Source organism: Mus caroli, unplaced genomic scaffold (assembly GCF_978045245.1).
Source record: "Mus caroli unplaced genomic scaffold, Mus_caroli_1 scaffold_18, whole genome shotgun sequence".
NCBI classification, from domain to species: domain Eukaryota; kingdom Metazoa; phylum Chordata; class Mammalia; order Rodentia; family Muridae; genus Mus; species Mus caroli.
The window spans coordinates 72,546,609-72,690,787 of NW_028227273.1; the positions used below are offsets into that span (position 1 = coordinate 72,546,609).

General features: G+C 40.2%; 2 protein-coding genes and 1 pseudogene across 6 annotated transcripts; all 3 read right to left on the minus strand.

Annotated features, from left to right (window-relative positions):
- Positions 1-1,082: 1,082 nt before the first annotated feature.
- Positions 1,083-12,692, minus strand: LOC110283712 (uncharacterized). Of its 4 annotated transcripts, none has more exons than XM_029471118.2 (5): positions 12,608-12,692; positions 11,141-11,242; positions 9,298-9,390; positions 6,676-6,802; positions 1,083-3,476 (listed from the first exon to the last, which is right to left on the minus strand). In XM_029471118.2, the coding sequence occupies exons 3-5, from the start codon at positions 9,325-9,327 to the stop codon at positions 1,870-1,872; spliced, it is 1,764 nt and encodes a 587-aa protein (XP_029326978.1). In that variant the 5' UTR covers positions 9,328-9,390; positions 11,141-11,242; positions 12,608-12,692; the 3' UTR covers positions 1,083-1,869. The 4 variants fall into 4 exon arrangements, with proteins under 4 accessions (XP_029326978.1, XP_029326976.1, XP_029326979.1 ...); XM_029471116.2 differs by having other exon boundaries at positions 11,141-11,253; XM_029471119.2 differs by lacking the exon at positions 11,141-11,242.
- Positions 12,693-38,440: 25,748 nt separating this feature from the next.
- Positions 38,441-53,114, minus strand: LOC110312626 (uncharacterized). Of its 2 annotated transcripts, XM_085833011.1 has the most exons (5): positions 52,836-53,114; positions 45,922-46,012; positions 45,212-45,338; positions 40,283-42,055; positions 38,441-39,837 (listed from the first exon to the last, which is right to left on the minus strand). In XM_085833011.1, exons 2-4 carry the CDS (start codon positions 45,949-45,951, stop codon positions 40,308-40,310), a joined length of 1,905 nt encoding a protein of 634 aa, XP_085689137.1. In that variant the 5' UTR covers positions 45,952-46,012; positions 52,836-53,114; the 3' UTR covers positions 38,441-39,837; positions 40,283-40,307. The 2 variants fall into 2 exon arrangements, with proteins under 2 accessions (XP_085689137.1, XP_021042041.1); XM_021186382.3 differs by lacking the exon at positions 38,441-39,837 and having other exon boundaries at positions 39,888-42,055.
- A 7,219-nt stretch (positions 53,115-60,333) lies between these two features.
- Positions 60,334-95,723, minus strand: LOC110283953 (uncharacterized; annotated as a pseudogene).
- Positions 95,724-144,179: the final 48,456 nt, after the last annotated feature.

Sequence of the window (144,179 nt, forward strand, 5' to 3'; positions counted from 1 at the left end):
TTAATACACAGATAGACCCTGTCACAAAATAAAGCAAACTCTTTCCTGAGGAATAGCTTTATGGTACCAGAAGTACCATTCAAGATCTAAGTACTGCTAGACAACAACTGTTCATTCTGGTGTTTACCATTGATGTCAGCAATTTCAGCACTAGGTAAAGGCCTTGTAAAATTAAACTTGAGTTTCCAATGACGAGCAAGACATGGAGATTTTATACACTATACTTTTTTTTCCTCAGAAGTATAAACTTTGTGATGTACAGCACAATTAGAGCTCTTTGTCATATATTCAATGATATTATATTTTATCCATTTTATGATTTTAAGGCAAGTTATATGTGGAGAGAATCTCCTGTACTGTATGGAAGCAGAACTTCCATAAAAAGCTGATGGCTTATTAGCAATAGGCAGGAAATAAAAGATGGGAGCAGAGGTGGAAATGTCTGGTTTCTTTGGAGACTCAGTTGTGTCATGTGATATTTTTCTGGAAAGTGTCTTCTGAGAGGCTGTTGAGGCAGACATGTGGGAGGATGGTTTGCTTGGAATAGACATGTGGTGTTGTTCTGGAAGCTGCCTAGAAAAGGGGCATGAGATATTTTGCTAGAGCTGATGCTTGGTGTTTGGAAAGGTATAAATATAACCCAACAGACAGACAGTGAATGACACTGAGGCATTTGTTTGCCTTGTCTTTTTCACTGATCATTTGTTGAGACTTTGTAGAGAGAAATGCACCAAAGAACTTCTGGTGGAGTTCTGGTGGCTTCTTGCCACTTCTTTGGTCTCAGGGGGCTGATTGGCAGAGCCTTGCAGTTTCTTCTGATTTAGGGATGGTGGTTGCAAGTGAATGGAGTTACTGCTGCTGATTTGTGTGAACTGAACTGCTGCTATTATGACAATAAAGATTAGAATCACCCCAAAGAACTATTTCTAAACAGGCCTAAACCCTCTTTTGTCCTATTAACCTTTCCTTTCCACTACCTATGGTGGGTGGTGGGCTGGAGGTTAAAGTGTTTAAGAATGCTTACTAAAATAGGTTTTGAAAAATAAAATTTTCCAGGGACCTCAGATAGTGAGATTGGAACTCTGGGAGGAGTCACAGGTGTGAAAGATCCACCTTGCACAATAAGGAGACAGACATATGAAGATGAGGAGAGGTAAACTGCCATGCAGCACATAAGAAATATAATGAACAGGTTATATAATTTCAGAATTAGTCAAGGAACATGCCAAAGCTTATGATCTAGGCATTTATTCATAAATAATTAAGTCAAGGAGTCACTATTTCAGGAACAAAAAAATCTGGGTATAATAGCTCATGGCTATAGGTATATGTAGGTCTGGCTGTCCTGGAACTATGTATACCAGGATGGCCTCTGATTAACAGAGATCATCTTTGACTCTGCCTACTGAGTGCACAACCTTGCCTAGAATTATGAATTTTTGGATGCTGAACAAGACAAATGTTTTTATTACAGCGTTTCCCAGGGACTAGGATAAAAGCACCATCTAGAGGTTAAAAGCAACATCTGATCTTACAGTGTATTAGGGTTCAATTTCCAACACACATATAAGAGCTCACAACTGTCATTAAGTCCAGCTTCAGGGGATCTGGCCTCCACAGGCACCAGGCATACATGTAGTGCACAGAGATGTAAGCAGCAAAGTGCACACATATAAGCATCCCCACACACAAAAGAAAAAAAGAAAACAAAAAGGTTTTCACATAATCACATTTGGAATTTTTTTGACCAACTTTGTGATAAATTGTAAGATTTAAAACTTTATTAAAGGCTTTCTCCTGTCTCTCATGCGTATATTTCTATTATGTATAATGTTAGGATTTGAACACAGAGAGAATACTGGATGAATGCTATGTCACATTATTTACAATTTTATGTTTCTCTCCAGTATGAACTTTCTGATGTCTTTTAAGATGTGAGTATTGGATATAGGATCTGTCACATTCCATACATTTGTAAGGTTTTTCTCCAGTATGAATTTTCTGATGTGCTCTAAGAATTGCACAAGTAGTAAGTGATTTGCCACATTCCTTACATACATAAGGTTTCTCTCCAGTATGAACTCTCTGATGTGTTCTAAGTTGTGAGGCCTGGGTAAAGGATTTGTCACATTCACTACATTTGTAAGGTTTTTCTCCAGTATGAATTCTCTGATGTACTCTAAGAGTTGAGCCCCTAGTAAAAGACTTGCCACACTGTTTACATGTATGATGTCTTTCTCCAGTATGAACCTTCTGATGTCTTCTAAGACTTAAGTAGTGGGTAAAGAATATGTCACAGTCCTTGCATTTGTAAGTTTTTGCTTCAGTATGGATTTTCTGATGTCTGCTGAGACTTGAGGACATAGTAAACAATTTGTCACATATCTCGCATCTATAAAGTTTCTTTCCAGTATAAATTCTTTGATGTCTTCGAAGATGTGAGTACTGTGTAAAGAGTTTGTCACATTTTGTACATTTGTAAGGCTTCTCACCAGTATGGATTCTGTAATGAGTTTTAAGATGTGATAATATAAAAAAGGACTTACCACACTCTTTGCATTTGTGTGATTTCTGTAGAGAATGATTTTTCTTATGCCTTCTAAAGAATACATAGTGGGGAAAGGATCTGTGACACTCATTGCATTTGTAAGGCTTCTCTCCAGTATGGAGTGTGAAATGACTTTTAAAGTGTGAAAGCTGATGAAAGACTTTGCCACAGTATTGACAACTATAACATTCCTCTGCAGTATGGATTTTCTGATGTCTCTTCAGACCAGTACGGTAGGCATAGGATTTGCCACATTCTTGACATTTGTACCTCTTCTCTCCAGTATGCCTTTTATGATGACTTTTAAGTGCAGACAAATATGAAAATGACTTTCCACAGTCACTGCATTTGTAAGGGTTTGTCCCAGCACGAAGTCTTTGATGTGTTTTTCGATGTTCTTTAAGACTTGAGCACTGAGTAAAGGATTTGTCACAAATATTGCACTTGTAGGGCTTGTTTCTAGTATCAGTTCTCTGCTGTGCCCCGAGGCTTGAGGCACTACTGAAACATTTCCCATATTTCACACGCTGGTGTGGATTCTCTCCAATATAGATTGCTTGTTGCATGAGACTGTGTGTAGAGCTGAAATGGTCATCATATTTTTCCTGTCTCTGTTCTTTGTTTGCACTGTTTGTTCTCTGATCTTGAGCAATGCTGGAACACAAACTGGAAGATTTTGCACAGTCATTAGATTCACAACGTTCTTCTCCAGTGTGCGTGCTTTTAAGTCTATCTGGGTTTGATGAGTCAAGAGAGGCATCCTTGTCCTTACAGCATCTGTAGTTGTTAGAGGCTTCTGTAGTGTCACTTCTATTATAAAGGACACAGTTGGAGGGTTCATGAAGCATTTCACCAAGCTCATTACACTGACAAGACTCCTTTTCAGTCTTCACATGTTGACAGACAGTATCACATATGCAGTAGTTCTCTGAAAATGAGTACAATTCAGATTAATAGGGCTTGTTCCAAATTTAAACAATTGAGAATGTTTTACTATGTTCATGTTCTCTATTAGGAGAAGTAATTAGCATAGAACTCATCAAAATTGACATATTTATTTCACTCTAATTGTGTGAATTCTCAGAAAAACAGAGTAATAGTCTTCAAGGCAGATAAAACAAGTAATTGAAAACTCAGTATGTAGCTTTGGGATGGGGCTGAGTGACAGATTATATATAGAATATATGTGTCTATTTTTAAATATTTTTTTTTCTCAGAAAGTGATGAAGAGTTTAATTCAATTCAGGTTCACAACACTTGTGTAAACTAATATACAATAAATAAAGATTCCTTTTCAGGAAACCCAATTTGTTGTAACATTAAAGTCTTAGTTAAAAGCATCAAGGAATTTTTTTTCTAAGAGGGAGAGTGAGATTGATTCTTCAAAAGTAATTGATGCAATCTGCCATATATCACAGGCTCTAGATGATGAGTGGAGGCTATAATGAGCAGCTATTGCATATTTCTTTCCTGCATTGAGTTCCACACACTGTTGTCTGTCTGTCTGTCTCTGTCTCTCTGTCCTCTAGCTGTAAATTTGATTTGTGTTTATTTATTTACTTACTTACTTTACACCCTAATTACGATGTCTACTCCAACTCTTTCTCCCAGAGGGCTCCCCTCCCACCCCATTTCTCCTCCCCTTCAGCTCTGAGAGAGGAGAGGACCACTATTGGTTATCTATCCCATCCTGGAACATCCACTGCTATGTTTCTTAACTTTCTTTATATAGTTGTTTTTTTTTGTTGTTGTTGTTGTTTGCTTGTTTGTTTTGTTTTTTGTTGTTGTTGTTGTTTTTTTGTTTTTTCGAGACAGGGTTTCTCTGTATAGCCCTGGCTGTCCTGGAACTCACTCTGTAGACCAGGCTGGTCTTGAACTCAGAAATCCACCTGTCTCTGCCTCCCAAGAGCTGGGAGTAAAGGCGTGCGCCACCACTGCCCGGCCACATAGTTGTTTTTAAGTCAACTTTCTACACTGACTCCTGAGATCATCTTCCAGAAAGGTGTCAGTGTATCCTCCACTGAGAAGAAAATGAAGGATGTAATATGATGAATACCTACATACAAGGAAGGCAATTACAGAACAATGCTACTTCCTGGACTCACATTAGGCTTATATTTGTAAAATTATCCTAATCTGATGTCATCATAGCTAAGTAAAATTGCATTTTATACCAGTATTAAGTCATCACAATTCAGGTGCACTAAGGCACAATGTCTTCTAACAGTTACAATAGGCAGATGCACTGTAAATTAAATGATCAGGAATTCTTTATATTTGGAACTGCATATAGAAACACATTTTCAGTTCTTTCTTTCTCTTTCACTTGAAGCCATCACTGTTCTCCTGCTCATTCTTTTGTCCCCCCTGATAATGGCTACCATATCTTCTCCACATATCAGGGTACTCACATTTGCTCCAGACAGGTGACCAGATCTACCTTGAATATAATAATCCATGTGTTCTGTGAGGTAGCCCAGTACACATGCAAGAATTCTTAGAAAGAACATACACATCTAACACAGTACTGTGTTCAGTGTATGAAGAGAAGATAAAATAAAGCAATCTAAGGATGATTTTTCAAATGCTATGTCCAGTAGATCTTCAATATAATTAGGGAAATTTTTCTTTTTGAACATGTTGAGTTTTTCTCACAATTAAAAGTATTTCAAATGCGATAATGATATGGATTTTAAGATATGGCTGCAACCATCTATAAATCTGTGACCTACAATCTGTCCTGCCCACAAGATATGCACAGCAGGGCTGCTCTTCCAAAGGTATTGAGTTCAAATCCCAGCAACCACATGGTGGCTCACAACCACCCACAATGAGATCTGATACCCTCTTCTGGTGTGTTTGAAGACAGCTACAGTGAACTTATACTAATAAATAAATCTTTGGCCGGAGCAAGTGGGGTTGGCCAGAGCAAGCAGAGGTCCTAAGTTCAATTCCCAACAATCACATGAAGGCTCACAACCATCTGTACAACTAAAGTGTGTACTCATATACATAAAATAAATAAATATTTTTTTTAAAAAAGATATGCACAGCAATGGTGGAACAGAAATTGTGGGAGTAGCCAACCAATATCTGACTCAACTTAAGGCTCATTCCATAAGATGAAAGTCAAATCCAAACTGCTTGCATAACCAAGAACCAGAGCCTAGACAGCCCAGAAACCTAGGATAAAACCAAGTACTACTTGTATAAAATGAAATATAGAACAAAGTGACTCCTAATTCTATTCTGCTGTACACATAGATCAGTGCCTTATTCAGTCATCATGAGATGCAGATGGGAACAGATGCAGAGGCCCAAAGTCAGACATCAGAAGGAGAGAAAGTCTACATGGAGGGCTCCATCAAATCCCTCACCCCAGAGTTCTAGGAACCATGAAGACGAGGCAGAAAGTGTAAGAGCCAGGTAAGATGGAGGATACCAGGACAAGACCTTCTGAATTAAGTAGGCAAGAGCAAATGAACTCACAGGGACTGAAGTAGAAGGCATAGGGCCTACATGGGTCTGCACCTGGTCCTCTGCATATATACTATACCTTTCACCTTAGTATTATATGACTCCTGAGTGTGAGAATGAATGGTTCTCTGATTCCCTTGCCCATTCTTAGGAATCCTTTACTTCTGTTGGGTTACTTTTTCTTACTTCAATATGATGGATTTTGCTTTACATTATCATATGTTATTTTGTTAGTCTTGTTGTTATCTCTTAAAACCATGTTCTTTTCTAATGAGAGACAGAAAGTGAGTGGATATTGAGGGGAGGGGAGCATAGGAGAAACAGTGAGTAGTAGAGGGAGGGAAAACTCTAATCAGGATGTATTATATAAGAATCTGTTTTCAATAAAAGGGGAAAAAGATATGGTACAAATATTATACATTGTTTAATGTATAATAAGTTTCTGAATACATGCTGAAACCAAACTGAAAGGGGCATGAGTCCACTAAAATGAAAACTAGAAAGAAAAAACAAACACCATGATAAAGTTTTTTTTCCTACTACCAAGCATTCCCTAGTCTGTTTTTTCCAAGACAGCTTAACAGAGAGTTTATGACCTATAATGACATACAAAGTATCAGTTGGGAGTTCTTTAAGCAAAATGTTCTCACCGACATACACCAGGTTGCTGTAATTCTCCAACATCACATCAATGTACAGAGCCCTCTGAGCAGAGTCCAGGCATTCCCACTCCTCCTGGGAGAAGTCCACAGTCACATCCCGGAACGTCAACAAACCCTGAAACAAAACAACAAAAAATTTAATTTGAATATGTGATATATGGGAGAGTGGTTTCCTGAGTAGATGGGACTTAAATAAATTTTGGATGTAGATGACCAAAGACAGTTACTCAGTCAGATGATTTCTAACATAGCTACACTCCATAATACATGTTCTAACTCTGTGAAAACAGGGTTAAACAATAGTCTCACAGCATATCCATGAAACAAGACATACATTTCAGGTCTGGACATGTTTAAGTATCTGTTATACTATTGTGTTTATGTCTCACTGCATCACAGTGCACATGTCTGAGAAGGAAAATTCATGACATGGAAATGTGCTTTGAAATGCTGTACCTGAAGATCACCCTAGAATACTGACTCTGAATCAATCCTGTCTGTACTGGGGCCTTGTATGATTCTAATCTATAATGCTAGCTTGGGATGTCCAATGTACAACATTATGGAGTTAAGGGGTAGATATGGAAGGAAGAATATGATTGATTCATTGTGGAACAGTTTTGGCTTTTTTTCCCCCCACTGTAAGGAGGAGTGTATCAATACTACATACTGGCTATTTTAACACTAACATAAATATCAAGTAATCTATGGAATTAATTTTAAAATGTTTAAGACACTATTAAGCAGATAAAAGAAATCTGCACCAGCCTGGAGATACTGGGATGGGCAAGGACTTATTGAATAGAAAGGACACCAATAGCACAGGATTTAACCCAAGTATCAACAGGAGGGACAATATGAATATAAAGTTTCTCTCCATCCAAGGGAATTATCAGCAAGGCACACAGACACCAACAGAATGGGAGAGTCTGTACCAGCAACACTCTGGATTGTGGCTAATATCTAGAATTCACTAACAGTTACAGAAACCAAGGAAATAAAACTGCCATTCTAAGAACACCACAGTGGACACTGAGACTTGTTGTCAGCCCATGGGCACAAGACACACATGAAACTGTTTGAGGTATGAAGCTGTTTCTTGTAGACTTCTTGTTCAAGTACTGTTGGAAAGCTATGTACAACTTACTCAGTGTAAGCAGGAGTCACTTATGAAAACAAATAGCATTACATACTTGCCTGTCCAAAAAATAAATAAAAATAAAACTGCCAATCAACAAATGGGCAAATGAACTGAAATCAGACATTTTGAATAGAGAAAAACACAAATGGTCAATAAATACTGAAAAATGAGTATAAAATCCATAAAATGCTGTCATAGAAATGCAAAGCAAAACCACTTTAATTAGTGTCTCACCCCAGGCAGAATGGCTGTTAATCAATCTGACAACAAATGTTAGAGAGACTGTGGAGAAAAAGATACCCTAGTCACTCTTTGTGTGTGTATGTGTTGATGTTTGAAAATTAATTTAGCCATTGTAAAAATCAGTTCGAAAATTATTCAAATATTTAGAGATGGTATTATATTATTACCAGCCATTACAATTCTATGGATATATCTAGCAAAGTCCACACCCGACTCTAGAGATATTTATACCCCTTGCATACTGCTGCCTTATTCACCATAGGAAAGAATTCTAATCAATCTAATTGTTAGTCCACAGACCAATGGATAATGAAAATGGATTCATATAAAATGAAATACTATTCTACTAAAGAGAAAAATATAATCAAAAGTAGCAGAAAAATGGTTGGACTTAAGTATGTGTACTATTAAGTGAGGTCATATGCAGAATCTAGCCAATAACATATCTATATGAAAACAATGTACATGCAGAAAAGAAAACACAAAAAGTTTAAATATTAGGGATTGAGGTACCACTGAATGCAAGTAATGACCACCAGCTATGAAAAAGAATCTAAAGATAATTGCTTCCTAGTTCTAGTTCTGTCACATGTCTTAGTGGTGGATCAGTTCATAAAGATATATTGAAAACATAAAATCACATCCAAGGCTCCAGAGCTTCTTTCCCAATGACTACTATAACTGCATAAAAGTGTATTGAGTTGTATAGTCTTTGGGTTAGTTAATTTCAGTATGTGCTTTTGATTGTTTGTTTCCAATATTTTTTTATGATAAAGTTAAATTATCAAAAGCAGAAAATTAAAGGTTTGCAATGTCTCAAACTGTGAGGAGCGGGTGTGGCAGCAGTCCCAAAGGCGCCAGGGACTGCAGCTAAGTCTTATGACTTGCACCTGACTTCCTCATATATCTAGCCACAAACATCGTGAGAGCTGCGCAGGTGTACCAGGTTACTGGTGAAGCCATTTTGGTGGAGACATGCCCCTGCTGCCCTGATTAGCTGAAGCTGCGTGCCTGGTGAGGTGGCGTGGCCTGCTGTGCGTGGATGAGAACTGATAGTATATAAGAGTGAGAGGCCCAGGGCTCGGGGTCTTTCGCCTATACAGTCAATACGCAGCCCAATAAACGTGTGCAGAAGGATCCTATTGTGGTGTCTTTCTTGCTGGCGAGTCAGGCGTCCCACATCAAACTATAACACTGTTAGAAAAAGAGTGCATATGAACACTGACCTGGGACAAGTTGACTGAAGAATCAGCCATTTCTTGCGGTTTCTCTTCTTTGATTTTTTTCTTCGAAGAATAATGAATAGCTGACAAGTGGACCTTTAATATGGAGGAGTCAAACAGGAGAAGTAAAATTAGTACTGAATGTGGATAAAGAACAATATCATACCACATGAAGAGATCCAAGCAACAGAATATTACCTGGTGTCTGGTCAGTGATCCCAAAGCCAGGAGAGCATGGAAAGACATTTAAAGTGTGGAGAGAGAACCATTATCAACCATATACTGCATGCAGAAAATATTCTCTCAAAATTAATGGAGACATAAGTATATTTGAAGATAGTAAGAAATTAACACAATTGGATTTCACAGTACATAGAATATAGTAGCACAGGTCATAGAAAGTTACAGGTAAAGTATATACAGAAGAATCCGAGGAATTATCCACAAGGTAAATCAAAATAACCACTCATAAAAAAGAAAGCAAACTACCAATTCTCTCAGAGAAGGAAGAATTCTACCAATAATCCACCTAAGAAGAACATAACAACAACAAAAAAAACCAAAAAAAAAACTATGAGCATCAAAATCTAACCCTTCTGGAAATCATCATGGAGGACCCTCAATTAAATAAACAAATCCTCCAGTTAAATAAATCTAGCACATGACCCAGCTGGTTGACTCCTTGGTATATGCATATACATTCTATACATTCTATTCTACAGATACATGCTCTCTCATGTTCACTGCTGCTATAGTCACAATAGCTACAAATGGAAACAACCTAAATATTCTTCAACTGACAAATGGATAGTGAAAATGTGGTACATGTACACTATGGAATATTACATAGCTGTTATGAAAACTGAACTCAGATTCTCAGATAAATGGATGGACCTAGAAATGATTATACAGAGTGGGCTAAGACAGTCCTAGAATGACATTGCATGTTCTGCCTCATAGAAAGTTCCTAGCTCCAACCCTTCAGATGTGAGTTCTCAACCTGAAGTAACTGCAGTAACAAGAAATATAAAAGCAGATCACGGTGGGATGTGGGGGAGCAATAGACAAGCGATAATATGGAAAAGTGATAGTAAGGGGAAAATGGAAAAACAGGAGTAGGGATTTAAGAAACAAATATAAACACAAAAATATGATAAAATAAGGATGTCTGAAAAGTAAAAAGGAATCATATACTCCAACTATGAAAAATGCCTGTCTGTATATACTCATATATTGAGTATATAAATGAAAGCTTTCCATCTGGGTTGATAATAGTCCCTATAAGAGCCATAGATTTTTTTTAAAAAATAAAACTACCAATACCAAGCTCCTTTTAGATTGTTGGTCACAGTTGTTTAAGAGATTTCCAGAACATTATAGGCTATTGATTTTGCCCTTGGTTCTCTCCCAGCAGTAGATAGTGAGGCCCCATTGTTAGAGATGCTATCAGAATCAGATACAGAATCCAGGTCTCAAGTTAGATCTGACATTGAATGGTCCTCCCTGGGGACTAGCTTTCATGGTACTAGAAGGCAACATGCAAGCTTCCAGTAGCCAATATCAAAGTAAATGAAAACCATTTCTGAAGATCTGATCAGTGATGTGTATGGAATAAGGACAGCATCACTCACATGTACAATCAAGTAAAAGTTTATTGCCTCCTAGAATCAATTCTTCTGTAGAAAGTCTTCTCATCTCTACATTAGGATAATCCTGAGGAGATTTTTCTCAGTGGAAGTCTCTAGAATTATTTCTAGTGAAACAGAATATGGCAAAACTGATCTCATGGCCCACTTCCACATTTGCCTGAATCCCTTGCCTTCCCTTGACCAATCCCCCAACATACCTGGATCCTTAGCTACTGTCTCCTCCCTGTCCACCTTCCAGGTCTGTGTTCCGTTCCACAGGTGAGCTGGTCTGGATGATCAGTGAGCCTGTACTTGGATTCCTAGCACAGTACTGTGCTCAGTCAATAAAGAGAAACAAAACTGAAGACTACAATGATCCCCCCAAATGCCATTCAGTGTCAGAATATTGAAAAATATTTAGAAAACATTTTCAGTTAGTCTAACTTGAACCTCACTTCCAATCACAGCTTCTTGAAAACTTATGGATGGAAATGAAACTGGATGATTGGAATGAGAATATTATACTCTAATAAAGTTCTGAACTTATCACGAACTGAAAATGACGGAAGCCTTTGTAGCTTGATCATGGACTTTTTTTTTTTTTCTCTCTCTCTCTCTAGGGCAGCAGCTTGGCCACTTTTCTGACCCAAGGGGCAGGAAATGGCAGTTATGGCCCTAAAAGAAACCTGGGGGTGATAGTGGGGTGGGAGGGGAGGCTAGTCATTTCAGTGCCTCTAGGGCCTTAAAACCTGGAAATCCCTTCATTACTCAGTGTTAACAGATTACATTGTTCCAGCTTTAATGGCCAAGCAATACTTCAGGACCCACTGTTCTTTTCCAGTACTTCACTTCACATGCTCCAAAGACACTATAAACACCCATCCCTCTGCCTAGCCTTCCAACTCTCTTCCCTTTCAGAGTAGCTGCCATTCTGTTTATCTGCAATATATCTCTTGCATGATGTTTGTTGTGTGGTGTGACTTTGTTGTATTGCTTTTGCTCCTGACTGCAAAGATGACCTTGCTCTCAAAAATTCCTTACATGTTCCTTTCATTACCGATAGTTAAAACTTCTTCGTAGGTGCCAAGTCCCCAGGTATACAAAGAAATTAATGTGGACTAATGTAAATTTCAGGAGCGTTGTCCTTTCTATCATAGCAAAATAACAAGTACAAAACAAAAACAACAACCAAACCAAACACGTTTGCAAATATTAACAGATAGATTCAAATACTCTACTAGAGTACTTCTATAAGAAAAGTTTGCCAAGAGAATAAATGGAAAAAAATCAGTATTCATCAACTTAGTATGGTCTAAAATCTATGGGCAAGGGCAAGACATGAAGAGCAGAATTTTGAGAGCTGTCATTTTTATGAGTAGCAGAGGAAATATCTCACCCCTGTCTGATTCCTGCCCTTTCCCAGCCCCTTAGCTCCTATAACCTGGTAGGTTACAGCCCTCCCCCACTGGGCTGTAGTTCCACCCGTTGGGCTGCTGCCTGCTGACTCTCCCAGGATGCCCCGCGCGGCACCTGAGGCTCAGGGTAGTTTTTTGCTTCCCCTTGAAACCCTTCTTGTATCCTCTGACCCCAGGTCTGCATCACAAGATTCTCCACGATGCATGCCAGCGAGTTCCTCGAGAAAGGCGTCCTTGCCACTTTTGGGTTTGGCTCCTCAGTCAACTTACCTAGGCTCACTAAAGAACAGTCCCAGCTATCACGCCACTCCTCTAATCCCAGCTCCACTCAATACGCTTCCTCCACACAACACACTTCCTCCACACCCATATACTGTCCCCAACGTCTGTTTCCGGTGAGTGGCCCCACCCCCCGGAGACAGGTTCCTCCCCATCAGTCTCAGGTTGCCTTCCACACAGTTCCAGATGTCAAGCTTCTCTCCAGCTGAACCCGCTCTCCACAGATTCCCCACAAGTTTGCTGTCAGCGTAGACCAGAACTGGATCTGATAGGACGCTGCACCCGGATATCTGACCACCATACTGAGTTCTGAACCCTTCAGATAAAAGATAGCCTTACACCTCGACTTGACTACCAGCCCGTGAGCGACAAACTTATCCCAAACAATCCCACCACACAAAAATGACAAGTCAAAACCAAATCCTGAAAATTTGACTTGCGGAGAGACATTTAAAGAACTTGGATTTTGAAAAGAAATAGGTGTCTCAAGAAGCCAGTGAATTTATCTTGAGCTGCATGGCTTTCACCACTAGATGGTGGTCTTGCCATTTTCCTAATTCAGAGAGGAGTTTGTCTTCTGTGACTCAAGATAAAACAGACTGTACTAAAACAGCATAATCCCAAAGAATAAACTAAACATTTTCTCTCCTGTCCACGAATAAGCTTAGTCTTCACCCCTTATCAAGAAACTTTCCTCTACTACAGAGACCACTGTAAAAACTACAGTAATCACAATTCAGAGTTGTGATCATTATGGGGTAGGCCATTATGAATGTTTTGTCTACATTGCCCACTATAATAACTATGATCACCTTGTCTCTGGTGATTTGATGCTGCCACCTGGCCTTTGTTACCTTGGGGCAAAATTAAATCCATTACATTTAATTCATTCAGTTGAGTAGCAGTATCTCCAACCTTAAGGTCTGGCACAAAGAAAAGGGCAAGAACAAAACTCTTCAAATGTGCTGTTGCCCCTCTCACCAGTTTTTGTCCAGAGATACTAAGAGCAACAAGCCAGGCAAATCAGTTTTCTTATTTTTCTCCAAATTGTAGAAAACTTCATATACAGGGTCACCTAATTCACGCCAGTCACAATTGATGAATCAAGATAATCAAAGGCATTTGCTTCTTTAAGTTTGAAATATAGTTTCCACCACTGGCCTCCTATATTCTCCAAGCTCCCAGGGGAGAAAGTATCTGGAGAAATTTCAGGAGTTGAGGTGCTAGTGAATTAGAAAATGCTGGCAAATTATTAAACGGATTCCAGATTCTTAAAACATTCATTCTTATACTTCTGCTCCTCTAGAACCAATCCTGGTACCAACTTGTGTCTTAGTTAGGATTCTCTAGATTCACGTAACTTATGGAATATCTCTATATACATTAAGGGGATTTATTGTAATGACTTACAGTCTGGAGTCCAACTAACCCAACAATGGGAAGCTGTGAATGGGAAGTCCAAGATTCTAATAGTTGCTCAGTCCCATGAAGCTAGTTGTTTAAGCTGGTCTTCTATGGAAGTAGGTTCCAACAGATGTGCTGGTGAGTGGCTGAAGAAGAGTGAATCTTCCTTCTTCCAGTGTCCTTTTATAGCCCTCTAGCAGAAGGTGTGGCCCAGATTAAAGGTATGTACTACCACGCCTGGATCTGGAACATGCTTTGTTCCAGGCCTAGAACTCTGCCTGCCTCAGTCTCCTGGAATTAAAGGCAGATACTACCTTGCCTGGACCTAAGATTTTCATGGCCACTGTCTTAGTCAGGGTTTCTATTCCTGCATAAACATCATGACCAAGAAGCAAGTTGGGGAGGAAAGGATTTATTTGGCTTACACTTCCATGCTGCTGTTCATCACCAAAGAAGTCAGGACTGGAACTCAAACAGGTCAGGGAGCAGGAGATGATGCAGATGCCATGGAGGGATGTTCTTTACTGGCTTGCCTCCCCTGGCTTGCTCAGCCTACTCTCTTATAGAACCCAAGACTACCAGCCCAGGGATGGTCCCACCCACAGGGGCCTTTCCCCCTTGATCACTAATTGAGAAATGCCTTACAGTTGGATCTCATGGAGGCATTTCCTCAACTGAAGCTCCTTTCTCTGTGATAACTCCAGCTGTGTCAAGTTGACACACAAAACCAGCCAGTACAATTGACCCCTTGTCAACTTGACACACAAACACATCACTTGTAAGCCTCAACCCTTACATTCTGATTCATCCCCAAGATCTAAATAACTTTAAAAGTCCCACAGTCTTTACATATTCTTAAAATTTGAATCTCTTTAAAATATCCATCTCTTTTAAAATCCAAAGTCTTTTTACAATTAAAAGTCTCTTAACTGTGGGCTCCACTAAAACAGTTTCTTCCTTCAAGAGGGAAAATATCAGGGCACAGTCACAATCAAAGCAAAGATCAATCTCCAACCGTCCAACGTCTGGGATCCAACTCACGATCTTCTGGACTCCTCCAAGGGCTTGGGTCACTTCTCCAGCCATGCCCTTTGTAGCACACACGTCGTCCTCTGGGCTCCAGATGCCTGTACTCCACTGCTGCTGCTGCTCTTGGTGGTCATCTCGTGGTACTGGCATCTCCAAAACACTGCGTGACCCCTTCAGTCCTGGGCCTTCAATTACAACTGGGGCTGCACCTTCTCCAATGGCCTTCCGTGGCCTCTCACAGTGCCAAGCCTGAGCTGCTGTGTGACCCCTTCATGCCTTCAAAACCAGTACCACCTGGGTGACTCTTACACATTACCAAGTCCCACTGCAGAAGGAGTACAACCTTGCCTATCTCTGGAACACAGCCTCTTTGTGCTTTCAGAAAACACTTCCCAGAAGATGTCACCTCAACGATGCTGGTCTCTTCTTAATCACCGCTAATTTCTTAGCTCCAGCTAACCAGCATCAATAGTCCCAGTAATGCAAAGTTTTTGCTTTAGTAGTTCTGGTATCTTGTTAATCACAGCTGATTCTTCAGCCCCAGCTAACCAGAACTACAAAATCTTCACAATAAAAACAGCAATGGCCCTGAAGAGAGTCTTTAATTTTCCCTCTGAAATTTCACAAACCAGGCCTCCATCTTCTGCACTGTTCTCAGCATTATCTTCCAAGCTCCTACACAACATCTGACAGAGCCCTTAACAAAGAATAGATCTTCAAGCCCAAAGTTCCAAAGTCCTTCCACAGTCCTCCCCAAAACATGGTCAGGTTGTCACAGGAATACCCCACTCTGCTGGTACCAATTTGTCTTAGTCAGGGTTTCTATTCCTGCACAAACATCATGACCAAGAAGCAAGTTGGGGAGGAAAGGATTTATTTGGCTTACACTTCCATGCTGCTGTTCATCACCAAAGAAGTCAGGACTGGAACTCAAACAGGTCAGGGAGCAGGAGCTGATGCAGAGGCCATGGAGGGATGTTCTTTACTGGCTTGCCTCCCCTGGCTTGCTCAGCCTACTCTCTTATAGAACCCAAGACTACCAGCCCAGGGATGGTCCCACCCACAGGGGCCTTTCCCCCTTGATCACTAATTGAGAAATGCCTTACAGTTGGATCTCATGGAGGCATTTCCTCAACTGAAGCTCCTTTCTCTGTGATAACTCAGCTGTGTCAAGTTGACACAAAAATAGCCAGTACAGCCACTATGCCTCAAGATCTCCATTTTGAAGATTCAGGTCTGAAACCTGTCTTCCAGCTTCAAGATCTGGATCATAGGTGTGCACTCCATTTCTGAATTGTAGCTCATTCCAGATGTAATCAAGTTGACAACCAGAAATAGCCATCACAGAGGTCAAACATGGCCCTGGGATGGAGAAAAAGAGAATAATTTTTTGCAATTAGGCCAGCACCCGGTCACCTAGGGCTCGGAGTCAGTGGACACCGCCAAAGTCCACAGAGGACTCTCCTCTCAATCTTAGGATCACTGATGAGTGGAACACAACATCTGTTCCAATTCAATCACACAGAACCTGAGACAGCAGAAGGGAAACAGAAAACCAGCTTGACCAGGGGCACAAGTCCCTTCTGGTTGGCACTAGCACAGAGTCGGCGGACACCCCCTCAATCCCCAGAGGACTCTCCACGCTATCTTAGGATCATTGACCAGACAGCTTTATGGTCCTCAAAGGAGATACCACTTCCAGGTACTGTAACACGCCTAGGATGTTAGGACAACAGGATCCCAGGATAAGAGGAGCTGGGTCACACCAGTATTTCAGGGTCTCAGAGGAAGCTTGACTGCCAAAAAACTCTGACACACCCAGAATCTCAGGTTCACAGGAGCCCACAATAAAAGGATCACAGAGAAAGCTGGACTCTGAGGAGTCCTGAATCAACTGGGGTTATAGGAAGGACAGGCTCCAATCAGATATATTGAGGGCAGCAAGCACTTGAGATAATCAGATGGCAGGAGGCAAGCATAAGAACAGAAGAAAAAGAAACCAAGGTTACTTGGCATCATCAGAACCAAACTCTCCCACCTTAACAAGTCCTGGATACACCATCACACCAGAAAAACAAGACATGGATCTAAAGTCACTTCTCATGATGATGATGGAGGACTTTAAGAGGGAAATACAGGAAAACAGCTAGAAGCCTTTAAAGAGAAAACATAAAAATCCCTTAGAGAGGTACAGGAAAACACTAACAAACAGGTGATAGAATTGAAAAAAACCATCCAGGATTTAAAAATGGAAGTATAAACAATAAAGAAAACCCAAAGGGAGACAACTCCGGAGATAGAAACCCTGGGAAAGAAATCAGGAACCATAGATTCGAGAATCAGCCACAGAATACAAGAGATGATAGAGAGAATATCAGGTGCAGAAGATTCCACAGAGAACATGGACACAACAATCAAAGAAAATGCAAAATGCAAAAAGATCCTAACTCAAAATATCCAGGGAATACAGGACACAATGAGAAGACCAAACCTACGGATAATAGTAGTAGATGAGTATGAGAGTTTCAACTTAAAGGGCCAGCAAATATCTTCAACAAAATTATAGAAGAAAACTTCACGTACCTAAAGAAAGAGATGCCCATGAACATACAAGAAGCCTACAGAACTCCAAATAGACTGGAACAGAAAAGAAATTCCTCCTGACACATAATAATCAGAACAACAAAGGCAAGAAATAAAGACAGGATATTAAAAGCAGTAAGGGAAAAAGGTCAAGTAACATATAAAGGCAGGCCTATTAGAATTACTCCAGACTTCTCAACAGAGATTATGAAAGCCAGAAGATCCTGGACAGATGTTATACAGACACTAAGAGAACAGAAATGCCAGCCCAGGCTACTATAGCCAGCCAAACTCTCAATTACCATAGATGGAGAAACCAAAGTATTCCATGACAAAACCAAATTCACACAATATCTTTCCATGAATCCAGCCCTTCTTAGGATAATAACGGGAAAACATCAATACAAGGACAGAAACTATGCCCTAGAAAAAGCAAGAAAGAAATCCTTCAACAAACCTAAAAGAAGACAGCCACAAGAACAGAATCATAACTCTAACAACAAAAATAAAAGGAAGCAACAATTACTTTTCCTTAATATTTCTGAATATCAATGAACTCAATTCCCCAATAAAAAGATATAGACTAACAGACTGGCTACACAAACAGGACCCAACATTTTGCTGCTTACAGGAAACCCATCTCAGGGAAAAAGACAGACACTACCTCAGAGTGAAAGGTGGAAAACAATTTTCCAAGCAAATGGTCTGAAGAAACAAGCTGGAGTAGCCATTCTAATATCGAATAAAATTGACTTCCAATCCAAAGTTATCAAAAAAGACAAGGAGGGGCACTTCCTTACCACACATCAAAGGTAAAATCTTCCAAAATGAACTCTGAATTCGAATATCTATGCTCCAAATGCAAGGGCAGTGACATTCATTAAAGAGACTTTAGTAAAGCTCAAAGCACACATCGCATTGCACCTCACACAACAATAGTGGGAGACTTCAACACCCCATTCTCATCAATGGATAGATTGTGGAAACAGAAACTAAACAGAGACACAGTGAAACTAACAGAAGTTATTAACAAATGGATTTAACTGATATCTACAGAACATTTTATCCTAAAACAAAAGGATATACCTTCTTCTCAGCACCTCATCGTACCTTCTCCAAAATTGACCCTATAGTTGGTCACAAAACAGGCCTCATCAGATACAAAAGTATTGAAATTGTCCCATGCATTCTATCTGATCACTATGGACTAAGGCTGATCTTCAATAACAACATAAATAATACAAAGCCAACATTCACGTGGAAACTTAACAACACTCTACTCAACGATATCTTGGTTAAGAAAGAAATAAAGAAATTAAAGACATTTTAGAGTTCAATGATAATGAAGCCACATCATACCCAAACTTATGGGACACAATGAAAACATTCCTGAGAGGAAAACTCATAACTCTGAGTGCCTCCAAAAAGATACTAGAGAGAGCATACACTAGCAGCTTGACAGCACACCTAAAAGCTGTAGAACAAAAGGAAGCAAATTCACCTAAAAGGAGTAGACGTCAGGAAATAATCAAACTCAGGGCCAAAATCAACCAATCAGAAACAAAAAGAACTATTCAAAGAATCAACCAAACCAGGAGCTGGTTCTTTGAGAACATCAACAAGATAGATAAATCCTTAGCCAGACTTACTAGAGGGCACAGGGAAAGCATCCTAATTAACAAAATCAGAAATGAAAAGGGAGACATAACAACAGATCCTGAGGAAATCCAAAACACAATTAGATCTTTCTACAAAAGCTATACTCAACAAAACTGGAAAACCTGGATGAAATTGACAAATTTCTAGACAGATACCAGGTACCAAAGTTAAATCAGGATCAGATTAATGACCTAAACAGTCCTATATTCCCTAAAGGAATAGAAGCAGTCATCAATAGTCTCCCAACCAAAAAAAGCCCAGGACCAGATGAGTTTAGTGCAGATTTCTATCAGACCTTCAAAGAAGACCTAATTCAAGTTCTTCTCAAACAATTCCAGAAAATAGAAACAGAAAGGTACTCTACCCAATTCATTCTATGAAGCCACAATTACTCTGATACCTAAACCACATAAAGACCCAGCAAAGACAGAGAACTTCAGACCAATTTCCCTTATGAATATTGATGCAAAAATACTCAATAAAATCCTCACAAACTGAATCCAAGATCACATCAAAATGATCATCCATTATGACCAAGTAGGCTTCATCCCAGGGATGCACGGATGGCTTAATATATAGAAATCCATCAACGTAATCCTCTATATAAACAAACTCAAAGACAAAAATCACATGATCATCTTATTAGATGCTGACAAAGCATTTGACAAAATTCAACACCCCTTCATGATAAAAGTCATGGAAAGATCAGGAATTCAAGGCCCATATCTAAACATAATAAAACAATCTACAGTAAACCAGTAGCCAACATCAAAGTAAATAGAAAGAATCTGGAAGCAATTACACTAAAATCATGGACTATACAAGGCTGCTCACTTTCTCCCTACCTACCCAATATAGTACTTGAACTCCTAGCCAGAGCAATTCGATAACAAAAAGAGATCAAGGGGATATAAATTGGAAAGGAAAAAGTCAAAATATCACTATTTGTCGACGATATGATAATATATATAAGTGACCCTAAAAATTCCACCAGAGAACTCCTAAGCCTTATAAACAGCTCCAGTACAGTACCTGGATATAAAATTAACTCAAACAAATCAGTAGCCTTTCTCTACACAAAGGATAAACAGGATGAGAAAGAAATTAGGGAAACAGCACCCTTCACAATAGTCACAAAAAATATAAAATACCTTGGTGTGATTCTAAGGAGGTGAAAGATCTGTATGACAAGAACCTCAAGTCTCTGAAGAAAGATATTGAAGAAGATCTCAGGAGATTGAAAGATCTTCCATGCTCATGGATTGGCAGGATGACTATAGTAAAAATGGCTATCCTGCCAAAAGCAATCTACAGATTCAGTGCAATCCCCATCAAAACTCCAACTCAATTCTTCACTGAGTTAGAAAGGGAAATTTGCAAATTCATCTGGAATAACAAAAAACCTAGGATAGCAAAAACTCTTCTCAATGATAAAAGAATCTCTGGTGGAATCACCATGCCTGACCTAAAGCTGTACTATAGAACAATTGTGATAAAAACTGCATGGTACTGGTATAGCAACAGACAAGTAGACCAATGGAATACAATTGAAGACCCAGAAATGAACCCACACACATATGGTCACTTGATCTTTGACAAGGGAGCTAAAACCATCCAGTGGAAAAAAGACAGCATTTTCAACTAATGGTGCTGGCACAACTGGTGGTATTATGTAGAAGAATGCGAATTGATCCATTCCTTACCTCCTTGTACTAAGGTCAAGTCTAAGTGGATCAAGGAATTCCACGTAAAACCATAGACAGTGAAACTTTTTTTTTTTTTTTAACAATTTTAGATTTATTTATTATATGTAAGTACACTGTAGCTGTCTTCAGATACTCCAGAAGAGGGCACCAGATCTCGTTACGGATGGTTGTGAGCCACCATGTGGTTGCTGGGATTTGAACTCTGGACCTTCGGAAGAGCAGTCGGGTGCTCTTACCCACTGAGCCATCTCACCAGCCCCGACAGTGAAACTTATAGAGGAGAAAGTGGGGAAAACCCTCGAAGATATTGGCACAGGGGAAAAATTCTTGAACAGAACAGCAATGGGTTGTGGTGTAAGATTGAGAATTGACAAATGGGACCTCATAAAATTGCAAAGCTTCTGAAAGGCAAAAGACACTGTCAATAAGACAAAAAGGCCACCAACAGATTGGGAAAGGATCTTTACCAATCCTAAATCAGATAGAGGACTAATATCCAATATATATAAAGAACTCAAGAAGATGGACTCCAGAAAACCAAATAACCCCATTAAAAATGGGGCACAGAGCTAAACAAAGAATTCTCAACTGAGGAATATCGAATGGCTGAGAAGCACCTGAAAAAATGTTCAACATCCTTAATCATCAGGGAAATGCAAATCAAAACAACCCTTATATTCCACCTCACATCAGTCAGAATGGCTAAGATCAAAAATTCATGTGACAGCATTTGCCTGGGAAGATTTGGAGAAAAAAGAATACTCCTCCATTCCGTGTGGAATTGCAAGCTTATACAACCACTCTGGAAATCAGTCTGGCAGTTCCTCAGAAAATTGGATATAGTACTATATGAGGATCCAGCAATACCTCTCCTGGTCATATATCCAGAAGATGTTCCAACTGTTAATAAGAACACATGCTCCACTATTTTCATAGCAGCCTTATTTATAATAGCCAGAAGCTGGAAAGAACCCTGATGTCCCTCAACAGAGGAATGGATACAGAAACTGTGGTATATTTACACAATGGAGTACTACTCAGCTATTAAAAACAATGAATTTTGAAATTCTTAGGCAAATGGATGGATCTGGAGGGCATCATCCTGAGTGAGGTAATCCAATTACAGAAGAACTCACATGATATGCTCTCACTTATAAGTAGATTTTAGCCGGGAAACTGAGAATCCCCAAGATGCAACTTGAAAAACATATGAAACTCAAGAAGAAGGAAGAGCAAAGTGTGGACAATTATCCCCTTCTTAGAATTGGGAACAAAACACCCATGGAAGGAGTTAAAGAGACCTAATTTGGAGCTGATACCAAAGGATGGACCATCCAAACACTTTTCCACCCGGGGTCTATCCCATAATCTGCCACTAAACGCAGACACTATTGCATATGCCAGCAAGATTTTGCTGAAGGGATCCTGATATAGCTGTCTCTTGTGAGGCTAAGTCAGTGCCTGGCAAACACAGAAGTGGATTCTTACAGTCAGCTATTGGATAGAACACAGGGCCCCCAATGGAGGAGCTAGAGAAAGTGCCCAAGGAGCTGAAGTGATCTGCAACCCTATAGGTAGAACAACAATATGAAGTAACCAGTACCCCCCAGAGCTTGTGTCTCTAGCTGCAGTTTTAGCAGAAGATGGCCTAGTCAGCCATCATTGGGAAGAGAGGCCCCTTGGTCTTGCAAATTTTATATGCCCAATACAGGGAAACAACAGGGCCAAGAAGTGGGAGTTGGTGGGTAGGGGAGTGGGGGTGGGAGAGGTTACAGGGGACTTTCAGGATAGCACTTGAAATGTAAATGAAGTAAATGCCTAATAAAAAATTGGAGGAAAAAAAAATAGACACCTTTGCTGCAGATGAACGTTTTTATACAAGGTAACCTTGGTGAAATAAGAAAGTACACTAAGGCGTGCACTCGGGAGGCAGAGGCAGGCGGATTTCTGAGTTCGAGGCCAGCCTGGTCTACAAAGTGAGTTCCAGGACAGCCAGGGCTATACAGAGAAACCCTGTCTCGGAAAACCAAAAAAAAAAAAAAAAGAAAGAAAGAAAAAAAAGAAAGTACACTAAGGTGAGAAAGACTGGACCTCTGTCCAAAAAGGGATTTTTATCTTCCTTTTCAGGACATAGAGGCTTACACAGCTTTGGTTTCTGTCAAGATATACAATTAAGAGTGGGTCCATTATTGAGAACTTAACAGTTTCTCCAGACACAATGACTGCCCTTTTTTTCTATCTGCATTTTTTTTTATGTCTTTAGCTTTCCGTTTTATAATTTCTATTTGGATTCTTTTTGTAACTTTTTCACTTTCAGAAGATATCACATTTGTTTTGAACAGAATTCAGAATTGTGTATGATATCATTTTTATAATAGTTTAAAATTTTAAATTAATTTTTTCTTTATGGTTAATTTAAAAATATTAGTATATAATTTTTCTTCTTTCTTATCTCTGACCAGTCACACTTTCTCTGCTTCCTCTCAAATTCACAGGTTTTTAAATGGTCAAGAACGCATATACAAATGAATAAATATATAATTACAACCAGAAAAAAATTAGTCTAGATGTTCTTTAAAAATGAATAAATTGGGTACTCTGTGACCCAATTTCAGCACTGATATGTGACACTATTCCTTTGGAAACAATGACAATCATCTAGCTACCACAGATAAAGAACCAAGGAAAACCAAAGTTGGGAATCAATAAAGTCCAACTTGGTGAACCAGTGAGATTTCTGTTAGGGTTTTTCTTTAGGGATGTTTTCTCTGCACGAATGTCTCTGCATAATGTGTGTTCCTGGTGCTGGCAGAGGACATCAGAGGGCATTGGATACCCTGGAGTTGGGGTTACAGATTGAGTGCCCATATGAGGGTGCTAGAAATTGAAAGTAAATCTTTGAAAGAACAGACAGTGTTTTAAAGCACTAACTCATCTCTAAATCCCAGTGGAGCAGTGAGTTTTACTTGGGTGACTTAAAAGAGTGTGGGTGAATGGTTACTGATAGAAGTACAAAGGACTGAATGACATCTGCATCACCATGTGAGGATGCTATCTAATGAAGCTGCAAACTTGGTGATCACTGCACAGCTTGCAGACAGTTCACCTGAGATAGAAAGTGTGTCTTTCAAGTCACTACCTTCTCCAGTCATCTTATCCTGTGTTGTCTGTTTCATGGCTCGTCTGAGTATGTTTGGGGAAGTTCACCTTGTCTGACCGTATCAGCAGTCTTTACTAATTATATATGCTTGAGGCAGGAGTGTACTAGTGAATCTTGCTGTTTTCTAGGAGTTCCTAAAACTATTAAGTCATCTATTTCTGAGCTTCAAGAGCTTCTCTGTAGGATGTACTATCTCAAGTCCCCTCATTAAATTGCTTTACCTCTCTTTTAATGTCCTCTGTTTTAAGGGACTTCCTCGAAGTTGGAAGGTTTAGTCTCAGAGGATGCTGATATACAACATCCCCTCCAGAGCATAACTTCCAAGGTCTTTCCATTTTATCACTTGCCCATCATATTCTAAGATCTTTTGGGTTCAGACTCCATCTTAGAAAACCTGGCCTAAGGTAAGTTAACTAACAGTCTGGTACCTCCACCAGTCTTAAGGTTACTCTCCAACAAGACCTATGTCTATCATCAGTTTCCAAATTACCCTCCAACAAGACTTGCATCTAACACCAGTTTCCAGTTTATCTGATGTCTTAGTCAGGGTTTCTATTCTTGCACAAAGATCATGACCAAGACGCAAGTTGGGAGGAAAGGGTTTATTAATCTGACACTTCAACATTGTTGTTCATCACCAAAGGAAGTTGGGACTGGAACTCAAACAGGTTAGGAAGCAGGAGCTGATGCAGTGGCTATGGAGGGATGTTACTTACTGGCTTGCTTCCCTTGGCTTGCTCTGCTTGCTTTCTTATAGAACCGAAGACTACCAGTGAGGGATGGCACTATACACAGCGGGCCCCCCACCCATTGATCACTAATTGAGAAAATGCCTTACAGCTGGATATCAAGTGGAGATTTCCTCACCTGAAGCTCCTTTCTCTGTGATAACTCCAGCCTGTGTCAAATTGACATATAAAACCAGCCAGTACAATTGACCCCTTGTCAACTTGACACAAAACACATCACTATTAAGCTTCAACCCTTACTTTATTATTCATTCCCAAGATCTAAATAATTTTAAAAGTCCCACAGTCTTTACATATTAAAAGTTCAATCCCTTTAAAATATCCAATATCTTTTAAAATTTAAAGTCTTTTAATAATTCTCTTAACTGTGGGCTCCACTAAAATACCTTCTAACTTCAAGAGGGAAAAATATCAGGACACAGTCACCATCAAAAGCAAACTCCAACTGTCCAATGTCTGGGATCCACTCATAATCTTCTGGATTCCTCCAAGGGCTTGAGTCACTTCTCCAGTTCTGCCCTTTATAGCACACACCTTGTCTTCTAGGCTCCAGATGCCTGTACTTCACTGCTGCTGCTGTTCTTGGTGGTCATCTCATGGTGCTGGCATCTCCAAAACACTGCAACTAGGCTTCACCAATAGCCTCTCATAGGTTCCCTTCATGGTTCATGACCCCTTCAGTCCTGGGCCATTTGCAACTGAGGTTGAACCTTCACCAATGGCCTTCCATGGCTGCTCACAGTGCCAAGCCTCAGCTTCTCTTTATGATCCCTTCATGCCTTCAAAACCAGTACCACCTGGGTGACTCTCACATTATCAAGTCCCACTCTAGCAAGAGGTACAACCTTGGCTATCTCTGGAACACAGCTTCTTTGTGCTCTCAGAAAATACTTCCCAGAAGATTTCACCTCAATGATGTTGGTCTTTTCTTATCACCACTAATTTTTTAGCTCTAGCTAACCAGCCTCAATAGTTCCAGTAATGTAAGAGTTTTACTTTAGTAGTTCTAGTATCTTGTTAATCACAGCTGATTCTTCAGCCCCAGCTAAACAAAACCACAGAATCTTCACAATCAAAATAGCAACAGCCCTGGTAAGAGTCTTTAATTTTCCCTCTGAAATTTCACAAGGCAGGCTTCCATTGTTTGCCCTGTTCTCAACATTATCTTTCAAGCTCCTAGAGAACATCCCACAGAGCTCTTAATATCCCAATGGCTCTTCTAGCTCAAAGTTCCAAAGTCCTTCCACAGTCCTGACCAAAAAAAAATTGTAGTGGCTATTCCTGGTGGTCAACTTGACTTTACCTGGGAGTGAACTACAATCCAGAATTGGAAGGCTCACCAGTGATCTTAATCTGGAGGCTGGGAGATACAAGTTTCTGACCTGGATCTTGGCATGGAGATGTTGAGGCATAGTGGCTATGAATCCTAGAAGATTAAGACAGAGATCTCTAAATTCAAAGTCATTCAAAGCAAGTCCAAGATCCAGGCATACACCTTTAATCTGGGCCATATCTTCTGCTGGAAACCTACATAAGGACATTGGAAGAAGGAAGATTCACTCTCTCTTTGTTGCCTGCTTTCTTTATGGAACTGAGCAACTGCTAGATCCTTGGACTTCCATTCACAGATGCTGTTGACCATTGTTGGGGAGTTGGACTATAGACTGTAAGTCATCAACAAATTCTCTTACTATGTAGAGACTAACCATAAGTTCTGTGACTCTAGAGAACCCTATTACACTGTCATCTGTGTTCCTGTGGTTTGTGGAGTGATTCCTAGACCACACTTATACTTTCTGAGTACTTATACATTCCCAGGAGAATAAATCACATGGTTTCCCAAGCATCTTTATATTCTAAAATTCATCATAAATAAAATGAGAAGTTTCAGCAGGGATGTTTACATGAGTTTCCATTAAAACTAGTATTTAAGTAAACATTCATTATCTGTAACTAGCTTCACATGTTCATTAAAAGTGCAAAAACAGTAATTCTTATGTCATAAGTTAGCACAGTTTTGTCAAGAGGCAAATCATTTACCTTGTGTCTCATTAGTTTTTAAGTTTTGCATAGATAAATCCAGTCAATATTTTAATTTCTGTTCTTGCACCTACAATAAAATTGTCCATTCCCAGCTTATGACCATTAGTTATCAGATAATGGTTTCACAGCTAGACTAAAAGGAATGTTTTCCCTGATCATAAATTTGTTCCAAGCCTGTTTTCTACAATTAGTTTGTGACACAGGAAGGGCTACAGAAGTCTAGTTGCTGCTTTTTATATAAAAAGCTCAAAATTACTTGTATAAATTTAGAGATTCTATAGAATCAGTATTAGGAATTAGCATATCATTAATTCATCTACATGGCGTTACTACAAGAAAGTATATCTTCATTGATCTGCAATGAATCTGTCCAATAGTGTGGGCTAATGCCTAGAGATCACTATACTATTTAATAATGACAGTAAATATGTAACTATAACAAGAATCAATTCTGAGATGAGATCTTTACCTGCCTTGTAATTTGGAGTTCACCTATCACAGATGATGCAGATGGGCCATCTCCAGAAAGGTCACTTGCATGTCTTTAGCTTTTGCTAGGTGGTTCTGAACACAGCAAGAGATCAGAAAGAACTAAGAATGGGTAAGTTTATTAGCAAGTCTCAGAGGCTGAAAACATTTTAGGCCTAGATTAGATCATGGCAAGGCTAGAAGCTTCCAGGTCTAGACCTAAGTTGGCACATAGAGGCAGTAAGCTTCATAGTTCACTATTATTACCAGGAGAATAAAAGTTACTTTTACATACTATAGAATTTTTGTGGGCTTTTTCTTTCATGATGAATTTTATTTTATGTCTGTGATTTTAGCACTAGGTAAAGTATTTGTTAAATTGAATGCATTGGTGAGGAATTTCCAATGAGTGGCAAGACATGGGAATTATATATGATATACCTTTTTATGTGTTAAGGTTCAACCCTGGTTCAAGCGACTGTGGTATCTATTTCATGTATCAAAGTGGACCTGGCATCCAGGTTCTTGCAGCAATTCTTCTGCTTCTACCTGTTACAGACCATTTTTGGCATACCCTGCCCTCCACCCTCAACTAGAGGCTAGACTGCCCTTCTGCAGAGGCTCTTCCCTACATAATCCATTTTGGTTACACACCCATTTCGTTTCCTTTTGTACCTTTCACTTTCTGGCTGCTCTACTTGGTTCCCTCAACTTCCTCTCCCACTCTACAACATGGTTCAGGGGTATGAGCATTCTGGACACCCCCAGATGTGTCTGTCTCCCTCTGGCTAAGCTCTCTCACAAACCAATACTAAACTCTCTTCTCCACCATATCTAGGTTTGGTCACACCCTTTACTTCTTTAAAATTAAAAAAATTTAAAAAAGTTTTTTCCCCACTTATCTGGTGCCAAAACCCAGGAATGACTCCCTCCTCAAGGAACTCATGTACTCTGAACAAAACTTCTGATCTGACTCTTAACTAATCTTTTAAGACTATTGTATGAACAGTTTTTATTTCTGTATTGATTTGTGAACTCATTGGGTGTGGTTAAAAAAATCTGTAAAATTTAGCTTTAAACTTACAGCAAACAACTTATAATTAAATACTATACATATAAATTTTAATTTGTGACAATATCTTATTTATGTAATTCAACTTTTATCTAGAATATACTGTATATATAACTTAGATTTAACTCTTCTTTAGGAAAACAGATATTTTAAACTGCAACCATATTGCTTTCCTCCATCTTGGCTGATTACCTTCAAGATCTCAGTATCCACATAACTGGCAGCCATCTTTACTAAAGGTAAAGAGTATCTGCCATTTGACTTCATCATCTTAAGATGACCATATGGCATAAAGCAACAATTATAAAACTTCTTAGTCCACTGAGCCCTTAGTTTATTATGGTATCTCCTTTCAGACTTGTTGGGGGGAGGGGAACATGAGTCGATCCATAAACCACACAAACACCAATCTCAGTCAGACAAAAATGGTTTATTGACTGCACATCTTAATACTGATCAGATCAGGGACATAGTTCAGTGGGGGCTGAGGCTATGACAACAAACATTTCTCAGGGGAGGCTTATAAAGGAAAACACCACAAAACCCACAATGAGCTCATAAGAAGGTACAGGAAGTGCTGCCTGGTGCTCAGCTCTGACTCAAGTTATTTTAGACATAAGAGTTCATATGAACCTTTAATTTGATGGGTCCTATGAAAAGCTTTGTGGAATTTCTTAAAATTAACAAACCTTAGTCAGCATAACCTTGCTGAGTCAAGTTATTTTTTCTGCATCAATAACTGCTAGGCATATTACAATAACAATGTGAAATAACTGGCAAGCATGTAAGAAAATGGCTACAATTGTGCTGGAGGGGGTGGGGCAGATCTCAACAAGACTAAGAAAGCAACAACAAATGTCAAATATTGTGGGTTAGTATGGATTTTTGTATGATGATAATTTACAACATACAATATATGTGATTCAACTTTGATTTACAGCATACTTCATATGGGGATAAACTTTTTAGTTATAAATGTCTGTTTAGATTTTAAAAAGCTGATTTATGACATATGTCTAACTACTTATGTCTTTGATAACTGTTTAATAACAAGCTGCTAGAAAATTTAGAAAGGTAACATGTTTGATAAGTATGATATATTTGATAAATATTTGTTTGACAAATAAGGTGTATTTGATAAATTTATTAATAAAGACTTATAAATTCCTAAGTTCTACTCAGGTTCATAGTGATATTTGTCTAGCTTCTCTGTCTTTGATCACTCTAAGCTTTAGCTATTTGGATGAATGGTATCATATAAAACCAAACTGTAATATTCTATAAGGGTGTGTCTGGTATCCCAAGAAAATTCTTTTCCCAAGAAAATACTTTTTAGACAAAAGTCCCCATTTGCTCAGGGCCTTGGGTAAAGTATCTGCTTCCTAAAAAAGTGAGGCATTCTCCTTATTTCTGGGAAGAGGAACTTGAGGTCCTTCCATCAAGGTAAGACTGCGGAGCCTATTAACTTGTCAAGGTCAGTGCTAGCCTCTAGACTCCCTCAGTACCTGCTTATAAGCCCCACCCCAGTTTACAGCATTGGCACTTTGAAATAACCTCTTTCCATTTTCAACCAAGGAGTGACTATTTTTTTTTTCTGTGTCCTTTTTCAGGATCAGTAAAGACATCAGTCTCCTATGGATCTTATCCATGATTAAGAGTTTTGTTTTGGTACTAAAAAAGCTTCAATTCAAAATTGTTATTTTCAATGAGCAAACTAAATAGGAGTAAACCTGAAAAATTCTAAACTTATACAACCTACTAAGTAGCTGTTAAGGATAATTAAGACATGAAAGGGAATGGTCAGTCACTATATGTGATGATTTATATATGCTTGGCCCAGACAGTGGTACTAGTAGAAGGTGTGGCCTTGTTGGAGTAGGTGTGTTACAGTGGGTGTGGGCTAAAGACCCTCACCTTAGCTGCCTGGAGATCAGCTAATATGGACTGAACCTCTGAACCTGTAAGCCAGCCCCAATTAAATGTTGTCCTTTTCCGCAACTCTATGGGTGGAACAACATTATGAACTAACCAGTACCCCGGAGCTCTTTTTTTTTTTAAATTTATTTTTTTATTAGGTATTTTCCTCGTTTACATTTTCAATGCTATCCCAAAAGTCCCCCATACCCACCCCCCCAACCCCCTACCCACCCACTCCCCCTTTTTGGCCCTGGGGTTCCCCTGTACCGGGGCGTATAAAGTTTGCAAGTCCAATGGGCCTCTCTTTGCAGTGATGGCCAACTAGGCCATCTTTTGTTACATATGCAGCTAGAGACAAGAGCTCCGGGGTACTGGTTAGTTCATATTGTTGTTCCACCTATAGGGTTGCAGTTCCCTTTAGCTCCTTGGGTAATTTCTCTAGCTCCTCCATTGGGGGCCGTGTGATCCATCCAATAGCTGACTGTGATCATCCACTTCTGTGTTTGCTAGGACCCGGCATAGTCTCACAAGAGACAGCTATATCTGGGTCCTTTCAGCAAAATCTTGCTAGTGTATGCAATGGTGTCAGCATTTGGAAGCTGATTATGGGATGGATCCCTGCATATGGCAATCACTAGATGGTCCATCCTTTCCTCACAGCTCCAAATTGTGTCTCTGTAACTCCTTCCATGGGTGCTTTGTTCCCATTTCTAGGAAGGGGCAAAGTGTCCACACTTTGGTCTTTGTTCTTCTTGAATTTCATGCGTTTAGCAAATTGTACCTTATATCTTGGGTATCCTAAGTTTCTGGGCTAATATCCACTTATCAGTGAGTACATATTGTGCGAGTTCCTTTGTGATTGGGTTACCTCACTCAGGATGATGCCCTCCAGGTCCATCTATTTGCCTAGGAATTTCATAAATTCATTTTTTTAAATAGCTGAGTAGTACTCCATTGTGTAAATGTACCACATTTTCTGTATCCATTCCTCTGTTGAGGGGCATCTGGGTTCTTTCCAGCTTCTGGCTATTATAAATAAGGCTGCTATAAACATAGTGGAGCATGTGTCTTTCTTACTGGTTGGGACATCTTCTGGATATATGCCCAGGAGAGGTATTGCGGGATCCTCTGGTAGTACTATGTCCAATTTTCTGAGGAACCGCCAGACTGATTTCCAGAGTGGTTGTACAAGCTTGCAATCCCACCAACAATGGAGGAGTGTTCCTCTTTCTCCACATCCTCGCCAGCATCTGCTGTCTCCTGAAATTTTGATCTTAGCCATTCTGACTGGAGTGAAGTGGAATCTCAGGGTTGTTTTGATTTGCATTTCCCTGATGATTAAGGATGTTGAACATTTTTTCAGGTGCTTCTCAGCCATTCGGTATTCCTCAGGTGAGAATTCTTTGTTCAGCTCTGAGCCCCATTCACAAATAATATAAAATACCTTGGGGTGACCCTAACTAAGGAAGTGAAAGATCTGTATGATAAGAACTTCAAGTCTCTGAAGAAAGAAATTAAAGAAGATCTCAGAAGATGGAAAGATCTCCCATGCTCATGGATTGGCAGGATCAACATTGTAAAAATGGCTATCTTGCCAAAAGCAATCTACAGATTCAATGCAATCCCCATCAAAATTCCAACTCAATTCTTTAACGAATTAGAAAGGGCAATCAGCAGATTCATCTGGAATAACAAAAAACCTAGGATAGCAAAAACTCTTCTCAAGGATAAAAGAACCTCTGGTGGAATCACCATGCCAGACCTAAAGCTGTACTACAGAGCAATTGTGATAAAAACTGCATGGTATTGGTATAGTGACAGACAAGTAGACCAATGGAACAAAATTGAAGACCCAGAGATGAACCCACACACCTATCATCACTTGATCTTTGACAATGGTGCTAAAACCATCCAGTGGAAAAAAGACAGCATTTTCAACAGATGGTGCTGGCACAACTGGCGGTTATCATGTAGAAAAATGCGAATTGATCCATTTCTATCTCCTTGTACTAAGGTCAAATCTAAGTGGATTAAGGAACTCCACATAAAACCAGAGACACTGAAACTTATAGAGGAGAAAGTAGGGAAAAGCCTCGAAGATATGGGTACAGGGGAAAAATTCCTGAATAGAACAGCAATGGCTTGTGCTGTAAGATCGAGAATTGATAAATGGGACCTCATAAAATTGCAAAGCTTCTGTAAGGCAAAAGACACTGTCAATAAGACAAAAAGGCCACCAACAGATTGGGAAAGGATCTTTACCTATCCCAAATCAGATAGGGGACTAATATCCAATATATATAAAGAACTCAAGAAGGTGGACTCCAGAAAATCAAATAACCCCATTAAAAAATGGGGCTCATTCCCCGGAGCTCTTGACTCTAGCTGCATATGTATCAAAAGATGGCCTAGTTGGCCATCACTGGAAAGAGAGGCCCATTGGACGTACAAACTTTATATGCCCCAGTACAGGGGAACGCCAGGGCCAAAAAAATGTGAATGGGTGGGTAGGGAAGTGGGGGGGGGAGGGTATGGGGGACTTTTGGGATAGCATTGGAAATGTAATTGAGGAAAAGATGTAATAAAAAATATTTTTAAAAAAGAAAATAAAACCTGTAAAATATATATAAAAAAAATGTCCTTTGAAAGACTTGCCTTGGACATGGTGTCTGTTCACAGCAGTAAAACCGTAAGACACCATATAAATGATCAAATTGTTTAATGTGTTCAGAAGTATACTTGTAGTCATGCTAAGTACTTAATATAGTTAATTACAGGAATAAACTTTACTTAGCCTCCTGTATATGTTTTCAAAGTTAAGCCTAAAGTAAGCAACTAGAAAGAAGCAAAGTTTTTCTATTTAGATAAACTCAATAAATGGTCCTCAAATGCTTCAGAGATCTGCTGAATATGTCATTAAAAATGTTTTATTAAAAAGCTTTTCATGATATAGAGAAAAGTCAGTTCCCACCAGCATCCCTAGTCTCCTCCAAAGAAGATAATGGGCACAGAATAACATCAACTGGAACTTGTTTTAAATGTGGCAAACCTGGTCATTGGACAAAATAACCATTGCTGCTGGCAGCATACTCTTCAATGAGTATTCAAGGAAGTATTCAAGGAAGACAATGGGAAGTTGACTACACTGCTTTGCCTTGACAAGATATAGCAGTCCCTGTAAGTTCCTACTACACAGGAAAGTCTGTCAGATCTTCTAGTTGTGGCAGCCAAAGACTTATTATCCCTCTACTGACCACGGAGTGTTGAGGGCCGTGCAAGAGGAACAGCAAAAACAGTTTTAGAAACCCTGGGATGCAGTCCAGAGTTTAGCACAACCACAGTGTTTGTACCTCAGAGAGTCAGAGCATGATACCTACATGCCCTGAGGACTTAATGCTGTTGTAGAGTTTTGCTCTGCTTGTTCTCCTCAAATCCCTCTTAACGTAAGAATTGCATGAAAATGCTAAGGGGGCTTTCACTGGGCACTTATCAGTAACAGTTGTTGATCTTTTTCAAACATTGCTGATAGAGCAGACTGAATCATCAATCACCATTCTTGGAAAGATTTGAGAGGGAGACTGATAGCAATGACCATCATCTATGTAAAAATTTGAAAAAATAGACTGTTAGTGAAGTTAGATGCTGTTTTTAGTAGTTTTGATATAGAAAATATTAGTGAACAATTTGAAGTTCAGAAAAACACACCCTTAAATATTTGAGCTAGGGCTTTTTTAAGGTCAGGGAACAGGAACAATGGCAGCCTAAAGAGCACTGACATGACTCGTTTGTTGAAAATGGACTGGTGCCAGGCGGTGGTGGAGCACGCCTTTAATTCCAGCACTTGGGAGGCAGAGGCAGGCGGATTTCTGAGTTCAAGGACAGACAGGGCTATACAGAGAAATCCTGTCTCAAAAAAACCAAAAACCAAACCAAAACAAAAAAACAAAAAACAAACAAACAAAAAGGACTGGTGATCAAGGTGATGATTAATTTCTTGTATTCCTTTTTACCCTCAGCTACCTGATGTGATTTAATACATAGTTCCATCTATGAAATGTGTATGCATGTGTGTACATAAAGTGGCTGGAACTTGCTTCATCCACCAAGTGTGTGTATATGCCTGCTCGACATTGTTGCAGACACCACATCCCAACCTTGGATCTCTGAACATACTGTTGGAGCTAGTTTTCAACCATGGAGGAATCTAGGGTGTCCAGGTAGTTAGTAAGTCACTGCCATTCTTCATAGAACTGAAAGCTCTTGTCTTACTCTGGTGAAATTTATCCTGCTCAGGTCTCTGGCCTTGATGACTAGGCTAGGGATAGTGTTGTCTGTTTACCAATAGCACCCAAGGCTTCTGAGTCTATTTCCAGTAAAAAAAGAAACGTCAAGCCACACTTTCCTAGGCCTCTAGCTGATAAAGACAGTTTACCTTGCTATCAGAATCTAGAAAAAGACAAATTCACAAAATAAGTTTTACTACTCCTCTATTTAAAGGAATTTGCCTTATAATGGACAGCTGTCAGTGTGAGACCCCAATTTAAAGCTTTTCTCCCTGAAAGGTAAAGCCCCTGGATGTTCCCCAAGCTTGTTTTCCCTGATCTCTAAAAATACAGCCAGAAAGAAGCTCTTTGTTCTCTATAGCCAGCAAAAAGCCTTTTTGTTTCTGTGCCTTACAGCCAGAGATGCGATGATTGTGGGGAGACCTAGCCAGGCGCTTGCTTGGCTCCCTGTGCCAAGGACATGGAGATAGATTCCACAGAGAAGAGCTACAGCTCACTTCCCACTCCTCATGCCTTGTAATTTTACCAAGGACACCCACCAGAGAAGAAATGTAGCCAAACTCCTCCCAACTCCTCCCAATTCCTCAGCTAGCTGTTAAAAGCCCCCTACTGTTACTGCTCAGGGTCAAACTCCCCTGCCCTGCCACTGGCTGCAAAAGGAGTTCTTCCTTAGCTAGCTGACAATAAAGCCTCTTGCAGTTTGCATCATCAGGTGTGGTTTTCTCTTGAGTTATTGGGGTGCTGGCCAGCTCATTACAGGACTTGAGCGGAGGTCTCCCCAGTTTCGGGTGTCTTACATCAGTAATCTACCATCTATGTCTCATGGTATATAATTGGGGAAACAATGATTTAAGGTATATAAAAAGAATGAAAAGTACTTCAGATTTCTTTCCCTTGCTATGACTATTATATGAAGACTTCAAAAGTTCAGTAGAATTTTACATTAACCAGTAGAATTCTGATAAGCTATCAATCTACCTCAGGGAAATCTTGTTAATATTATCATAGTCTCAGGCTCAAGGTTTTAAATTTCCTTTGGTTGTCTTCTAAGTCTAGACTTAAAAGTGCTTCTCACTGTGCTAAAGACATCTACACACATCCATTTTTCTTTTCTTTTTTATTAGATATTTTTGTTATTTGCATTTCAAATGTTATCCCCTTTCATAGTTTCCCCTCCGAAAATCCCCTATCCTCTCCCCACTCACCCTGCTCCCCAACCCACCCACTCCTGCTTCCTGGCCCTACCTAGCATTCCCCTATACTGGGGCATAGAACCTTCACAGGGCCAAGGGCCTCTCCTTCCATTAATGACCAACTAGGCCATCTTCTGCTACATATGCATCTAGAGCCATGAGTCCCTCTGTGTGTTTTCTTTGATTGGTGGTTTAGTCCCAGGGAGCTCTGGGGCTACTGGTTAGTTCATATTGTTGTTCCTCCTATGGGGCTGCAAACTCCTTCAGCTCCTTGGGTACTTTCTCTAGCTCCTTTATTGGGGACCCTGTGCTCCATCTAATGGATGACCGTGAGCATTCACTTCTGTATTAGTCAGGCACTGGCAGAGACCCTAAGGAGACAGCTATATCAGGCTCCTGTCAGCAAGCTCTTGTTGGCATCTGCAATAGTGTCTGGGATAGAAGAAAGAATGCTAAATGCTTTTAGCTAAAATTATTTTATGATAGCTTTTACTATGACTCAAAGGTATGCATCTACTGTTTTTGTTTTCTACAGTGTGGATTTCACTACAGATTACAAACTGTAGTAATACTAATGCATTTAAATTTACCTCTTTTAATAAACTTAAAAAAAATCTTGTAAGATTCAGGTAGTTGGCTTGGATCACCTCACACAAGTCAAAGGATCTGTAGATAAGTACTGTCAATTATTGGCCTGTTTCCCCATCTGCCTATTCCTGAGGGTTGGACCTTTCTTTGGTCTTGGGACACCCTTGCCCATCTACCACGGCCTAAATATTTCAAATGTACTCCTAAGAAAAACTCAGCCTTATTATTGATGTTGGTCTTAGGTGCCACAGTAGAGAGAGAAGCTCACCAAGATGCTAAGCTTTTATTTTACAAAGGAACAGAAGGGCTTTGTGATGGTTTGTATATTCTTGAACCAGGGTACCATTTTGAGGTGTGACCTGGTTGGAGTAGGTGTGTCACTGCGGGTGTGGGCTTAAGATCCTCACCCTAGTTGCCTGGAAATCAGTCTTCCACTAGCAGCCTTTGGATGAAGATGTAGAACTCTCAGCTCTGCCTGCGCCATAACAGCCTGGATGCTGCCATGCTCCCACCTTGATGATAATGGACTGAACCTCTGAACTTGTAAGCCAGTCCCAATTAAATGTTGTTTTGTTTGTTTGTTTGTTTTGTTTTTTATAAGACTTGCCTTGGTCATGGTGTCTGTTCACAGCAGTAAAACCCTAACTAATACAGGCTTCTTGGAAAAGACTGGCACCCTGCAAGCTCACTACAGTTATTTTATTCAATCATTACACAACACTAACTGGAACTGAGAAAGGTTGCAACTACAGAAGTTATTTTGCCCTTGCTGCCCAAGAAAGCTGACAACCTATACAAATCTCAGTGCCTTTTGGTTATAGCTTGTCAAAAACCAAAAGTAAGAACTCCACATTTGCAAGGAGTGTCATAGGATCAAGGTTTGTGCAGCTGCAAGCTTTCTTTTAGTACTAAGTGTGCTTTTCAGGGAGATATTTCTTCAAAGTTCAGTCAGCCTCAAAACAATTCTCAGCTTGTTATTACCCCAAACACAGTGAAGGCTTTGGCGAAACACTGCATTCAAAACCAGACACAAAGTCTTTACTATACATTTCACTTAAATTCAAACAGAAAGGCTTTACTTTATAATCACTACACCCCATAAACACCTTAACTTTACTGTCTCCCCCTAATACATATCTCATTCAGTAGAGTTCCAACCAATTAACGACTGCAAACTGCCCCAACTGATGCTTTCATGTCCCAAGCCCCAGATGTTCCTGCAGAGCCCAGACAGTCAATGAAACAGCATGCTTTCCCCAGACTTGGTCGACATTTCAACCTTTTAACCTCAAATTATGTCCCAATCTCAGAAGAACAAAGTCACAAACCATCATGTCACCTCTTATTTATTATCAAGAAAAGGCTAGGACATTAAGTTTCAAGCCTGGGTCAAGCAGCAATGGTGGCCATGTCACATATCAAAGGAGACCTGGCCTCCAGGTCCTCCCAGCAATTTTTCAGTCCCTACCTGTTACAGGGTATGGGTGGCATACCACACCCTCTACCCTGAACTCTCTAGCCCAGGAGTTGGACTGACCTTTCCCCCAGAGATTCTTCCTATATAATCCAGACATTTTGAATCTTTTTGTACCTTTGGTTTCCTTACTGCTGTGCTTAAGTTTCCCTCTCTCCCTTCCCTTTCCACTCTTCACATTTGGTTTAGGGTCATGAGCACTCAGGATTCCCCTAGATGTGTCTACCACTGGCCATGCACTCATATCTGTAATATACTTTCTCCTCCACCATACACAAGAGCAGTTTTATCACTTTCCTTCCTTCCTTCCTTCCTTCCTTCCTTCCTTCCTTCCTTCCTTCCTTCCTTCCTTCCTTCCTTCCTTCCTCCCTCCCTCCCTCCCTCCCTCCCTCCCTCCCTCCCTCTCTCTCTCTCTCTCTCTCTCCATTCATTCAATATTGATTCCGAGGAGCAAGGATTTTGAGGAGCTGCGCGAAGGGTAAAGGTGAGACTTCCAGGTCCCAGGAGGAAGGCGAGAAGCAGGGCTGGGGATGGGGCAGGGTGAGAAAGAGAAAGGGTTTTTGCAGCCATGCATTGGGAGAAGAAAGCAGGAGTCACGTAAGGCCTTGGGTTAACTAAGGCCTGCAGTCTCAGCCTCAGGCAGGGCTGAGTCGGTTGGCTGGTATTAGCTGATAAGATTTGGGCTGGAGATTCTTTGCCCAGTAACTGTGTTCTCTGACAAGTTCTAAAATAATAAAGCTGTCAGAAGTGTTTTTCATCCTCAGGCAAAGGCAGGGTGGTAGCTGTCCTCTTGGCAAAGCTAGGTGGGGAACAAAGAGAAGCGAGAGGGAGCTTCTCCTGGTTTTTCTGGGTTGGGGGATGGTTGCATTCCATCCGGGAAGGAGGAAGCATGTTTTTAAAATTACACACAACATGAGTGCTAGGATTAAAGGTGAGCACCACCACACCTGGCATTATTTTGAATTTGTGGATATTGTAGATTTTTCTTATTATAGCGTTCCCCAGCAGCTGGAGAATTGGCTTAGCGGTCAAGAGCACTGACTGGTTCCTCTTCCAGGGAATAGGGGTTCAGTTTCCAACATACAAATAGCAGCTCACAACTGCCGATAACTCTGACTTCAGAGAATCCGATACCCACTTCTGCCTTCCATGGGCAGTGTTCATTCATGTGTTGTTACGCCCAGTTCTCAGGAATCCCAGAAGAACACCAGGAATTGCGAGTCCAATGTAAGAACAAAGAGTTTTTATTACACTAGTCTGACTTGGATTGCAAGCCTTTCCCACTCTGCAGGTTAGGAATGCCATGCTGGCATCCAGGGATTTGGATTTGATAAGGGAGTGCAATCCTTCAAACCTGATCAAATTTGTTCAGAAAGCAAGGCAGAATGGTGCAGCTGGAAAGGGACCTTCCTGACCTTGGAAAAGTAACTCACTGTGCTATACAAGAAGCTAGTTTATTTTTACAAACTGGTCACAGCTGTCTGGGAACGCTAATTGCCCCTCTCCAATAGTCCAAGAGTGGGCTTTTTATCATCTCAAGGATATTGGTCACTGCTTCCTTCAAGGGCAGGAGCCATCTGCATCTGGTTATCAATGAAAGGGAGTGTGAGTCTCGGTGCCACGGAAGCTAGGTATGCTGCTTTTCATCTGTTCCCAAGGGTGGCATCTGCCCCACCCCCTGGGGGGCCGTCAGGGGCAAGGGAGTGCTACCATGAAAGGGGAATTGCAATATTCTGTCACCAGGCTGGGCCCTCTTTGCCCTCTCCAAAGGTCAGAGGCATCTATGAAGGGGGAAGGAAGGAGCACTAACTTCTCTAGCCCCCATGCAGAGGTAGGAAGTGCAGAAGCAGGCTTCTCGTGTCTCTTCAGTGTACAGACATACAGACAAAATACCTATATACATTAAAAACAAAAAACAAAACCACAGGTCACAGAATTTGCAGAATTTTATTTAAATATAAACTCTATGATACTCTTCTATGATTTAAACTATTTTAAGGATTTTAGATTCCTTATTGTTATGTTTACATTATGTATAATGTTGTGATTTGTAAGTAGAGAATATAAGACAAATGGTATGCCACATTATTTAAATTGGTGTTTTTCTTCCCAATATGAGTTTTATGATGTTCTCCAGGAGTGAAGCACTTAGCACTTATAAAAAGATTTGTCACATGCCTTACATCTGTAAGGCCTCTCTCTTTTCAGTATGAACACTTTGATATCTTTTAAAATATGAGTGATTGGTTAATGATTTGTCACAGTCCATATACTTGTTTCTTTCCAGTCTAGATCCTATAATGTATTTTAAGATGTGACAGTTCAATATAGTACTTACCACATTCTATGAATTTGTATAATTTCTATGAAGAATGCATTTTCTGATGCCTTCTAAATGACGAATGGTAGGTATAGGATCTGTCACAGTCATTGCACTTGTAAAGCTTCTCCCCAGTATGTCCCTTGTCATCATGAATTTTCTGATGTCTTTTAAGGGTTGATAACTGAGGAAAAGACTTTCCACATTTTCTGCATTTGTAAGGTTTCTCCCCAGTATGGAACTTTTTATGTGTTTTAAGAGATGCACACCAGGTGAAGGATTTGTCACAAATGTTGCACTTGTAGAGCTTCTTTCCCGTGTGAATTCTCTGATGTTTTATAAGAGTTGACTTCTCAGTAAAGGATTTGTCACATTCCTTACATTTATAAGGCTTCTCTCCACTATGCAAATTCTGATGGCTTTTAAGGGATGACCAGTAATGAAATGACTTTCCACATTCTTCGCATTTATAAGGTTTCTCCCCAGTATGAAGTCTTTGATGTGTTTTAAGATTTGTACATTGGTTAAAGGATTTGCCACAAATGTTGCACTTGTAGGGTTTCTCTCCAGTATGAATTATCTGATGTGTTCTAAGACTTGACTTCAGAGTAAAGGATTTGTCACATTCCTTACATTTATAAGGCTTCTCTCCAGGATGCAAATTCTGATGTATTTTAAGGGATGACATGTAAGGAAATGCCTTTCCACATTCCTTGCACTTGTAAGGTTTCTCCCCAGTATGAAGTGTTTGATGTGTTTTAAGATTTGTACAACTGTTAAAGGATTTGCCACAAATGTTGCACGTATAGGGTTTCTTTCCAGTATGAATTCTTTTATGCGTTGTAAGTGTTGACTTCTCAGTAAAAGATTTGTCACATTCCTCACATTTGTAAGGTTTCTTTCCAGTATGCAAATTCAGATGTTTTTTAAGGGATGAGGACTGAGTAAATGCCTTTCCACATTCCTTGCACTTGTAAGGTTTTTCTCCTGTATGAAGTCTTTGGTGTGTTTTAAGATTTGCACATTGTCTAAAGGATCTGTCACAAACATTGCACGTGTAGGGTTTCTCTCCAGTATGATTTCTCTGATGTTTTATAAGAGTTGACTTTATAGTAAAGGATTTGTCACATTCCTTACATTTGTATGGCTTCGCTCCAGGATGCAAATTCTGATGGACTTTAAGGGATGACAAGTAAGGAAATGACATTCCACATTCTCTGCATTTGTAAGGTTTCTCCCCAGTATGAAGTCTTTGATGTGTTTTAAGAGTTGTGCTCTGGGAAAAAGATTTGTCACAAAGGTTGCACTTGTAGGGTTTCTCTCCAGTATGAATTCTCTGGTGTACAGTGAGGTTTGAGGAAGTACTGAAGCATTTCCCACATTTCCCACACTGGTGTGGTTTTTCTCCAATGTAGTTTATTTGTTGCATGAGTCTGTGTGTAGAGCTGAAATGGTCATCATATTCTTCTTGTCTGTGCTTTTTCTTTGCAGTGTAGAGTCTCTGATTTTGATTAATGTTGGAATGCAAACTGAAAGTTTTCTCACAGTGTTTAGATTCACACGGTTCTTCTCCAGTGTGCATGCTTCTGTGTCTATCTGCGTTTGACGAGTCATTAGACACATCCCTGTCATTACAGCATCTGTAGTTTTTAGAGGTTTCTATAGTTATACTAGTTTTATAAAGTGTACATTTGAAGTGTTCATGAAGAATTTTGCCAAGCTCATTATACTGACAAGACTCTTTTTCTGTATTCACATGTTGCTCAACAGTATCACGTATGCAATAGTTCTCTGGAAAATGATATAATTCAGATTAATAGGAATTGTTCCAAAATTACATATTTAATGAATGACTGTCTGGCAACAATCTCTCTTAAGGTAAGTCAAACATCAGTCATTCAGAATAAAACTCTCAATCCTCTTATTTCACTATAATTAAATGGATTCTTACAAAACCCATGACAGCCTGCCTGGAAGATGGCCCATATAATTGAGGCATCAGTAATTAGCTTTGGGATGTCGCTCACTAAATGGTTATATGTAAAATCCATGTTTGTATATTTAAATTTTTTTCAAATGGGGATGATGAAAAGTTTAATTCAATTCCATGTTTATAGCACTTGCACTTATTAATTTAAAAAATACTACTGTTTAGAAGACACAATTCCTTCTAAGATTAAATGTTACTTAAAAGCATGAAGGTTAGCCGGGCATGGTGGCGCACACCTTTAATCCCAGCACTTGGAAGGCAGAGGCAGGCGGATTTCTGAGTTTGAGACCAGCCTGGTCTACAAAGTGAGTTCCAGGACAGCCAGGGCTATACAGAGAAACCCTGTCTCGAAAAACCAAAAAAGAAAAAAAAAAGCATGAAGGTTTTTTCTCCTAAAATAAGTATGAGATCTTTAAAATAATGGACAGAAAACAAGAATTCTCCCAGATAGCTAAGGCTCTAGACCATTTGAGACAGGAATTATTTCAAACAAAAACAAAACAAAAAACTGTAGAGGGTCAGGTAGCTGTAGTGTCCAGTACAGTAGTGTAGTGTCCAGTCAACACAAGAGAAAGCCAGATGGACAGCATAAGGTCACAATCAACAAGTGCCAGAACAATATGGTACCACTAGATCCCAGCTATCCTTGGACTCCTAGTGGAGGGAAGGGTATACCAACCCCTGACACTATTAATGATACTTTGTTATGCTTGCAGACATCAGACTAGAATAACTGTCCTCTTGAGAGGTTCCACTCAGCAACTGACTGAAATAGCTACAGAGACCCATTAGCAATCATTAGATTGAGCTTGGGAAGGCTTGTGGAAGAGTTGTGGGGAAGGATTGAAGAACCTGAAGTGGATAGGGACTCCTCAGTAAGAGTCAGATAACCTGAACCCTTGGGGGGCTCCCAGAGACTGAACATAGTCAAAGTGCATACAAGGACTGGACATAGGTCTCTAGTACACATGTAATATGTGTGAAGCTTGGCCTTTATGCATGTCCTCCAACAACTGGAGCACGGGCTTACAATACTCCGACTCTGTTACCGGCCTGTTGATCCTGCTCCCCTAACTGGGCTGTCTTGACAGGCCTCAGTAGGAGAGGATTTACCTAGCTCTGCAGTAACTTGAGGTCCCAGAATTCGTTTTGCAATAACAATAGCAGGTATCTCTTAAGTTTTTGCCAAAACAATTTATATGCATAAGGGTTTTCTACAAGACAACAATTGTTGCTTAGACATATCCAATAATTTGGACAAAGACTGTGAAGATCTAAAGATCCTTGCTTTTCCAGTCCCTGCCGAGAGAAAGAGGCTTCCTGTGCAAATGCCCTCCTGGGTACAGAGGTCTAACCTATGAAACTGCCACTAATTTCTATGGAGGGAACACTTCCCAACATGGAGGCACCTGCCATAAAGACCCTGAGCACAGTGTCTGTATCTGTGTGGCTGGATATGCTGGAAGGTTCTGTGAGACAGTGTTTCCAGTTCCTATGATAATGGAGCAGTGTGCCAGGATCAAATCAATGGCTACTCCTGGTTCAATGTGCCTGGATACTAAGGCAGGCATTGTGACTTGGAAGTGGATGAATGTGTTGCTGAATCCTGCATAAATGAGTAAAATGCTTCAATGAGACAGAAAGATATGTGTGTGTCTGTACTCAAGAGTGAACTGTGTGTTGGAAATTGATGACTGTGGATCCCCAACATGTCTACATGGTCCCACATATCAGGATGTTCTTGGAGCTCACTTCTGTGACTATAAACCTGGATTCCTTGGAGACCTCTGTGAATTCAACTTTGATGAATATGCCAGTCAGTCATGTGTCCATGGAGATCTGTGTGTTCATAGAGGAAACAACTACAACTATAATTGCATGGGGAGTGGATTCACAGGGCCACATTGTTAGACTTTGATGCCTCTTTTTTTTGGTCAAAGCCTTGTCACAATGACAGAACATGTGAAGACACTGTTGGCAACTATACTTGTCACTGCTGGCCTGGATAAATAGGTACCCTGTACAAGACAAACATAAATAAAGGCCATAGCAACTCCTGACAATTTTGGGGAGCACATGCTGAGCTGTCCTCAGAGGATTAATAGGGACACATTGCAGGCCTGCTTTCTTCCTTCAACTACCTTGGAGCCTCAGGCTATGTTTGAATCTGTCATCCTGGATTCACAGACTGGAGCCTAGCATAACTGTCATATGAGAGGCTCCTCCCAGCAGCTGACCAGAAGAGATGCAGAGACACATGGTCAAACATTAGACCGAGCTTGGGAAATTTTGTCAAAGTGTTGGGGAAAGGATTGAGGATTCTGGAGATTATAGGGACTCCTCAATAAGACTAATAGAGGACCCTTAGGAGCTTCCAGAGACTAAATCATCAATCAAAGAGCACACAGGGCTGGACCTACCCCCTCTTCTACACACATGTAGCAGATGTGCAGCTTTTTCTTCATATGGTTCCCCCAACAACTGGAGCAAGGACTTAGCCTAACTCTATTGTTTACGTGGATCTTGTTCCTCTAACTCGGCTGTCATGCCTGGCCTTAGTGGAGGAGGATATGCCTACTCCTGTAGTGACTTAAAGTGCCTGGGTAGTTTGGTACTCAGTGTGTGTGTGAGACCTCCCTATCTCAGAGGTGAAGAGGAGGGTTGGTGGAGGGAGAAGCCTTGTGAGGGAAGTGCTGTAAAGAGAGGGGGTGCTGAGATTGGAATGAGAGGTGATTAAATAAATTAGTGAAAAAGAGAAAAGATAAAACAAAGGGTGTGTGACACCTATAAATGAAAGATGGAAAGAAAAACACTCAAATACTATAAAAAAGTTATTTTCTACTACCAAACTGTCTTTAATCTCCAATTGTTTCAAGCCAGCTTAACAGAGCTTACAACCCATTAAGTCTGCACATATAAAGAATGAGGTAGGAATTCTACAAGCAAAATGTTCTTACCCACAGAGACCAGGTTGTTGTAATTCTCCAACATCACATTAATGTACAAAGCTCTCTGAGCAGAGTCAAGGCATCCCCACTCCTCTTGGGAAAATTCCACAGCCACATCTTTGAATGCCAACAGACCCTTAAAAAGAAGAGTACAGTTCAACCAAGTGATACCAGGCACAGTGTTTTCCTGGATATAAGGAGACTTAAGGAAATTAGGGATGTAGAGAAGCAAGGACAATACTCAAAAGGTTTCACAGACTCTTTGTAAAAAGGATGACACAGTAGTCTCACAAGCCTATCCACGAAACAAGATGCACATTTAAGGTATGGACATTATCTTAGTTTAGGTTTTACTGCTTTAAAGAGACACCATGACCAAGGCAACTCTTGTTTATAAAGTTAACTGTTTTCCTAGTTCTAGTTCTGTCACACTTTTTTGTTTGTTTGTTTGGTTTTTTGGTGGTGAATCAGCTCGTAAATGTATACTTGATAGTGAAAACATAAAATCACATCTGAGGCTCCAGAGTTTCTGTTCTCAATGACTACTATAACTGCATAAAAGTGTACTCAGTTGTATAGTCTCTGGGTTGGTTACAATATTTGTTTGCAACCTTTTTTTATATAATGCAGGGAAAAAATTTCAGAAGTAGAAAATGAAAGGATTTCAATGATTTCAAATATAACATTTTCCCAGAGAAATAATGGACATGACCACTGACCTGAGACATATTTTCAGGAGAATCTGTCATTTCTTGCTGTTTCTTTTACTTGCATTTGTCTTCAGTAAGGATGAATAGCTGGTTTGCTGCCCTTTCATATAAAGGAGTCAAAAATGGAAAGCAAAACATAATGAATGCTGTTAAAGCACAACATCAAAAACATGAAAAGGCAGAAACATGAAAGCACAGAACTCTATCAGGTGTCCTGTCGAGCTAATGATCTCAAAGTCAGGAGAGCATGAAATGACATTTAAAGCTTGGACAGAAAAGCACCATGGCTGCACCCGGAAAAAAGAATTGATGTGGCCATCAGTACATTTGAAGATAGTCATGAACTGACACAACTCAATTCACTAAAGCAGTAAAGTGCATAATAAATTAGAGGGAAAATGTACACAGGAGAATCAGAGGAATTATGCATGAGAATATTACAAATAATACATTTCATGTGAAGAATAGATAGATTCACAAGAAGTAGGAATAACCATCCTTGCTAAAAAAAGAGTAAATCACTAATTCTCACAGTAAAGAAGAATGCTACCATTAATGCAACCAGGAACAACAACAACAACAACAACAACTATATAGAATAAAAACAGTATAAACAAAAAAAATCTAGCTACTTCAAAAATCAAAATGGAGAATCCTCAATAAATAAACACTCAAGTTAATAAAATCTAGCCCATGGGCAGAAGTTCGACTCCTTGGCATATGTGGGGAAAGTGGACCAGAGGAATTGGTAGGGAATGGTGGATGTAGAGCATGCCCATTCACCGGAAATCTAAAAAATTGAGATTAGAATCTCATCCTGAGACTGGCTGGAGTGGGGCTAACTCCTTGCCTGTTCCTATGCCTGCCTCAGAGCACATAACCCAGAGCCCGGCCACCAACCAGGTAGTCACAACTAGTTAATCACTAGCACAGCACCTGTGCTAGTGAATGACTAGTTGTCATGAATATTTCTCCATGTTAATGACACATCTCAGTACTTTAGATTTCAGCAAATGGCCTTTTTCCATCCTGAATATTGAAACCCTAAAAACTATATAACCCTTAGTTCACAGTGAATAAAGTACTTTTAAACCCACTTCCAATAAAGAAATGCGAACAAGTTAAGATCATGTCCGAGAGCTGCTTCATTAAAGATTGTTGGAGAAGGCCGTCACCTAAAGGAGCTGCATCACTAAGATTCTCAAACCCCCAAACCCCCACTAAGTCCCAAATGGACCTTGATCCTGCTTTTCCTGGCTCTGCTTCACCCGCTTCTGGTCAGGCTGGCCATAACATCTAAAGCCCAAGAGGGAAGAGGCAAACTGCAGACCCCACCCACACCGACTTTGCCCTGCCCTCTCCCAGATGGTGGCCCAGCAGTGGTGTACCAGTGATGACCAGGCAGTTGGTTTCTGGCCAACTGGAGAGGAGAAGTGGAACCAGGTAGCACAGGTATATGCTGAAAGGGTTCAACATCCTACTCCACGTACCCATGTTCATTGCTTCAGATGTGAATTCACAACGTGGAGTAAATACAGTAACCCAAGAAAGAAAAAGACACCACTGTGGCATGTGTGTATGTGTGTGTGTGTGTGTGCGCGCGCGCGCGCGTGTGTGGTAAAGAGGGAATTACAGAGCACAAGATATTTGAAGAAGGAAATGGAAAAACAGAGAAAGGATTTAATTTGGAGAAGCTACAGATATAAACACAGAATAACAGTAAAATAACAGTAAAGATGTTTGAAACAGTTATAAGGAATCACACTTTTATCCATCTAGTAAAAAAGCCATATACACATATATAAAACAGTCAAGAAATTAGACATCACAAAACAAATAACCCAATTGAAAAATGGGATACAGAGCTAAACAGGATTCTCCACAGAAGAATTTCTAATGGTCGAGATGCACTTAAAGAAACATTTAATCATCAGGCAAATGCAAATAAAAATGACCCTGAGATTCCACCTTACACAAATCAGAATGGCATAAAAACATAACCACATGGAATAAAAACCCTATGAACAAAACACATAGCCAGTCTGGAAATCAAAATGGAGAATCCTCAATTAGATAAACAAATCCTCAAGTTAAATAAATCTAGCAATACCACAGAAATACCACATCTTGGCAAATGCTCAACGGGTTCATCTTTCTACTACACAGATATGTCTTCATCCAAGTTCATTGTAGACATAGACATATTCAAATAGCTTCAAAAGGCAAACAACCTAAGAACACTTCAATTGATATGTGTATAGTGAAAATGTGGTACATATACACCATACAATATTATTCTGGTGTAAAGAAAATTGGAGGGCTGGTGAGATGGCTCAGCGGTGAAGAGCACTGACTGCTCTTCTGAAGGTCCTGAGTTCAAATCGCAGCAACCACATGGTGGATTACAACCACCCGTAATGAGATCTGACACCCTCTTCTGGTGTGTCTGAAGTCAGCTACAGTGTTCTTATATATAATAATAATAAATCTTTGGACTGGAGCAAGCAGGGACTGAGTAAGCAAGGCTGACCAGAGTGAACAGAGGTCCTAAAAATTCAATTCCCAGCAACCACATGAAAGCTCACACCATCTGTACAGCTATAGTGTACTCACATACATAAAGTAAATAAATCTTTTAAAAAAATTGGAATCATGAGCTTTACAGGTAAATGGATACACCTAGAAAAGATCATATGAGTGACATAATTCAGTCACAGAAAGACAGATATTGCCATGTTCGCTCTCAAATGAAGTTCTTAGCTCCAAATCTTCAGAAGGGAGTACACCTAAAGTAAATACAGTAACCCAGGAAAGCAAAAACAAAAACAAAAAAACCAAACCAAACAAAAAACCCACTGAGGCAGTGGGGGAGTTATAAAGAGAATAACAGTGAAGAAGTGATTTGAATAAACAAATGAAAAACCATGGAAGGGATTTAATTAGGAAGAAGGGACAGGAAAGATGTTTCATATAGTCATAAGGAAACATCTTTATATATATTGCAAAAAAAGCCAATGATACATATACTTCTGTGTATGCATACACAACTAAAGTGTAAATGAAAACTTGGCATCTGGGCTGATGGTGCTCCTCACAAGAGCCATAATTTTCTAACAAAAACACCAACTCCAGGGATGAAAGTCCTGCTTTAAAGTTGTTGGTCACAGCTGGCCAAGAGACTCCCAAAACATTATAGGCTATGGCTGTTGCCCATGATTGTGAGCTAGGTGAGTCCCTATTATTGAAGAAGCTGTGCACTTTGGACAGAGATTTCAGAGGACATGAGATGGATCTAACCTTAAAGCCTTCTGGGGACTAGCTTTCTTTTTCATGGTACCATAAGGCAACATGCAAGCTTTCAAAGGGGGGAGCCAACCGACAGTCCTACCCAACTCTGACACCTATGAAGCACAACAATAATTTGTACTGAAGCATAATCCTCCATGTGCAAGTATGGCATACATACCTTGGTGGCAACCAACAGTTTCCTACTTAGACTTAGGACCCTCTCAACAACAGGGAAACCATGCGTGGTACTGGGAAAACAGAGTTTCACTAGGGTTAGTGAAGTCAAAGATGTTGGAAAAGAAACTACAACCACTAGTTTACTCAATCACCATAATCTCTTACTATATTCTAAATATTTGTCCTCATTCCAACAGGTAAATGTAGTTGTTACTCCTCACCAAGGAAAGTTCATTTTGCAATCATGAAGATTATTACAGAAAACACACTCTAGTCAAAATGCAGAGTTGAGTATGCTCAGTCCCGACTGATACATAAACAACACAACTCTTGCACTAAGGCTCAGGGATCACTGAGAAAGAGGGGCAGGGATACTGTAAGAGCCAGAGGAATAGGAGTTTTGTTGTGACATTGTGTCTCCTAGAAATTTCAAAAAAGCTACATGCATGAAATCTTACAAACATGGCTGCCTAAACAGGAACTGAATAAGGATATGCTAACATGGAAGGGATCTAGCTCATTAATCTTCAAGCCTAATACTAAGGCTTGAATTTGAACACAAAAGGATTCTGAGAGGTGGAGAAATAGTCTTCCCCAGAGAATAGTACACTGTATGATTTTACCAAGAGTTCATCACTGAACACATACAAAGTATGGATCTCAATACTCCACAACTACAATTCTAGAGTGCAAATGATATATAGTTATTCATGCAAGAAAACATTCATATATATGCATATATAATATGTAAATATAAATAAAAACTCTAAATATTAAATAAAAATTAGGAAAGAGAAAGAAATAGATTAATAGGTAGGTAGATCGATAGATAGATAGATTGATTGATTAATTGATAGATAGAAAGAAACAAACAATCAAAGTGTAATCCCCTTGAATGAATTTACTAGGCAAATGAAAGGTTTCTACAATGACAATATAATTGAATGAAGTGAAGAAAGTCAGTAAAATGAAAAATTGCTGATGGAACTGAGGAAGATGTGAACTAGAACACAGAAATGTTTTACAAAAATTAAAGGGGCACATAATGTTGTGAAATATGTATTATTTCTGAAAGTCTTTGATATTGTCAGTTGAAACTGTGTAAAATCCAAAAATTCCATGGGAGTAGCAAAAATTAAGTGTGAAGAGACACCGTACACAGTAGGTATAGTTCTTTGCTACATATTTATAGTATAATGGATAAAAACATCTATCAAAAATTACAACTATGTATATTTATAGTATAACGAATAAAAACATCTATCAAAAAATTACAAAGGAAGCAAATTATAAAATAATCAATAAGTAACTGAATTGAACACACCGTGCTCAACAGCAGTTGAAATGGCCAATAAAAACCTCTTCATAGTAGGGCATAAGATACTGTACAGAGATTCCAATTCTGCCTAGAAAGTGGCCACACTTAAGACCCTAAACAATAACAAATTCATTTATTTCAGTATATTTGAAATGTAAATGGATAATATTTTTAAAGCAAATAATGTAAACAGAACACAGATCTAAATAAAGAAAATGACTGTAAAATATAAATTTTCTTCAATAATTTGATTTCGTATCCAAAGATATAAGATACTATAAAAGAAGGAACTTCCTTTAAATGTATTGACTATAGACAGCAGTAAAATCTTACTTGGATATTTTATAGAAAGTAATCCTGAAAGTACCAAGGGGCAGCACAGAGCTGGAAAACACTAAGAGGATCATACCTAGAGGTGATCTCACAGTGTATTACAATCACAGCAATGCAAACCACTTGGAATTGTCATAAAAGACAATAGGAGGTATCCTTGGGAAGACAGGATAGACAGAATTTAACTGTCTTTAAGTATAGTTCCTGATTCTTATCAAAACTATTATTTTCAGGAATAGAGAAATTAACACTAAAAGGTAGAGAATGTGCTATAATACCAAAGCCCCCAATCACAAAACAATAAATACACCTAGAGATATTAATTTTCATCATTTTATAATACATTAAAATCACTGAAGTGGAAACCATTTAATACTGATGAATGTAGACTGGAACAGTGATGTGCATGGAATAAAGACAGCATCACTCACATGCATAATCAAATAAAAGTTTATTGCCTCCTAAGATCAGTTCTTATGTAGAATCTTTACAATAGGATAATCCTGAGGAGATTTTTCTCAGTGGAAGTCTCCAAAATTATTTCTAGTGAAACAGAATGTGGCAAAACTGATTTTATGTCCCACTTCCACATTTACCTGAATCCCTTACCATCCCTTCACCAATCCTCCAACATACCTGGATCCTTAGCCACTGTCTCCTGTCTCTCTAATATTCTAGGGCACTTGTTCTGGTACACAGGTGAGCAGATGTGGGTGATCAGTGAGCCATGTACATGAGAACGAGATTCATCAGAAAGCACATGGGTTTCTACCACAGTACTGTGCTCAGTAGATAAAGAGAGGATTTTATAGTGATTCCCCAATACTGAAAATATTAAGAATTCATTTCCATTTAGCATAACTGGAAGCCCACATCCAATCACAACTCAGTTAAAACTGAAGGGAAGAAATGGAACTGAATGATTTCGATGACAGCACTTGTGAGATTCTTAATATAGCATGAACCAAGCAAGACTTTGTCATGCAGGGATCACACAATGCACACTTGAGGATGATGATGATGAATAAGGGAGACAGCAAGCAAAGTATTCTCACGCACAAAAGCCAGATTGCTGTAATTCTGCAATATCCAGTCTCTATATAAAACCTTCTGACTTTTCAGAAGGCATACCACCTCTTCCTGGAAGAAGTTCACAGTCACACCACTGTCAAGTATCAACAACAAAACAAAACAAAACAAAACAACAACCTACAGCTCGAACAGTTGTGTTAGTGCACACTTTTGGATTCTATTATATTTGCAGCCATTGCTTTTATGACTAGTATATAAACGCTCTCCAGGGATGCCAAGTCACCAAGTAAGTCCCTGGGTGTAACAGGGGAGTTAGGATGGATGAATGTAAATTTCAAGAGCTTTGTCCTTTTCACCTAAACAAAGTGAACTGCATTTGAAATATCAACAGATAAATTCAAATATTCTAGGTTATTTTAATAAGAACATTTGGGAAGCTCCAAGTTCGCTTGGCTGTCTTTTCCTGTGCTGCACTGCTGACTCTCCTAGGCTGCAGCCAGGAAACTGCAGCTCCTTTTTTTTTTTTTTTTTTTCACTGGGGCTCTGATCTTTAAAGAAGCTCTTCTAAACCCGCCCACTACAACCCCGGTTCTGGTCACGTGGTGCCCACAAACATAAGAAAGGATGGGGATTTCTTTTCCTTAATTACTTTTGTAGAGTCCACTCAACTTTTCTCTTTTCTGCCTCTCACTGGGCCAGGCAGTATCCCCCCCCCCCCCCACCCCGGATAAGCACCACCAAGACCCTCGTTTCCCAGCCCCGCAGCTCCTCTGACCTGGGAGGTTCCAGGGCCGCCGGGCTGCGGTTCCCCGGCTGAGCCACAGACTGCTGACTCCAGGATGTTCAACGCATCTGTGGCATAGGGGAGTTTTTGGGCCCCCACAAGACCCCAACCTGTGTCTTCTATACTCAGCTCCGCACCATTCGATCTCACACGATGCAGACCTGCAGCTCCTTCCGGTAATGGGCCCTCGTCATTTGGACTTAGCCTTTTCAGCTCAACTTGTCTGGCCTCATTCACTCAGTGTACTACCTTTTTACTTCACACCCCCTAACCACGCCTACCCTACACACTTCCGCAACCCCCCCAATGGACATCCACCTTCTATTTCCGGGTGAGCGGCCCTGCCGGGCCCTGTGGAAGACAGTCCCTTTCACCGCAGCCCTGGCTGTCTTTCCTTAAGGCAATTTTGCCTTAGGGAGGGTCATATCAGTATCTTAGATTTTGAAAAGATTGAGGGAAGTCAGTGGTCACAGCCCTTTGCTACTAGCCCCGAGCTGAATTCATCCCGCGATGTACTGCTTTCTCCACTAGATGGTGGTCTTGTCAGTACTGATTCAGAAACAAGTTTGTCTTCTGTGACTCATGCTAAAGATGCTGTGAGGTAAAACAGATTTCTGGTGGATCCAGAGATTTTCCTTGTCCCAAATGCAGAAAATAAGTAAGGTATATATAGCTCTAGTCCTAAAAAAGACGTTAAACCAGCTCATCTATAGGTCTAGGAATACCGAGGAAGAAGAGGTGTTAAGAAATAAGGGAAAGAAAAGGAAAGGCCATTCTCTAGACTCCATACGATTGTACCCAGTAACCAAAAACTGTACGTACAAGTACTAGCTTCACACAAGGCCACAGTCAATCTAGGAAAACGAAAAGGCACACTTTTCCCCTCACATATTGGCCAAGTGTTGCAGGATATTTGATCACACTGTGAATCTGGGATTGTGCTATCGTGTAGTTCTGCCCTTAACACACACTAATCCCTCTGGCTGGAATACAAACACACCCTTAGTACACCCCTTTAATCCCAAACAATGAAGGTAAAGTTAGTTTGTGGAAGGAAGCTCCCATGTCTGAAAGAGATGTCTAATTGACATAGTGAAAAATCAGAGAAACATCTGACAAAATAGGATATGCCCAACTCCCATGAGAAGAGGGAGGAAAGAGAAGATATGTAAGGAGCAGTAAGAGAGAAAGGAGGCAGTTTTTATCAGGAGAGTTTTACAGAGACAGGTTGAAGAGAGAACAAGCTACACACAGGTGAAGACAGAACAAGCCAGAGAGTGAGAAAGAGCCAGAAGATCAGAACATATTCCCAAAATTAGTGTGAAGCCAAGCAGAGGCAGTCAGTGGAGGCCAAGAAAGAGAGAAAGCTAGATTGAATCAGTGAGCTTGGAGAAGAGCTTGAGCCAGAACAGCTGAGAAGAACCAGCCAGCAAGAGATTAGAAAAAAAAAAACAAAAAACAAAAAATCAAAACTAAAAATGGGTGAGATTATTCAGCAGCAAATCTCAGAAGCTGAATATATTCTAGGCCTAGCTTGGATTGTACAGAGGCTAGAAGCATCCAGGTCTAGGCCTACCTAGGTTAGTAGATGAAAGTAGTAAGCATCGGAGAGACCAATCACTTTGGTGAAGGAAAAATACATTCACAGGTATGTGTAGGTTCTAGGATTAGACTTGCTGCACATCAGGCTCCAGGACATAGCTCCAAAACCACAGTCACACAAATGGCTCTGGTTCATCTCAGTGAGTCCCAGGCAATATGACTAGAGATGAGCACAACAGAGAATTGTTCGGATTGTGGACTAGAATAGCAGAGTGGCAGATGAGAGTGAGCAGCACTTCACACACACACAGACACAGACACACAGACACATGCACGAACACTGTGTGTTCGTGTTTGTGTGGGTATGTCTGCATGTGTGAAATAGCTAATAATTACAAACATTAAATGACCACATCAGTCTGTAATTTCTTTTTAGTTGTATCATATCTGGTTTTATATCAGATAACACTGTCAAGAAGTCTTCCTTGGTTGTGTCAAGAAGTACTTTAAATAGCTTTGTGGATAGATCTTCTTTGAAGTTTTGTTAGACTCCTGTCAATCTGCTCTTCTGGTCATCTTATGTGGTGGTGGTGGTGGGAGGATTTTTGTTACAGTTTCAGTCTCATTGCTTATTGTTCTGTTTCCAAATAAGTGGAATAGTAGAAATAAGATCCACTTCTTAAGGCAATCCAGTGACTATCCCACCTGGGGTCCATCCCATATACAGTTACCAAACCCAGACACCATTGTGGATGCCAAAAAATGCTTGATGACAAGAGCCTGATATTGCTGTCTCCTGAGAGGCTCTGCCAGTGTCTGACACATACAGAAGTGAATGCTCACGGCCATCCATTGAACTGAGCACAGGGTCCCCAATGGAGGAGCTAGAGAAAGGACCCAAGGAGCTTAAGGGGTTGGCAGCCCCATAGGAGGAACAACAATATGAACTAACCAGTAACCCCAGAGCTCCAAGGGACTAAACCACCAGCCAAAGAGTACACATGGAAGAACTCATGGCTTAAGCCACATATGTAGCAGAGGATGGCCTTGTGGGACATCAGTGGGAGAAGAGGCCCTTAGTCCTGTGAAGGCTCTATGCCCCAGTGTAGGGGAATGCCAAGACAGGGAAGTGGGAGTGGGTGGGTTAGTGAGCAGGGGGAGGGGGATGGGGTGAGGGTTTTGGAGGGAAAATGAGGAAAGGGGATAATATTTGAAATATAAGTAAAGAAAATATCTAATAAAAAAGATCCACTTCATTACTCATGCCTATCAGTTAGGTTGCACAGTTACCTTGAGTAGTTGTCAAGACACGATAAGAAAAAGTTATGTATAGCTGGTCATGTTAGCTTTCAAACCTAGCACTCAGGAGGCAGAAATAAGGGGAACTCTAGGTCAAGGTCATCCTGGTCTTCATAGTGAGTTCAGACAGGTGGCTATATACAGAAAGAGTCTGTCCTAAAAGAAAGCAAATTCCTTCTTTTATGATACCAGAGGCACATTCAAACTGGGGAAGCCAATCAACAGAGGTATGATGCCTATGAACCACATCAAAGATCACCATGGTACCATAGCAAGATAACTCTAAGGGTGCAGTAGTGGCAAGCACACCTTGGTGGTAACCAACAGTTCTCTAATTGGTCTTAAGACACTGTTAAGAAAAGAAAAAAATCCAAGGCTGGTCCTGGAAACCTCACTACCTACTCATTGCTGTTGAAGTCATGAATCTTGGAGGAGAACCTAAAACCACTTTACTAAACCTTCATAATGCCTCACCAAAATCTAAACATTTTTTTCCTTGTATCCACTAATAAGTATAGTCTTTACTCCTCATCATGAAACTTCTGTTTACAATAGACAGAGACCACTACCAAAAACTCACAACTAATCAAAATGCAGAGTTACTGAGGCCTTGCCCAGTGAATAAATCTGCAAAATCCTCCTGCACCTAAGGTCCCAGGAACAGTTTTGAAGAGGGGATAGAAATATCAGGGAGTTTTCTGTGAGATTGTTTTTCCTAGTAATGCCAGAAGATACAATCATAAAATCTCATCAATGTCAAAATGAGAGCTCAGAAAGAACAGCAATGGACATCCCCATGTGGATGGGGAGACACCCACAAGGGCTCAGCCCTGCTCACAGAACCATGGGCATCTTAGGAATACTGGGAGCAGCAATCTCTCCAAGTGATGGGTATTCTAATTGTTTATCCAATATCAAATGACCCACCTTAATGACATAATACAATTAACATGATATGGACTGAGTAGGTTATTCTTAGGAACATATATGTTATATGCATACACACACATATAGTTTTATATATATATAGTTATATAATGAAATAAATGGCCATGAATTGAAAGAGAGCAGGGATGAGTAGATAGGAGGATTTGGCAGGAGGAACAGAAATGGAGAAATCTAATTATATTATAATGTTAAATTAAAATAGTAAGACAAAACAGAAAATTCACCAAAGCTAAACAAAAAGGAAATAAAGAAGCACCAACAAAAAAAAATCCAATGAAAACCAAAACAAACAAAGGGTTTTATAATAGATTTTTGGGAAAAGAAAGCCAACACTTTAGTAAACTTCCATCTTACTATAGGCAGAATGGTCACCATCATGAGTAGAAATGATAACTAATGTTGATATAAAAATGGGGAAAGGAGGTCATACACTGCTGACAAAGTGGGAACTAGAGAATCAAAATTAGAAACCACTATAAATGTTCTAAAATCAGGAACATATAAAAAATGAAAACTACTGTGTGACCCAATTTTAGCACTGATGTGTGGCGCTATTCATGTGGAAAAGATGACAAACATCTATTTATCACAGATAAGGAACCAAAGAAAATCAAAGTTGTGAAGCAACAAATTCTAACTTGGTGATAGAATGAGGTTTCTGGGTTTTTATTTCGTTTATCAGGATGTTTTCTGTGCATTTATGTCTTTGCACCATGTGTGTGCCTGCAGAGACCAGAAGAGAGAATTGGATGCCTTGGAGTTGAGATTACAGATTGAATGCCCCTGCAAGGCTGCTGGGATTTCACAGTGAGTCTTTTGAAACAGCAGACAGTGCTTTTAACCTCTGATTCATTTCTAAAGCCCAGTGGACTAGTGAGTTTTATTGTGTTGGTTTACAGAGTGATTGAGGGCTTATTGATAGAAGCACAAAGATTCAATAATAGCTGCATAACCTTGTAAGGGTGATGGCTAATGTTTCTGCCTGGGGATCATCTCACAACTTGCAGGTAGCTCACCTGAGGTTAGAAATTTGTCTTTCAAGCCACTTGCTACCTTCTCCAGAAAGCTTATCTTGTCTTGACTTGTCTTGTGTCTGCTCAAGGAAGCTTGAGTGGTGCCTGCTTCATGGTTGAGCTGAATATCTTCTGCCCATTAATCTTGTCTGATAGTGTCAGCAGACTTTATCAATTACATATGCTTGAGGGAGGAGAGCATTAGTAAACTTTGACAGTTTCAGGGACTTCCTAGAACTATTGTCTATTTATGAGCTTTGGGAGATTCTCTGCAGGACTGAATGCATCACCTTCATTATAGAAGTGGTTCTCAACCCTTGTGTCATGATCCTTTGGGGTACTGTATCTCATATCTGCATATCAGATATTATACTATGATTCATAACACTAGTTAAACTAAATTTATGAAGTAATAACAATAGAATTTTGTATTTAGGGATTGCCAGAACGAGAGGAAATTTATTAACGTGTCTCATCATGAGGAAGGTTGAGAACCACTGCCTCCTTTCATCCCTTTATCACTCTTTTAATATTCCGCGTTTTAAGAAGATTCATCCAAGATTTCTTAGAGAAATCTGAAATACAGTAAGTGCTCCTGGGTATGCTATTAACTTCAGTATCTTCTCATCTTGATACTGAGCACTTGTCCATCATGTTCATTGCTGCTTTATTGACAGCACTGAGGAAATTGGAATCACCATAGATGTTCATCAGTGGACACATGAGTAAATTAAAATGTGTATCCGAGCATTCAAACTATTTTGTGTGTTCAAGAAAGGTTACATATAGCTACCATCTCTAATAAATGTCCAATCTCAGAATCAGCCTTTTCAGACCTCAAGGCAGAAACCCATTCTGAAGATGTATCAATAGCAACAACTGAATGTATCTTAATCCTCCATACTCTATAAAATGAAACATATAGTCTATTGTATGAGATTGCTCTAGGGTACCACCAAACATAATCTGTACTCTTAATATATTGCATCTCTATGGGTTGCTATTGTGATTTCTTAAGCCTTTCTGGATCTTTCTCATCTGAAACCATCACTTTTGTTATTCTTGTCTGTTCCAGTTTGTCTGTTCTTTTGAAGGTTCTTTATTCTGACTTAAACAATCATTAAACATCTATCTCATGATCTCCAATCTAGCATTCCATATTTTAGCCCTCTTCTTATCTGTTTTAAACCTCTCTTTAAAAGGATACATAAAATTGTAATCTTTACTAAAGAACAATTACTTAAATGCTGACAAGTGAAACAAATTCATACTGGATCCAGACACATTGTATCATTGCATTTTTCTCCATTTTACAAACAGAATGTGTAGCTGGCTTCTCTCTGGGGCTCAGCTAGCAGGCTGTGGAGAATGTTGGTTCTTGGCTGCATGCCCCCTGGACCCCAATTCAGCCATCTAGGTCTCTCTAGTGAGCCTTCTGAGTGCTCTTGAACCCTGCTGTGCTTGAAGCTACTGTGCCCACAGCCTCTGGTCCACGAGAGAGTGAGGAACTGACTTTGCTTACTAAACTCTGCTGGCTTTACTACAAAGAGACCATTTCTCTTAAAGGAGATATGCTTGTGAAATGCATTCTGCTTCAGGTCCTTGGATCTAACTAGGAATGTGCTGTTTCTGGGGAATGCTTGTTCATGTCTTGCACCCAGAATGTTTTAGGCTCTAAGCCTGACTCTTTCTAAGTTAGGATTTTATTCCTACAGTGGATGCCATCTATAACCATGAGTTTTCCACCTACACCAATGTTCACAGAAATACCAACTGTGAGATCGAATTATTTATGAATAATTGCTTAGGCCATAAATGTGGGTTTGTTCTGCAGTTTCATAACTTTAATAACCCATTTCTTCTATTCTACATGCTGCCATGGGGTTAGTACCTCTCCTCAGGTTCATTCAACCATCTCCATCAGCATTTGGAGTGAACTTTTCCATTGCCTTACACTCTATCCCAGAAATTTGTTTTCTATACCAGAACTTCCACTTCCCTATTTCCTGCCTAAACTCATAGACTGACAGTCTTTTATTAATGGATGAAGTTTCCCTACATTGCACAAAAGATTCCCTGGACAATATATTTTGTTCTTATTATGATTTTTTTTTTTTTTGAGACTGGGTTTATGTAGCCCTGCCTGTCGAGGAACTCAGTTTGTAGATCAGGCTGGACTTGAACTCATAGAAATCTTTCTGTATCCATGTCCTGAGTGCTAGGATTAAAGGTGAGTACGGTAATGCCTGGCATCATTATGAATTTTAAGATATTGAACAAGATGTTTTTATTATAGCTTTTGCCAGGGGCTAGAGAAATGTCTTAGTGGTTAAGAGCACTGGCTACTTTTTCAGAGCACAGTGGTTCAATTTACAACCCATACACAGCAGCTCACAACTCCCTATAACTACAGCTTTAGGGAATTTGATACCTGGCTCCCACAGGCCGTAGGCATACATGTAGTGTACATACATATATACAGCCAAATTACCCATTTACACTAAAACAATAAATAAATAAATAAATAAATCTTTTTATACAGTTACATTTGCAGAAATTTATTTTAATTTAAACTCTATGATACTTTTTAAACATTTAAACCATCTTTTAAGACTTTCACAAATTCCTTATCTTTAGGTTTACACTATGTATAATGTGACAGGTAAGCAAAGAATATCAGATAAATGCTATGTCACATTATTTATAACAGTATTTTTCTTTCCATTATGAACTTTCTGATGTGCTTGAAGAGTTGCTTACTTAGTAAAAGATTCACCACATTCCTTACATTCTTTACATATGCAAGTTACTATCTTTAGTATGAACTCTGCAATGTGTTCTAAGAGTTGAAAGCTGAATAAAGGGTTTGCCACAGTCTTGGCATTTGTAAGGTTTCTCTCCAGTATGAATTTTCTGATGGATTCTAAGATGTGAGCTCCTAGTAAAGGATTTGCCACATTCCTTACAGAAGCGATGTCTTACGTCAGTATGAACTCTCCGATGTTTTCTCAGATTTGAATACTGGGTAAAAGATTTGTCACAGTCTTTGCATTTGTAACCTTTCTCTCCAGAATGAATTTTCTGATGTTCTTTAAGAGTTGAGCACTTAGAAAAAGATTTATCACATCCCTTGCATTCATATGGTTTCTCTCCAGTATGAACTCTGTGATGTCTTCTAAGATGTGAATCCTGGGTAAAGGCTTTGTCACATTCTATAAATTTGTAAGGTTTCTCTCCAGTATGGATTTGTTGATATGTTCTAAGAGTTGAGTTTGTTGTAAAAGATTTGTTACATACCTCACATTTGTAAAGCTTCTCACCAGTATGGATTCTGGAATGTGTTTTAAGATGTGATAATTCAAGAAAGGACTTACTACATTCTTTTCATTTGTGTAACTTTTCTAGAGAATGAATTTTATGATGTCTTCTAAATGACGAATAGTGTCTACAGGTTCTGTTACATTCATTGCATTTGTAAAGCTTTTCTCCATAATGACTTTTGTCAGTATGCATTTTCTGATGGCTTTTAAGGGCTGGGGAAATGGCTTTCCACATTCTTTGCCTTTGTAAGGTTTCTTCCCAGTATGAAGTCTTTGATGTGTTTTAAGACTGGAGCACTGGGTAAAGCATTTGTTACAATAGTTGCACTTGTAGGATTTCTGTCCAGTATGAATTCACTGATGTTTTGGGAGAGTTGACTTCACAGTAAAGGATTTGCCACACTCCACACATCTGTAAGGTTTCTCTCCAGTATGAAGTCTTTGATGCATTTTAAGATGTGTGTATTGGTTAAAAGATTTGTCACAAATGTTACACTTGTAGTTTTTCTTTCCACAATGAATTCTCTGGTGTACAGTGAGGCTTGACACACTACTGAAATATTTCCCACATTCCCAACACTGTCTTGGTTTCTCTACAATGTAGATTATTTGTTTCAAAAGACTGTATGTTGAGCCAAAAATGTCATCATATACTTCTCGTTTGTCTTCTTTATCTGCAGTGTAGTGTCTCTGATCTTGAATAACATTGGACAACAAGTTTATTTTTTAATTTAATTTTATTTTTGTTTGTTTGTTTGTTTGTTTCTTTTTGTTTTTGTTTTTTTTTTTTGTTTGTTTTTTTTGAGACAGGGTTTCTCTGTATAGCCCTGGCTGTCCTGGAACTCACTTTGTAGACCAGGCTGGCCTCGAACTCAGAAATCCACCTGCCTCTGCCTCCCAAGTGTGGACAACAAGTTTAAAGACTTCTCATAGTCGCAAGGTTCTTCTCTAGTGTGCATGTTTATATGTCTATCGGGGTTTGATGAGTTAATAGAGGCATCTTTGTCATTATAGTATCTGTAGTTATAAGTTTTCTGTAGTTTTACATGTTTTATTACATGCACAGTTGGAGGGTTCATGAAGCTTCTCACCAAGTATATTGACAAGATTCTTTTTCAGTCATTACATGTTTATGGACAGTATCAAGTGCGCAGTAGTTCTCTGAAAATGAATACAATTCAGATTAATTGGGTTTATGCCATTTGATAAATTACTGTCTGCCTATGATCTCTCTTAAGATCAGTCAATCAGCACTTATTCAGAATAAAACTCACAAGAGACTACCTTTTAACTATAATTAAACGGATTCTCACAAAACCATTGACAGCCTTCAAGGAAAATGAAGCATATAATTGAGGAATTAGTAACTAGCTTTGAGATGGAGCTCTCTAACTGATTACATATGGAAAACATGTCTCTATGTTTAAATATTTTTCTCAGATAAAGATGATGAAGGGTCTAATCCAATATCATGTTCACAACATTTGTACTTAGTAATGAAAATAAAGAGTACTGTTCAGAAGATACTAGGTGAAAGGTTACCTCAAAGCATGAAAGGGGGTAACTTCCCCCCCCCCAAAAAAAAAAAAAAGAAACAAAAGAAGAAACCAAACCACATTAAGCCTTCAGAAGGAATGGATAGAAAACAAGTATTCTGCCAGGTATACAAGGCTCTAGATCTCTTGAGACTAACTAGTTTAAATAGGAATTGAGAAGTGTTACCTCCTTCCAGCATAGCTAGGTTGGCTCAGATCATCCACCACTGAGGTGGAGCCACCTGCTGTGCTACTTCTCATCCCTCTCCTTTGATATGACACTACCTGCTACCTGCTTGAGGCCAAAATGATTCTCCAAGATCTTCTGGAGTTAACACCAAACTGTGTTACGGGTTCCTACTAAAAGGCTGATCTGACAACTTTAAAGGAACTTTGTGTGACTGGGAATGGGCCTCCCCTCTTCTTTATAAAGTGTGTTTGCCGACATTAAAGTTGAATCTTTTTTAGGAATATTGTCCTGGTTCCATTTCCCTCTCTACCTAGATTCCCTCTTTTCTTTCAGTTTCAAGATGCATCCCAGGCTTGAACCCAGACATGAGAGCCACAGGCCGGCCCCAACAAATTGGCATCCCACGTGGGGCCTGGGAAAGGCAGAGGACACTGGAAGAAGCACTGCTGGTTTGAAGCTCCATGGAAAAAGAAAATAATTAAAATTCGTACCGGAACACTAGAAGCAACAGGCAAAAAGGTTGCCAGGTGTGGTACGGTCTAAGCTGGAACAGCGCACTGGATTCACTTAGGTTCAGCATTGAGTTATCAGGATCTAGGAATGTAACAGGCAGTTAGCTGCAGCTTCCAGACGCTGTTTCTTAGGTGAGAGAGATAAAAGGGTTTGGATTTAATAATCAGACGATTGACCACAGTCAGAAACTGCATCAGGCGGGAGGAAAATGTCACAGAAGCAGAGAGAAATTTTAGAGGCACCCTGCTTTGTTCTCTCTGGGCCCTACAGCAGAAGTTCTCTGCCCTCTTTCTGTTTTTGTCTAAGGTCTTGTCTAATGTCTGGTGCACAGTCTGTTCACGTGTTCAATGCATGTATGTTGGTATCTAGTCTGAATGAATGAATGTTCTGTGTTTTATGTTAGAAAACAAAAGATGGCTGGTATAAGCAAAGCCGAGAGTGGCCACATGCTTTAGCCAGGATCAGGCACACAGCAGGAGGGCTCCTGCTAGAAAAACTGTTCTTTAAAAGAAAAAGGGGAGTCTGCAGCCTCATAGTTTTGGGACTGAAAAAACTGATAGGTGTTTTTTTCCTAAGAAAATTCTCTGCATTCGTGATTATTGCGTTTAGCTAATTACAAAGTGCTGTTTATTTTATAATTATAGCTAGAAAAATTAATATTCTCTGATTGGTCTAAGTGTAGCTGCTTCATTGGGATTTTTACTGGTAATGTGCTCTGCGTTTCTTCACAATTAGCTCATAAGTTATTGGTTATGATTAAATAATTCTTACATTGGTAACAGAGGGTTAGCCTCAAATTGGCAACTCAGGAGTCTTTCAAACACGTGGCATAAGCAGACAAAAAAACCTGGGCCTCCTGAGATACTTCTAGCTGAGATAATATTTAATGTGATTCTTATCCTAGAAAGTAAATTTAAAGATAAGATTTAAAGCAATGTCTCTTTAATGAAGCATTAAAACTTGCACTGTCATGTATTCATAGGTATATATTGGCAGCCAAACTCGTAATATGATAGTAATGCTTCTAATATTGATTCTTAAGGTGATACATTGTTTTAAAATTGGGTTTTGCTTTCCTAAGGTTGTAGTTATAATCTAATATTGCAAAAGAAACTTAGTAGTTCTAAAATCTTTCCTCATTACAGGAGGGCCAAAATGCTTGGGTTGGAAAATTTTTTTCTTATGTTCGAGTTATTGCAAGTTCAGAGCAGCCTCAGCGAAGTTGGCCCGAAATCTCCTTTGTTTCGAAGACTGGGACTAGGGAAGTTCTGAGAACCTCCCCCTCCCTGCCTTCAGGGTAAATTCCCTTTAACTAATAAAACATTGTTGCAGATCTAACCAGATGTTTGAAATAATGCTTTAATTCAGAATTTATAAAAAGTCAATCAGGGCTCTTGCTCCTTCTCCTGCTTGCTGTGTGAGACTGAGTAACTGCTAGATCCTTGGACTTCCACTCACAGCTACTACTGAACCATTGTTGGGAATTGGGCTGCCGAATGTAAGTCATCAATAAATTCTTTTACTATATAGAGACTATCCATAAGTTCTGTGACTCTAGAGAACCCTGACTAATACACAGGCCGAGAAAGAAATTAGGGAAACAACACTCTTCACAATAGTCACAAATAATATAAAATACCTTGGTGTGACTCTAAGTAAGTGAAAGATCTGTATGATAAGAACTTCAAGTCTCTGAATAAAAAAAAATCAAAGAAGATCTCATAAAATGGAAAGATCTCCCATGCTCATAGATTGGCAAGATTAACATAGTCAAAATGGCTATCTTGCAGAAAGCAATCTACAGATTTGATGCAATCTCCATCAAAATTCCAACTCTGTTCTTCACTGAGTTAGAAAGGGCACTAATTGGCAAAGAATGGGATCCTATAACATGGGATGGGGATGTGTGGGAAGACCATGTTGAAGCTGAGAATTTTGAATCTTCAGATACTCAAGGGTTTGCCCCACCTGAGGAAGTAGTACCCTCAGCCCCACCCTTTGAAATAATGCCTTCCCCACATGAGGAAATTAATTCTGCAGAGTCTGATAAACCAGCAATGACTTGGAGATGCCTGATATTCCGTGGCTTAGTGTTGATGAAGGGATTTTAAGACTTAGGGAAATTGCAATGCTGGAGTGGATATATTGTGTAAAGCCTAATCATCCACAGTGGGATAGTCCAGAAGATATGCCCTTCACCAACTCTATAAGACGCAAATTGGTGAGAGGCGCACCAGCACATTTGAAGGGTTTTGTTCTTTCCCTTTTCCTTGTGCCAGATCTTAACATTGGAGATGCTTCTGCTCAATTAGATGAATTAAATTCACTGGGTTTAGTTGGATTCTGAGGTAACAAGGGCCAGGTGGCAGAATTGAATCGCCGGAGACAAGGTGATCCTAGTTATTATAATGGACAGCGTAGACAAAACAATGTTTATAATAATATACCCAGTAATGGTCAGCACAGGAGAGGTGAAATTTATAATGGCATGACTCACTTGGACCTTTGGTACAGGCTAATCAATCATGGTGTTTCCAGGAATGAAATACATAGGAAGCCTACTGCATATTTGTTTGATCTGTATAAGCAGAAAAATTCTCAAACAAATGAAAGAAAGGCTACATTAGTTCGTGGTAAACAGCAATGTTGGCCAGTGAATAAATTTCCAGATTTGAGCCGGTTTGCAGATTCGGAACCCCTTGAATGAAGGGGTGGCCAGGTTCCGCTGAGGAAGGCTCTTGATAAGACACCCAAAGGTTTTGCTGTTATCCTTTCTCCAGTTCTCCCCCAGAGGGACCTACGGCCTTTTACAAGGGTAATTGTACACTGGGGAAAAGGAAATAATAAGACTTTTTGGGGTCTGCTGGATACTGGTTCTGAGTTGATACTGATCCCAGGAGATCCCAAGAAACATTGCGGCCCTCCAGTTAAAGTAGGGGCTTATGGAGGGCAGGTGATTAATGGAGTTTTGACTGATGTCCAACTCACAGTAGGTCCAGTAGGTCCCCGGACACATCCTGTGGTGATTTCCTAAGTTCCAGAATGTATAATTGGGATAGATGTATGCAAAAATTGGCAGAATTCTCATATTGGTTCCCTGAATTGTAGAGTGAGGGCTATTATGGTTGGAAAGGCTAAATGGAAGTCTTTAGAGTTGCCTCTGCCAAAGAAAATAGTGAATCAAAAACAGTATTGTATTCCTGGAGACATTGCAGAAAAAACTGCCACTATCAAGGACTTGAAAGATGCAGGGGTGGTGGTTCCCACCACATCTCCCTTTAACTCTCCTATCTGGCTAGTGCAGAAATCAGATGGATCATGGAGAATGACAGTTGATTATCGAAAACTAAATCAGGTAGTAACTCCAATTGCAGCTGCTGTACCAGATGTAGTTTTGTTAGTTGAGTAAATTAACACATCTCCTGGCACCTGGTATGCGGCTATTGATCTGGCAAATGTCTTCTTCTCAGTACCTGTCCATAAGGACCACCAGAAGCAATTTGCTTTCAGTTGGCAAGGCCAACAGTATACCTTCACAGTTTTGCCTCAAGGATATATTAACTCTCCTGCCCTGTGTCATAATTTAGCTAGAAGGGATCCTGATCGTTTGGCTCTTCCACAAAATATCACATTGGTGCACTATATTGATGACATTATGCTGATTGGACCAAGTGAGCAGGAAGTAGCAACCACTTTGGACTCATTGGTAACACATGTGCATATCAGAGGATGGGAAATAAATCCAACCAAAATTCAAGGACCATCTACCTCAGTGAAATTCTTAGGAGTTCAGTGGTGTGGGGCATGTAGAGATATTCCTTCTAAGGTGAAAGATAAGTTATTGCACCTGGCCCCTCCTACAACCAAGAAAGAAGCACAACGTTTAGTGGGTCTATTTGGATTCTGGAGACAACACATCCCTCACTTGGGTGTGTTACTTAGGCCTATTTACCAAGTGACTCAGAAAGCTGCTAGCTTTGTGTGGGGCCTGGAACAGGAGAAGGCCCTTCAACAGGTCCAGGCTGCTATACAGGCTGCTCTACCACTTGGACCATATGACCCAGCAGACCCCATGGTACTTGAGGTGTCTGTGGCTGATAGAGATGCTGTTTGGAGCCTCTGGCAGGCCCCTGTAGGTGAATCACAGAAAAGACCTTTGGGATTTTGGAGCAAAGCTCTACCATCATCTGCAGACAACTATTCTCCCTTTGAAAAACAGCTCTTAGCCTGCTATTGGCCCTTAGTGGAAACTGAACCTTTGACAATAGGACATCAAGTTACTATGCGACCTGAACTACCCATCATGAGCTGGGTACTATCAGACTCTGCAAATCATAAAGTGGGACATGCACAGCAGCAGTCTATTATCAAATGGAAGTGGTATATACGTGATTGGGCCAGAGCAGGTCCTGAAGGCACAATCAAGTTACATGAAGAAGTTGCTCAAATGCCTATGGTTTCTACTCTTGTTACAATGCCATCTGCTGCCAAGCATGTGCCTATAGCCTCATGGGGTGTTCCCTATGATCGACTGACCGAAGAGGTGAAGACTAGGGCCTGGTTTACTGATGGCTCTGCACATTATGCAGGCGCCACCCAGAAGTGGACAGCTGCAGCATTACAAGCCCTTTCTGGGACAACCTTGAACGACACAGGTGAAGGGAAATCTTCACAGTGGGCAGAACTTCGGGCAGTACACATGGTATTACAGTTTGTTTGCAAGAAGAAATGGCCAGATGTACTGACTCATGGGCTGTAGCCAATGGATTGGCTAGATGGTCAGGGACTTGGAAAGATCACAATTGGAAAATTGGTGAGAAAGACATCTGGGGAGGAAGAAGTATGTGGATAGATCTGTCCAAATGGGCAAAGGATGTGAAGATATTTGTGTCCCATGTAAACACTCATCAAAAGGTGACTTCAGCTGAGGAGGAGTTCAATAATCAAGAGGATAAGATGACCCGTTCTGTGGACAGTCAGCCTCTCTCCCCAGGCATCCCTGTCATTGCTCAATGGACACATGAACAAAGTGGCCATGGTGGTCAAGATGGAGGTTATGCTTGGGCTCAGCAACACGGACTTCCACTCACCAAGGCTGACCTGGCTACAGCTGCTGCTGAATGCCAGATCTGCCAACAGCAGAAACCAACACTGAGCCTCAGATATGGCATCATTCCTCGAGGTGACCAGCCAGCAACCTGGTGGCAGGTTCACCACATTGGACCACTTCCTTCGTGGAAAGGACAGCGTTTTGTTCTTACTGGAGTAGATACTTATTCTGGTTATGGATTTGCCTTTCCTGCACGTAATGCCTCTGCTAAAACCACCATTCATGGACTGACAGAAAGCCTTATCTGTCGTCACAGTATTCCACACAGTATTGCTTCTGACCAAGGAACTCATTTCACAGTCAGAGAAGTATGACAGTGGGCCCACGATCATGGAATTCACTGGTCTTACCATGTTCCCCATCATCCTGAAACAACTGGTCTGATAGAAAGATGGAATGGCCTTTTGAAGGCGCAGTTACAGTGCCAATTAGGTGGTAACAGCTTGGAAGGCTGAGGTAGAGTTCTTCAGAAGGCAGTATATGCTTTGAATCAGCATTCAATATATGGCACAGTTTCGCCTATAGCCAGAATTCATGGGTCCAGGAATCAAGAGGTGGAAAAGGGAATAGTTCCACTTACTATCACTTCTAGTAACCCTCTAGGAAATTTTTTGCTTCCTGTCCCCATAACTCTAGGTTCTGCTGGCCTAGAAGTTTTGGCTCCAGAGTGGGGAATGCTCCTACCAGGAGCTCCAACAAACATTCCATTGAACTGGAAGCTCAGACTTCCCCCTGGTCATTTTGGGCTTCTAATGCCCTTAAACCAACAGGCTAAAAAAGGAATAACAGTGTTAGGAGGGGTGATAGATCCAGATTACCATGGGGAAATTGGATTACCTCTTCATAATGGAGGTAAGCAAGATTATGTCTGGAATGTAGGCGATCCCTTAGGGCATCTCTTAGTACTACCATGTCCTGTGATTAAAGTCAATGGGAAACTACAACAGCCTAATTCAAGCAGGATGACAAAGGACGAAGACCAATCAGGAATGAAGGTATGGGTCAATCCTCCAGGAAAAGAGCCAAGACCTGCTGAGGTGCTGGCTGAAGGTGAAGGAAATACAGAATGGGTAGTAGAGGAAGGTAGTTATAAATACCAATTAAGACCACGTAACCAGTTGCAGAAACAAGGATTATAAAGTAATATGAATGCCCCATTGTAAATTTACAAATGCATTTGTGATTGTACTGAAAGACTCCCGAAGGGAGACCCTCACTCAAGTCTCGGGACAGCTGCGAACCCAAGAAGACACTGAGACCGAACTTAAGATGTAGAGAGCAAGATTTAATAAAGCAACAATAAGCAAGCACATAAACCAGAGCTCTGGGGCCGAAACTCATACACCAAGCATGGTGAAGAGGAGAATCGACCCCGACCCAAATTTTTCACAGGCTTATATAAGAAAAAGCCAAGGGGGGAAGCAGGGCAGGGAAAGTACAAGTTTGCGTCATTAAGGGGTTTTGCCAAGGGTTTTTCCAAGGGGCTTGTTTTTGCCAAGGGTTTTTCCAAGGGGCTTTCCGTAACCAAGGGGTCGTGTACTATATTTTGGCAATGTACCCGATCTATTGGAACATTCTGAGGTTTGTTCAAACCCTTATCTCAAGAATGTTCCTGGCACAGTCCTCAGTTGGGAGGTGTTGGACTAGGTTTGTTCCAGGAGACCCTTATCTAAAAAATGTTCTTGGAACAGTTTTCAGTTGGGAGGGGGTCGGACTCTGGGGTGAAGAGTTCAGGAGTGTTCCGGGAACAATCTCCAGATGGGAGGGGTAGAACTCTGAGTTGAAGAGTTCAGGAAGAGTTCAGTAATTTTCCTCCTTCAGTACGAGGGATAATTATATCATGTTAGGCGTATTCACAATCTTGTTATTGTTTCATGTGAACATGAGATATTATTTGTGTCAAGTTGACAAGGGGTGGATTCTAGTAGCTATTCCTGGTTGTCAACTTGACTATATTTGGAATGAACTACAATCCAGAATTGGAAGGCTCACCAGTGACCCTTATCTGGAGGCTTGGAGATAGAAGATTCTGATCTGGATCTTGGTATGGAGATCTTGAGGCATAGTGGCTATGGATTCCAGAAGATTAAATCTCCGAGTTCAAGGTTATCTGGGATTAAAGGTGTGGTAGAAAGCACGTTTAATCTGGGCTACACCTTTCATCTGGGATTAAAGGTGTGGTGGAACACACCTTTAATCTTGGCTACACCTTCTGCTGGAGACAATAGAAGGACATTGTAATAAGGGAGTCTCAATCTTGCTCCTTAGCCTGCTTGCTGTGTGAGACTGAGTAACTGCTAGATCCTTGGACTTCCATTCACAGCTGTGACTGAACCATTGTTGGGAATTGGGCTGCGGACAGTAAGTCATCAATAAATTCTTTTACTATATAGAGACTATCCATAAGTTCTGTGACTCTAGAGAACCCTGACTAATACACCAAGATATAAGATACAATTTGTGAAACTCATGAATCTCAAGAAGAATGACGACCAAAGTGTGGACACTTTGCCCCTTCTTAGAATTGGGAACAAAACACCCATGGAAGGAGTTACAGAGACAAAGATTGGAGCTGAGATGAAAGGACGGACCATCTAGAGACTGCCATATTCGGGGATCCATCCCATAATCAGCCTCCAAACGCTGACACCATTGCATACACTATCAAGATTGTGCTGAAAGGATCTAGATATAGCTGTCTCTTGTGAGAGTATGCTGGGGCCTAGCAAACACAGAAGTGGATGCTCACAGTCAGCTATTGGATGGATCACATGGCCCCCAATGGAGGAGCTAGAGAAAGTACCCAAGGAGCTAAAGGGGTTTGCAACCCTATAGGTGGAATAGCAATATGAACTAACCAGTACCCCCAGAGTTCATGTCTCTAACTGCATATATATCAGAAGATGGCCTAGTTGGCCATCAGTGGAAAGAGAGGCCCATTGGTTGTGCAAACTTTATATGTCTCAGTATAGGGGAATGCCAAGGCCAAGAAGTGGGAGTGGGTGGGTGTGGCCTCCCTTCCCCCCAGCCTGGAACCTGCCTGCTCAAGGGTGGAGCTACCGGCTCATTCGTCCTGCCACGCCTACCTACTGCTGGAACCTGCCTTTGCTGCCTGGAGGCACACACGTGTTCGTCCTGCTACTGGACCCTGAGTTACTTGGCGGGAAATTGGGTTCCCTCCCCCTTCCTTTATAAACTGAGTGTCTGGAATTAGTAAAATTGAGCCTTGATCAGAACTTGTTGTCCTGGCTCCATTCTTTTCTTCCGCCCCGTCTAGATTCCTCTCTTTTCAGCCTGAACTGCCATTTTCAGTTGAACCGTTCGTGTTGTGGACTGAGTGGTTGAGGGAGGGTATGGGGGACTTTTTGGGTAGCACTGGAAATATAAATGAAGAAAATACCTAATAAAAACAAAACAAAAAAATGCAATAAAACTTAAGCCAAAAAAAAAAAGTCAATCAAAGACTATAGAATTTATAAAGGCATGACAATCTGGCTTGCCTACTTCATATAAAATTATTATAGATTTAAAAGTTTGTTTTTTCCTTTGCATCTTAATAATTGTAAAGGTTTAGCTTCTAGTGAGTTTGTAATAACTGGAAAATTTTGCCTCTAGGTATGGCTAAATATAGGTCTACATTATGTAAAAAATTTTTTATCATTTCTGCTTCCATACAAGAAGCCAAGAGTTTGAATCTTTCAGTGTATATTGTTTTCTAAGTAGAAAGTATTTTATTAGCTAATGCCTCTCAAGAAAAGTTTACTTAAATTCTTAGCTGTCATTAAGCTAGCCCTAAGCAGAGCTGCTTTATTCTTACTGTAAACATTTATCCGGTTCCTGTTAATCCTTTTGAAGTCATTCCTTTGTTTCATATCAGGTAACTTCTAAGTATTTTGCCTGCTGTGACTTCCTACCCCCTTTATTTTCTGCATTCTTTGGCTCTGGCTGACTGCTATGGGGCGGGGCCTTTGGGCACTTGGCTTTCCCTGGGCATGGTGATTCGAGAAGCCGCCAAAAATCAGGTAGCGAACTCAGGGGAGGGCCTTGCTTGCCATTGCCTCATGAGACTCTGCCAGTCCCCCGCCAGGGTAGCTGTATTTTTACCCACTAAGACTTGGGGTGGGGGGGTTGGGGAGAGGGAGGGCTCCTCTGCCAGTGCCAGGGCCACGGAGCTGCTGCTTGACATTGCAGGGGCGCACTGTCAAAGTCGGTGGTGGAAGCATCAGGCACAAACGGGCCCCGTTCTGCTTAGCGCACAAACACCTTTCCTTGGGGGAGGTGGCTGCGGTGGTGGTGGTGGCGGCGGCCACTGAAGGAGGCGCCAAAAAAGGCACGCACCACCTCTGCTTCAGAGATGTGGGGTTCAACAGCGGTTAAAATCCAGGTTCCTTTTCAGAGTGGCTCCGCTCGCCATGGTGGCAAGTGGCCAAAGTTGGGCCCAAGATCGCGGAGCTGCGACAAGGCAGGTGGACAGGGCCGAGGTATCACTCACCTCAAAGCACAGTTTCAAAAATCTATTAAAACTACTGTGGTGCTAATAAAGAATTGTAAGATATGTTTGTGTATTTTGTAAAACCTATAACAAAAATTGTATCTTAGGAACCTGAAAAAGTGTCTGTTCTTGTTCCAAACAGCATTTAATTTGGTTATTACAGAATATTAATAATTGATCTGTTGCATACCATCATTTTAAATAAGACTGACAATCAATATCCCAAAGATAAGTTAAAAATTGTTTTTATGCATGCTTCAGTATCTTCTATGAATTCATGCTGCATGCATCCCAATTATTGTGTTTAAAAACAACCCCTCTATGAGAAATAAGTAGATGTGAATCACATGCTTATTCTTTTGAGCTTCCCCATGCTTCAGCACAGATAATTTAGTTGTGTGCTGTGGATGGTGTTTTAAAATGCTGAACAATCAAACCTTAATTTGTATATTAATAGTCAATATTATATCTCAGAGCTCACAATTGCTTAAGATTGTTCATTCCTCAGATGTTATTAATTCTCAAATTTGTGATTGCTTATGCCTATACAAATCATAAGAAAAAATGCTGTCCTTTTCAGAAGGCCGTTTTTAGACATTTAATAAATTGTTCTGTATTGCCTGGACATCTTAAAGCAATGCCATGCTAGATTTATATCTCAGGCAATCTATAGGTCCTACATATAAGATAGATTGGATATATAATCTCGTTGTTTATATATTCAAAACAGTTATGGTTTAAGATAATATTTTAATATTCTTGGAAATTGTGCATGTCAATTTCTTTGCTATTAATGTCCTCAGTTACTACTTGTTTCCACATAATAGTGTTAATTCTTGAGGACTTATACTTAATAAATTGCTACAAATAAATGCTCTTATTTCTAAGTTAATAAATAATAAATTATGCACATGTGACTATTAATAACTTTTCAAGCTTTCTAGTTACAACCGTTCTTTAAGACAAACAATTGAAAGTGCAATCAGTCACTGCCAATGTTACATGATTGCTAACTATAACAGTCAAGTATTTGAGATATTTTGTCAACAAATTATTAATTCTAAAGGACAAGGTATTATAGAACTTTAAAACTCTAGATTCTTAAAAGACAAAGAAGGGGGAAAATATATCCCCGTGCATATTATTTAGTGCATTCCTGTGCACATTATTTAAATCATACTTTTATTTTAGAATTTTGAAATTTGGATGTCAAAGAACTTAATAAATGTCTTATCTTACTTTAAAAGGATCTACTTATTGACATATGTCTTAATCCTGAACAGCTACCTTATTAGGAAAGGGAAAAACGTAGGTTCTCTCCACAAAACACTGCAGAAGCATGATGGTTAATTCGTGTGACAAGCTGGCAGGTGAGTTGGCTCAGTGCCCTGACTGAAGTGACAAGGAAGCTAAATTGGGTACATGTTTTCGACCCATCCTTGCTTGCCATTTTTCTAGTTTGAACTAGTGAAGCTGCCTTGCTTCAAGCTTTTTAACTTTATGGCAAAAATAACATCAGAGACTGTATATTCTGACTTAGAAAGATTAGTCATATAATAGAGTCATAATGATTTTTCTCTTTTCTTCAATGTGACCAGTTATTCTAACTCAATCTTAGATTGGTCTAGTAATAATTCTAATATTAGAGATTCCCATTGAAGATAGCTAAAATTCTTAATTACCTAGCAAGGTTAATTTGGAGCTCAACCTCCACTTCCAGAGAATCTCTGGCCTTTCTGCTAATTCTCAAAGCCAGCTCCCCCACACCAGGAGGCCAGAGCCTGAGCTTGGTCGTTGCTAATTTGCAACTGAATGGAGTATCTTGACTTCTTCAAAGAAGCTTTTATACTGTTGCTTTTCACTGTCCCACCTTTGTTTTTTCAAGCAGGTCAGTTAACACCGTTCAGTCTGACTGCAGCAGGAGTAAAATCTTGCTTCCAACAATGCAGGTGGCAGCTATTATTATTGTCCATCAAGAAGCATTCTAGTACATATTGTGGCTTTGGTCTGAATTGGGAGTATGGTGTGCTATGAGGGCCTGACAGTCAGTGACGGGCAACCAGATCATGGAATCATACCAATCCAAGACAGAGGTTCATGCTTAAAGGCCGTGGCTGTTGATAATACAACACAGAGCCATGTTTGTGTGAAATATAACACAAACTAGCTGTGCGTAGCCTCCAGGACGGAATTGGATGGTTCGGGAGGATCTGAGATCCTAAGACAGGCAGGGATGCCAGCCACCATAACTCCCAAGCAGGACTTTAGAGCAAAAATAAATTTTATGCCTGAGTCCAGTTTTGTTTAATATTATTTAAAGGCGGGAAATGTTACCTCCTTCCAGCCTAGCTAGGCTGGCTCAGACCATCCACCACTGAGGTGGAGCCACCTGCTGTGCTGCTTTTCATCCCTCTCCTTTGATATGCCACTACCTGCTACCTGCCTGAGGCCTAAAGGTTCTGCAAGATCTTCTGGAGTTAACACCAAACTGTGATTTTTGCGGGTTCCTACTAAAAGGCTGATCTGACAACTTCAAAGGAACTTTGCGTGACTGGGAATGGGCCTCCCCTCTTCTTTATAAAGTGTGTTCGCCAACATTAAAGTTGAACCTTGATCAGAATATTGTCTTGGTTCCATTTCTCTCTCTACCCGCCTATATTCCCTCTTTTATTTCAGTTCCAAGGTGCATCCCAGGCTCAAACCCAGACATGAGAGCCGCAGGCTGGCCCCAACAGAGAAGGGTAGAGTAAGGGGGAAGTACAGTCAGGATACATTGTATGCAAAAAGAACTCATTTCAATAAAAAGGAAAAAATTAAATAAAATGTTATATGTGGTAATATTACAAGCTACTGAGTTTCTGAGTGCATCTTGGAACCTAAATAAAGGGTGCATGTTACCTGTAAGTGAAAAATATCCAAATACCATGGAAAAGTCCTTTTCTACTACCAAACTTTCCTTAATCTCCTGTTGTTTCCAAGACAGCTTAACAGAGTTTACAGCACATAGAGTCAGCACATAAGGAATGAGTTAGCAATTCTACAACCAAATGTTCTTACCCACAGTGACCAGATTGTTATAATTCTCCAACATCACATCCATGTACAAAGCCCTCTGAGTAGAGTCCAGGCATTCCCACTCCTCCTGGGAGAAGTCCACAGCCACATCCCAGAATTTCAATAGACCCTGAAATAGAAAAAAGTACAGATTTGCCATGTGATTCAGAGACAGTGTTTTTCTGGATACAAGGAGACATGAGAAATTACGGACCTAGATGAGCAGCGACAATAATTCAAAAGGTTGATTTCTAACATAGTTACACTCCATAATAAATGTTCTAACTCTGACAACAGGATGACACAATAGTCTAAAAAGCATGTCTATGAAACAAGACATACATTAAATGTCTGGACACAGTTATCTATCTTGTATGGATACTTTGTTTATGTCCATCCCACAGGATCACCGTGCACATGATTCACAAGGAAAATTCATCATGAGCAAATGTGGTTTTAAATTCTGTACTTGTATATAGTACTAATATAGATCAAAACTTTATTTTTTTATTGGATATTTTATTTATTTACATTTCAAATGTTATCCCCTTTCCCAAATCCTCCCCTTCAGAAGTCCCCTAATCCACCCCCTCCTCCTGCTTCTATGAGCGTATGCCCACCCCACTCCTACCTCCCAACCCTCAAATTCCCCCTACACTGGGGCATTGAGCCTTCATGGGACCAAGGGCCTCTTCTCCCATTGATGCCTGACAAGGCCATCCTCTGCTACATATGCAACTGGAACCATGTGTACTCCTTGGCTGGTGGTTTAGACCTTGAGAGCTCTGGTTGGTTGATATTGCTGTTCTTCATATGGGGTTGCAAACCCTTCAGCCCCTTCAGTCCTTTCTCTAACTCCTCCATTGAGGACCTCGTGATCAGTTCAATGGTTGGCTGCCAGCATCTGCCTCTGTATATGTCAGGCTGTGGCAGAGTCAGAAGACAGCTATATCAGGCTCCTGATAAAAACTTTATTAACAATCAAATACATACAAATTACGGAATGTAGTGAATACCCTTCAGGGTATGGATGGGTGAGTACTTACTGAATAGAAAGAACACCAACAGAATATGAACCAACCCTCAGTATCAACAGATGGAATGACATGAAAATAAAGTTTGTCTATTAAAGGAAACAATCAGCAGGGCACACAGACACCCACCGAATGGGAGAAAATCTGTACCAGTGAAGCTCTGGATAGGGGTTTATATCGAGAATTTACCAAGAATTACAGACATTAAATACCAAGGAAATAAAACTGCCCATTAGCAAATGGATAAAGAGCCTGAACAATCACCTTTGAAGCACAGAAAGATATTTGGCCAATATGTATTGCAAAAAGTGTCATGATCCCTAAAATGCCATCAGAGATATGGAAATTCCAACTACTTTGAAATAAATAGTCCCTCATCCCAGGGAGAAGGGCTGCCATCAACCAGTCTAACAACAAATATTAGAGAGGATGTGGCAATAAAGGAAGAAATCTTATTCACAGTTTGTGTGTATATGTATGTGAGTATGTGTATATGTTTGTATGTGTGTTCCTGCAAATTATTCCAACCATTATAGAAATAAGCTTGGGAATTACTAAAAAATTGAAGACAGAACTAACATATAACCCAGCTCCTTCATTCCTGGCCATATTTTGAGGGAACACCATACCCCACTTCAGACATATTCATATACCATGTTTTGTTTGTTTTTTGCTCTTTATTTACCAGAGCAAAGTATTGGAATCAACCTAATTGTCTATTAACACATTAGTGTATAGTGAAAATGGTATACATATAAAATGTAATACTATTCAGTTGAGGAGACAAATGCCATAAAATTTTGCAGAAAAATAGATGGGCTTAGAATGTGTAATAGTAAGTGAGATCATAGATTGTCAGAAAGAAGAAACTGCATTTCCCACTCACAGGCAGAATCTAGCCAATAGTATATGCAAATGGAAGTAAAGTACTTGTGGGCACAATAGAACATGGAGAAAAGAGAATAACACCATTTATAAAAAGGATATTTTCACAACTGCAAAATAATATTTTTAGTTCTAATTTTGTTACAAGTTTTTATTGGGGGAGTATTGGATGTTGTTATGGTTTGTATGCTTGGCCCAGGGAGTGGCACTAGCAGAAAGAGTGGCCCTGTTGGAGTAGGTGTGTCATTGTGGGTATGGGCTTTAAGACCCTTATTCTAGTTGCCAGGGAGTCAGTAATCTGTTAGCAGCCTTCAGATGAAGATGTGGAACTCTCACCTCTGCCTGGATCATGCCATGCCCAGACACTGCTATGCTCCTGCCTTGATGATAATGGACTAAACCTCTGAATCTGTAAGTCAGCCCCAATTAAATGCTATTCTTTATAAGAGTTGCCTTGGTCATGGTGTCTGTTCCCAGCAGTAAAATCTTTATACAGTTATGTATCAGTTCATGAAGATATATTCAATAGTGAAAACATCAAATTACAATTGAGGTTTCAGAGTTTCTGTTCCCAATGACTATTATAATTGCAGAATGTGCATTAAGTTGTATAGTCTCTAGGGTGGTTAATTTCAGTATGTGAATTTCTTTTGTTGTTTGTTTGAACTTTTTTTCAATATATAATCAAGCGAAAGAATTTTCAGAAGCAGAAAATTAAATGCTTTCATTGTCTAAAAACATAACATTTCTAGAAAAATAATGGACATAACCACTAACATGGGACTTATTTCCTGGAAAATCAGGCATTTCCTGCTGTTTGTCTTCTTTTAAGTTAGTATTTTAATAAGGATGAATAGCTGGCTTCCTGACCTTTCATATAAAGGAGTCAAAAAGGAAAAGCAAAATATAAAGAATGCTGTTAAAGCATAACATCAAAAACATGAAAAGGACCCTGAAAGCAAAAGAACTCTACCAGGTGTCTGGTTAATGATACCAAAGCCAGGAGAGCATGGAATGACATTCAAGCTTGGACAGAAAAGCACCATCAACAATATGGCTGCACCAAGAAAAATACTCCCTCTCCACACGATCTTAGGATCACTGGTGAGTGGAACACAACATCTGTTCCAATCCAATCTTGCGGGACCTGAGACAGCAGAAGGGAAGCAGAAAACTGGCCTGACCAGGGGCACAAGTACCTTCTGGTTGGCGCCAGCACCGGGTCACCTCACCCTCACAGTCCACAGAGGACAACTCTCCACACTACATTAGGATCACTGACCAGAGAGCTTTATGGTCCTCAAAGGAGACACCACTTCCAGACACTGTAACACACCCAGGATCTTAGGACAACAGGATCCCAGGATAACAGGAGCTGGGCCACACTAGTATTTCAGGGTCTCAGAGGAAGCTTGACTGCCAAAAACCCTGACACACCCAGAATCTGAGGTTCACAGGACCCCACAATCAAAGGATCACAGAGAAAGCTAGACTCTGAGGAGTCCTGAATCACTGGGATTATAGGAAGGACAGGCTCCAATCAGATATATAGAGGGCAGCAAGCACTTGAGATAATCAGATGGCAGGAGGCAAGCGTAAGAACAGGAGCAACAGAAACCAAGGTTATTTGGCATCATCACAACCAAACTCTCCCACCTTAACAAGCCCTGGATACACCATCACACCAGAAAAACAAGACATGGATTTAAATTCACTTCTCACAATGATGATGGAGGACTTTAACAGGGAAATAAAGGAAAACACAGGTAAACAGCTAGAAGCCTTTAAAGAGGAAAAACAAAAATTCCTTAGAGAGTTACAGGAAAACACTACCAAAGAGGTGATGGATTTGAACAAAATTATCCAGGATCTAAAAATGGAAGTATAAACAATAAAGAAAACCCAAAGGGAGACAACTCTGGAGATAGAAGCCCTAGGAAAGAAATCAGGAACCATAAATGTGAGCATCAGCAACAGAATACAAGAGATGGGAGAGAAAATATCAAGTGCAGAAGATTCCATAGAGAACATGGACATAACAATGAAAGAAAATGAAAAATGCAAAAAGATCCTAACTCAAAACATCCAGGAAATCCAGGACACAATGAGAAGACCAAACCTACGGATAATAGGAGTAGATGAGAATGAAGAGATTCAACTTAAAGGGCCAGCAAATATCTTCAACAAAATTATAGAAGAAAACTTCACATAACTAAAGAAAGAGATGCACATGAACATACAAGACGCCTACAGAACTCCAAATAGACTGGACCAGAAAAGAAATTCCTCCCAACACATAAGAATCAGAACAAAAAGTGCACTAAATAAAGAGAGAATATTAAAAGCAGTAAGGGGAAAATGTCAAGTAACATATAAAGGCAGGCCTATGAGAATTACTCCAGACTCCTCACCAGAGACTATGAAAGCCAGAAGATCCTGGACAGATGTTAAACAGACACAAAGAGAACACAAATGCCAGCCCAGGCTACTATACCCAGCCAAACTTTCAATTACCATAGATGGAGAAACGAAATTATTCCATGAAAAACCCAAATTTACGCAATATCTTTCCACGAATCCAGCCCTTCAAAGGATAATAACGGGAAAACACCAATACAAGGATGGAAACTAGGCCCTAGAAAAAGCAAGAAAGTCATCCTTCAAGAAAACTAAGAGAAGACAGCCACAAGAACAGAATCCTAACTCTAACAAGAAAAATGACAGGAAGCAACAATTACTTTTCCTTAATATGTCTGAATATCAATGGACTCAATTCCCCAATAAAAAGACATAGAAAAACAGACTGGCTACACAAACAGGACCCAATATTTTTCTGCTTACAGGAAACCCACTTCAGGGAAAAAGAGAGACACTACCTCAGAGTGAAAGGCTGGAAAACAATTTTCCAAGCAATCGGTCGGAAGAAACAAGCTGGAGTAGCCATTCTAATATCGAATAAAATTGACTTCCAACCCAAAAACATCAAAAAAGACAAGGATGGGCACTTCATACACATCAAAGGTAAAATTTTCCAAGAGGAACTCTCAATTCTGAATATCTATGATCCAAATGCAAGGGCAGCGACATTCATTAAAGAAACTTTAGTAAGCTCAAAGCACACATTGCACCTCACACAATAATAGTGGGAGACTTCAACACACCACTTTCATCAATGGACAGATCCTGGAAACAGAAACTAAACAGGGACACAGTGAAACTAACAGAAGTTATGAAACAAATGGACTTAACAGTTATCTACAGAACATTTTATCCTAAAATAAAAGGTTATACCTTCTTCTCAACACGTCACGGGACCTTCTCCAAAATTGACCATATAATTGGTCACAAAACAGGCCTCAACAGATACAAAAATATTGAAATTGTCCCATGTATCCTATCAGACCACCATGGACTAAGGCTGAGCTTCAATAACAGCATAAATAATGGAAAAGCCAACATTCACATGGAAACTGAATAACACTCTTCTCAATGATACCTTAGTCAAGGATGGAATAAAGAAAGAAATTAAAGACTTTTTAGAGTTTAATGAAAATGAAGCTACAACATACCCAAACCTGTGGGACACAATGAAAGCATTTCTAAGAGGGAAACTCATAGCTCTGAGTGCCTCCAAAAAGAAGCTAGAGAGAGCACACACTAGTAGCTTGACAACACAACTAAATGCTCTAGAAAAAAAGGAAGAAAATCCACATAAGAGGAGTAGATGGCAGGAAATAATCAAACCCAGGGTCGAAATCAACCAAGTGAAAACAAGAACTATTCAAAGAATTAACCAAATGAGGAGTTGGTTCTTTGAGAAAATCAACAAGCTAGATAAACCCTTAGCCAGACTCACTAGAGGGCACAGGGACAACATCCTAATTAACAAAATCAGAAATGAAAAGGGAGCCATAACAACAGATCCCGAAGTAATCCAAAACACCATCAGATCCTTCTACAAAAGGCTATACTCAAAAAAACTGGAAAACCTGGAGGAAATGGATAAATTTGTAGACAGATACCAGATACCAAAGTTAAATCAGGATCAAGTTAATGATCTAAACAGTCCCATATCCCCTAAAGAAATAGAAGCAGCCATTAATAATCTCCCAGCGAAAAAAAGCCCAGAACCAGATGGGTTTAGTGCAGAGTTCTATCAGACCTTCAAAGAAGATCTAATTCCAGTTCTGCACAAACTGTTCCACAAAATAGAAATAGAAGGTACTTTACCCAACTCACTCTATGAAGCCACAATTACTCTGATACCTAAACCACAGAAAGATCCAACAAAGATAGAGAACTTCAAACCAATTTCCCTTATGAATATCGATGTAAAAATACTCAATAAAATTCTCGCTAACCGAATCCAAGAACACATTAAAGCAATCATCCATCCTGACCAAGTAGGTTTTATTCCAGGGATGCAGGGATGGATTAATTTACGGAAATCCATCAATGTAATCCATTATATAAACAAACTCAAAGACAAAAACCACATGATCATCTTCTTAGATGCGGAGAAAGCATTTGACAAGATCCAACACCCATTCATGATAAAAAGTCTTGGAAAGATCAGGAATTCAAGGCCCATACCTAAACATGATAAAAGCAATCTACAGCAAACCAGTAGCCAACATCAAAGTAAATTGTGAGAAGCTTGAAGCAATCCCACTAAAACCAGGGACTAGACAAGGCTGTCCACTTTCTCCCTACCTCTTCAACATAGTACTTGAAGTCCTAGCCAGAGCAATTCGACAACAAAAGGAGATCAAGGGGATACAAATTGGAAAAGATGAAGTCAAAATATCCCTTTTAGCAGATGATATGATAGTATATATATGTGACCCTACAAATTCCACCAGAGAACTCCTAAACCTGATAAACAGCTTGGGTGAAGTAGCTGGATATAAAATTAACTCAAACAAGTCAATGGCCTTTCTCTACACAAAGAATAAACAGGCTGAGAAAGAAATTAGGGAAACAACACCCTTCTCAATAGTTACAAATAATATAAAATATCTTGGTATGATTCTAACTAAGGAAGTGAAAGATATGTATGATAAGAACTTCAAGTCTCTGAAGGAAGAAATTAAAGAAGATCTCAGAAGATGGAAAGATCTCCCATGCTCATGGATTGGCAGGATCAACATTGTAAAAATGGCTATCTTGCCAAAAGCAACCTACAATTTCAATGCAATCTCCATCAAAATTCCAACTCCATTCTTCAACGAATTAGAAAGAGCAATCTGCAAATTCACCTGGAATAACAAAAAACCTAGGATAGCAAAATCTCTTCTCAAGGATAAAAGAACCTCTGGTGGAATCACCATGCCGGACTTAAAGCTTTACTACAGAGCAATTGTGCATGGTACTGCATGGTACTGCATGGTACTGGTATAGTGACAGACAAGTAGACCAATGGAATAGAATTGAAGACCTAGAAATGAATCCACACACCTATGGTCACTTGATCTTCGACAAGGGAGCTAAATCCATCCAGTGGAAGAAAGACAGTGCCCCTCCTTGTCTTTTTTGATAACTTTGGGTTGGAAGTCAATTTTATTCGACATTAGAATGGCTACTCTATCTTGTTTCTTTGGACCATTTGCTTGGAAAATTGTTTTCCAGCCTTTTACTCTGAGGTAGTGTCTGTCTTTGTCCCTGAGGTTGGTTTCATGTAAGCAACAAAATGTTGGGTCCTGTTTGTGTAGCCAGTCTATTAGTCTATGTCTTTTTATTTGAGAGTTGAGTCTATTGATTTTAAAAATCAAAGAAAAGTAAGTGTTGTTTCCTGTCATTTTTGTTGTTAAGTTTGGGATTCTGTTCTTGTGGCTGTCCCCTTTTAGTTTTGTTGAAAGATTACTTTCTTGATTTTTCTAGGGTGTAGTTTCCATGTTTGTGTCAGTGTTTTCCCTTTATTACACTTTGAAGTGCTTGATTTGTGGAATGATATTGTGTGAATTTGGTTTTGTTATGGAATACTTTGGTTTCTCCATCTATGGTAATTGAGAGTTTTCCTGGGAATAGTAGCCTGGGCTGGCATTTGTGTTCTCTTAGTGTCCGTATAACATCTGTCCAGGATCTTCTGGCTTTCATAGTCTCTGGTGAGAAGTCTGGAGTAATTTTAATAGGCCTGCCTTCATATGTTACTTGACCTTTTCCCCTTACTGCTTTTAATATTCTCTCCTTATTTAGTGCATTTTTTTGTTCTGATTCTTATGTGTTGGGAGGAATTTCTTTTCTGGTCCAGTCTATTTGGAGTTCTGTAGGCTTCTTGTACGTTCATGTGCATCTCTTCCTTTAGGTATGGGAAGTTTTCATCTATAATTTTTTTTGAAGATCTTTGCTGACCTTTTAAGTTCAAAATCTTCATTCTTATCTACTACTATTTTCCATAGGTTTGGTCTTCTCAGTGTGTCTTGGATTTCTGGTGTGTTTTGAGTTAGAGTCTTTTTGCATTTTGCATTTTATTTGATTTTTGTGTACATGTTCCCTCTGGAATCTTCTGCACCTGAGATTCTCTCTTCCACCTTTTGTATTCTGTTGCTGATGCTCACATCTATGGTTCCTTATTTCTTTTCTAGGGTTTCTATCTCCAGGGATGTCTCCCTTTGTGTTTTCTTCATTGTTTCTACTTCCATTTTTAGATCTTCGATGGTTTTGTTCAATTCCATTGCCTGTTTGGTTTTGTTTTCCTGTAATTCTTTAAGGGATTTTTGTGTTTCTTCTACCTGTTTAGCATTGTTTGCTTGTAGTTCTTTAAGGACTTGTACCTGTTTAGCAGTGTTCTCCTGTAATTTCTTGAGGGATTTTTGTCTTTCTTCTTCAATGGCTTCTACCTGTTTAGCATTGTTCTCCTGTATTGCGTTAAGTGAGTTATTAATGCCCTTCTTAAAATCTTCTACCACCATCATTAGATGTGATTTTAAATCTGAGTCTTGCTTTTTGGGTGTGTTAGGGTATCCAGGACTTGCTGTGGTGGTCGTACTGGGTTCTGATGATGCCCAGTGTTTTTGGTTTCTGTTAGTAAGATTCTTTTGTTTGTCTTTCACCATCTGGTAATCTCTGGTGTTAATGTTCAAGGTGAGGAGAGACATATTTTCAAGGCAGTGATTTCATTTTTTTTGTTGTTGTTGTGGTGATTTCAATCACTCTAATTTGCAGACAACCCTAACCACCCTTTTATATAGGATTGTGATTCATTTGTTGATAATCTGTTCCAAGTTCTTTGTCAGACTGCCTACGGTTACTGTCTTATTGCAGTATAACAATCTTTAACTCTATGGTGTTTTAGCTGTGGGCTTAATTTTTGTCTTTCATTTATCTGTTCATCATGATCATTATTAATAAAGGCTTCATAATAAAATATCTGAAAAACTCTTAAATGTTCCATATTCTTATAAACTTAAATATTTAAAAAAATGTTTTTAAAGATATCTAGTTTTTAATTTTCTGTAAAACGCCAAAATTTCAAGTAAGATTAAAATCTCTCAGTTGTGTGTTTTTGTAATATAAAAATAATGTACTATTTAAAAGAGTGATGACACAGAGCACAACTATAGTTTCAGAAAGTAAAACCAAGTTTGAACAGTGTAAACAATTTGGTTTCTCTACGAATGCATGAAGGTGCAGGTTTATTATCTCCTTATACGAGTATTGTTTAAATCCCATCTTTTATAAATCTGACTTTTAAGACAGGAATTATATACAAATTTTACTCCAATTTAAATGCACCTTTGGAGATCTTTTTCCTTGGTTGGCTCACTCTATGTGTTGCTGTGCAGAGTGATTCCAAGCCTGAGTTACAAGTTTTAAGTTGACTTTTTATTACAGATTTTTAAACTATATCCAGTAACATACAAGCCAATAATCTAGAATCAGGACATATTTAAAAAACCAAACCAACAGTAAAGTCATACATTTAAGTCCAGTCAAAAAACAAACATGTAGTGTTACATGCATTTATATATTTAGGCAGACAAAACATTATTTCCTCAGGTGTAAGTGCAAGGTAGGAGTACCTTGCTATTTGCTGAATTCAGTTCTCACTGGCCCAATGGTTTCCTAGTGGGACTATCCATTGTATTCCCTACCAGAGAGTGGAGGAGCTTCTGGTAAGAGCAGCTTATACAGACCTGGCTGTTTTGGCGTTGGTATCAGCTTGATCAGCTATACCTGGAGTGTTAGGTTCAAAATTGCAGGAGCAAAATTCCAAGAGCAGTGGCAGTTTATAAGTTTTTGCTGCACAGAATCACCTGCTTTAGGGAAAAAATCCTGAATGGGTCCAGGGGAAAATGGCTGGCAGATGAACTTTGCATATTTCCCCAAATATGAAACATAGAATAAGGATCAAAGTAAACAAAACCAATGACACAAACGGGCAGAAAAGGAAAAAAAACCGGCATGGTAAAGACAACCAATAGAGAGGGGGAGGTTTCTCAAGGAAACTTTTGCATTCCAGGATGTAGTGGTATCTGGACTGGGTATCCAGGTTTGGTCCAACTGACATCATGTTAAGAGTGCCTGGCAAATACAGAGATAGATGCTCACAGTCATCTATTGGATGGAACACAGGGCCTCCAATGGAGGAGCTAGAGAAAGTACCCAAGGACCTGAAGGGGTCTGCAACCCTATAGGTGGAACAAAAATATGAACTAACCAGTACCCACAGAGCGAGTATCTCTAGCTGCATATGTAGCAGAAGATGGCCTAGTCGGCCATCATTGGGAAGAGAAGCCCCTTGGTATTGCAATCTTTATATGCCCCAGTACAGGGAAATACCAGGGCCAAGAAGTGGGAGTGGGTGGGTGGGGAGCAGGGCGGGCGGGTGGGGGTATAGGGGATTTTTGGGATAGCATTTGAAATGTAAATGTAGAAAATATCTAATAAAAAATTAAAAAAAAAAAAGAGTGACCTCTTGTGGCCATACAATGTGGAATGTGGGCCATTCCAGAAACAGAAAGTGTGGCGTTTCCCTGGATTTAAGTGGAACCTTTATAGGGAACTGTGGGCTTTAGAAACTTTGAAATGCTGTTCAAGGAGAGGCGCGGGATCACCACGTTGGACTTGGAATTTCCCATTTCTAAGGGAAAGGAAGAAAACAGGGAAAGGCTGGCAATTATGAGAATGTAGAGAAAGAGAAGCAGCTGTAGGGGATGGAGGGACCAGAAGACAACAAAGCACACAAAATGCAGAAGGACAAGATGAGAGATCAGCCAATAAAAAGACACAGTCCTATAGTCAAGGCTCCTATCCAACTTAATTTGGGACACCTTGTTCCAGGCCAGGAACCTCCTGGCAGAAGAGAGGTGATCCTCCTCTTCCTAAGACTCAAGGAGTGGTGCCTTTATTGAACCCTAACCCTTTGGTGCCAAAACTTTACTAGCCTCTGGAGGACTCCCTGACTCTGCTTATGGGATGGTATGCATCCTGTTCCTCAATGAGGCAGCTACATGGGGCCCCAAATGTTACACCCAGTCCTTTGTGTGCCAAGAGGAATGGGTGAGAATACATGCACGAGTGGACCTTTGAAACTGTATAATGTTTTATTACTAACACCATGTATGCAGAGTTGTGGATCAATCAAAACCTCTAGACAAGAATTCTGGAGCCTTGTGTCTTCTGGCAGTCCCAAGCAGTGGCCAATGCAGGGTATATAAGCATAAAAACCACATGCACACAGGCCAAGTTACAGTTAAGATTTTACCAATTAAGACACGGGATTAGAGACTTTCCCAAGTGTTTCATCATTGTCAACTGGTATAAAATGTAAGTGTTTTTGTTCAACCAATCCAATCCACTTGTTCTTTCTGTTGTTAGGAACAGCTATTATATTTTGGGGAAACTATTGTTGCTTAGAGAGGGAGTTTGTCAGCTCCAGGAAGTCCACAGCATACCCAGAAGAACTAACCTGGAAGGAAGAAACCTCACTGGTCTCAACCCTTGTTAAACACTAAGGAATTCTGACAGTTGGAGAAAATTTTCTTCAGACAATAGTACACGATATAGTTATTCAAAACCAAATGTTCATTTCCTGGGATCATAGTCTGAGTAGGTTGTATTTTTATGATTAGGAATACACACAAACATACAACAACAGTAAAAGAGAAAAGGTCTGAACAATATCAAATGAGGCAGATGGTGGTTGTGCATGCCCTATTCCCAGTACTTTTGGCAGAGACAGGTGGATTTCTGAGTTTGAGGCCAGTGTGGTGTATAGAGTAACTTCCAGGGAAAGCATGGATATACAGAAAAAAAGAATTCTATTTTGTAAAACAAACAAGCAGCAGAAGCAACAGCAACAACAAATTCCTTTGTAATGTGAAGGTTTAGTACCATCTACATTAAAAAATAAATGATTAGAATGGATTTATAATATTTATAACTAAACTTGCTAGTGGGATAGTGAGATGGCTCAATGGTTATGAACACCTTTTGTTTTGAAGAGACTATAAAGTATGTAAATATAAATTAAAAATCTTAATAAATAAAAATTAAAACAGTAATATAAATATATTGATAGATTATAAATAAGTAAAAACAAAATATAAACTTCTTGAGTGAATTTACTAAGCAGGTGAAAAGTCTCTACAATGAAAATTTGATTAAAAGAAGTGAAGAAGACTGTATGTAAAATGAAAAATTGCTGAAGGAGCAAAGGGAGATGTGAACTAAATCATGGAAAAAAGATTTACACAGATGAAAGGGACATACATATTGTGAAATATGTAGTGTTTCTGAAAACGATTTCTATCGTCAAATGAAATTTTATGACATTTAGTTCCCCAGAACATACTTCACAAAAACAGAAAAAAATGAACCTAGAATTTACATTGACACACAAATTCCTGGGGTGCAGAACAACTCCAGGAAAATATTGATTACTAATCCTATCCCACTGTGATTCCAGATCAGCCCAATGAAGTAGAGCAGCAGATCCAGAACCTGCCCAACAGCAATGACCATGGGAATGCACTCAAACTACCACAAACACAGGTTGCAGACTAGACAGTGTCTTCAAACAATGGTACTGGGAACAGTATCTATCTTCATTTAAAAACATGAACATGAGTCGAAGTCTCTCCATACAAGGAATCACAGACCTTCATGTATGATCTGTAACAGTGAATCCTGTAGGGTAATACAAGGGGACAACACTTGATACAAGAGTAGTATTTTGACAGAATTTTGCAGTAGAAACTTGACAAAAATTCAAAACATTCATGGAAATAACAATAATTAAAGGTATGAAAAGACCCTACATAACTGATACATTTATTATCTGTTTATTTATAGTACAGTGGATAAAAACTCAAAATCTATGACCATTGCAAGGGAAGTAAGTGGTAATATAATTAATAAATAAGCAAATGAATTGAATATAGCATGCTCAATAGCAGTTGAAATAGCCAATATGTACATATTAAAAAGCTCTACATTAGAGGTCATAAGATAATGTAAATTTTAGTATACAGAGATTCAAATTCTGCATAGAAAGTGTTCACAATTAAGGTACTAAACAGTAACAAATGAATTTCTTTCAGTAATTTTCTGACATGTCAATGGATAATATTTCTGAAGCAAATGATATAAGCAGACTACAGCACTTTAAAAAAAAGAAAAGAAAAAAGACAAGAGTTTAAAACATATTTTCTACAAAAATATCTCATATTTAGAGATACAGAATACTGAGAAAGAAGGAATTTTCTTTAAACATCATGACTATGGACAGTAGTAAATACTCATGATCACAATTATATTAGTGACAAAAGCAACCAAGACAAAAGCATCAAAATACAAAGTAAAGAGTATTACCAAACAATAAAATGATCCATTAGATAGAAAGTCCTTGATCAACACATGTCCATGTCACAAAACGAAGAATGCAGACACCTATAACAGACTACATAAAGCATGTGAAACAGGCACACTGACCATGCGCTTTTCAAACATGAGAAGACACCCGAGGAGATGCCAAATGTTTCCTAGTAAAATCTTATTGAACTATTTTACAGTAAGTAATCCTGAAAGTACCAAGCAGCAGCACATAACTGGAAAAATATGAAGAAGATCATAATTGGAGGTAATCTCACAGTATATTACAATTACAGCAATGGAAACCATTTGGAATTGTCTTGACAACAGACAATAAGAGATATCCCTGGGAAGACAGGATAGACAGTTTAACTGTCTGCAAGTATAGTTCCTGATCCTAATCAAAACTTGTTGTGAGCCATCCAGCCACTCACAAGGACAGGTACACCTGAATAGCAGGCCAGCACTGAAAAAGAGGGAAACTAGGCGACAAGAGGAAGATGGAACCAAGACAGGGTTCTAATCAAGGTTCAACTTTAATGTCGAGGAACATGCCTTATAAAGAAAAGGGGAGAAAGTCCATTCCCGCCAATTCATCCTTGGAGCCTGGAACCAGCTGCTGGTGATGACATGCAGAATAGGGCATAGTCTCCGGAATAGCTCTGGGGCCTCTAAGCAGGTAGCAGTGTCTTGAAGAGGAACAGCAGCAGTGGCAGAACAATAGAGTGATCTAGGGAGGAAGGCTCCACCCTAGATAATCTCCTTAGTGGCAGCAAGGTCAGGTTCTGGCTTAGCCTGTTTCAGACTTATGGGAGGTTACATCTCCTCCCTGTTATTAATATTAATAAAAAGCTGGACTGAGGCATAAAATTAATTTATGCTCCATAGTCCTGCCTGGGAATTATGGTGGCTGACGGCTGTGCCTGCCTTAGGATCTCAGATCCCCTCAATCATCCAATTCCATCATCAGAAGTTACATGCAGCTAGTTTGTGTTATAATTCACACAAACATGGCTCAGTGGTGTAATATCAACAACCTTTTGGCATGTACCCCTGTCTTAGATTGGTAATATCCGGGATCTGGCTGCCCGTCATTGACTAACCAGCCCTCATAGCTCACCTTATTCCCAAATCAGACCAAAGCCACAATATGTACTTAGAATTCTTGATGAAAATTAATAACTGCCACCTGTGCGCTGTTGGGGGCAGGGATGCACGCCCTCTACAGTCAGGCTGAAGGGTGTTGACTGAAATGCTTGAAAACAAAGTCTAGACAGTGAAAGGCACAGTACAAAAGCTTCTTTTTGGGGAAGTCCAGGTACTCCATTTAATTGCAAATTAGCAAAGATCAGGCTAGACTTAGAGCTCCTGGTGTGGGGGAGGTGAATTTGAGAATGGTAGAAAGGCTTACAGCTTCCCTGGGAGTGGAGGCTGTGCTTTAATTTAACTTTTTGGCTAAAGAGGATTTTTAGCCATAATCAAGGTTAGAGTCATACTAGAAGATTCAGGATCTGTGTCCAGTTGACGAACAAATCTCTCAGGCAGCCATCGCGCTTCATCTTCTTTTTGAGAAAAAACACAGGCTGAGCCCCTTCCCCAGATTAGGACTGTATCTGGATCCTTCTATTCATTAGTTAATGGGTTCTGCCATTTTACCATGGCATAAGAACTAGAAGTAACTGGATGCCAGTGGTGATCCGCTGCAGACTGACCTTTAACATCAGTTTGCAAAAAATTTAGAGCAAATAAAGCAAAAGCAAGATGTGCCTTTGGTGACCTTGGGGGATATAACTGCCCCTGTTTTGTTTTTAAAAGCCAATTTTTAAAAGTGCAATGAGCACTTTCAACTATTTCTTGTCGATGGGGTTATAAGGAATTCCAGTTTTATGTTTGATGCCAAATTTTTTACAAAATGAAGTAAAATTTTTGCTAGAATCGGATGGCCCATTATCTGTCTTAATAAGATTAGGCAATCCCATGGCATTAAAGGCTTGTAGGCAATGATAAATTACATTTTTAGAAGCCTCTCCTGTATGCAGAGAAGCAAAAAGAAATCCTGAACAAGTACCAATACAAACATGTATATATTTTAATTTTCCCAATTCTGCATAATGAGTTAAATCCATTTGCCAAATATGATTAGGCATAAGACTTCTAGGATTAACTCCTAAATGTGGCAGTGGAGATAATGTAATACATTTAGGACATTGTTTTACAATCATTCTTGCCTGTTCCTTAGTGATCTTATGTCGGAGCCTTAAGGTATGGCTAGAGAGATGAAAATTTCCATGATCACATTTGGACAACGCAACAGAATCTGAAATTAAGGCTTCTCCTATTAGAGCTCTGTCGATGCAATCATTGTCTTCAGCTAAAGGTCCAGGAAGACCAGAATGGGCTCGTATGTGGCCAATATAGAATGGGTGTTTTTGGGCAAGAATGATGTTTTGCAATTGTGAAAACAGGGATCCTGCTGGGGTATTAAAGTTAAAAGTATCACAGGTCTCCAATAAGGGTACCGATTGTGCAACATATAAACTGAAGAAGTATTAAAAAAGTATAGCAAAGTAAAAACAAAATTCGAGGCTTTTGGGCCCAGGCTTGGGAGTGTAGCCTTTGTGGCTTAGTGCTCCAGGTACTGGTCATAAAACAGATAGCGACATTCCTCCACCTACCTGCTTCCTGGGTTCAATTCAAAGAATGGCACCCTGACCATTACTGGAACCTGCAATGCAAATGTGCTATCTTTAGGGGCTCTTAGATTGTTAGGGGCTCTTAGAAACTGTCTTGAGAGATAACCTGACACTTGTGACTTTATACTTCCTTGTGACTCTTAACTGGTATTTTTGGTATTTTCCAACAACGCCCTCCCCACCTCCATGAATTGTGGTTTCTTCCTTTAAATACCCCCTTACTCAGCTACTCAGGGCGCCATGGTCCTCTACCCCTGCGTGGTGTATGACCACGGGCCCGAGAACGCTCTCAAATAAAAATCCTCTTGCAGTTGCAGCAAGACCGTTTCTTGTGGGTGATTTTGGGGTGTCGCCTCTCCTGAGTCAGAACGTGAGGGAGTCCTCACGTTGTGGGTCTTTCAAAACTATCAGTAAAAATATTAAAAGCCTCATGCACAGACTGAAAGACATTCAGTATTACTGTTAATTCTGCTAATTGAGCTGAGAGGCTAGGAGTCTTTATGATTACCTGTTGATTATTAATAAGAAATCCAGCTCGCCCTTTAGAGGAGCCATCAGTAAAAATCAATAGAGCATTATATAAAGGCTATAAGGAAGTCATTTTAGGAAATATCACCTCATGTACATTTAAAATTTTTATCAACCTATCTTGAGGGTAGTGGCTATCTATATTTCCGTTAAACCCTATTTGAGCAAGCAACCAATCTGTACTATGCTGTTTCAGCCAAGTGTCTTGACTTAAGTTGTAAGGCTGAACAATAATATCTGGCTCTTTGCCAAAATAAGTTAGTGCCTGCTTCCTCCCAGTGATAATTATCTGGGCTACTGCTTCATAATATGAAAAGATATTGCGTTTAGGAGAAATCCTCGAATGTATCCACATTAGAGGAGACTTTTGCCACAACAATCCTGTAGGCACATTAATCATATTAAAAATTAACCGGTGTAATGGCAAAGAGTAATCTATATAAGTGACAAATTGCTCTTCAATAGCTTTTTCCACTTGTAAGGCCAGCAATCCTTCTGAGGTTAGGGATCTAGGGGAGGTAGGATCAGACTCCCTTTAAGAATATCAAATAAAGGTTTCAACTCCCCTGTAGTGTGCTTTAAATAGGGGCAAAGCCAATTTAATATCACCTAACAATTTTTGAAAATCATTCAAAGTCCTTAAGTTGTCTCTGCGAATAACTATCTTCTGGGGAAAAACAGCTTGATCAGTAAGTCTAAAGCCCAAATAATTATAAGGATCCTGACTTTGTATCTTTTCAGGAGCTATCTGTAATCCTTTTTCAGCTAAAGCTTTTTGTAAATCTCTATAACACAAAAGCAAATCCTGGGGGTCTTTTCCCGCCATCAAAACATCATCTGTGAAATGAATAATGTAAATCATGCGCCATTGTCGTCTTACAGGCTGAATGGCTTGTGCCACAAACTTTTGGCATAAGGTAGGCCTATTAACCATGCTCTGTGGGAGTATTGTCCATTGATATCTCTTCATAGATTCCTTAAAATTTATAGAAGGAACACTAAAAGCAAATCTTTCACAATCTTTTGGATGCAAAGGAATAGTAAAGAAACAATCCTTCAGATCTACCACAATTTTATAATATCCTGTAGAAATGGCTACTGGGGAGGGAAGCCCAGATTGTAAAGGTCCCATAGGTACGATAGTCTCATTAACTTTTCTTAAATCTTGTAACAATCTCCATTTACCAGATTTTTTCTTGATAATGAAAATTGGTGTATTCCAAGGGGACTGAGATTCTACTAAACGTCCTGCTTCTAGTTGCTACTGCACTAGCAAAGAAATGGCTTCTATTTTTTCTTTAGGTAAAGACCACTGATCCACCCACACCAGAATATCATTAAGCCATTGAATTTTATCAGTGTGGGATGCAGGCAAGATAGTGGCCACTACCGAAAATACTCCAAACCTCTTGTGTTAGAGTGAGGTTTAGCATCTTCAAAAGTCTTAATTCCTTGTCCCTTCTTTTTTAGTCCATGACCAGGCAAAAGTCCCTGCCTGAGCGTCTGCTTAGTCACCATCTCATTAGTACTGTACATTATAACGCCCATCTGTGACAAGAGATCTCTTCCCCATGGAGTTACAGGCAAATTTGAAATAACATAAGGCTGAATTTTTCCTGATTTTCCTTCCCCATCTCTCCAGATTAGCAATTTAGAGCTTCGTTTTGGATTATTAGCATAACCGATTCCTTGAAGGTGAGTTAGCATATCAGTCAAAGGCCAGTTTGAGGGCCAGTCCTGTCCTCTAATGATTGTTACATTGACTCCAATATCTATTAATTCTTCAAAGCTTTTTCCATCAAATGTCAATTTAAGGTTAGGTCTCTGATTAGTAATAGATTGAACCCAATTCACACCAGAGGAGTCAAAGCCACCTTGTCCTCTCTTATTTTTAAAGAATCTATACAGTGACTGATGTAAACGGATTAAAACAAGTTGAGCAATTCTCTGATTAGTGGGTACATTTATAACACCATGAGGGGAAGCAGCTATGATTTTAATTTCTCCCTCATAATCATTATTTATAACACCTGGATAAATCTGCAGGACTTTTACAATAGAACTGCTTTGTCTTAAAAGAAATCCACATTTTTCTATAGGTAGAGGTCCAAAAACTCTGGTAGGCAGAGTTTGGACTCCCATTTCTGGGGTTAATACTGCGTGGGTGGTGGAACAGAGGTCCAATCCTGCACCTCCTGGTTTTGCCCTGACAAGTTCAAAAACTGATCTCTTTGGCTAGGCAGCAGATTTACAGCCCCATAAGCTGTTTTCTTTGAGTAAGTCGGGGCCTGGGGCTAGCCCCTCTTCTCATTTCCCGGCAACAGATGGCCCAGAGTGCCTGACTTGGATTTGCACACCTTAGCCCAGTGGTTGCCCTTTCTGCACCGGGGGCAAATTCCTGGGGCACAGCCTGCTTGCCCACTCTCGGCACCTTTGTTCTTAGTACAATTACTTTTAAAATGATTCAAATTTCCACACTTAAAACATGCATTATTCCCTTGTTTCCGTGAGAACATTCCTTGTAAGGTGGTCCCTTGTGAAGCAGTGCAAGACAGCCCGATGTCTGCACAAAGACGGACATATCCCACCAAATGTGTCTGACCTTTGTGCAGCTGGATAGTGGCATGACACGTTGCTTTAGCATTCTCATAAGATAATTGCATAATGGAAGGACTTCCCTTGTCAGATTTTCCAAGAATTCTACTGGCTGCTATTAACAGCCTATCCACAAAGTTTTGGTAAGGCTCATCAGAACTCTGACGAATGCTGGTTAAACTCCCACCAGTATCCCCTCTAACCGTTAACAGTCCCCAAGCATGGCGGGCAGCCACCGCAATCTGTGTGTACACTCCAATGGGAAAACCAATCTGATTAGTCTGGCCCTCATAAGGGCCTTCTCCCAGAAGCATGTTACTATCCCAGTCTGGATAACTGGTCTGAACATTTAAAGTGGCAGTTTTCTTATTGGCGTCTCGCCATTCAGAATCCCAAAGCAAAAAATCTCCTCCTGACAGGGTAGACTTACAAAGAGTTTTCCAATCTAGGGGGTTTTAGTGTGACTCCACGATTGTATCCAGTAATGCTTGAGTGAAAGGGGCTGAAGGACCATATTGCACAACAGCTGTTTTTAACTCCTTTATCAACTTGAAATCCAAAGTCTGATAATGTCTGACTCTATTATCTTCCTGGTCAATTACTTCGACGACAGGAAAGGCTAACACATCAGAAGTATCTTGTCCTCTCCCAATGAAAGAACCTAGTGGGGAAACCTCCACTCAATTCCCGATTTGGTGTGTACCCAAAGAATCACGAACAGGCTGTCTTGATGTAAATAAACGAGGTAGTTTAATGGCGGGGCTCCAGGTTGAAACATATCTCACGCAGGAGACAGTGGATTCGACCACGAGGCTTGAAAGCTAGGAGTTTTTATAGAAAAGGGTCTGGGGCTGGGGGAGGAATTGGCGCAGTTTCACATGATTGGTTCATTTAAACATCAGCAGACTGTACATGCAGATCGAGGTAACAGCAGAGCATCTGGTTAACATTTAACTTAGGTCAGAAGGGCGGGAGATAGGGAGGTGCCGGGCCAGTCCGGACATTCTTGTATGTCTTCCCTATCTTTATGGATAGTTGGTTCCTGGGATGACTTTACAGCCTTTGTTCTTTACTCTAAGTCCAAAAGGCCCTCCTAACTAGCAAGCCATATGAGTCATGGACCTTGAATAATCTTTCTGGCTAGGGCTTTGAAGTCTTGAATTTAGTTTTCTTTCTTTCACCATGAGCCAGACTCACAGCTCTTTGCAGCAGCGCTTGGTGCATTTCAGAAGAGTTACTCCTTTCTGCATCTGACATCCTTTTTAGCTCCCAAAGTTCATCAATCAATTTTTGCAGCCTAACTTGAAACTCTAATTTGCTTAGTTACATGTCCCTATGAGTAGCATCTCCCATGGTGAAGGTTATAGGTGGAGCAGGAGACTTGCAAGGAGGCCAATCCTCCTCAGAATATTTGGCAGCTCTTCTTTCTGAGTGATCTGCACTGTCTAAAATGAGCTCATCATCAGAGTCTCTATATCTATCAAATTTAGAGTTGAGAGGACCCTTTTCTGAAAGGTGCTCTTCCTGAGATTCATCAAGCTCTGCCTGAGTACCATCTAACCCTTGTGAGATCACCTTTTCAATAGCATCTTTTATAAGCACCCAGAGACAAAGGGTGAAATTATCTGCCTGAGTGATTTTCAAGGCTTTTCCAATTTTCTCCCAGGTTCTGATATCTAAACTTTCTTCTTCCTTGAACCATGGGCAACAAGAATCTATCCTATCTAAAAGAGTTTCTAACAATTGTACTTCGAGCCCTACTCCTCTTGTTCAAAGCAACTCTTGAAAACTGAGGACAATCGCCTGACTCATTTCTTTTTTTCTTTAAACCCCTTTTCTCTTGCCTGAGGCAGCTTTTAAAAGCTGTGGACAATGGACAACCGCCTGATCAGTTCCTTGTTCCGATAATTCCACTGTTGACCCAAGCGGATCCAGCGCTGGGTTAGCACTGAATCAAAACTTAGCCTGTATCTTTCCACACCTGCAGCAACCCTTTAAAAAAATTAAGTTTTAAACTAGTGCTAGAATGTGTACCTGTTGCTTCAGTGTCCGATACGACCTTTTCTTTTTCTTCTGTTGAGTTCCACACAAAACAGCATTCCCTAAGCCTCCTACTGTACTTCTTCAAGTTCCAGTCCGGGCACCAAATTGTTGCGAGCCATCCAGTGGCTCACCTGGACGGGTACACCTGAATAGCAGGCCGGCACTGAAAAAGAGGGAAACTAGGTGACGAGAGGAAGATGGAACCAAGACAGGGTTCTGATCAAGGTTCAACTTTAATGTCGGGGAACATGCCTTATAAAGAAAAGGGGAGAAAGTCCATTCCCACCAATTCATCCTTGGAGCCTGGAACCAGCTGCTGGTGATGACATGCAGAATAGGGTGTAGTCTCTGAAATAGCTCTGGGGGGCCTCTCAGCAGGTAGCAGTGTCTTGAAGAGGAACAGCAGCAGTGGCAGAACAATAGAGTGATCTAGGGAGGAAGGCTCCACCTTAGATAATCTCCTTAGTGGCAGCAAGTTCAGGTTCTGGCTTAGGCTGTTTCAGGCTTATGGGAGGCTACAAAAACTCTGTTGGCATTATTTTCAGGAATGGAGAAATTAACACTATAAAGTAGAGAATGTACTAGAATACCCAAAACTAGAAAATTCTGAAAACCATATATACACATGGAGGTATTAATTTTCATCATTTTATAATACATTAAAATCACTGAAATAAAAACCAATTTAATATTGGTATATAGACCTGATTAGTGATGTGCATGGAACAAGGGCAGTATCACTCACATGCACAGTCAAGTAAAAATTTATTTGCCCCAATGGATGGAACTAGAATATATTACCCTGAATGAGGTATCTCAGACCCCAAAGGACATGCATAGTATGTACTCTTAAGTATATATTATACATAAAGTACAAGATACCCACAATACATTCTACAGACTCATGTGGGAACTAAAAGGTGGTAGGGGAAAGAAGGGGGAAGGGAGGATAGCCCGTGACCGACTAGAGTTCCTCCTATGCTCTGGGCAGGTGGATGCAGGAGGGCTGCCAGACACTTTCCACTCGGCTCTGGGTGGGTATCTAAGCCACCAAACCCATTTGATGGGCGGTGGGGGGTGGACAAGGGGAAGTCCCCAACCGGGGACCCAGGGATGACACCCTGTAGCCCCGGGGTTATGGGAGAGAGGGCTGAGGGAAGAGAGGTTCCCACGCAGGAGAGAATAAGCACAGCGGGCCTTGATGAACAGAGACTGTCTATGGTTTTAGAGCTTTATTGTAGAAAGGCAGGGGGAAAGAGAGAAGGTAAAAAAGAGAGACTGGCCATGGCCAAGAGGAGAGAAAGGGGAGGAGAGAGAGAGAAGAAAGGCTAGAGAGTAAAAGGAAGAGAGAGGAGAGAGGAGAGGAGAAGACAAAGAGCAAGAGGAGAAGAGAGAGGAGAGGAGAAGACAGAGAGGAGAGATGAGTGAGAGCAAGAGAGCAAGGTGGGGCCATGCAGCCCCTCTTATGGTCTCTACTGTTGCTAGGTAACTGGGGAGGAGTTTATCATGAAGGTCAGAAGCTTGGGACATTGTCTACATGACTACTAGCCATGCTTCTCTTGTGGGGGTTGTGGGGGGGGTGGTAACTTCGACAGGAGCCAGAGTTCCAAGAGCATGAGGGAATACCTACCGTGCCATGTAGGTGAATTATTACCACTCCAGAGTTTAGACCTCAGCTTGACTGGAGACCAGACTGTCTGTGTATAGCACAATGACCATGGGGGTAGGGGGGATCAAACGAGGGGAGATACAAGGAATAGTCCCAGAGGGCCAAGAAAATGAATGAAATTATGCAGTTGCCTGGGGTCTGGGATGGGATATTCTTTACGAAGTCCCTGGGACTGGAAATGAGAGAAGTTCCTAAGAATCAATGTAGGTGACCTTAGCAGAAATGCTGACCAGGGGGATATGGAACCTGAAGAGACCACCTTCATTATTTAGACAAGACCCACAATGGAGAGATAGGGACACCAACACCCATACAAAACATTTGACCAAAAATTGTTCCTGTCTAAAATTAAAGCAAGGACCAAAAGGAACAGAAACTGAAAGAATGGCTGACCAGTTACCAGCCCATTTTGAGATCCATTCCCATGGGCAGATACCAATCCCTCACACTATTACTGATGCTAGCCTTACTATCCTCTGAGAGGCTCTACTCAGCAGCTGACTGAGACAGACACAGATTATCATAGCCAAGCATAGGTGTTGTGTCCGGCCAGCAGATCACAGCCTGGGTTCTAGCCTGGAAAGGCATTTTGGAAACCGGGAAGAGAAGAGGGGCTAGGCGGCGAGAGAAAGAAATGTAGCTAAGACAACATTCTGATCAAAGCTCAATTTTACTTTTTTCAGACACTCAGTTATAAAGGAAGGGGGAGGGAACCCGATTTCCCACCAAGTAACTCGGGGTCCAGTAGTAGGACTAACACATGTGTGCCTCCAAGCAGCAAAGCGGCAGGGTCCAGCAGTGGGCATGGCAGAACTAATGAGCAGGAAGCTCCACCCTTGAGCAAGCAGGTCCAGGCTGGGAAAAGGGAGACCACAGGTGGAGGTCAGTGACACCTATGGAAGACTTAAGGGAAGGATTGAAGGGGCTGGCTACCCCATAATAAAGTCAACAATGTCAACTAGCCTGGACCCCTTGGAGCTCCCAGAGACTGAACCAGCAACCAAAGGGCATACACAGGTTGTTCTGAAGACTGAGGCACAAATGTAGCAGTGGTTGCCTTGTCTGGCTTCAGTGGGTAAGGGAATAACTGGGGGCCACTCTCTTAGAGGAAAAGGGAAATGGGTAAAGGGGAAGAACACTGCAAGGGGAAACAGAAATGAGGGCAGCAACATTTGGTATGTAAATAAATAAAATAATTTGTTAAAAAAAGATCCAGAATGGTAAGCATCAGTTCTCTCTTATGCATTCTACATTCACAGGCTCCTGCTTTTTAAACCTGTGCTTAAGAACTTGCCATCCCTGCCTACAGTAAGAGAGTCATGAGATTATTACAACACTGAGTGTCAAAGATCTAATGGCTCTATTTTGTTTTGTTTCTAAATTTAGTTTTTCAGTTGTTCACAAACCGACATTTGGCCCACTGGTACACATTTACCCACAGCCATTCTGGTCTCCTGTAGGATGTAAATTATCACTACTCATAAAATGACTTTATAGGTAGTCCTAAAGATCTAAATCATTAAAACACCCTACATCACTCAGCAGGTAAAGGTGATTGATCCCAAGCCTGATGACTTTAATTCCCAAGACCTGATTTTCTTTCAGTTTATCCTCTGACTTCAAGCATGTTATGACTTGCCTTTATGCTGGACTGTAAATTCTCATAACAACCAAAAGCAAAATATGATAAAAGCCCAACCAAGTGCTTTTGAGATAGTCTTAAATGTTAAATGTTTAGGAGATGTAATTTGCCTTTGAGTCCTTCAGTTATTTTTGGAATTCATGTATTCCTGGGATAGATCTAATTTATTGACACTCAAATTTTAAAGAAGATTCCTTTAGTATTTTTCCACTAATTATGTTCTCCTTTAAGCTTTTTCTTCTTAGTCAGATGTTCTCTTATTCTTTCTGGGGATACCAACAGTCAGTACAGCGAGCATGAGTATCATTCAATATCACATGGGTTAGTACTCCCTAACATAAAATATGACAACTTTGACTGCAACAATCTTACACAGACAATTCACAGACACATATGTAATCACCCGTTGTGTCAGTCAACTACTCCTTCCTACTAGTATTGTACTGTGTGACTTTTCTTGGCAGTCCATGAACACATAGCAGCTTACATCAGATATAATTTTTGATGAAAAAGGAAAAACATAAGAGTTGTTTTAACCCAGCACATACATAGCAGACGAGCAGTTTAGTCTTCATGGAGGTCCACCAACAACTGAAGTGAGGATGTCCCTAAAGCTCTTGCCTGTCTGTGGAATCAGTTCCTCCAACTGGGCTGTCTTGTCTGGCTCAGTTGGAGAGGATACACCTAGCCCTGCAGAGACTTGATTTGACAGAGTCTGGGGCTATTGAGGAGGGCTTCTGCCCTCTCTTAGGAGAAGGGGGTGGGGTATAGAAGGAGGAACTGTGTGAGGAGAAGACCAGGGGTTGAAGGCAGCAATCTGGATGCAAAATGAGTAGGTAATTAATTTTTTTTTATTTTTATTTTATTTTATTTTTGAGCCAGGGTTTCTTTGTGTAGCCCTGGCTGTCCTGGAACTCACTCTGTAGACCAGGCTGGCCTTGAACTCAGAAATCTGCCTGCATCTGCCTCCAAAAGTGTGGGGATTAAAAGCATGCACCACCAACTGCGCTGGCAAGTAAATAAATTAATGGAAAAATGTATTTGCCTCTTAGTATCAATTCTTTTGTAGAAAGCCTTAACATCTCTCTACAATAGGATAATCCTGAAGAGAGTTTTCTCTCCAGATTCTCTTCTCCATTCACTTGAGCCCCTTGCCATCCCTTCACCAGTCCTCCAGCATACCTGGATCCTTAGCTACTTACTGTCTCCTCTCTCTTCATCTTTCAGGTCTCTGTGATCAGTGAGTCCTGCACATGAGAAAGAGATCCTTTAGAAGGATTTCTAACACAGTATTGTGATCAGTAGATAAAGACAGGATTATACAGTGATCTCCCAATTGTCATGCAGTGTCAAAATGCTAAAAGTATTTAGAAAGCAATTTCAGTTAGCATGAATAGAATCTCACTTCCAATCACAGCTTGGTCAAAATTGAAGGGTAGAAATGGATAGTATACATTATTGAGGTTCTGAAATTATCATGGACCAAAAATAATGGAAATCTTATACTCCCAAAGGAACTCATAAGAAGAGAGATTAGTTCATGAAAATTTTCTTTGTTTCTCTGAGAATTTCAGCTTACTCTGTGAGATGTGAGACACAATCACACACAGGTCACATATATGCCGACTTGTTTTCTCAAGAACCTTGAAAAGGAATCATGGAGACAGCAAGCAAAACATTCTCACCCATAGAAAGCAGACTGCTGTAATTCTGAAGCATCCAGTCTGTGTACAAAGCCCTCCTAGCAGGGTCCTGACATTGCCCTCTTCCTGGGAGAAGTCCACAGTCACACCATTGGCTGTCAACAGACTACAAAATAAAACTACAGTGTAAACAGTTGTGTTGATGCAGACATTTAATACAAAAGTGGATGCTCACAGTCATCTACAAGATGGAACACAGGGCCCCCAATGGAGAAGCTAGAGAAAGCACCCAAGAGCTGAAGGGGTCTGCAACCCTATAGGTGTAACAACAATATAAACTAACCAGTACCCCCAGAGCTCGTGTCTCTAGCTAAATATGTAGCAGAAGATGGCCTAGTTGGCCATCATTGGGGTGAGAGGCCCTTGGTCTTGCAAAGATTATATGCCCCAGTACAGGGGAATGCCAGGGCCAGGAAGTGGGAGTGGGTGTGTTGGGGAGCAGGGTGTTGGGAGGGTATAGGGGACTTTTGGGATAGCATTTGAAATGCAAATGAAGAAAATATCTAATAAAAAATTTGTTAAAAAATCATCATGGCACCAGGTCAGCATAATCCTAAAGGTGCAGTAGTGGCAAGCACACCTTGGTGGTAACCAACTGCTCTTCAGTTGCTCTTAAAATATTCTTATAAAAAGGAAAAACCTTGGCTGGTCTTGGAAACATCACGACCTACTAAGTGCTGGTGATGTCATAAATCTTTGAGGGGAACCCACACCCACTTTACTAAACCTGCATAATGCCTCTCCAAAATCTAAATATTGTTCCTTGTATTCACAAATAAGCATAGTCCTCACTCCTTTTCATGAAACTTCTGTTTAGAACAGAGACCACTACAAAAAACTCACAACTAATCAAAATGTGGAGTCATGGAGGCCATGCCCAGTGGATAAATCTACAAAATACCCTTGCATCTATGGTGCAAGAAGCACTTTTGAAGAGGGTGTAGAAGATTGTAAAAGCCAGAGGATCAGGGAGTATGCTCTGAGATTGTTTTTCCTAATAATTCAGGAAGATTCATCTATAAAATTTCACCAACATGAATATCCAAAAACAGCTGAGCAAGGGCAATAATAATGGACATGCCAAAGGGGATGGGAAAGAGCTCACAGACTTCAAGCTTACCCAGAGAACTACAAGCAACTGAGGAATACTGGAAGCCAGAGTCTCCCCAGGGATGAATACACTAACTTGTTATTCAATATCAAATATTCAGACTTGAAGACATATGTACAAGTAACATTATATGTACTGAGTAGGTTATATTTAGGAATATGCATGAATATGAATATACTTATATGTATGCAATAGCATATAGTGAAATAAATAGCCATGAATTTGAAAGAGAGCAGGGGCCCTTCCGGTCCACTCCAGCACTGGGGTGCCTTGCCAGCGGAGTCTCCGGACACCCGCAAGGACCCACACAGGATTCCCCACGGGACCCTAAAACCTCTGGTGAGTGGAACACAGATCTGCACCAATCCAATCATGCGGGACCTGAGACTGCATTAACTAGGGAAGCAGATAATCTGGCCTGATCAGGGGCACAAGTCCCTTCCGGTTCACTCCAGCACCGGGGTTCCTAGCACGTGGAGTTTCCGGACACCCCCAAGGTCCTCACAGGACCCTCCATGGGATCTTAAGACCTCTGGTGAGTGGAACACAACTTCTGCCAGGAGGCAGGTTCAAACACCAAATATCTGGGCACCTTCCCTGCAAGAAGAGAGCTTGCCTGTAGAGAATACTCTGACCACTGAAACTAAGGAAAGAGCTAGTCTCCCAGGTCTGCTGATAGAGGCTAACAGAGTCACCTGAGGAACAAGCTCTAACCAGAGACAACTATAACAGCTAGCTTCAGAGATTACCAGATGGCGAAAGGCAAACGTAGGAATCCTACTAACAGAAATCAAGACCACTCACCATCATCAGAACGCAGCACTCCCACCCTACCTAGTCCTGGGCACCCCAACACACTCAAAAAGCTAGACCCAGATTTAAAAGCATATCTCATGATGATGGTAGAGGACATCAAGAAGGACTTTAATAACTCACTTAAAGAAATACAGGAGAACACAGCTAAACAGGTAGAAGACCTAAAAGAGGAAAGATAAAAATTCCTTAAAGAATTGCAGGAAAACACGACCAAACAGGTGATGGAATTGAATAAAACCATCCAAGACATAAAAAAGGAAGTAGACATAATAAAGAAAACCCAAAGTGAGGCAACACTGGAGATAGAAACCCTAGGAAAGAAATCTGGAACCATAGATATGAGCATCAGCAACAGAATACAAGAGATGGAAGAGAGAATCTCAGGTGCAGAAGATTCCATAGAGAACATCGGCACAACAATCAAAGAAAATACAAAACTCAAAAAGATCCTAACTGAAAACATCCAGGAAATACAGGACACAATGAGAAGACCAAACCTACAGATAATAGGAGTTGATGAGCATGAAAATTTTCAACTCAAAGGGCCAGCAAATGTCTTCAACAAAATTATAGAAGAAAACTTCCCAAACCTAAAGAATGACATGCCCATGAACATACAAGAAGCCTACAGAACTCCAAATAGACTGGACCAGAAAAGCAATTCCTCCCGACACATAATAATCAGAACAACAAATGCACTAAATAAAGAGAGAATATTGAAAGCAGTAAGGGAGAAAGGTCAAGTAACATATAAAGGCAGGCCTATCAGAATTACACCAGAGTTTTCACCAGAGACTATGAAAGCCAGAAGAGCCTGGACAGATGTTATACAGACACTAAGAGAACACAAATGCCAGCCCAGGTTACTATACCCGGCCAAACTCTCAATTACCATAGATAGAGAAACCAAAGTATTCCACAAGAAAACCAAATTCACACATTATCTTTCCACAAATCCAGCCCTTCAAAGAATAGTAACAGAAAAAAAACAATACAAGGACGGAAATCACGCCCTAGAAAAAGAAAGAAAGAAATCCCTCAATAAACAAAAAAGAAGACAGGCACAAGAACAGAATGCTAACTCTAACAACAAAAATAAAAGGAAACAACAATTACTTTTACTTAATATCTCTTAATATCAATGGACTCAATTCCCCAATAAAAAGATATAGACTAACAGACTGGCTAAACAAACAGGACCCAAAATTCTGCTGCTTACAGGAAACCCATCTCAGGGAAAAAGACAGACACTACCTCAGAGTGAAAGGCTGGAAAACAATTTTCCAAGCAAATGGTCTGAAGAAACAAGCTGGAGTAGCCAGTTCAATATAGAATAAAGTCGACTTCCAACCCAAAGTTATCAAAAAAGACGAGGAGGGACACTTCATACTCAAAGGTAAAATCCTCCAAGAGGAGCTCTCAATTCTGAATATCTATGCCCCAAATGCAAGGGAAGCCACATTCATTAAAGACATGTTAGTAAAGCTCAAAGCGCACATTGAAACTCACACAATAATAGTGTGAGACTTCAACACACCACTTTCATCAATGGACAGATCCTGGAAACAGAAAATAAACAGGGTCACAGTGAAACTAACAGAAGTTATGAAACAAATGGACTTAACAGATATCTAGAGAACATTTTATCCTAAAATAAAAGGATATACCTTCTTCTCAACACCTCATGGTACCTTCTCCAAAATTGACCACATAATTGGTCACAAAACAAGCCTCAACATATACAAAAATATTGAAATTGTCCCATGCATCCTATCAGATCACCATGGACTAAGGCTGATTTTCAATAACAAAATAATTAATAGAAAGCCAACATTCACGTGGAAACTGAACAACACTCTTCTCAATGATAACTTAATCAAGGAAGGAATAAAGAAAGAAATTAAGGACTTTTTGGAGTTTAATGAAAATGAAGCCACAACATACCCAAACCTTTGGGACACAATGAAAGCATTCCTAAGAGGAAAACTCATAGCTCTGAGTGCCTCCAAAAAGAAACTAGAGAGAGCACACATTAGCAGCTTGACAACACACCTAAAAGCTCTAGAACAGAAGGAAGCAAATTCACCCAAGAGGAGTAGAAGGCAGGAAATAATCAAACTCAGGGGCGAAATCAACCAAGTGGAAACAAGAAGAACTATTCAAAGAATTAACCAAACGAGGAGTTGTTTCTTTGAGAAAATCAACAAGCTAGATAAACCCTTTGCAAGACTCACTAGAGGGCAAATGAACAGCATCCTAATTTACACAATTAGAAATGAAAAGGGAGACATAACAACAGATCCTGAAGAAATCCAAAACACCATCAGATCCTTCTACAAAAGGCTATACTCACCAAAACTGCAAAACCTGGAGGAAATGGACAAATTTCTAGATAGATACCAGGTACCAAAGTTAAATCAGGATCAAGTTAACGATCTAAACAGTCCCATAGCCCCTAAAAGAAATAGAAGCAGTCATTAATAGTCTCCCAGCCAAAAAAAGCCCAGGACTAGATGGGTTTAGTGCAGAGTTCTATCATAACTTCAAAGAAGATCTAATTCCAGTTTTGCACAAACTATTCCACAAAATAGAAGTATAGGGAACTCTACCCAACTCATTCTATGAAGGCACAATTACTCTGATACCTAAACCACAGAAAGATCCAACAAAGATAGAGAACTTCAGACCAATTTCCCTTATGAATATTGATGCAAAAATACTCAATAAAATTTTCAGTAACCGAATCCAAAAACACATTAAAGCAATCATCCATCCTGACCAAGTAGGATTTATTCCAGGGATGCAGGGATGGTTTAATATACGGAAATCCATCAACGTAATCCATTATATAAACAAACTAAAAGACAAAACCACATGATCATCTCATTAGATTCGGAGAAAGCATTTGACAAGATCCAACACCAATTCATGATAAAGATTGGAAAGATCAGGAATTCAAAGCCCATTTCTAAACATGATAAAAGCAATCTACAGCAAACCAGTAGCCAACATCAAAGTAAATGTTGAGAAACTGGAATCTATCCCACTTAAATCAGGGACTAGACAAGGCTGCCCAATTTCTCCCTACCTCTTCAACATAGTACTTGAAGTCTTATCCAGAGCAATTCGACAACAAAAGGAGATCAAGGGGATACAAATTGGAAAAGATGAAGTCAAAATATCACTTTTTGCAGATGATATGATAGTATATATAAGTGACCCTAAAAATTCCACCAGAGAACTCCTAATCCTGATAAACAGCTTCGGTGAAGTAGCTGGATATAAAATTATCTCAAACGAGTCAATGGCCTTTCTCTATACAAGGAATAAACAGACTGAGAAAGAAATTAGGGAAGCAACACCCTTCTCAATAGTCACAAATAATATAAAATATCTTGGCGTGACTCTAACTAAGGAAGTGAAAGATCTCTATGATAAGAACTTCAAGTCTCTAATGAAAAAATTAAAGATCTCAGAAGATGGAAAGTTCTCCCATGCTCATGGATTGGCAGGATCAACATTGTAAAAATGGCTATCTTGCCAAAAGCAATCTACAGATTCAATGCAATCCCCATCAAAATTCCAACTCAATTCTTCAACGAATTATAAAGAGCAATCTGCAAATTCATCTGGAATAACAAAAAACCTAGGATAGCAAAAACTCTTCTCAAGGATAAAAGAACCTCTGGTGGAATCACCATGCCTGACCTAAAGCTGTACTATAGAGCAATTTGATAAAAACTGCATCGTACTGGTATTGTGACAGACAAGTAGATCAATGGAATAGAATTGAAGACCTATAAATGAACACACACACCTATGGTCACTTGATCTTCGACAAGGGAGCTAAATCCATCCAGTGGAAGAAAGACAGCATTTTCAACACATGGTGCTGGCACAACTGGTGGTTCTCATGTAGAAGAATACGAATTGATCCATTCCTATCTCCTTGTACTAAGGTCAAGTCTAAGTGGTTCAAGGAACTTCACATAAAACCAGAGACACTGAAACTTATAGAGGAGAAAGTGGGGAAAAGCCTCGAAGATATGGGCACAGGGGAAAAATTCCTGAATAGAACAGCAATGGCTTGTTCTGTAAGATCAAGAATTGACAAATGGGACCTCATGAAACTGCAAAGCTTCTGCAAGGCAAAAGACACAGTCAATAAGACAAAAAGGCCACCAACAGATTGGGAAGGGATCTTTACCTATCGTAAATCAGATAGGGGACTAATATCCAATATATATAAAGAACTCAAGAAGGAGGACTCCAGAAAGTCAAACAACCCCATTAAAAAATGGGGCACAGAGCTAAACAAAGAATTCTCACCTGAGGAGTACCGAATGGCTGAGAAGCACCTGAAAAAGTGCTCAGCATCCATAATCATCAGAGAAATGCAAATCAGAACAACCCTGAGATTCCATCTCACACCAGTCAGAATAGCTAAGATCAAAAATTCAGGTGACAGCAGATGCTGGAGAGGATGTGGAGAAAGAGGAACACTCCTTCATTTTTTCTGGGATTGCAAGCCTGTACAACCACTCTGGAAATCAGTCTGGTGGTTCCTCTGAAAATTGGACATTGTACCTTCGGAGGATTCCGCAATACCTCTCTTGGGCATATATCCAGATGTCCCAACCAGTAAGAAGGACACATGCTCCACTATGTTCATAGCAGTCTTATTTATAATAGAAGCTGGAAAGAACCCAGATGCCCCTCAACAGAGGAATGCATACAAAAAAATGTGGTACATTTATACAATGGAGTACTACTCAGCTATTAAAAAGAATGAATTTATGAAATTCCTAGGGAAATGGTTGGACCTGGAAGGCATCATCCTGAGTGAGGTAACACAATCACAAAAGAACTCAAATGATATGTACTCAATGATAAGTGGATATTAGCCCAGAAACTTAGTATACCGGCGATATAAGAGACAATTTGTAAAATACATGAAACTGAAACAGAACGAAGAGCAAAGTGTGGACACTTTGCCCCTTCTTAGAATTCGAAATAATCAATCACCCATGGAAGAAGTTACAGAGACATAATTTGGAGCTGTGACGTGTGGGACGCCTGACTCGCCAGCAAGAAAGACCCCACAATAGGATCCTTCTGCACATGTTTATTGGGCTGCACATTGACTGTGTAGGCAAAAGACCCTGAGCCCTGGGCCTCTCACTCTTATATACTATCAGTTCCCATCCACTCACAGTAGGACACATCACCTCACCAGGTACGCAGCTTCAGCTAATCAGGGCAGCAGGGGCATATCTCCACCAAAATGGCTTCGCCAGTAACCTGGTACACCTGCGCAGCTCTCACGATGTTTGTGGTTTATATGAGGAAGTCAGGTGCAAATCATACGACTTAGCTGCAGTCCCTGGCACCTTTGGGACTGCCGCCACACCCGCTCCCCACATCTCCCCCTTTTTTCTTTTTTGGCAGAGAGAATGTCTGTCTTAGATTCCCCCCTGCAGCAATGTCCCTTACCCATCCTTGGGAGACAAACAGCATTGGTTTGATCCCTGTCTTAGGTTGGTGACATGCCCAGGGAGTCTTATCACTGACTACCTCTCTATCATGGGTAAAGGTAGAGGTCTGATCCCCAGTGTGCAAGTATAGGGACCTTACACAAAACCATCCCTTGGGCTCATCACCCAGAGAGGTCTTGGCCAGCTCCTGTGTCGTTTTTCCTGGGGGAAGGGAACTAGGACACTGAACCTTCATGCAATCAGACATGCCTTCCACAGGATGCCAACAGCAAGCTATCCTCTGTGCAGTGCTTAGCCTCGCAACCCACGGCATAATGCAGCATAATTTCTTTAAGAGTGGCAAACCGAATCTGAGGAGATTGTCCCGCCTCCACTGAAGCAAAAGCTTATGCTACCATGGCCAAAGTGCGGGCCTGCACATGCTGCACCTAACACATGTGCCAAACACAAAACACACACACTATTACAAGCATACATCCCAGGGCTCCCATCCCCGCTCATCAGGCCTGAAGCAAGGGATCTTATAAACAATAAACACAAAAGGAGGTCACATACAAACAGGCGTAGTCTGAAAAGAAACATTCCTTCCTCCAGCAAATTGAAATACAGAAGTTTCAAACACATTAGAACCATTCCAATAAAATTTGCATTATCCCAGGCCCCTCCCGCCACCTGGCTTAAGGGGGAAAGATCAGGGCAACTACAATTCACCCCACATAACAACTATACATATAAGGGGAACTGCCCAAGGTGGAAGGGAATCAGGAACACTCCTACAAAAAGGAAAGAGGGGCCCATCAAGGTTGGGAGGGTATAGTGCCATTGCCCTTTGATATACTGGCAGGCCACACCCGTTGCATCCAGGTAACATTAACTTTAGTAGATACAGCTGAACACAATCACTCATCTGTGAAATATTTTGAATCATCTGAAAACACAACAATCCCTTTAACTGAAGCAGCATAGAAAAAAGGCAATTGTAGCGAAGCATTAGATGTAAAGAATTGAGCAAACACTTGAATGTGTCAATGACATGGGTTTCAGGAACACAGCCCCAACATAGCTCTTCAGTTCTTCACTAGCGGGAGCATTCCCAGCCACAGGAACATCCAAGTCCTCACAGCTCCACCTGCCCTGAATTGCTCTGGTCAGCCACTCCAGGACCTGCAGCTGTTGTCGATGATCCTGAGGAAACACAAACAGACCCTCTCTCCCAAACCAATTGAGAGCGCTCCTCTTTTACCTGATTCAGCGCCTCGTTGACTCTCTGGAGTTCTACAAGACCTTCAACACCCATGGGCAATGATTTCCACACCCTTATGGCAATCTGATTCACCTGCTCAAGCACCTGCACTGGATATCCTTTCTGTTGTTGTGCAAAGCGACCTTGACCAAGCAGCATATTCCTATCCCATGATGGATTTCCTGCAGCAACTTTAGCCACTGCCGGTTCATTTGTAAATTCAATAAGGAAGGCTTTCCAATCTAAATACTGCCCAGGTGAAAGGCATGCCTTTACCAAGCCTGCCCAATGCATCATGCAGTGTCTATTCAAGGCCTCTACTTGAGCCACAGTATAGGAGGCAGTTAAGCCGTATGTCTGTATGGACTCAGCCAAATTTCTGATTACTTTGAAATTTAGAGGCTCATGATATCTCTGCCCTGCTTGGTCGGTGAAAATAGGACATCCCAGCAAGGAGAATCTAACCTCTCTCCAAACCTCCAGACAGAAGGTCTGCTTATAGGCAGCTGCCAAGGAGGCATAGGGAGGGGGTGAAGAAGCCAATTTGCCTTCCTCCTCTGCCTCGGCTCTTTTATTTTGTCCTTTCTGTCCACCTGATAACACTGTGTCTCCTTTCTTTTTCTTTTTTCTTTTTAAGCCCTTCTCCTCTTCCAATATACTTTCTTGTTGCTCTGTAAGGATTTTTGTGACCTGTCTTGACTGCCTGACAATTCAAACAGTTACAGAGTCCATATATCAGAACAAACAAGACCAAAATTATCAGACCTACCCACAAAGGGTCAATGGGAGAAAAAAGCATAACTACACAGCGAGGATCTATTGATCACTACACTGAGGTTATCATAGTTCCTTAACTTGTCCCAAAACCGTGAATCTTAATTTGTCCCAAAACCATGAACCTTAATTTGTCCCAAAGCTGGGAACCTTAACTTGTCCCAAAACTGGAAACCTTAACTTGTCCCAAAACTGGGAACCTTATCGTTACTGCCAGAGAGGAAACAGGACGTCTCCCATTTTCCTTCTGTCCCTAGGAGAGCTCTGAAATAGCTTATTTTCATTTTTCTCTTCTTATATTTCTTATTTTACTTATATTTCTGCGCATGCCTTCTTTTTCATTTCTCTCTGTTTCTGATATGCTTCCCTGGTGTTCCTGCAAAAGTTGCTACCCTTATCAAGGCAAGCGACAATTACCGGACCTACTGCGTAAGAAAGCATACCTCTCAGAGACTCACATTAATTTCTTTTTACTTACCGGTACCACTGTTCCCCAGCTGAAGAGTTCTGAATCCACCCAGTTGAATCCTTCTCAACAGTCTGTGTTGTGGGAACACTTCATTAACCGCTCCTTCCCCGTGATGCAGTTCTGAATCCTCCCTGTAACAGGGGGTCTTCGCTCATGCCTGAAGATGTTACTTCCCGGGTTTTGGCACCATTTGTGAGCGCCCTTCTCGCCAGCAAGAAAGACACCACAATAGGATCCTTCTGCACATGTTTATTGGGCTGCACATTGACTGTGTAGGCAAAAGACCCTGAGCCCTGGGCCTCTCACTCTTATATACTATCAGTTCCCATCCACTCACAGCAGGCCACATCACCTCACCAGGTACGCAGCTTCAGCTAATCAGGGCAGCAGGGGCATATCTCCACCAAAATGGCTTCGCCAGTAACCTGGTACACCTGCGCAGCTCTCACGATGTTTGTGGTTTATATGAGGAAGTCAGGTGCAAATCATACGACTTAGCTGCAGTCCCTGGCGCCTTTGGGACTGCCGCCACACCCGCTCCCCACAGTGACGAAAGGATGGACCATCTAGTGATTGACATTTCCGGGGTCCATCCCATAATCAGCTGCCAAACGCTGACACCATTGCATACACTAGCAAGATTTTGCTGAAAGGACCCAGATATAGCTCTCTCTTGTGAGACAATGCCGGGGTTTAGCAAACACATAAGTGGATGTTCTCAGTCAGCTATTGGATGGATCACAGGGACCCCAATGGAGAAGCTAGAGAAAGTACCTAAGGAGCTAAAGGGATCTGCAACCCTATAGTTGGAACAACAATATGAACTAACCAGTACCCCGGAGCTCTTGACTCTAGCTGCATATGTATCAAAAGATGGTCTAGTAGGCCATCACTGGAAAGAGAGGCCCATTGGACACTCAAACTTTATATGCCCCAGTACAGTGGAAAGCCAAGGCCAAAAAGTGGGAATGGGTGAGTAGGGGAGTGGGGGGGGAGGGTAAGGGAGACTTTTGGGATAGCATTGGAAATGTAATTGAGGAAAATAGGTAATAATATATATATATATATATATATATATATATATGAACAATATCAACTAACTTGACCATGCAGAGCTCCCAGGGACTAAATCACCAACCAAAGAGTATATACATGGAGGGACCCATGGCTTTAGATACGTATGTAGCAGAGGATGGCCTTATCTAGCATCAGTGGGAGTAGAGGCCATTGGTCCTGTGGAGCTTGATGCCCCAGCATAAGGGGATGCTAGAGTGGTGAGGAAGGAGTGGGTGAGTGGGCGGAGGAGCACCCTCAGAGAGGCAAAGGGGAGAGAGATGGGAATGGGGGATGGGAAGGGAGTCTGTGGAGAGGAAACCAAGAAGGGGGATATCATTTGAAATGTAAACGAATAAAATGACTAATAAATAAAAAAAAAAGAGAGCAGGGATGGCTATATGGGAGGATTTGACAGGAGGAAAACAAATGGAGATATGTAATTATATTATAGTCTCAAAGTTAAATAAGTAAAACAGTATAAGCCACCAAAGGAAAACCAAAGTAAAGGAAATGAACATTTACCAGCAACAAATTCAATTAGAACCATCCAAACGAAAGGTTCGACAGATATCTGGGAAAAGCAAACTAGGACTTCAGTAAGCTGCCATCTCACTCTAGTTTGGATGGCCATCACCAGGAATAGAAATGATAACTAATGTGTCTGGAGCCATTTTGCCTGTTTCTGTGAAAGCTTGCCTATCAGGCAGAGTCAAGGCCAGTCAGGGTCTACTGGTGGATTTCCTAGACTGCTGACTCATGGAATGATTTGAAGCTCAAGGCAAGGGGTTGAATGTTCTGTTCATCTTGAAAGAAGGAACAGGGAAGCCTCTGGATGGGAATAGATATCCAATGTATGTCAGCCACTGTCTCTGCTGGCTTGTGACATTGTTTTCCAAGATACTGTAAGGTATATAAAGTCAATGAGAATTAAACTTGGGGCTTTTACAGCATTCACTGAACTGCCTTACCAAATTTTAAATTTTTTCTTTTTTTTTTATTTTTTATTTTTTATTACATCTTTTCCTCAATAACATTTCTAATGCTATCCCAAAAGTTCCCCATAACCTCCCCCCCCCCACTTCCCTACCCATCCATTCCCATTTTTTTGACCTGGCATTCCCCTGTAATGGGGCATATGAAGTTTGCATGTCCAATGGGCCTCTCTTTCCAGTGATGGCCGACTAGGCCATCATTTGATACATATGCAGCTAGAGTCAAAAGCTCCGGGGTACTGGTTAGTTCATGATGTTGTTCCACCCATAGGGTTGCGGATCCCTTCAGATCCTTGGGTACTTTCTCCAGCTCCTCCATTGGGGGCCCTGTGATCCATTCACTAGCGGACTGTGAGCATACACTTCTGTGTTCGCCAGGCCCCGGCATAGTCTCACAAGAGACAGCTATATCTGGGTCCTTTCAGCAAAATCTTGCTAGTGAATGCAATGGTGTCAGCGTTTGGATGCTGATCATGGGATGGATCTCTGAATATGGCAGTCTCTACATGGTCCATCCTTTTGTCACAGCTCCAAATTTTGTCTCTGTAACTCCTTCCATGGGTTTTCTGTTCCCAATTCTAAGGAGGGGCATAGTGGCCACACTTCAGTCTTCATTATTCTTGAGTTTCATGTGTTTAGAAAACTGTATCTTATATCTTGGGTATCCTAAGTTTTGGGCTAATATCCACTTATCAGTGAGTACATATTGTGTGAGTTCCTTTGTGATTGTGTTACCTCACTCAAGATGATACCCTCCAGGTCGATCCATTTGGTTATGAATTTCATAAATTCATTCTTTTTAATAGCTGAGCAGTACTCCATTGTGTAAATGTACCACATTTTCTGGATCAATTTCTCTGTTGAGGGGCATCTGGGTTCTTTCCAGCTTCTGGCTATTATAAATAAGGCTGCTATGAACATAGTGGAACATGTGTCCTACTTACCGGTTGGAACATCTTCTGGATATATGCCCAGGAGAGGTATTGCTGGATCCTCCCGTAGTACTATGTCCAATTTTCTAAGGAACCGCCAGACTGATTTCCAGAGTGGTTGTACAAGCTTGCAATCCCACCAACAATGGAGGAGTGTTCCTCTTTCTCCACATCCTCACCAGCATCTGCTGTCACCTGAATTTTTGATCTTAGCCATTCTGACTGGTGTGAGGTGGAATCTCAGGGTTGTTTTGATTTGCATTTCCCTGATGATTAAGGATGTTGAACATTTTTTCAGGTGCTTCTCTGCCATTCGGTATTCCTTAGGTGAGAATTCTTTGTTCAGTTCTGAGCCCCATTTTTTAATGGGGTTGTTTGATTTTCTGGAGTCCTCCTTCTTGAGTTCTTTATATATATTGGATATTAGTCCCCTATCCGATTTAGGATAGGTAAAGATCCCTTCCCAATCTGTTGGTGGCCTTTTTGTGTTATTGATGATATCTTTTGCCTTGCAGAAGCTTTGCAGTTTCATGAGGTCCCATTTGTCAATTCTCGATCTTACAGCACAAGCCATTGCTGTTCTATTCAGAAATCTTTCCCCAGTGCCCATATATTCAAGGCTTTTCCCCACTTTCTACTCTGTAAGTTTCAGTGTCTCTGGTTTTATGTGAAGTTCCTTGATCCACTTAGATTTGACTTTAGTACAAGGAGATAGGAATGGATCAATTCGCATTCTTCTACATGATAACAACCAGTTGTGCCAGCACCATGTGTTGAAAATGCTGTCTTTCTTCCACCGGATGGTTTTAGCTCCCTTGTCGAAGATCAAGTGACCAAGGTGTGTGGGTTCATTTCTGGGTCTTCAATTCTATTCCATTGGTCTACTTGTCTGTCACTATACCGGTACCATGCAGTTTTTATCACAATTGCTCTATAGTACAGCTTTAGGTCAGGCATGGTGATTCCACTAGAGGTTCTTTTATCCTTGAGAAGAGTTTTTGCTATCCTAGGTTTTTTGTTATTCCAGATAAATTTGCAGATTGCACTTTCTAATTCGTTGAAGAATTGAGTTTGAATTTTGGTTGGAGTTTTGATGGGGATTGCATTGAATCTGTAGATTGCTTTTGGCAAGATAGCCATTTTTATAATGTTGATCCTGTTAATCCATGAGCATGGGAGATCTTTCCATCTTCTGAGATCTTTCATTTCTTTCTTCAGAGACTTGAAGTTCTTATCATAGAGATCTTTCACTTCCTTAGTTAGAGTCACGCCAAGATATTTTATATTATTTGTGACTATTGAGAAGGGTGTTGTTTCCCTAATTTCTTCCTTAGCCTGTTTATTCTTTGTGTAGAGAAAGGCCATTGACTTGTTTGAGTTAATTTTATATCCACCTACTTCACCAAAGCTGTTTATCATGTTTAGGAGTTCTCAGGTGGAATTTTTAGGGTCACTTATATATACTATCATATCATCTGCAAAAAGTGATATTTTGACTTCATCTTTTCCAATTTGTATCCCCTTGATCTCCTTTTGTTGTCGAATTGCTGTGGATAGGACTTCAAGTACAATGTTGAATAGGTATGGGGAGAGTGGACAGCCTTGTCTAGTCCCTGATTTTAGTGGGATTGTTTCAAGCATCTCACCACTTATTTTGATGTTGGCTACTGGTTTGCTGTATATTGCTTTTATCATGTTTAGGTATGGGCCTTGAATTCCTGACCTTTCCAAGACTTTTATCATGAATGGGTGTTGGATCTTGTCAAATGCTTTTTCTGCATCTAACGAGATGATCATGTGATTTTTGTCTTTGAGTTTGTTTATATAATGGATTACGTTGATGGATTTCCATATATTAAACCATCCCTGCATCCCTGGAATAAAACCTACTTGGTCAGGATGGATGATTGCTTTAACGTGTTCTTGGATTTGGTTAGCAAGAATTTTATTGAGTATTTTTGCATCAATATTCATAAGGGAAATTGGTCTGAAGTTCTCTATATTTGTTGGATCTTTCTGTGGTTTAGGTATCAGAGTAATTGTGCCTTCATAGAATGAGTTGGGTAGAGTTCCTTCTACTTTTATTTTGTGGAATAGGTTGTGCAGAACTGGAAGTAGATCTTCTTTGAAGGTCTGGTAGAACTTTGCACTAAACCCATCTGGTCCTGGGCTTTTTTAGCTGGGAGACTATTAATGACTGCTTGTATTTCTTTAGGGGATATGTGACTGTTTAGCTCGTTAACTTGATCCTGATTTAATTTTGGTACCTGGTATTAGTCCAGAAATTTGTCCATTTCGTCCAGGTTTTCAAGTTTTGTTGAGTATAGCCTTTTGTAGAAGGATCTGATGCTGTTTTGGATTTCTTCAGGATCTGTTGTTATGTCTCCCTTTTCATTTCTGATTTTGTTAATTAGGATGTTGTCCCTGTGCCCTCTAGTGAGTCTAGCTAAGAGTTTATCTATCTTGTTGATTTTCTCAAAGAACCAACTCCTTGTTTGTTTAATTCTTTGAATAGTTCTTCTTGTTTCCACTTGGTTGATTTCACCCCTGAGTTTGAATATTTCCTGCCTTCTACTCCTCTTTGGTAAATTTTCTTCCTTTTTTTCTAGAGCTTTTAGATGTGTTGTGAAGCTGCTAGTGTGTGCTCTCTCTAGTTTCTTTTTGGAGGCACTCAGAGCTATGAGTTTCCCTCTTAGAAATGCTTTCATTGTATCCCAAAGGTTTGGGTAAGTTGTGGCTTCATTTTCATTAAACTCTAAAAAGTCTTTAATTTCTTTCTTTATTACATCCTCGACCAAGGTATCATTGAGAAGAGTGTTATTCAGTTTCCCCGTGAATGTTTGCTTTCCATTATTTATGTTGTTATTGAAGATCAGCCTTAGTCCATGGTGATCTGATAGGATACATGGGACAATTTCAATATTTTTGTATCGGTTGAGGCCTGTTTTCTGACCAATTATATGGTCAATTTTGGAGAAGGTCCCATGAGGTGCTGAGAAGAAGGCATATTCTTTTGTTTTAGGATAAAATGTTCTGTAGATATCTGTTAAGTCCATTTGTTTCATAACTTCTGTTAGTTTCACTGTGTCCCTGTTTATTTTCTGTTTCCAGGATCTGTCCATTGATGAAAGTGGTGTGTTGAAGTCTCACACTATTATTGTGTGAGTTTCAATGTGCGCTTTGAGCTTTACTAACGTGTCTTTAATGAATGTGGCTTCCCTTGCATTTGGGGCATAGATATTCAGAATTGAGAGCTCCTCTTGGAGGATTTTACCTTTGATGAGTATGAAGTGTCTCTCCTTATCTTTTTGATAACTTTGGGTTGGAAGTCGATTTTATTCTTTATTAAACTGGCTACTCCAGCTTGTTTCTTCAGACCATTTGCTTGGAAAATTGTTTTCCAGCCTTTCACTCTGAGGTAGTGTCTGTCTTTTTCCCTGAGATGGGTTTCTTGTAAGCAGCAGAATGTTGGGTCCTGTTTGTTTAGCCAGCCTGTTAGTCTATGTCTTTTTATTGGGGACTTGAGTCCATTGGTATTAAGAGATATTAAGTAATAGCAATTTTTGCTTCCTTTTATTTTTGTTGTTAGAGTTGGCATTCTGTTCTTGTGGCAGTCTTCTTTTAGGTTCGTTGAGGGATTACTTTCTTGCTTTTTCTAGGGCGTGATTTCCGTCCTTGTATTGTTTTTTTCTGTTATTATCCGTTGAAGGGCTGGATTCGTGGAAAGATAATGTGTTAATTTGGTTTTGTCGTGGAATACTTTGGTTTCTCCATCTATGGTAATTGAGAGTTTGGCCGGGTATAGTAACCTGGGCTGGCATTTGTGTTCTCTTAGTGTCTGTATAACATCTGTCCAGGCTCTTCTGGCTTTCATAGTCTCTGGTGAAAAGTCTGGTGTAATTCTGATAGGCCTGCCTTTATATGTTACTTGACCTTTCTCCCTTACTGCTTTTAATATTCTATCTTTATTTAGAGCATTTGTTGTTCTGATTATTATGTGTTGGGAGGAATTTCTTTTCTGGTCCAGTCTATTTGGAGTTCTGTAGGCTTCTTGTATGATCATGGGCATCTCTCTTTAGGATTGGGAAGTTTTCTTCTATTATTTTGTTGAAGATATTTGCTGGCCCTTTAAGTTGAAAATCTTCATTCTCATCAACTCCTATTATCCGTAGGTTTGGTCTTCTCATTGTGTCCTGTATTTCCTGGATGTTTTGAGTTAGGATCCTTTTGCATTTTTTATTTTCTTTGATTGTTGTGCCGATGTTCTCTCTGGAATCTCCTGCACCCGAGATTCTCTCTTCCATCTCTTGTATACTGTTGCTGATGCTTCCATCTATGGTTCCAGATTTCTTTCCTAGGGTTTCTATCTTCAGCGTTGCCTCACTTTGGGTTTTCTTTTTTGTGTCTACTTCCCTTTTTAGGTCTAGTATGGTTTTGTTCATTTCCATCACCTGTTTGGATGTGTTTTCCTGTTTTTCTTTAAGGACTTCTACCAGTTTTGTTGTGTTTTCCTGTTTTTCTTTAAGGACTTGTAACTCTTTAGCAGTGCTCTCCTGTATTTCTTTAAGTGAGTTATGAAGGTCCTTCCTGATGTCCTCTACCATCATCATGAGATATGCTTTTAAATCTGGGTCTAGATTTTCGTTTGTGTTGGGGTGCCCAGGACTAGGTGGGGTGGGAGTGCTGTGTTCTGATGATGGTGAGTGGTCTTGATTTCTGTTAGTAGGATTCCTACGTTTGCCTTTTGCCATCTGGCATTCTCTGAAGGTAGCTGTTATAGTTGTCTCTGGTTAGAGCTTGTTCCTCAGGTGACTCTTTCAGTCTCTATCAGCAGACCTGGGAGGCTGGCTCTCTCCTTAGTTTCAGTGGTCAGAGTATTCTCTGCAGGCAAGCTCTATTCTTGCAGGGAAGGTGCCCAGATATCTGGTGTTCGAACCTGCCTCCTGGCAGAAGTTGTGTTCTTCTCACCAGAAGTCTTAAGATCTCGTGGGGAATCCTGTGTGGGTACTTAATGGTGTCCGGAGACTCCACTGGCAAGGCACCTCGGTGCTCGAGTGGACCGGAAGGGACTTGTGCCCCACATCAGGCCGGGTTGCCTGCTTCCCTAGTTAATGCAGTCTCAGGTTCCGAAAGATTGGATTGGAGCAGAAGCTGTGTTCCACTCACCAGAGGTCCTAGGATCTCGTGGGGAGTCCTGTGCAGGTCCTTGCGGTTGTCCGGAGACTCCACTCTAACTTTTTTCTCTGAGTCTTCTTTTCCATTTTTCCTATAATCATCATTACCCCTCCCCCGCCGCCCCTAGAGGACTGTATGACTTTGCAGTAGCAGGACCAATGTACTAATGTTGACATAAATGTGGGGAAGGAGATCAAACATAGCTGTGGGAGTAAGGACTGGAGAATTACCTTTAAAAATCAAGTATCAGTTCTGAAAAAAAGAAAAAGAGAGGAAGAATTACTTTGGAGTTTGTTTCACCCCCTTTCCTTCTTTTCTCCTAGGACTCAATTCCTTTCTTGCATTCAGTTTTTATTTTAAAGCCTGACTGTCTTACTGTAAAGGGTTTGGCCTCAATATAGCTTAATGGCCAAAGATAGGACAGACAAGTTCTAAATTCTTACAGATCATAACAACTTATGCCAACTCACAAGGAAACCATCTCCAATTTTCTCACCTCTAAGGCTTTACAGCTTCCTACAATGAAATAATTTATCTCCATGATTTCTCTGTACTTTCCTCTTTATCTTTTAAGACCATTGTGTGAACAGTCCTTAACTCAGGATCAATTTGTGTGTAGTTAAAGAATCTGTAAAATTTGTAACAAAATTGGCTTTAAAATTACAGCAAAAGTCTTAGATTTAAAACTTATACATAAGAATTTTAATTTGCTATAACATCCTATACATGTGATTCAGCTCTTACCTAGAATATATTGAAGATGTAATTTAGATTCAACTGTTGTTCAGGAAAACAGGTATTTTAAACAGCAACTGTGTTGTTCTCCTGATCTTGGCCAATGACCTCAATATCTAAGCAGCCACATGACTGGCAGCTATCTTTACTAGGGTAAAGAATACAAGCCATGTGACTCCATCATCTTAAATGACCACATGGTATAAAGCAAGAATTATAAAACTTCTTAGTCCTACTGAACTCTTAGTTTATCTTTCTGTCTCCCTTTAGACTAAGGAGGTAACAAGAAATCTCAAATGCTTTGAATTAGTATGGATTTTGTATGATGATAAAGCTTAAAATATTATATATATGATTCCACTGTAGTTTTCAAAATATGGTGACAAACTTTCAATGTTATAAAGGTCTATTCAGATGAACAAAAGCTGATTTAAGATATATGTCTAACTACTTATGATTTTGCTAACCTTTTAATACCAAGAAACTAGAAAATTTAGATGAGTAACTATACATGTTTGATAAATATGGCATATTTGATAAAGAAGATCTGTTTGATCAATAAGATATATTTTCTAAATTTGATAATCAAAGTTATAAATTCCTAAGTTCTACTCAGGTTCATAGTCATATTTGTCCTGCTTATCTGTCTTTGCTCACTTGAAGCTTTGGATATTTGGATAAGCTATATGATACAAAACCAAATTTCAATATTCTTTAAGAGTGTGTCTAGTTCCACAAGAAAGTTCTCTTTCTAATGTTTGGCATTTAGACAAAACCCCTCATTCCTACAGGGCTTCAGTAAAGTTCTTGAATGATGAAAAGGGAGTGATTCCCCTTATTTCTGGCAATGCAATCATTTAGTCCTTCCATCAACATATGATAGTGGTGACTATTAACTTGTCAAGGTCAGTGCTAGCCTCTAAACTCCTTCAATTCCTCCTCATAAGTCCCATCCCAGCTTACAAACTCCATTTCACTCTCTTCGTTTTAACCCCAAAATTCTTTCCCCTGTCACTTCTCCTTGCTCTCTTGGAAGACAGCATTGGCAGTTTGAAATAAACTTCTTTTTTTCACCCATGGAGTGACTATTTTTTTTCTTTACTGTGTTCATTTTCAGGATCAGTAAACATGCTGGTCTCCCTGTGGACCTTATCTATGACTAAAAGTTTCATTTTGATACTTAAATAGGGATAAACTTTCAAAATTCTAACCTTATATAAGCTACTAAGTAACAGTGAAGGATATGCAAGGAAATGATCAGTCACCTTATAAGTGATCAAATTCATTTAACGTGTTCAGAACTATTCTTGTAGTCATACCAAGTACTAATATAATTAATTAGAGGTATAAGTTTCATTTAACGTTCTGTTTATGTTTTCAAAGTTAAGCCATAAATCATTTACTAAACAAGCAAAATTTTTCTATTTAGATATACTCAATAAATGGTCCTCAAATGCTTCAGAGATCTGCTGAATGTGTCATTTGAAAAGTTTTATAGACAAGCTTTTCATGATAGAGAGATAAATCAGTTCCTGGCAGCATTCCTAATCTCTTCCAAAGATGATAGGCACAGAAGAACACTACTTGGAGCTTGCTTTAAATGTGGCAAAGCTGGTTACTGGGTGGAAAACTGCTTTTTACGTTCACTATGGAAAGCACGCTGTGCGAGCAGTGGACAAGGAGGACACTGGGTAGTGCATTGCCCTACTTTGCCTAGACAAGGTAGGACAGTCTTTCTACATTCCTTTTCCATAGCAAACTCTATGATTTTCTGGGTCTGACCACCAAAGACTTAGGCTGGCCTCCATTGACCATGGAGGAACGGAAGGTGATTGTCCAGGTAGCTGGTAAGTATATGTTTTTTTAAAATAGATTTTAAAGTTCTTGGTCTTACTCTGGTAAAATTTATCCTTCTCAGGTCTCTGGCCTTGATGAATAGGCTAGAAATAACCCAACACCCAAGGCTTCATTCAGATGCCTTCTCATTTCTCCTCCTTAGTAAAAATCAGGCCTCAAGCCTCACCTTCCTTGGCCTCCAGCTGAGAAAGGCAAACATCTTACCTTGCTAGAATCCCATAAGGGATAAGCACATGAAACAAGTTTTAAAATAACATTTCACTATTCCTCTATTTAAAGGAACTTGCTTTATAATGACTGCTGTCACTAATCAACAACCTGTGTCTCATAGTAAATTACTGGGTTAAAAAGAAGTGGCATAAAGTATATAGAAAGAATGAAAAAAATGCTTCCGATTTTTTTCCCTTGCTATGCTACTGTTGTATGAAGACTTCAAAAATTCAAAGTTTTAACATTAATCAATGTAGTTCTGATAAACTATTAATCTAGCTCTAGTTTATTCCGGCTAATATTAGTTTCGGGCTCAAGATTTTAAATTTCCTTTAGTTTGTTTTCTAAATATAGCCTTGGAAGTTCTTCTCCTTGTGCTAAGGACATCTATAAATACCCAGTCTTGTGGATGGAAGAACGAATGTTAAATGCTTTTAATAAAAATAATTTTATTGTCTAAAAGGCATGAATCTATTGCTTTTTCTACAACGTGGATTTCAGTACAGATTACAAACAGTGATTGGCAGGGGTCAACTTCAGTGGTTCTTCTTTCTGGTTCTGTCTTGAAGGTAGCCAAGGAGGAAGAACGTAGGTGTGGAAAGACTTGGTCTTGGGAGGTATTTATGGTTGCCTTCATGATAATAAAAGTTTACCTGTCCTTAGTCTAAGTTACTTTGCAGTGGTAACTTACCTACTTGTATGAGTTCCTCTAAGGCCAGAAAGCTCCAGACTCTGGCTTTTAGAACCTTACTGTAAAATAGTGGGGGAATTAAGATAGCCTTTGGTCTATCTCTTCAAGAACTGCTTAACTCTAACACCCAGCCTGCTAGTTTAAGTCTCAAGAAGAAAAGGGAAAACTTTGAAGTGATTTTATCCTTCATTTCTAAGTTTTTCTAGGTTTTCCATGATTTCAAAAAATTTCTCTTTGAGTTCTTCTCCAAAAAGGTCTCTAAGAAAGTTCTTTCCCCAAAATGTTCTCTCTGTATTCTACTTCTTTTTTTTTTCAATTTATTTATTTATTTTTTATTATATATTTTCTTTATATACATTTCAAATGCTATCCAGAAAGTTCCCTATACCCTCTCTCCACCCTGTTCCCCTACATACCCACTCCCACTTCTTGGCCCTGGCAAGAAGCTATTGGATGGATCACAGGGCCCCCAATGGAGGAGCTAGAGAAAGTACCCAAGGAGCTAAAGGGAACTGCAATCCTATAGGTGGAACAACAATATGAATTAACCAGTACCCCAGAGCTCTTGTCTCTAGCTGCATATGTATCAAAAGATGGCCTTGTCGGCCATCACTGGAAAGAGAGGCCCATTGGACTTGCAAACTTTATATGCCCCAGTACAAGGGAACGCCAGGGACAAAAAGGGGGAGTGGGTGGGTAATGGAGTGGGCAGGTGGGTATGGGGGACTTTTGGGATAGCATTAGAAATGTAAATGAGGAAAATACCTAGTAAAAAATTAAAATAAATTATGACTTCATGAAGTTTGTCGGTAAATGGATGGAACTATAAAATATCATCCTGAGTGAGGTAACCCAGACACAAAGGAATACACATGGTATGTACTTATTGATAAGTGGATATTATCCCAAAAGGTCACAATGTCCATGATATAACCCACAGATTGTATGGAGCTTAGGAGGAAGGAAGACCAGGGTGTGGATGCTTTTGTCCTGCATTGAGGGGGAAACAGGACATCAGCAGTAGGGACAAAAAACCGAGGGATACAGAAAATGTGAAAAGTGGCACACTGCCTCATGTGTTTCTCACACATGAGAACACAACCTAGAAGATGGTTTGCGTTCTCTAAGACTCCAAGCAACTCCTATTAAAATCCTATTTGCATATTTTCCAGAAAGCATTCCTAAACGTATTAAGCAGCAGCACAGAATTGGAAAATACAAAGAGAATCACACATAGAGGTGACCTCACATTATTATAATTTCAGCAATGGAAACCACTTGGAATTGTCATGACAGCAGACAATAGGAGATACCCCTGGGAAGATAGGATAGACTGTGTCTACTTGTCTGCAAATATAGTTACTGATTTCTATCAAAACTCTGTTGGCATTACTTGAAATAGAGAACTTAATACTGAAAGGCAGAGAATGTACTTAGAATACCAAAAGCTCCAAATTCTGAAAACCACAAACATACCTACCTAAAGGTATTAATTTTTATTTTATAATATGTTAAAATCACTGAAATGAAAACCATGTAATATTGGTATATATACCTGATCAGTGATGTGCATGGAATAAGGATAGCATCACTCACTTGCACAGTCAAGTAAAAGTTTATTGTCTTCTAGTATCAGTTCTTCTGTAGAATGTCTCATTTCTATATACCTATTCTTCATACCTACAACAGGATAATCATGAGATTTTTCTTAGTGGAAGTTTCCAGAATTATTTCTAGTGAAACAGGGTGTGGGAAAACTGATTTCATGTTCACTTCCACATTCACTTAGACCCCTTGCCATCCCTTCATTCCCCTAACATACCTGGGTCCTTAGCCACTGTCTCCTGTCTCTCCACCCTTTAGGTTCTTTGTTCTGTTCCACAGGTGATCAGGTCTGGGTGAACAGTTAGCCCAGCATGTGGGAAAGAGATTCTTCAGCAAGACCTTGGATTTCTAGTACAGTACTATAAACCCCCTTCAGCCTAGGCAGGCTGGTTCAGACCTTATGTTACTGAGGCGGGGCCACCTGCTGTGCTGCTTCTCCACTCAACTAGTTTCCTTTGATGTTACACTACCTGCCACCTGCTGTGAGGCCGAACCGGTTCTCCATTATTTTCAGGAGTTAACTGCAAACTGTGAATTTGGCGAGTTTCTGCTAAAAGGATGTTCTGACACCTTCACATCTCTACATCAAGAAACTTGGATTGACTGGGGATGGGTTCCTCTCTTTATAAGCACAGATTTTTTAAATTAAACATTTGAACCTTGAACAGACTAGCATATCTTGGTTCCATTATTTTTCGACCCGCCTAGATTCCCTCTTCTCTTTCAGCTCCAGGATGCCTCCCAGGCTCGAACCCCAACACAGTACTGTGCTCAGTAGATAAGGAGAGGATTCTACAAGGATTCATTCTCCAATTGTCATGCAGTGCCCGATACTGAAAATATTTAGAATTCATTTCATCTTGCGTAACTGCAATCCCACACCAATCAGATCTCAGTTAAAACTGAAGGGAAGAAATGAATCTAAATGAATAGAATGACAATATTTTACAGTAGTGGCCTTCCGAATTTATTATGAACCGTAAATGATGGAAGCCGTACATCTTCCAAAGGGACACACAAGATGTGTGAATATTTCATGAAAAATTTCATTGCTCCTCTTAGGATTTCACTTTATTCTGTGAGATGTGAAACTCCTTCATACATGGATCACACTTGTTTTCCTAGGACCTCGAGGAGGAGCAAAGTATCCTCACCCACTGAAATCAGACTGGTTTAATTATTCAACATCCAGTCTCTGTACAAAACCTTCTGAGCAAGGTCCAGACATTGCCCCTTCTCCTGTAAGAAGATCACACATCACTGTTAAGCAACAAAAAATTAAAAAAACTACAATTTGGACAGTTGTGTTGGTGTACACTTCTGGATTCCATTACATTTTCAGTCACTCCTTTCATGACTACTATCTAAAAGCTCTTCGGGGAGGCCAGGTCACCAAGTAAGCCCCCAGGTATAACAGGGGAGGTAAGAGTGGATGAATGTAAAATTCAAGAGCTTTGTCCTTTTCACTTCAACCAAGAGATCTGTGTTTGCAAATATTAACATAAATTCAAACATTCTACTGGAGTATTCTATTAAGTGTAATTTTTTTTCAACCACAGGATCTATAAAAAGCAAATCAGGGATAGTCCAGTTCACATAATCTAAAATTTATAAAAAAGGGACGATATCCACAGCAGTTTCAGAGCCAGCTTCTCTTATGAGCAGCAGAGAAACTGATTGACCAGGTCCATTCCAGAAGTTCGCCATGCCTGCAGCTTCTCTGATCTGGGAAGTTCCAGGGCCACTGGGCTGTGGTTCCTGCTGCTGCCCTGCAGACTGCTGACTCTCCCAGGATGCTCAGTCGCACTCAAAGCTTAGGGTAGTTTTCCAGTCTCCATAAGACTCCTGCCAAGTCCTCTGCACCTAGGTCTGCGCACTCTACTCCCTCCGGTGCAGACCTGGAACTCCTTTCCAAAATGGGCCGTTGCCACTTCTGTGTTTTCTTTCCTTTTTTTCTTTCTTTTCTTTTCTTTTCTTTTCTTTTCTTTCTCTTTTTTCTCTTTTTTTCTCCCTCAGTTCAAAATTTCTGGCCTCACTCACTCAGCTTCCTAACTTCCTCACAAGTTACTAGTCTAACCCCTCCCACACGACACACTTCCCCCTACACCCATCTAAAGTCTAATATTCTACCATCCCCTGTTTTTTTTTTTTTTTGCCAGTCAGAGACCGGTCCTGCCCACTTCGTCTCATGCTGCCTTTCACACAGCTCAGATGTCAGTCTTCCCTGGGTTAGGTCTGCACAGCTTTCTCACTTGCTTGCTGCCAGTTAGACCAGAAACGGATTTAATAGCATGCCGTAGCCCCACATGTGAACCCCATAGTGAGTTCCGAAGCCTGAGATGTAAGATAGGCAGCCCAAACCTTGCCATGACTACCAGCTTATGGTAGTCATAACCCAAACAGTAACAGCCTAAATTCAGATGCCAGAGTACCATTCCCTACACAAAAATGAGAAGCCTACACTAACTATTGTAATTTTTGACTCGGGGAGAGACATTTCAGGAGCTTAGGTTTTGAAAACAAACAGGTAGAAGACAATGGTCAGCCCATTACTTTTCAGCCTAGGGCTGAATTCATCACACGCTGTAATAATGCTTTCGCCACTAGATGGTGGTCTTGCCATTTTTACTAATTCAGAAACAAGTCTAACTCATGGCAATTTATGATGGAGACAGACACTTGGTGTCGCAGATGCAGAAAATAAGTAAGATATATAGTTTCAGTCTTAAAAAAGTCAGTTACCTCTTCCGGTCAGAAAAGCACTGGGGCAGCTAGGGCGCAGGGTCGGCTGACACTCGCCAGCTACCCACAACACCCGCCACAGGATCTTAAGACTTCTGGTGAGTGGAACACAGCTTCTGCTCCAATCCAATTGCGCGCGGGACCAGAGACTGCATTAGTTAGGGAAGCAGAAAACCGGCCTGAGTAGGACCACAGGCCTCTTCCGGCTGGACCAGCACCGGGGTACTGCCAGCTACCCACGACCCCCGCCACAGGATTTTGAGACTGCTGGTGAGTGTAACACAGCTTCTGCTCCAATCTTTAAACAGTGACAACAATAACAACTAACCCCTGAGATTACCAGATGGCGAAAGGTAAACGTAATAATCTTACTAACAGAAACCAAGACCACTCACCATCATCAGAACCCAGCACACCCACTTCGCCCAGTCCAGGGCACCCCAACACACCGGAAAAGCTAGACACGGATCTAAAAGCATATCTCATGATGATGGTAGAGGACATCAAGAAGAACTTTAATAACTCACTTAAAGAATTACAGGAGAACATGGCTAAAGAGTTACAAGTCCTTAAAGAAAAACAGGATAACACAATCAAACAGGTAGAAGTCCTTAAAGAAAAACAGGATAACACAATCAAACAGGTAGAAGTCCTTAAAGAAAAACAGGAAAACACATCCAAACAGATGATGGAAATGAACAAAACCATACTAGACCTAAAAAGGGAAGTAGACACAATAAAGAAAACCCAAAATGAGGCAACACTGGAGATAGAAACCCTAGGAAAGAAATCTGGAACCATAGATACGAGCATCAGCAACAGAATACAAGAGATGGAAGAGAGAATCTCAGGTGCAGAAGATTCCATAGAGAACATCGGCACAACAATCAAGGAAAATGTAAAATGCAAAAAGATCCTAACTCAAAACATCCAAGAAATACAGGACACAATGAGAAGACCAAACCTACGGATAATAGGAGTGGATGAGAATGAAGATTTTCAACTCAAAGGACCAGCAAACATCTTCAACAAAATTATAGAAGAAAACTTCCCAAATCTAAAGAAAGAGATGCCCATGAACATACAAGAAGCCTACAGAACTCCAAATAGACTGGACCAGAAAAGAAATACCTCCCGACACATAATAATCAGAACAACAAATGCTCTAAATAAAGATAGAATACTAAAAAGCAGTAAGAGAAAAAGGCCAAGTAACATATAAAGGCAAGCCTATCAGAATTACACCAGATTTTTCACCAGAGACTATGAAAGCCAGAAGATCCTAGACGGCTGTTATACAGACACTAAAAGAACACAAATTCCAGCCCAGGCTACTATACCCAGCCAAACTCTCAATTAACATAGATGGAGAAACCAAAGTATTCCACGACAAAACCAAATTCACACATTATCTCTCCACGAATCCAGCCCTTCAAAGGATAATAACAGAAAAAAACCAATACAAGGACAGGAACCACGCCCTAGAAACAACAAGAAGGTAATCCCTCAACAAACCTAAAAGAAGACAGCCACAAGAACAGAATGCCAACTTTAACAACAAAAATAACAGGAAACAACAATTACTTTTCCTTAATATCTCTTAATATCAATGGACTCAACTCCCCGATAAAAAGACATAGACTAACAAACTGGCTACACAAACAAGACCCAACATTTTGCTGCTTACAGGAAACTCATCTCAGAAAAAAGATAGACACTACCTCAGAATGAAAGGCTGGAAAACAATTTTCCAAGCAAATGGTATGAAGAAACAAGCTGGAGTAGCCATTCTAATATCTGATAAGATTGACTTCCAACCCAAAGTCATTAAAAAAGACAGGGAGGGACACTTCATACTCATCAAAGGTAAAATCCTCCAAGAGGAACTATCAATCCTGAATATCTATGCTCCAAATAGAAAGGCAGCCACATTCATTAAAGAAACTTTAGTAAATCTCAAAGCACACATTGCACCTCATACAATAATAGTGGGAGACTTCAACACACCACTTTCACCAATGGACAGATCATGGAAACAGAAACTAAACAGGGACACAGAGAAACTAAGAGAAATTATGAATCAAATGGATCTGGCAGATATCTACAGAACATTCTATCCTAAAACAAAAGGATATACCTTCTTCTCAGCACCTCATGGCACCTTCTCCAAAATTGACCACATAATTGGTCACAAAACAGGCCTCAACAGATACAAAAATATTGAAATTGTCCCATGCATCCTATCAGATCACCATGGACTAAAGCTGATCTTCAATAACAAAATAAATAATAGAAAGCCAACCTTCACGTGGAAACTGAACAACACTCTTCTCAATGATACCTTGGTCAAGGAAGGAATAAAGAAAGAAATTAAGGACTTTTTAGAGTTCAATGAAAATGAAGCCACAACATACCCAAACTTATGGGACACAATGAAAGCATTTCTAAGAGGAAAACTCATAGCTCTGAGTGCCTCCAAAAGGAAACTAGAGAGAGCACACATTAGCAGCTTGACAACACACCTAAAAGCACTAGAACAAAAGGAAGCAAATTCACCCAAGAGGAGTAGACGGCAGGAAATAATCAAACTCAGGGGTGAAATCAACCAAGTGGAAACAAGAAAAACTATTCAAAGAATCAACCAATCAAGGAGCTGGTTCTTTGAGAAAATCAACAAGATAGATAAACCCTTAGCCAGACTCACTAGAGGGCACAGGGAAAGCATCCTAATTAACAAAATCAGAAATGAAAAAGGAGACATAACAACAGATCCTGAAGACATCCAAAACACCATCAGATCCTTCTACCAAAGGCTATACTCAACAAAACTGGAGAACCTGGATGAAATGGAGAAGTTCCTAGACAGATACCAGGTACCAAAGTTGAATCAAGATCAGGTTAATGATCTAAACAGCCCTATATCCCCCAAAGAAATAGAAGCAGTCATTAATAGTCTCCCAACCAAAAAAAGCCCAGGACCAGATGGGTTTAGTGCAGAGTTCTATCAGACCTTCAAAGAAGATCTAATCCCAGTTCTTCACAAACTATTCCACAAAATAGAAACAGAAGGTACTCTACCCAACTCATTCTATGAAGCCACAATTACTCTGATACCTATACCACAAAAAGACCCAACAAAGATAGAAAACTTCAGACCAATATCCCTTATGATTATTGATGCAAAAATCCTCAATAAAGTTCTTGCTAACCGAATCCAAGAACACATCAAAACAATCATCCATCCTGACCAAGTAGGTTTCATCCCAGGGATGCAGGGATGGTTCAATATACGGAAATCCATCAACGTAATCCAGTATATAAACAAACTCAAAGACAAAAACCACATGGTCATCTCCTTAGATGCGGAAAAAGCATTTGACAAGATCCAACACCCATTCATGATAAAAGTCTTGGAAAGATCAGGAATTCAAGGCCCATACCTAAACATGATAAAAGCAATCTACAGCAAACCAGTAGCCAACATCAAAGTAAATGGTGAGAAGCTTGAAGCAATCCCTCTAAAATCAGGGACTAGACAAGGCTGTCCACTTTCTCCATACCTATTCAACATTGTACTTGAAGTCCTAGCCAGAGCAATTCGACAACAAAAGGAGATCAAAGGGATACAAATTGGAAAAGATGAAGTCAAAATATCACTTTTTGCAGATGATATGATAGTATATATAAGTGACCCTAAAAATTCCAGCAGAGAACTCCTAAGCCTGATAAACAGCTTCGGTGAAGTAGCTGGTTATAAAATTATCTCAAACAAATCAATGGCCTTTCTCTACACAGAGAATAAACAGGCTGAGAAAGAAATTAGGGAAACAACACCCTTCTCAATAGTCACAAATAATATAAAATATTTTGGGGTGACTCTAACTAAGGAAGTGAAAGATCTGTATGATAAAAACTTCAAGTCTCTGAAGAAAGAAATTATAGAAGATCTCAGAAGATGGAAAGATCTCCCATGCTCATGGATTGGCAGGATCAACATTGTAAAAATGGCTATCTTGCCAAAAGCAATCTACAGATTCAATGCAATCCCCATCAAAATTCCAACTCAATTCTTCAACGAATTAGAAAGTGCAATCTGCAAATTCATCTGGAATAACAAAAAACCTAGGATAGCAAAAACTCTTCTCAAGGATAAAAGAACCTCTGGTGGAATCACCATGCCGGACCTAAAGCTCTACTACAGAGCAATTGTGATAAAAACTGCATGGTACTGGTATAGTGACAGACAAATAGACCAATGGAATAGAATTGAAGACCCAGAAATGAACCCACACACCTACGGTCACTTGATCTTCGACAAGGGAGCTAAAAACATCCAGTGGAAGAAAGACAGCATTTTCAACAAATGGTGCTGGCACAACTGGTTGTTAACATGTAGAAGAATGCGAATTGATCCATTCCTATCTCCTTGTACTAAGGTCAAGTCTAAGTGGATCAAGGAACTTCACATAAAACCAGAGACACTGAAACTTATAGAGGAGAAAGTGGGGAAAATCCTTGAAGATATGGGCACAGGGGAAAAAATTCCTGAATAGAACAGTAATGGCTTGTGCTGTAAGATCGAGAATTGACAAGTGGGTCCTCATGAAACTACAAAGCTTCTGCAAGGCTAAAGACACCATCAATAAGACAAAAAAACCACCAACAGATTGGGAAAGGATCTTCACCTATCCTAAATCAGATAAGGGACTAATATCCAATATATATAAAGAACTCAACAAGGTGGACTCCAGAAAGTCAAATAACCCCATTAAAAAATGGGGCTCAGAACTGAACAAAGAATTCTCACCTGAGGAATACCGAATGGCAGAGAAACACCTGAAAAAATGTTCAATATCCTTAATCATCAGGGAAATGCAAATCAAAACAACCCTGAGATTCCACCTCACACCAGTCAGAATGGCTAAGATCAAAAATTCAGGTGACAGCAGATGCTGGCAAGGATGTGGAGAAAGAGGAACACTCCTCCATTATTGGTGGGATTGCAAGCTTGTACAACCACTCTGGAAATCAGTCTGGCGGTTCCTCAGAAAATTGGACATAATACTACCAGCAGATCCAGCAATACCTCTCCTGGGCATATATCCAGAAGATGTCCCAACCGGTAAAAAGGACACATGCTCCACTATGTTCATAGCAGCCCTATTTATAATAGCCAGAAGCTGGAAAGAACCCAGATGTCCCTCAACAGAGGAATGGATACAGAAATTATGGTACATTTACACAATGGAGTACTACTCAGCTATTAAAAAGAATGAATTTATGAAATTCCTAGCCAAATGGATGGACCTGGAGGGCATCATCTTGAGTGAAGTAACACAATCACAAAAAAACTCACACAATATGTACTCACTGATAAGTGGATATTAGCCCAAAACTTAGGATACCCAAGATATAAGATACAATTTGCTAAACGCATGAAACTCAAGAAGAATGAAGACTAAAGTGTGGACACTGTGCACCTTCTTAGAATTGGGAACAAAACACCCAGGGAAGGTGTTACAGAGACAAAGTTCGTAGCTGTGATGAAAGGATGGACCATTTAGAGACTGCCGTATCCAGGGATCCATCCCATAATCAGCTTCTAAACGCTGACACCATTGCATACACTAGCAAGCTTTTGCTGAAAGGATCCAAATATAGCTGTCTCTTGTGAGACGATGCCGGGGCCTAGCAAACACAGGAGTGGATGTTCACAGTCAGCTATTGGATGTATCACAGGGCTCCCAATGGAGAAGCTAGAGAAAGTACCCAAGGAGCTAAAGGGATCTGCAACCCTATTGTTGGAACAACATGATGTACTAACCAGAACCTCGGAGCTCTTGTCTCTAGCTGCATATGTATTGAAAGATGGCCTAGTCGGCCATCAATGGAAAGAAGCCCATTGGACTTGCAAACTTTATATGCCCCAATATAGGGGAATGCCAGGGCCAAAAGAATGGGAATGGGTGGGTAAGGAAGTGGGGGGCGCTATGGGGGACTTTTGGGATAGCATTGGAAATGTAATTGAGGAAAATATGTAATAAAAATATTAAAAATCAAAAAAAAAGTCAGTTACACCATTCCATGTCTAGCTCTGCGAAAACTAAGGTACAAGAGGTGGTTAGGAAATAAGAAGGGAAAGAGGAAAAAGGGCTAAGACATGCTCTAGGTTCAATAAATTACTGTAATCCGTAACCAACGGCAACTGAACTTATCTGCACTGGCCTCACACAAGACCTCAGTCAGTTTAGGAAATGTTGACAATGGATAGGTTTTAGGAAAAGACTCACTGCCTTTACTTGTTATCCTTTGCTGAGTCAATCAGAATCCAACACATAGCTCCAAAACTACAGCCTCCCAGGTAGCTCTTGTTACTCTCAGTTAGTCCCAAAGCAAAATAAATAGAGAATTTTTTCTTGAAATGTGGACCAGAATAGTAGAGAGTCAATAGGTGAGAGTGGACAGTATTACACACACACACACACACACACACACACACACACGCACACGCACACACTCAGTTGTATGTATGTGTTTATGTATGTGTGTGAAATAGCTAATAATATAAATTTATTATTATTTTTTTTATTCTTTAACTTTTTTTTTTTTTACAGTCCAGACTTCATCCCCCTCTGGGTCTGCTCCCTACTAGTCCCCATCCAATACCTCATCACCTCACCCCCTTTCTTCAAGAGGATGTTTCCAACCTCCACTCCACAAGGCTCCCCACTCCTTTTAGATGGATTGCTTCCAGCCTCTCACTATTTACTTTGATGTTGGCTGCTGGTTTACTGTAGATTGCTCTTATTATGTTTAGGTATGGGCCTCAAATTCCTGATCTTTCCAAGACTTTTATCATGAATGGGTGTTGGATTTTGTCAAATGCTTTCTCAGCATCTAATGAAATTATGATTTGGTTTTTCTCTTTGAGTTTGTTTATATAGTGGTTTGCGTTGATGGATTTCAGTATATTAAACCATCTTTGCATCCCGGGAATGAAACCTACTTCGTCAGGATGGATGATTGTTTTGATGTGTTCCTAGATTCAGTTAGTGAGAATTTTATTGAGTATTTTTGCATCGATATTCATGAGGGAAATTGTTTTGAAGTTCTCTATCTTTGTTGGATCTTTCTGTGGTTTAGGTATCAGAGTAACTGTGGCTTCATACAATGAGTTGTGTAGAGTACCTTCTGTTTCTATTTCATGAAATAGTTTGAGAAAAAGTGGAATTAGGTCTTCTTTGAAGGTCTGATAGAACTCTTCACTAAACCGATCTGGTCCTGGACATTTTTTGTTGGGAAAGTATTAATGACTGTTTATATTTCTTTAGGGGATATAGGACTGTTTAGGTCATTAATCTGATTCTGTTTTAACTGGTATCTGGTGTCTGTCTAGAAATTTGTCCATTTTATACTGATTTTCCCGTTTTGTTGACTATAGTCTTTTGTAGAAGGATCTGATGGTGTTTTGGATTTCTTTGAGATCTGTTGTTATGTGTCTTTTTTCATTTCTGATTTTGTTAATTAGGATGCTTTCCCTGTGCCCTCTAATGAGTCTGGCTAATGGTTTATCTATCTTGTTGATTTTCTTAAAGCATCAGCTCATGGTTTGGTTGATTCTTTTAATAGTTCCTTTTTTTTCTGCTTGGTTCAATTCGCCCCTGAGTTTGATTATTTCCTGCTGTCTCCTCTTGAGTGAATTTGCTTCCATTTGTTCTAGAGCTTTTAGGTGTGCTGTAAAGCTGCTAATGTATGCTCTCTCTAGTTTCTTTTTGGAGGTAATCAGAGCTATGAGTTTTTCTCTCAGGAATCCTTTCATTGTGTCCCATAAGTTTGGCTATGTTGTGGCTTAGTTTTCATTAAACTCTAAAAGTTCTTTAATTTCTTTCTTTAATTCTTCCTTGACCAAGGTATCATTGAGGAGAGTGTTGTTCAGTTTCCACATGAATGTTGACTTTGTATTATTTATGTTGTTATTGTTATCAGCCTTACTCCATGGTGATCTGATAGGATGCATGGGACAATTTCAATAATTTTGTATCTGTTAAGGCCTGTTTTGTGAACAATTACATGGTCAATTTTGGAGAAGGTACCATGAGGTTTTGAGAAGAAGGTATATCCTTTTGTTTTAGGATAAAATCTTCTGTAGATATCTATTAAATCCATTTGGTTCATAACTTCTGTTAGTTTCACTGTGTCTCTGCTTACTTTCTGTTTCCAGGATCTGTATACATTGATGAGAGTGGGGGCGTTGAAGTCTCCCACTCTTATTGTGTGAGATGCAATGTGTGCTTTGAGCTTTACTAACAATTCTTTAATGAATGTGACTGCCCTTGCATTTGGAACATAGTTATTCAGAATTGAGGGTTCATTTTGGAAGATTTTACCTTTGATGAATATGAAGTGCCCCTCCTTGTCTTTTTTGATAACTTTGCGTTGGAAGTTGATTTTATTCTATATTAGAATGGTTACTCCAGTTTGTTTCTTCATACCGTTTGCTTGGAAAATTGTTTTCCAGCCTTTCACTCTGAGGTAGTGTCTGTCTTTTTCCCTGAGATGGGTTTCTTATAAGCAGCAAAATGTTGGGTCCTGTTTGTATAGCAAGTCTGTTAGTCTATTTATTTTTATTGGGGAATTGAGTCCATTGATATACAGAGATATTAAGGAAAAGTAATTGTTGCTTCCTATTATTTTTGTTGTTAGAGTTATGATTCTGTTCTTGTGGTTGTCTTCTTTTAGGTTTGTTGAAGGATTACTTTCTTGCTTTTTCTAGGTTGTAGTTTCAGTCCGTATATAGATGTTTTCCCGTTATTATCCTTTGAAGGGCTGGATTCATGGAAAGATACTGTGTAAATTTGGTTTTGTCATGGAATACTTTGGTTTCTCCATCTATGGTAATTGAGAGTTTTCCTGGGCATAGTAGCCTGGGCTGGCATTTGTGTTCTTTTAGTGTCTGTATGATGTCTGTCCAGGATCTTTTGGCTTTCATAGTATCTGGTAAGAAGTCTAGTTTAATTTTAATAGGCCTGCCTTTATATGTTACTTGACCTTTTCCCCTTACTGCTTTTAATATTCTGTCTTTATTTAGTGCATTGTGGTTCTGATTATTATATGTCAGGAGGAATTTCTTTTCTGTTCCAGTCTATTTTGAATTCTGTAGGCTTCTTGTATGTTCATGGGCATCTCTTTCTAGGTATGAGAAATTTTCTTAGATAATTTTGTTGAAGATATTTACTGACCCTTTAAGTTGAAAATCTTCATTCTCAGCTACTCCTATAATCTGTAGGTTTGGTCTTCTCATTGTGTCCTGGATTTACTGAATATTTTGAGTTAAGATCTTTTTGTATTTTGCATTTTCTTTGATTGTTGTGTCCATGTTCTCTATGGAATCTTCTGTACCTGAGATTCTCTCTTCCATCTCTTGCATTCTGTTGCTGATGCTCGCATCTATGGTTCCTGATTTCTTTCCTAGGGTTTCTATCTCCAGAGTAGTCTCCCTTTGGGTTTTCTCTATTGTTTCTACTTCCCTTTTTAGATTCTGGATGATTTTCTTCAACTCCATCACCTGTTTGATAGTGTTTTCCTGTAACTCTCTAAGGGTTTCTTTTTGTGTTTCCTCTTTAAATGCCTCTAGCTGTTTACTTGTGTTTTCTTGTATTTCCTTCTTAAAGTCCTCCATCATCATCATGAGAAGTGACTTTAGATCCATGCCTTGCTTTTTTGGTGTGATGCTGTATCCAGGAATTGCTATGGTAGGAGAGTTTGTTTCTGATGATGCCAAGTAAGCTTTGTTTCTGTTGCTTCTGTTCTTATGCTTGCCTCCTGCCTTCTGATTATCTCAAGTGCTTGCTGCCCTCAATATATCTGATTGGAGTCTGTCCTTCCTATAACCCCAGTTGATTCAGGACTCCTCAGAGTCCTGCTTTCTCTGTGATCCTTTGATTGTGGGCTCCTGTGAACCTCAAATTCTGGGTGTGTCAGAGTTTTTGGCAGTCAACCTTCCTCTGAGACCCTGAAATACTGGTTTGACCCAGCTCCTGTTATCCTGGGATCCCATTGTCCTAAAATCCTGGGCCTGTTATAGTGCCTGGAAGTGGTGTCTCTTTTGAGGATCATGGAGCTGTCTGGTATGTTTAAAACCAAGGTAAACCAGAGCTGATCAAAGGAACCCAAGCCTCTGGTTAGGAAGAGCTCTGGTGTCCTTGTTCCTGCTGTCACAGGCCCGTCACAATTGGATTGGAACAGATGTTGTGTTCCACTCAACAGTGATCCTAAGATTGCTTGGAGAGTCCTCTGGGGACTGTGGTGGGTTTCTGCTGATTCTGTGCCCAAGGTGACCTGATGCTTATGCCAACAGGAAGGGACTTGTGTCCCAGGTCAGGCTGGTTTTCTGCTTCCTTTCTGCTGTCTCAGGTCCCATGTGATTGGTTTGGAATAGATGTTGTGTTCCACTCACCAGTGATCCTAAGATTTCATGGAAAGTCCTCTAGGGACTGTGGGGGGTGTCTGCCAACTCTGCACCCTAGGTGACCTGGTGCTGGCCCCTCAGGGCTTTACTACTGTTTTTTCTCCAATATCTTATCATGTTCCCCCCTTACCTTCCCTATTACCTCTCTTACCCAGTTTCTCCCCTCTTTCTGTACTCCCCCCCGGCTGCTTTCTTCTCCCTCCCAAATGGGATTGAGGCATCCTCACTTGGGTCCTTCAGCTTTTTAACCTTCTTGAGTCCTGTGTGTCATGTCTTAGGTATTATGTATATGTAAATGCATATGTATATGTACATGTTCTTTTGGGTCTGAGTTTCCCCACTCAGGATGATATTTTGTAGGTCCACAATTTGCCTGAAAAATGCATGGTGTCCTTGTTCTTAATAGCCTAGTACAGAAAGATTTTGCTGAAGGGACCCTGTTATAGCTATGCCAGTGCCTGGCAAATACAGAAGTGGATGCTCTCAGTCATCTATAAGATGGAACACAGGGCCCCCAATGTAGGAGCTAGAGAAATTACCCAAGGAGCTAAAAGGAACTGCAACCCTATAGTGGAACTACAATATGATCTAACCAGTACCCCCAGAGCTCGTATCTCTAGCTGCATATGTAGCAGAAGATGGCCTAGTCGGCCATCACTGGGAAGAGAGGCCCCTTGGTCTTGCAAATTTTATCTGCCCCAGTACAGGGGAATGACAGGGCCAAGAAGTGGGAGTGGGTGGGTAGGGGAGCAGGGTGGGGGGAGGGTATAGGGAATTTTCAGGATAGCATTTGAAATGTAAATGAAGAAAATATCTAATAATAATATAAAAGATACAAAGTCAGTCAGTGCATCTCTTTTTCTATACTATGCACAAGAACGGACAGTCAGAGCTCAGTGACTCTGCTGTGATGGTGGCATGATGTTGACTTTACTCTCAATAAACAACTCACCAGTTAAAAAAAATACTTGAGTAGTATTCCACTGTGTAAATGAGCCACGTTTTCTGTACCCATTCTTCTGTTGTGGGACATCTGGGTTGTTTCCAGCTTCTGGCTATCACAAGTAGGGTGTCTATGAACATAGTAGAACATGTGCCCCTGTGGCATAGTGGGACATATTTTGGGTATATGCTCAAGAGTGTTATAGCTGCGTCTTCAGGTAGATCTATTTCCAATTTTCTGAGGAAACGCCAGAGTGATTTCCAGAGTGGTTGTACCAGTTTGCAATCCCACCACCACCAGAAGTGTTCCTCCTTCTCTACATCTTCACCAGCATCTGCTGTCACCTGAGTTTTTGATCTTAGCCTTTTAATCCTTCATGGTAACCAAGAACTCTGTAATTGCTCTTAAGACACTCTTAAGGAAAGGCAAAACTATGGCTGATCCTGAAAACCTCACTACCCCATTGCTGGTGAAATCATGAATCTTGAGTGAGAATTTAAAACCAATTACTAAACCTGCAAAATCCCTTAGAAAAATAAAAACACCATTTGTTTTTAATATTTTCTTTATTTACATTTCAAATGTTTTCCCCTTTTCAGGTTTCCCCCTTGGAAACCCCCTACTTCCCACCCACCACCCACTCCAGTCAGGGAATTCCCCTACACTGGGACATCAAACCCCCTCAGGTCTAAAGGCCACTCCTCCCACTGTGTTCCAACAAGGCCACCGTCTGCCACATATTCAGCCAGAGCCATGGGTCCCTCCATATGTACTCTTTGGTGGGTGGTCCAGTCCCTGGGATCTCTGAAGGTTCTGGCTTGTTGACACTATTGCTCTCTTCATGGGGCTGGAAAACCTGTCCACTGGTTCCTTCAGTCCCTTCTCCAACTCCTCCATCAGGGACATCTGCACTCAGTCCAATGATTGGCAGTGAGCATCCACCTCTGTATTTGTCAGGCTCTGGAATATCCTCTCAGGAGACAGCTATATCAGGCTTTCTCCAGAATGTACTTTCCTGCACCTGCAATAGCATTTGGGTTTGGCAACTCTATATGGAATGGGTCCCTAGGTGGGGCAGTCTATAGATGGCCTTTCCTCAATCTTGGCTCCACAATTTGTCTCCATATTTCCTTCTGTGAATATTTAGTTCCTCCTTCTAAGAAGTACTGAAACATCCACACTTTGATTTTCCTTCTTTTTGAGCTTCATATAGTCTGTGAATTGTATCTTGGGTATTCCGAACTTTTGGGTTTACCACTGAATGCATAACATGTGTGTTCCTTTGTGACTGGATTACCTCACACAAGATGATATTTTCAAGTTCAATCCATTTTCCTAAGAATTTCATGAAGTCATTGTTTTTAATAGCTGGGTAGTATTCCATTGTGTAAATGTACCACATTTTTTGTATCCATTCCTCTGTTGAGGGACATCTGGGTTGTTTCTTGCTTCTAGCTATTATAAACATGGCTGCTATGGACACAGTGGAGCATGTGTCCTTCATATATGCACAGGATTGGTATAGCTGGGTCCTCAGGTAGTACTATGTCCAATTTTCTAAGGACCCACCAAACTGATTTTCAGAATGGTTGTACTACCTTGCAATCCCACCAACAATGGAAGAGTGTTCCTCTTTCTCCACATTCTTGCCAGCATCTGCTGTCACTTGAGTTTTTCCTTTTTTTCTCTCTTTTTTTTAGAATTAATTTTCTTTTAATTAGGTATTTTCCTCATTTACATTTCCAATGCTATCCAAAAAGTCCCCAATACACTCCCCACCCACTCCCCTACCCACCCACTCTCACTTTTTGGCCCTGGTGTTCCCCTGTCCTGGGGCATATAAAGTTTGCAAGTCTAATGGGCCTCTCTTTCCAGTGATGGCCGACTAGGCCATCTTTTGATACATATGCAGCTAGAGTCAAGAGCTCCGTGGTACTGGTTAGTTCATAATGTTGTTCCACCTATAGGGTTGCAGATTCGCTTAGCTCCTTGGTTACTTTCTCTAGCTCCTCCATTGGGGGCCCTGTGATCCATCCAATAGCTGACTGTGAGCATCCACTTCTGTGTTTGCTAGGCCCCGGCATTGTCTCACAAGAGAGAGTTATATCTGGGTCCTTTCAGCAAAATCTTGCTAGTGTATGCAATGGTGTCAGCATTTGGAAGCTGATTATGGGATGGATCCCTGGATATGGCAGTCTTTAGATGGTCCATCCTTTCGTCACAGCTCCAAACTTTATCTCTGTAACTCTTTCCATGGGTGTTTTGTTCCCAATTCTAAGAAGGGACACAGTGTCCACACTTTAGTCTTCATTCTTCTTGAGTTTCATACGTTTAACAAATTGTATCTTATATCTTGGGTATCCTAAGTTTTTGGGCTAATATCCACTTATCAGTGAGTACATATTGTGTGAGTTCCTTTGTGATTGTGTTACCTCACTCAGGATGATGCCCTCCAGGTCCATCCATTTACCTAGGAATTTCATAAATTCATTCTTTTTAATAGCTGAGTAGTACTCCATTGTGTAAATGTACCACATTTTCTGTATCCATTCCTCTGTTGAGGGGCATCTGGCTTCTTTCCAGCTTCCGGCTATTATAAGTAAGGCTGCTATGAACATAGTGGAGCATGTGTCCTTCTTACCGGTTGGAACATCTTCTGGATATATGCCCAGGAGAGGTATTGGTGGATCTGCTGGTAGTATTATGTCCAATTTTCTGAGGAACCTCCAAACTGATTTCCAGAGTGGTTGTACAAGCTTGCAATCCCACCAACAGTGAAGGAGTGTTCCTCTTTCTCCACATCCTGGCCAGCATCTGCTGTCACCTGAATTTTTGATCTTAGCCATTCTGACTGGTGTGAGGTGGAATCTCAGGGTTGTTTTGAGTTGCATTTCCCTGATGATTAAGGATGTTGAACATTTTTTCAGGTGCTTCTCTGCCATTCGGTATTCCTCAGGTGAGAATTCTTTGTTCAGTTCTGAGCCCCATTTTTTAATGGGGTTATTTGATTTTCTGGAGTCCACCTTCTTGAGTTCTTTATATATTGTGAGGAGCCACCCTTGCAATTGCCATTACAAGATGGTGCTGACATCCGGTGTTCTAACTGGTAAACAAGTAGTCTGTGCATGTGCTGGGGTATTTTTCCATTCCTTGTGCCCTGCCTGTCCCGTGGCATCATCTGGGCTGATGGTGAGCAGCCAATCAGGGCGATGCACATCTCCAACTGCTCTTCATGAGCTATTTAAGGACCCGGTTTCCTGTGCTCTGGGTCTCCTCCTCAGAAGCTGATCATCTATCTCTCGAGATGCATTAAAGCTTTACTGCAGAAGGATCCGAGTGTCCTGTGTGTGTCCTTGCTGGCGAGACTGTATCACAGGACAACATATGTTGGATATTAGTCCCCTATCTGATTTAGGATAGGTAAAGATCCTTTCCCAATCTGTTGGTGGTCTTTTTGTCTTATTGACTGTTGGGGGCCGGCCAGCAGCCCGCAACGTGAACGGTTCAACGGAGCCAAGTCTCTGATCAAAGCTCAATTTTACTAGTACCGACATGACATTCAGTTATAAAGGAAGGGGGAGGGGACCCGATTCCCACCAAATAACTCGGGGTCCAGTAGCAGGGTGAACATGTGTGTGGCTCCAAGCAGCAAAGTGACAGGGTCCAGCAGTGGGCGTGGCAGAACGAATGAGCAGGAAACTCCACCCCTGAGCAAGCAGGTTCCAGGCTGGGGGAAGGGAGACTACAATTGATGGTAGAGAGGCGAGTTTTTCTTTAATTAGATATTTTCTTTATTTACATTTCAAATGTTATCCCCTTTCCTAGTTTCCCCTCTAGAAGCTTTGAAGGCCTGGTTGGTTGATATTGTTGTTCTTCCTATGAGTTTGAAAACCCCTTCAGCTCCTACAATCCTTGCCCTAATTTCCCCATTTGGGTCCCCACACTCAGTTCAATGTTGAAGGTATTTTCTGGCCCTTTGAACTGGGAAAATTCATTTCCTTCTATTCCTATTATTATTTGGTTTGGTCTTTTCATTGTGTCCTAAATTTCCTGGATATTTTGGGTTAGTTGCTTATTACCCTTTGCATTTTCTTTGACTGATGTGTCAACATCTTCTATGGTATCTTTAATGCCTGAAATTCTCCCTTCCAACTCTTGTATTCTGTTGGTGATGTTGCATCTGTAGGTTGTGTTCTCTTTCCTGTGTTTTCCATCTCCAGGCTTATCTCTATTTGTGATTTCTTTATTATTTATAGTTCCATTTTTAGGTCTTGAACCACTTTGTTCAATTCATTCACCTGCTGATTGCATTTTCTTTTATTTCTTTAAGGGATTAACTTTTTGTTTCCTCTTTAAAGGATTCTATGTGTTTTCCTGTATTTCCTTAAGGGAATTATGT

What these genes read in the sequence shown, in the direction of transcription:
- LOC110283712 (XM_029471119.2), bottom strand. Translation starts at nt 9,327, where the DNA reads ATGGCTGATTCTTCAGTCAACTTGTCCCAG. An exon ending in CTTCAGTCAACTTGTCCCAG is followed by an intron (nt 6,803 to 9,297) that starts GTCAGTGTTCAT and finishes GTTTTGTTTCAG; the next exon opens with GGTTTGTTGACGTTCCGGGA. An exon ending in CAGCAACCTGGTGTATGTCG is followed by an intron (nt 3,477 to 6,675) that starts GTGAGAACATTT and finishes ACTCATTTTCAG; the next exon opens with AGAACTACTGCATATGTGAT.
- LOC110312626 (XM_085833011.1), bottom strand. Translation starts at nt 45,951, where the DNA reads ATGACAGATTCTCCTGAAAATATGTCTCAG. An exon ending in CTCCTGAAAATATGTCTCAG is followed by an intron (nt 45,339 to 45,921) that starts GTCAGTGGTCAT and finishes CTTCTTTTTAAG; the next exon opens with GGTCTGTTGGCATTCAAAGA. An exon ending in CAACAACCTGGTCTCTGTGG is followed by an intron (nt 42,056 to 45,211) that starts GTAAGAACATTT and finishes ATCATTTTCCAG; the next exon opens with AGAACTATTGCATACGTGAT.